The sequence below is a fragment of the Dryobates pubescens genome, chromosome 8, assembly GCF_014839835.1.
Source record: "Dryobates pubescens isolate bDryPub1 chromosome 8, bDryPub1.pri, whole genome shotgun sequence".
In the NCBI taxonomy this organism is placed as follows: domain Eukaryota; kingdom Metazoa; phylum Chordata; class Aves; order Piciformes; family Picidae; genus Dryobates; species Dryobates pubescens.
Genome location: NC_071619.1, coordinates 4,166,985 through 4,311,163, shown reverse-complemented (window position 1 = coordinate 4,311,163; position 144,179 = coordinate 4,166,985). Strand labels below are relative to the sequence as shown.

The following is a 144,179-nucleotide window of genomic DNA, read 5'->3' as shown; positions in this document are numbered from 1 at the left end:
GTTACTCTCATACACTAGGCTTAATTGGAAAGACACTTGTGTTCTTTTCAAAGACCAGCTTTGTAGCTGTATTTAACCAGGTCCTTGGTAAAATCACTCTCCTGCTAAAAATCAGGATTCTATGACCCTAGAAGACAGAAGTTTCTGTAACACGAGGTAATCTGGCAAGCCGGGTTTCAGACCCATTTAGGAGGTGCCTTGTCTTTATCCAACAACACACTGCCATCCTGTGGTTCAGGACATCAACGGCAAGACTTAACTGACGCAATACTCCTAGGATTTTTACCTAGGTGTTTCATAGCTTTAATTTTCAGTATGTTAACAACGTAAAAACCTTATCCTTGTAGGATATTTTTTGACAGTTTCGGGGTGGGGGTGGGGGGTGGGGTGGCAACAAAAAGAAAACCCAAAAAACCCAACCAACCACCAAAAACCAAACAAAAAACAACCCAACAGAAACAAAACCAAGACAAACCAACCCCCAAACCATGATTCTCTCTTCAGATTAGAAGAGTTAAAAATATTCAGTAACATTATTGAAAACTGACTGTATTTTGTTTAGAATCATAGCATCAACAAGATAGGAAAAGACCTCAGAGATCATCAAGTCCGACCTATTGCCTAACACCTCATGACAACTAAACCATGGCTTCAAGTGCCATGTTCAACCCCTTTTTGAACACCTCCAGGGATGGTGACCCACCACCTCCCTAGGCAGCCCATGCCAATGACCAACAACTCTTTCTGTGAAGAACTTTCTCCTCACCTCAAGCCTAAACCTCCCCTGGCGCAGTTTGAGACTGTGTCATCTTCTCTTTAAGTTATCATTAGGAGCTATTAAACATTTCTTGTGCAGTCCCTAATGTTAAATGAATGTTCCTAATGCAGACCACTGACATAGTTCCTTTTGTTTTGTTTTAATTAATCCCATAATAGTGAGTTCCTGGAATGACTATATATATATATATATATATATGTGTGTGTGTGTGTGTTTATGAACATAACTTTACTGATCTCAGGTTCAGTTGCTTCTCTGACTCAAGAAAGAGCAAATGGCATTCTAGTTGTTCTCTAATCTCTTTGTCTTCTAATAATAACTTGCTGTCTTAATCCTAAATACTCAATGGGCCAACCCACTGAAAGCCTCTCACGAACTTCTCTTGCTTTGCTCAGAGCACTGTTCCTAGACAAAGCTGCACAAGAAAAGGTAAGCTCTTTAGAATCTGAAATGTTAAGTGAAAGAAGTGCAAAGGAAAATGCCTAGGTGCATCTACTGACTGATCTTCCAACATACAGAATGAGACTATCTTTCATCTGCTCGGCATACTACAGAGGGGGAAAAAACCCAATGTGATTACCATGAGCATAACATTCACATGGGTCCAGTCATTTCCTTGCTTTAGAACACTCATGCAAGGTCCTGGTTAATCCAATAACAGGCAGTTGGCAGAGGAAAGTCACTATTTCCTTTGCTTAACTGGAATCTTGATTTTAATACCTAATCCTGCTTTAAACATCTGGTTTCATAGTGCTAGGAAGTCAGTGCTGTCCAGGGAAGTCAAAAGTTGGAGGTAGCACTTTATCTAGGATGGTAGAAGAAGAATAAAGAAGAAGAAGATTGCAGTTGGAAGGAACCTACAATGATCATCTAGTCCAACTACTCTGTCAGTATGGGGCTCACCAAAAGTTAAAGCATGTTGTCAAGGGTATTGTCTAAATGCTTGGGGAACTGACCACCTCTCTGGGAAGCCTGTTCCAGGGTTGACCACCCTCTGTTTAAATAAATGCTTCCCATTGTCCAGTTTAAACCTCTCCTGATACACCTTTGAACCATTCCCATGGGCCCTGTCACTGGCCATAAAGGAGAAGAGATCATTGCCTCCTTCTCCACGTCCCCTTCTCAGGAAGCTGTAGGGAGCAGTGAGGTCACTCCTCAGGCTCCTTTTCTCCAAACTATACAAGCCAAAAGTCCTTAGCTGCTTTTCACAGGCAGTTTCTTCCAACCATTTCACCAGCACTGTTGCCATCTTCTGGAGCACATTCAAGGACCTTCACATCCTTCTTAAATTGTGGGTCCCAGAACTGCTCGCAGCACTCAAGGTGAGGCTGCACCAGCACTGAATACAGAGGGATGCTCACCTCTTTTAACAAGCTGATTATGCTGTGTTTGACACACCCCAGGATGTGGTTTGCCCTCTTGGCTGCCAGGGTGCCCTGCTGACTCCTATTAGGCATGCTGTCAACCAGCACCTCCAGACTCCTTTCTGCAAGGTTGATCTCCAGCCATTCCTCTCCCAGTTTGTTTGTCCCCAGTGTTTCTCCATCCCAGGTGAAGGATTCAGCATTTTGACTTGCAAAATTTCATCCCTGATGCTGGAATCTATCCTGACCCATCTGCAAGGCACCTTGTCCCTCAAAAAGGGTAACAGCACATCCCAGTTTAAGATCATTAGCAAACATGCATTCCACTCCTGCTTCCAGAAGGCTGCTGAGTATTTTGAAGAGAACAGGCCCCAGAACTGAGCTCTGAGGAACATCACCAGTGCTCTGTACCACGCTGGTGTGCAGCTTGTCAAGAATTTGACTCTGACATGCTAGGCTGTCACAGCTTCAGACTCATAGCTGTTACTGCATAGTGGACAAGCAACAGCTTTCTTGTTCCTTGGAAAACTTCTTCCTTGCTCAATTATTAGCACAATGACACAAAGTTCTGGGGTGCTGAGAATCAATATTTTTTTCTGACCTCAAGTGAATTTAAAAAATCACTTAATCTACACCTACATACACTCGTACAACTCACCTGTGCATAAAATTATATGCATACAAATTTCTTTTTCCTATAGTGCCACCCTTAGCTGCTGCACTGGGAGGATAGATACACTGGAGTATCCCACAGGTTATGCCATATACTCCATTACATCACTTTCTGTTAGGTTCCATAAAAGACAATTTATACAGAAGTCTTCCAAAGGCCCTCATCCTTCCCATCTCCTTCATTTTGCTGCTCCTGTGTCGCGTTCTGTAGGCAGCCCTCGCAGCTGGGCACAGCGCTCCAGAGGAGGGCGTCCTATAGCTTTGTATGACCAGGTCCCCTGCCGCCGAGCCTTAAGAGCACCGGGGAGGGTATGCCAAAGGACCAGGACCCGGCGCAGCAGCCCAAGATCAGCGCTGGGTGTACCGCATGCGTGTAACGGGAGACAGGTGAGGAGACTGAGCTAAGACACCCAGCATCCACCTCCGGGGTAAATCTGAGCGCTCGCTATGTAGCTTAACAGCGCTGCTCAGCTGGCCCCTGTGCTCCACAGAATCTGGCTTCTTGCTCTTCACCTGACTTCTCCAGGGAAATCATCCCATAGCTCTTCTGAGATTTCGAGAGTGTTTTTGCAGCATGAAAGCTCTAGAGTGACAAGTGAAGATTTTGACCCTTAGCCAATTGTCTGAGCTGCTAAACAGCAATTGCTTCTAAGAATTTTAGGCAGAACTCACTGCAAATCCGTATTTAATATTGAATCTGAGCCAGTTCCTACCAGAAAACAGCTCCCATATCCCTTATGAAAAAGAAAAAAAGGTTGAAAATTGGACAGCTAGCAGGTCATACCACTGTTAAAAAAAAATCTGTTTTATAACTAGGTACCAAAAGCAGCAAGGAAAGGCATCCTAAAATATTATGAAACTTTTGGGACAGCAACCAGCATAAAAGCTGGTCAGAGAATCTGAATCTCCAGGTTCCAAGAGAAGCACCTGTGAGCTCTGTCCCTTCTCAACAACTGATGAGACTTTAACTTTACCAATTTTGTGCTTGGGGAAACCCTTAATAAATCATGATGGGGGGTGGAGGAGGTGGGGGAATCTGCCTCTGAATGAAAGTTCTCCTTTAATCTTAATAACAAGAAATATGAGGAGAGGCTGAGGGACCTGGGGTTGCTTAGCCTGGAGAAGAGGAGGCTCAGGGGAGACCTTATTGATGTCTACAACTACTTGAAGGGAGGTTGTAGCCCGGCAGGGGCTGGTCTCTTCTCCCAGACAACCAGCAACAGAGCAAGAGGACACAGTCTCAAGCTGTGCCAGGGGAGGTTTAGGCTGGATGTTAGGAAGAAATTCTTCATAGAGAGAGATTGGCCATTGGAATGTGCTGCCCAGGGAGGTGGTGGAGTCACCACCACTGGTGGTGTTTAGGAGGAGACTTGATGGGGTGCTTGGTGCCATGGTTTAGCTGATTAGACAGTGTTGGGTGATGGGTTGGACACGTTGATCTCAAAGGTCTTTTCCAACCTGCTTTATTCTATTTTAAATTGTTCTGAATCAAAGTTCTCCTTTAATCTTAATAACAAGAAATTGTTCTATTAAATTTAACATCTTTCCTACAAAGAATATTTTTAAAGGGGAAAAGTTAGCCATGAATAAAGACATCAGGTTTTTGTAAGAATGCTTCTTTAACTGCTGGGAGGAGCATGCTTGATTAAAACAGAGCAAAATATATATACATATTTCAAATCACTCAGTGATTAAAAGCAACCAAATGCTAGAGGAAGAGAATATTTAAAGAAAAAATCATAAATGTATGTGAGCATTGTACTATTTGAACTATAAACTCTTTGTAATGTTATTATCTGCCATGGAACCATGTTACACAGAAAGAATGTGTCCCTGTCCACGGCAGGGGGGTTGGAAGTAGATGCTCCTTGTGGTCCCTTCCAACCCTGGCTGATTCTATGATAATTATTAGAGGTAATTTTATCACTTAAATTCTCTTACATTTTCTTGACTGTGCTCAGGAAAAATCCCTACCAAATGAAAGCTGGGGTAGCTTTAATGCCTTCTGCTGCATTCTGCTGCTGTATTGCTGAAGTCAAAGGGAGGGACTTTTTTCCCATTGACTTGAGTAAGAATTGAACTTTTCAGCTCCAGTCAAAGGGAGAGATCTTAGATCATCTTGATGAAAGGTAAGCATTTTGAATTGCTAAGCACGGGTTTTGACAGCTTCTGCTCAAATGAATATCTCGAGGCAGTTATCAAAAGAGCATCCTCTGATGCCCTGAAAAATATAAACTTTTACATTTAAAGCCCAAATTTCCTATCTTGACCTGTGGACTGTTACTGTACAGAGTTATGTGGTTACACCCAGCTACGTGGCTATACCCAGCTCTGACATTTTGTTCCTGTGACGTTTTTTCGTTCCAGAACACCTGCATTTCCTCACCAGAGATGCTGGTGCTGTACCTGCAAGGCAGCTTGCAAAGTGCTTTGGGTTCCTTTGAAATGAAGCACAGCACAGATTTCAGATGATCAGGCTGACTGATGTATCACACGACAGAGCTGGTGTGGAGTCACTCAGATGTGACCAATGAAAAATCCTCATTCTTGCCACAATATTCAGCAGGTTCCGCAATTTTTCTCCCGGCGGGGGACAAAATGTTAGGTTACAGAACCCTTAAAATTCCCTGCTGGATCTCACAGAATCTGCAAGTCCCACCCCGCAGGGAATGCCACTTTCCAGCAGTCTCCACACATTCCCTGAAAGAGTTCAAATTCTTTACACCAATTGAACGCATTTCTCGTCTCATTTGAATGGCAGACTGAATGGAGACACTTGAGAGTTCTTGGTCGCAGACATTCTAATTGATCTCTTGGCTGCAGTATACTGTAATTTGTATGGAAATATGCATTTCTCTGTGTAGGCTGTCCTGCAGTGGCCTAAGCATAGTCATGTCACCTAACAAGAGCACTTTATGAACCATAATTTTCTCTGTTCAAATTATATCTCTCAACTTAGGAGGTACATGAAGAACCTTTCCATATGCACACACACAGGAGAGAACCTGTCAAAACACGTAGCTTTGATAGCATTGACTCAAAACCTGAATGCTTAACAAGAGCTCCCTGTGAAATAAACAGGGAAGAGGCTAAAAAAATTCCTGTTTTCTCAGGTTAAAGCGAAAGTGCTCTCCACACTATCTGCAAGACAAATTTGGTGGTGGCGTTTGCAGGGCCAATCTCTTTAGGTAGGCTGGCAAGTTCAGCACGCAGAAATGGGCTTCTAAGGATTGTTCTGCAAAGAGGGGCAACTGGTAGCATGCAGAGCACTTCCCACTCCCCGTGCTGTGGGATCTGGTGAATCTCCAGCTGTGCCACAAAGCAGACCTGTCAAGTCTCATGCACTGACTCATTCTTTTGTATCACACTCCCGTCACTGCCAGTGTTGCACATTTCATATGGCAGCACCACGGCCTCTCTCCCAATTTTGTATCCCACACATCAGATGCAGGTGGTCACTCTGCTCTGTGATTATCTGACCAGCTGCATCTGATGTGTGGGTCAAGGAGCAAAAGAAAGGTCAGGGTCCTGGCGCTGCAGCTGGGGAATGTGCTGTTTAGCAGGACCCAGTGCTGACAGCAACCCTGCTAGAAGGCGTGCTCCTCTCTTCAGGCTGCATGCTGGAGGATTCAGCTCTTTAATGCCTGGACATATGCTTACCACCTTATCACCTAACCCTGCCCAGGAATGTGCATCTCAGTGCATTGAATCTCACATCTCTGAAGACTAGAGATTTAAGAAGTCTGTATGTATAGGCTTACCCGTCTCATTAAATTTCTGCAAGAGAACAAGACATAAGAAGAACTCAGAGACCTGGTTGATGTTGCCTCAAGAAAGCTTTTGTTGACCCTGCCTTTTCCCTTATGTTACCATTGGTCAGTTCTTGAAGACATAGAAATAACCACATGAATTCTGATTATTATTTTTTTCACTCCTTGATTTACAGAATACAGAGGCAACAGGGAAGTACTTATGGTGAAGGTAACACTTGTGAACTGATTTATGCCCACTTATGAGTGTTGCTCTGTGGCAATCAAAAATTGAATTTCATAAATACATGTTTGTATGCAGCTACCTAAAAAGAAAAAGGCAAGTATTTCATTGCTGAGGTTTTAAATGTCATCCACCCCAAACCAGCACTATAAACATTTTAGCTGCTCTCAGCAGAGAAGGCCAATGACTGACATATTAAAAGCCTCAAGGCTGCAGGTATTTACAAACTCTGGTTTTCTAGATTCTTCCATCCATTCAATTCCCTTCCTCATTGCTAACCTTCCCACTGCATTTCACTGACAGGCATATAAGCAACAATTTTGGTTATTCCTAACATTTCTTTCTGTGGCCTGGTTTTTCAGCACCTTTAGAACTATGCCAGGGAAGACAGAGAGATGCCAACTGGTCTTGTGTACCAGCAGGCTTCCACTGATGCACATCACCCTCTGTGGGATTCCCATAAAACCAGGAAGAGCACTGCATAAGCAGAGGCATAATAAATTGACAATTTTCTTCACAAATACAGTTAAAAGAATGCAGCAAGATGATGCTGAAGGAAAAAAAATTAAACAGGCTGTGCCTTTACAACAATTAGGATCTCATGGTTTACCTGACAGAAGATCTCCCTCTGTCAGACTCTCCACTGACAACCACAATGTGTTTAGATTATTGTATTTGCTGGAACACTGACATCTGCTCTTTAAGGCACTAAATCTTTCACTACACTTGAAAGCCACAGTCCCTACATGCAAGGAGGCTTTCTGGTCTTAAAGATCAGGCACTCCTGTTGCATTGCCTGGCTCTCTATCAGTAACATGCAATTGCATTTATTCTTTATGTACTGAACCCTAAACATCTGCTAGGCTGGAAAATCTTTGTGGCTGTTAATAACAATATATTATTATTATATAATATATTATATGTATTATTATTATTTCATTACTTCTAGAAGTGCAAACACACACCAAAAAGAAAACCAAACATAAGAAACAACGTACAGTCTAGCCTGTCCCAAGTAATCAAATACAATTAAAATAATAGTGTCATTTTGTATGTGACAGGGGGTAAATCCCAGGCAGATATTCTTTTAAAGCTTGAAGGACTGATTCATGCTAAAATGCTTTGAATGGAATGTGTTAAGTTTCGCTGTCCATCACAGACAGTAGTAAACAGTGGCAGAAAATATATGAAGAGAGTCCAATACTTCAAGAATTCAAAGTATGTTATGTTTATCAATAACACTACCCCCTAGTGTGTGAGAGAACTGTTTGAGTATTCACAGAAGTCACGAATTAACCCCATGCTTAGCCTTCCATAGCAGTCTATCAGCAATACCTTTCTGCAGAACATAACTGTGTTCTCTAAGTATTTTCCTCGCTAGCAACAGCAGTTTCAGCTACAGTCATTGGCTACTATTTCTGATCAAAGTGAAATAAAAAAATTATCCCCTGCTGATACCCTTCACCTTTACTTTTTTGTCTCCTATGGTCAAATGAACCCAGGTATTCCTGAGTAAAAACAGCTGTCAAAATTCCACCCGAGGGCTGAATCTCTAGCTAGCAGTTTTCACACAAGAACTTAAACATTCCTGATCCCACAACTCCTTGATTTTATATTTGCCACATTTCACCCACAACACCCCTCACTGCCTTTGAGACAATGCAAATGCTTTCACATGTGTGACTACCAGATACTAGTGGATTTTGCTACAGTTATTTCATTTAGCCCTAAAGGAACTGAACTCGATCTTCAAAGTGATTATAAGAGTAGAGTTATGACTCTTACCTCCCACAGTGTGGCTTTACCAAAACAAAACAGATGGGAGCTCTCTTGGGGTTTTGGCTGTATGTAAAGATAGAATAGAATAGAATAGAATAGAATAGAATACATAGAATAGAATACATAGAATAGAATACATAGAATAGAATACATAGAATAGAATACATAGAATAGAATACATAGAATAGAATACATAGAATAAACCAGGTTGGAAGAGACCTTCAAGATCACCGCGTCCAACCCATCAACCAATCCAACACCACCCAAACAACTAACCCACGGCACCAAGCACCCCATCAAGTCTTCTCCTAAAAACCTCCAGTGATGGCGACTCCACCACCTCCCCAGGCAGCCCATTCCAATGTGCAATCACTCTTTCTGTATAGAACTTTTTTCTAACATCCAGCCTGAACCTCCCCTGGCGCAGCCTGAGACTGTGTCCTCTTGTTCTGGTACTACTTGCCTGGGAGAAGAGACCAACATCCGTCTGTCTACAACCTCCCTTCAGGTAGTTGTAGAGAGTAATAAGGTCACCCCTGAGTCTCCTCTTCTCCAGGCTAAGCAACCCCAGCTCCCTCAGCCTCTCCTCGTAGGGCTTATGTTCCAAACCCCTCACCAACTTTGTTGCTCTTCTCTGGACTTGTTCCAGCAAGTCAACATCCTTCCTAAACTGAGGGGCCATAGAATAGAACAGAATTAACCAGGTTGGAAAATACCTTTGAGATCATCGAGTCCAACGTGTCATCCAACACCATCTAATCAACTAAACCACAGCACCAAGTGCCTCATCCAGTCTCTTCCTAAACACCTCCAGTGATGGTGACTCCACCACCTCCCTGGGCAGCACATTCCAATGGCCAATCTCTCTTTCTGGGAAGAACAACTTCTTAACATCCAGCCTAAACCTCCCCTGGCACAGCCTGAGACTGTGTCTTCTTGTTCCAGTTGCCTGGGAGAAGAGACCAGTTGTATCCTGAATGCAAGAAAGGCTTAGGAAACTTTAACAAGTTCTTTACAACAAAACTCCCCTTCCAAAAACCATTCCCACCAGTTCACTTCCCCTTTCTTAAGTTTTGCTTACAGCTCTACCAGTAGTTAACGTTACACATCTACTTCAACATCAGTGGAAGAAGGAATAGAATCTACATTTGCAACTTGCCTTCGAGTTACACATCCACATACTAGCACTTAGAAAGGAAAACATTACTGGAAATGTTTGGCAGATAATCCATCTTGGGCAAAAATCAATGTTTTTTATCCATCAGGTTGTCTTTGTGTCCCCCTGCTTTGGATGCACTGGAATGCAAAACAAAGGAACATCCCAACTTCCCAGTCCTCAACAATCTTCTTTCCTCTACTTCCCCTCTCCCCTCAATATCTCTAGTAGGTTAAGCAGTTCTCTCAAAATCATCCCAGAAAGCAACCACAAGAACATCTCATCATTACACATGGCAGTACATTGAAATAGTGATTAAAAGGGTAACTCTATTTAGCTTCTAGATTTGCAGTCAAAAAAAACCCTCATTTTTAGGATCAGATTGTGATTCTTCCCTTCCTAGCATAACAAAGGGTTCAGATGCTACATTTCTACATTTATTGACTGATAATCCATGTTATTTTGGATGTTCCACAGATTATTTACTTAGCTTCTCCAAGAGAAAATGGAGAATCAGATTCTTAAAAGATTTCTGATTGGGGTTTTTTTTCCCCCCTCCCCAAAATGTGTTTGGTTCACTTTGCTATTGAATGTAAAACAGCCAGGGGGGAGAAGGGGGGAGAAGGGGGGAGAAGGGGGGAGAAGGGGGGAGAAGGGGGGAGAAGGGGGGAGAAGGGGGGAGAAGGGGGGAGAAGGGGGGAGAAGGGGGGGAGAAGGGGGGAGAAGGGGGGAGAAGGGGGGAGAAGGGGGGAGAAGGGGGGCTCTAATGACCAGCATTAATTAATCAAAGGAAGAGAAGATCTATGCCTCCTATTGGCAGGTTCACCACTCTGAATTTTGCTTCTGTGGCTCCTTAGCAGAACCTAGAAATATGCACAGGGCATGGAAATGAAAAGCAAAAACGCGGGGGCTGCTTTTTGTTTGGGTTTGACTCCAGCTTCCTCCTATTCTTCTCCTTCGCTCTTGCAAAATAAGGAAAGAAAAGATACAGGGCCCAAATTGATACTTATTTCCATTTCAAAAGAAGACTCACTCCTTTTTATATATAATTTTTTTTTTTTTTTCCCCCCAAATAGTGTAAAGGCTGAACACTCAAACTAACCCACTGTGCTTAGGTTTCCCTGAGTGCTCCAGAGAGATTTGTTAAAGATATAAAATAGCATACCCGGCAATGCAGGAGCTTGTTTCCACAACCCTTGCTATTGAGAGCTACTTTGTGCATGTTCCTATGCAACAAAAAATTAAGTTTATGTGTAGGTGTTCCATGTTTTTACAAACTCTCCCCTCCTTAGTTGTTATAAGATTAAAACAATTTTCTCCCTCAGTAAATGCTTCCCTTGAAAACCACTGGAAGCACATAATTCATCTGTCCATTTACAGCTTCTGTTTTCTTCGAGGCACCGAGAAACTGCTGATTGTGATTGTTGTTTTCCCTTTTAAGAAGCCAATGTTGAACGAGTGACAGATAAGACAATTTAATGTTTCAGTGACCATACAGATCAATTTTTCATTTATTCTGAAGTTTAAAAGAAAAAAAGGAGAGAGAAAAAAAAAAGGGGGGGGGTGGGGGGGTGGAATGCAGGGGGTGGGAAAAAAAAAGGCAACCAAGGTATGATTGCAGGGATTTTGTTTAGCAAATTATTCTTCTATACTCAGAAAATTTAACAGGCACTCTCATTAAACCTGCAGGGAGTTTTAAGGTAGCTTTAGTCCTAATATTTTTTTTTTCCCCCTCAAACAAAACACATTCAAAGGTTTTTCCCCTTGAATCATTTTCTTCTCTGTGGAGTCTATCAGAAAGGTTTGGAGATACAGGGCAAGCCTTTAACTGTAAATAATAGAAAAAGAAGAAAGGAAAGAAATGGATTACCACAAGCTGCAGAAAGATCTCGAGAAAAAGACAGATAAGTGAAAAGGGAACATTGTGCAGTTTCTGTGTTGGGTAGAGACACAGGAAAAACTCCACAGACATTTGGGGAAATGTTTGTACGGAAAAGGTACAGGATTGGTATCACCCATTAGCACTTACCCGCTCCAAACAAGTCATTGTATGCTGACGGCCACTTGATTTCCCCTTTCCACCCACTTCATTTCTTCCTGCTTGTAGACCTCTGCCTTCTGTCCCTGCAGGACCCAAGAGCTTTACCTGATGTGCAACCCTATTAAGCAAGCTAGCATCATATGTGGGCTGGCAAAGTGCGTGTGGATTCAGCCCACTCACAACTGGGTCCCAGCAACGGGATGGCTGCACACTTCATACAGGTTCAAACATCAAGACTCTGAACACTCATGCAACCCCCTGTTCTACATGAAAGTGACCCTTCTGGAGAGAGAAGGGGGCCTTAGGAATCTGACCTGGCTATCCTCAGGAAGATTAAGGATGGAGAACCCTTAAGACAGAATCTCCCTCTTTCCATCTATTGACAAGGAGACTGAACTTAGATGCCAGAACTGCTTCTCTGTACCCAGTCCTGCTGCCAAGCAAGATGGCACTCATGCTAACTCAATGCAGTCTTCATGCTAGCATCCCACAAAATCAAAAACTCTGCCGTCTACAGTGCTATCAGCAATGCTCAGAATTTCATCTTACTGAAATCATGCAGTAAATTTAAAACTTGTGCCTGGGATATCCCAAGCAATCTTTAAAAGTCCCTGGAGATACTGCAGTGGTTTATATTCACAAGCATTTGCAACTTTAAACATTAGGAACTCACTGAAAAAAAGGAGAGAATTTTACATTCAAAGATGTAAGAAGCAACCCTAGAGATAAGCCTGAGCACTTGTGATTATTCTTCTTACATATAACATGAAAGCTACTAAAAAATGGCAGAAATTTCCCTTTTTTGCTCTTTAACAGGCAAGGGATTTTCTGCTTTTGGGGTACCTCCTGCTCATTTTATTGAGGGGAAGCAGAATTTTGATTCCCAGAGGTAGATATCTCTGAGTGTGGCTCAGAACATGGGGTTAGAGACAGTGGCTTTGCTCAACTATTCACTACAAGATTTCTCCACGGCCTTAAGTGTTATTCTCTTGTTTTACAAGGTTACAAATCTTAAATCATATTAATGAAAGGGTTCCTATGCAAGTTTTGCAGTATAATAGAATTACATCACTATCAGAACCCCATAAATAACCTTTGGGTCTGCTAAATGCTAGGAGGAGACTTCATTGCCTCATCTATTACACTTGACCACTTAATTAACTGCCACAAAAGCTAATTAATTAGACATCACAGCCTCTAATCATTCTGGAATTTGCTCTATTATGTCCAGCTGAAATATCCTCTTTCCTCAACAGACCCCCTAAAGTCTAGATGAAAGCAATAAAGCACTCTCAGCTTTTCATTCACACATTTCCAGGTATTCAAGACCAGGGTGGGAATATTTACACTGATTTTTATTACAGATTTCCCCTATTTCACTCCATCTTCCCTGCAGTGGGTGGTTTGGGGAGCTTGGAAGGCTTCAGCTTGTTTCAGTGCTAGTGTGCTAACATTTTCACCTAAAAAAAAAAAAAACAACTAACCAAACCACCACCACCAAAATCATTCTTAAGAAGTCAAGAATTCCAGCAGCTTAACTCAATGACTGCCTACTGCTCGGGTATCACAACACGCACCTCACATCCGCAGGCATGTGAGGAAGCAACCCAAAGGCTGTACTCCCACAGCCTATTTATTTATTTATTTAACTGTTTTGTCAACAAGATGCAGCTAGGCTGCAAAGTCAGGCTGTGTGTACCGTAGTGGAATGAAAGTACCAATGAGAAACAAGCTGATAAATTGGTTTGACTAATCATTAAAACCCATCTAGTGTAATCGTTTTAGCTGATCTCGTTTAAGTCATTCCGCGGAGCTGCCAAGAGAGTTCAGGGACAGGTCGATCATGCAAGGATCAGGCAGATAAAATCCCATCAGTTACCTGAGTATCCTTGCATTTGTATGTAATTATTCCCTGTTCTTTTAAAGCTTCCATCTGGAGGAAAATAAATCTGTTCTGCTCCTGACCTTTCCAGACCTCATGTCACTGTATTTAGCGTTACCAGAATGGGTTCTCCTGATCTGATATGAAGATGGAAAGAAAAGATTTAAAACATGAAAAGAGGTGGGGAGGGGGGGAATATAGAATCATTAAAGCCTTGAGTCATTGCTAACTGCAGGTCAGTGGGTGAATCTTCACTGGATTCATGGGTCATTGATCAGGCCTCCCAGTTTGCTCCTGCCCTAAACTGCACAAGAATTAAAAAGACTCTATTAAGTGACTGGCACCACCTACCTCTAACACACAAGTTGGTGAGAGCAGGAAGGACTTCTAACACACACTCTATCTCCAAGGCCCTGTCTACTCCTAGCACACAGCTGTAGTCTAATATAAATACCAGTTCTGAACAACACTCAGATCTGCCTTACAGGTGCAAAAGTACCTGGTCTCAGCAGTGCAGATTTCTGCAGAAGAGCAGAATTCTTTCTGTCTGTAGATGTTTTAGCTTCCCATCATTGTACAAGCATAACTACTTTGCAGATTCACATATAAAAAAGACCATCAATAAAGGGGTTTGTACTTCCTCACTAAAACAATGTCAACATTCCCCCTTCCCCCCCCCCCCCAAAAAAAGGAAAACTTAATTGTTTCTTATTGTTGCAAAGAACTTCTCAGAACAACACACAAACATCAAGTATCTAGTCACAAAGAAGGGAAGCAACAAGGCTTTTACAAGGGCAATATTCAGCTTGGGCATTCATTTGATGCTTAAGGAGTAAACTGGTGAACGAATACATAAACGGAGAGGAAACTCAGAGTAAAACCTGTGCTTGGATCAATTCACTTTGTCTACTTCATGAGGTAAACTACAAGGCTTGGATTGATGGATGCTGCAGGTTAACATAACCCTCCATGGCTTGGAGTGAGCATGAGTTTCTGGGCATGAGTTTCTGGGCATATTCCCAGAAGAGCAGAGGAAATGTGCTTGCAGAGCAGCCTTGTCCTCCCCCCCATACTTATCCTAGGATTTATGAATTTTACATTTGAGGCTATTTGATGTGCTGCAATATGTGGATACAATAAAACAGAGAGACAGAGTTCAGTAACTGCATTTCAAAAGAAACAGCATTACCTTCATAAAGCTCTGCATTTTATTACCATTTTCATCACATGAATAATTTCTCATTGCAGCTTCACTTTTCCAGGCACTGCACTTTAAGATGGTAAAGACCTATGCTTGATGTGTGCACTTGTTCCATACCTGATTGTTCATGTTACCACATGAACAGCAAATACAATCTTTCATCCTGCAACAGAAACCACTTATCTCCTGGTTTTGACATACATGCATTTCTGAAACCTGCTGAGGATCTGCATATTTTATGGCAGTAGACACCAAGGCAAACTACTTACAAAGACAGAATTAAGAAAATGATGTTTTTATATTGTCAAATTGCTAATTTAGAATCATACAATCATTAGGTTTGGAAGGGACCTCAAGGATCATCCAGTTCCAACCCCCCTGCCATGGGCAGGGACACCTCACACCGGATCAGGTTGCTCAGAGCCACATCCAGCCTGGCCTTAAAAACCTCCAGGTTTTGACATTATCAGTACACAACTGCTCCATTGGAACTATCTGGCAAAAGATTTGTGTACTAATTTTTACCAATTTCACAGAATCATAGAATGTTAGGGGTTGGAAGGGACCTCAAAAAATCATCCAGTATCCAGTCCAACCCCACTGCCAGAGCTGGATCAATCAGGCACAGCAATCACTCAGTAATGCAGCCAGATGGGTTTTGAATGTCTCCAGAGAAGGAGACTGCACAAGCTCTCTGGGCAGCCTGTTCCAGTGTTTTGTCACCCTCAGAGGGGAAAAAAAATTTTCCTCATGTTTCCATAGAACTTCCTATGCCTCAGCTTCCACCCATTGCCCCTTGTCCTATCACTGGGCATCACTGAGCAGAGCCTGGCTCCAACATCTTAGCACCCATCCTTTACATCTTTACAAACATGAATGAGGTCACCTCTTAGCCACTTCTTCTCCAAGCTAAAGAGCCCCAGCTCTCTCAGTCTCTCCTCCTAAGGACTAAGGAAGTGGAACATCTTCATTTTTGTCCCAATTGTTATCAACTTCCCAAACCAATCAGCATTACTAAAAGAAGGCTAAAATTCTTTTAGCCTGCAGGAAATTAGTAATAGAAAAACAGCCAGAAATTCTGCTTCATGCTTCTGAACTCCCAAGTCTCAACAAAGCAGCTCTATAGTCATAATAAAAGGAAAAGTATCAACAACTAGCAAATGAAAACAAAACATCCCCCTTGGAAGTTACCCTGTGGGCTTACCACCTAGCTAGCAACTGTCCCACATGCCAAGCTCTTTTTATGCAAATGTAATGAAAATCAAATGTACACTACAGAAAAAAAGGATCATAGAATCAATCAGGTTGGAAAAGACCTCAGAGATCATCAAGTCCAACCTATTACCTAATACCTAACACCTCATGACAACTCAACCATGGCTTCAAGTGCCACTTCCAATCCTTTTTTTAACACCTCCAGGGATGGTGACTCTACCACCTCCCTGGGCAGCACATCCCAATGGCCAATCTCTCTTTCTGGGAAGAACTTTCCCCTCACTTTGAGCCTAAACTACCCCTAGCACAGATTGAGACTCTTGTTCTAGTGCTGGTTGCCGGGGAGAAGAGACCAGCCCCCACCTGGCTACAACCTCCCTTCAGGTAGTTGCAGACAGCAAGGAGGTCTCCCCTGAGCCTCCTCTTCTCCAGGCTAAGCAACCCCAGCTCTCTCAGCCTCTCCTCACAGGGCTTGTGCTCCAAATTTGTTTTCTTGAGAGCTGAATTTCTTTGGTGTTGTCTTTTGGATCAGAGCAAAGGGCAAATAAAAGAAGAAGGAAAAAAAGTGTTCAACATCATTAGCAAGAAAGGATGCAACTGTTTCCTATTACAGTCTTCCTGTTTAAGAAGAAATCATCCAAACCCAACACACCCTGTCATTACAACTACAGCTATCAAGTGATATAATTTCCTTTATTGTTTCCTGTCCTTAATATTATTGAGCATTATTAACCAGTTGTCTGCTATTATTCAACCACTACCTTTTACTTCAGCAGTGGTTTCATTCCACACGGGCCAAAGCAATTCCTGCCCACAGGGATTTTTAATGCAAACTGGGAATGGTTAAATGCGTTCAGCTTAAACTGAGAAGTCTGAGATCTTCTTGTAAGATCTGAAAAACAGGAACATCTTCTGAAAATTAAGTTGAGGAGGAAGTTCTTCACCATGAGGGTGGTGAAGCACTGGAATGGGCTGTCCAGGGAGGTGGTTGAGGCCCCGTCCCTGGAGGTGTTTAAGACCAGGCTGGACGAGGCTCTGGCCAGCCTGATCTAGTGTGGGGTGTCCCTGCCCATGGCAGGGGGGTTGGAACTAGATGATCCTTGTGGTCCCTTCCAACCCTGACTGATACATAGAATACACCAGGTTGGAAGAGACCTTCAAGATCATCGTGTCAAACCCATCAACCAGTCCAACCCACCTAAACAACTAACCCAAGGCACCAAGCACCCCATACTATGATACTAAGTTCATTGTAGGTGTGTGGTAGTTTTAGGCTATGCCTCTAAAATTTTTTCACAGCTCTTGAACAGAAAGGAGTAAAAGCAATCTAGTAAATCATTTCAACCTTGGGCAGTGCAATGCTTTGTGCCATGGCTTGGTAAAGCATTTTGAAATCCTGAGTTGCTTAGACACCGCTCAGCAATGTGCTTACATTTTAAGGGCTATCTTCTCAGTTAACATAAACTAGCATAACTCAGATGAGGTCAAAATGCTATTGATAACCAACCAAATATATCCATTTGAAACAACCAATTCCCCAATATCCTGAAGATCCAATTTCACACTCATCAGCTGTCAAGATACCCTGAACTGGCCATCGGCCAAAATCACTGCACTCTATGAGTATGATCAGTGTGCCACTACAAGGTATAGTCAAAGGAAAGCTTTTTATTCTTGTTGGTTAAAAGAAAAGCCTTTTACTGCAGCAGTCATGAAATGAAATTGTAAACATGTTCTAAGATATTTTTTTATTGTGACTGTGGAAGCATCTCATGGTCTTGAGGGTTATTCAGGGTGTCTGGATGGAGATATTTAATATACGCTCACACAGGTCTGCAACTGAGATGTAGAAAAGATTTTATTTAGGGGAAGGTCTGAATTTATTCCTCCTCTTTTCCACATCTGGACTGCTCAGTGCCTGGTTTCTGGAACCAGTAGTGTTTCTGCACCAGTGCCTAAGGTTTATTTGGGAAGGGGAGGGAGAAGGACTGCTAATGATCTCCCAGAGATAAATGAAATTGCTGATTTAGTCAAGCTCATTCTTGACCTTGACACAGGACGGGACAGGCAAAGGGAAGAGCTCAAAATAGAGCAAGTGAAAGAAAGGAAGATCAAACGAATGCTCAGGTCTGGCCAAGACCCCCCCTACATTCAGCTAACACCTGGCCGAGTTAGAAAACATGACCAGCCCAACCTTCCTGTTGGAGCCGATTGAAGCTGTCAGCTCCGGGCTTGTCACCCACAGCATCAGGAGGCCCCTGGGCTGCCACAAGAGCCCTAATTAGGCAGAAATGGCACTTGGGCAACTGACCTGCCAGGACCTTTGGCAAAGCATTTAACATCATTAGTTAACATTTTTATTAAAAAAAGTGTGAATGTAAATGAACAGCCAATGCATTTCAATAGGGTTTGTCGGTGGCACTGCACGACCCACCCCCACCCCCCTCAGCTCTCCCAACCACACACACACACACACACACTATTTTTTTTTTTTGCATGAATAGTTCACTTGTTTTCTCTCAAGGGAGGGGGTGGGGATGTAGAGAATGTTTTTCCAAGGGAACGAGACACGTTCAAAGCAGAAGCAAGGCCTTAAACAATCAGACACAAACCTTTACCTTTTGGGGGAGCGTCTCAGCGACTAAATGCTACCTTACCTGCAACGTGCCTGAGGGGACAGCTGAGAGGGAAAGTATTCATAACCCACACTGGAACAGAGAGGTGCACGACCACATATCCATCTGATTGTTCTAAGGGTATTCATTGCATCTTTGTTCTTTTCTGCTACATCCAAGAATAGGAACCTAATCCAGTAAGCCCACGACCCTTTGCCTGAGCTATCGAATGCTACAGCAACGCAGAAAGATGAATGTCTAAGAACATGCTGCCCTCCCCTTTCCTTATTTCTTTAATTGTTGCACATTACCTTTGACAGAAGATTATCAGAAACTCCATTCAGGCATATTAACAGCCTACCTTAATTAAGCCTTCACTGGCAGCAACCTATGCAGGAGAAGTTATTTATTCACACACAGGAGCGTGCAGCCTTGAGACAGTTTGCTAGTACTCGGGGTTGGTTGTTTCCGCTAAGTTCTTTAACAGTTTCCATAATATAGCAATACCAAAATACTGGCATAGTTTATTGGAGGTAAGGGACAGAAAAAAAATGAAATTGGACTGACATTAGGAAATTTGACAGGACATTAGGAAAAAAATTTTCCCAGCAAGAGTGGTCAGGCATTGGAATGTGCTGCCCAGGGAGGTGGTTGAGTCACCAAGCCTGGGTGTGTTTAAAGGTGGTTTGGATGTGGTGCTTGGGGATATGGTTTAGGGGCAAACTTTGCAGAGTTTGTAGGGTTATGAGTTGGACTTGGTGATCCTACAAGGGTCTTTTCCAACCTGAATGATTCTGTGAAAGAACTGCAAACACAGTTTTTAATACAGAACTGGGCAGGACCTGGAAGGGGGTCCAGTCTTCAGCTATTATATATCTACTTCCCATGAATGTGCTCCTTTTATTTCCTTGGAATCTATTAACTCTTTTCTTCAATGGAAGGTACAAAGCATACACCAGTGCTTCCGTAGAGAAGATAAAGACTATATCAGATTAGGGCTTGGAATATCCCTCAATCTGTAACAGCTTTATGTTACTAGCAACAACTGTATTCCACAAAAGAAGATTTTTTTTTTCAGTTGTTAGGAACCATTCCATTCCATTGTAGCTGCACAGACTAACACTTATGTCTTCTAAAATAAAGTACTGAAGTAGTAACAGATTAAAATACCTTTCACATCATGTACTTAGAATGAAGGTGCTGCTGATGTTAGTTCAAAACCCAGATCAGTGTATTAGAAACTGAAGTAACAGTGTCATTGTCATTTCCTCACATATTGGCATAGCCAGAAGTTCTGGTCCCTGAGTGTTTCCAAGCCATATTAAAGCCTTTTTAGGGTAAAAAAAAAAGGAGTTGACTATGCACCTTCTCTCTGTTTGTTCTGTTTGTGAAATGGGCAAACCTTCTCCTTCAACCCTGACCTCAGTACAAAGGGAGAATGGCTGCACTTCTGTGCATCTTGAAAAAACAGAAGACCATAACTTCAGACTATATGAGATGCCTCATAAATCTCACATCCTGTGACTAAGGGGCAGCAAAGTTTGTATCCAAACACCACAGTGCAGATCAGACATCATTCACTGAATCACAGAATGTTAGGGGTCCAACCCCCCTGCCAGAGCAGGAGCACCTAGAGCAGATCACACAGGATCACATCCAGGCATGTTCTGAATACCTCCAGAGAAGGAGACTCCATATTTCCCCTGGGCAGTCTGTTCCAGACTTCCATCACCCTCACAGTGAAAAATTTTTTCCTCATGTTTCCATGGAACTTCCACCCATTGCCCCTTGTCCTCTCATTGAGCATCACCAAGAGGAGCCCATTTAGTTTCTTTTGAGGAAAATTCTATCTTGCCTTTGTGCTATGCCTAGCGTAAAAGGGCCTGACTGGGACTCCAGGGCCTCTGCACTACTGCTGCTAATATGCATGCAGAGTAACAAGATGAGAACAGGCAGAGAAAACAGAAAGAATGCTATGCCTGTACATGGTACACAGGAAGATGCTCACACACACAAGGACTGTCTGGTCACAGGATGGGCAAATCCCTCTCCTTTGCAAATGCTTTGTGTCACGTAAGTTCTCACTCTGTGTGTGTATACAAACAAAAGCATTTGTTCTTTTTAAACAAGCTTGTGCAGCTTCAAAGACACTCTAGAAGCATTAAAACAACGTGGACTTCTAAATACAAGTTTTAAAAGCACAATGCCAAGTCTAGAAAGCCTGGTGTGATCTTTTGCCTCACCAGTGAGAGCAAGTGAGCAGCTAATTTTGGCAATATTCAAATCACTGCTTACCACTGAACCGATAAAAGCAAACGCTGTATTTTCCTTTCTAGAGCAGAAACAAATCTTTTTTAAAAGGCTTTGGTGACAATCATTGTACTGTGACTTGCCTACCCAATGACACAGGGTTTTTTAGAGGTCATTAGCTTAAAAGCAGTATTAGCAAAGAAAAGAATAAATGCTCTTTAGAAATTGCCCCCAAAGATGAATCATCAGAAAGTTGATAGCAGTAAGCTGTTTATATCTGACCCCTTTTCCCATCACATGACTATTTTCCAGCCCAGTTCTTCAGTATGGCTTCTCCTCTCCCGCTGGGAACCTGAGGGGTGGGTGAAGGGAGAGCGAGGTGACAGCTTATTGAAAAGCTCCTGCTCCCTGCCTGCTTTTGGCACAATTTCTGCAGGTGCCTCGCACTGCAGCCACAATAGGCTCTGGAAGAGAAGATTCAGACCTGTCAACAGCTACAGGAGGTAACTCCACAGCTTTGTCTTACAGGCTCACTTCATTGTCTGCTGTTCTGAACCCTGCAGCACAGGCACCCGTTAATGAGCTGAGCTCCTTTTCCCTCCATTTGTTCCCCCCTCTGTTTCTCTTGCTTCTCTGTAATGATTTAACTTGATCGTATTGGTTCCTTTCTAGTGGGGATTGCTCCAACGATCAGATAAGATAATTGCCTGCAGAATACTTCTCAGCAACAACTATTACTTCCGTGGCTGAAAATGTCAGAGCAATTGAAAGCTCTTAGTGAAGTTCAAGAACGAGGAGGCAAAAAGGCAGCAGCTCCTACATATGGATGGCTCTGTGTATATATAGCAAGTTCAGTGGCCAGCTCTCCTAGATGATCTTTTCTTGCAAGCACCAGTTCCAGCATATTTGATATTTTTATTACTGTTTGAAGAAGCTAAACAACATTACACACACACACCAATGCACATAAGAAAGCATGTCTCATTTATCTGTGGATTTCTACGTCAGTACCTTCAGCTTTGGAGGAGCCTGGTTTGCATTTCCCCACTTCCTATCCCATGACTTAATGCAATTTCTTTTTAATCTTCAAATATTACCTGCCTACAGAAGAAGACGAAGGAAAGCCAGGAATAGCTTGAGGAAGCGTGTGGAGTTATTAATAGTGCTGTGAGCTTAATACCCTTCTGATTTAGACATCTGATAGCAACAGTGACTTGCCAGCTATTCCAGCAAGACCACGTTTTGTATAGCTCTGCTCTGTAGTGTTGGCAGGTAGAAAAATTCTGTGTCAAGAGAAGGTCATGTAAGCATCACACTCTGGCTCTAAAGGACACTAAAAATAGCACAAATAGTGCAGGGGACAGTATTTAGTTAATTTCTTCATCCAAAGCTCATGCTGTCCCTTCTCACAAGCACGTGGCGTTATGCCCTGATGAACAACTCGGGAGCGCACCCAAAGACATCCTGATCTTTATCACTAACGTAGGCAGGCTCTAGAGATTTTGTATGACATCAAGCTCTCCGCTTACCTGACTGACAGTACACCTAAGCAAGATTTGTAAGAATTCCTGCAAGGATTTACTCAGAGCAAAATCAGATAAACTGCTCCAAACCTCATTCTTCCTCATTGTCCAAGTCACCTTTTTTTCCCTGTACTATATAGACCCCAGTCATCATCCCAAAGTCACAACCATCAGATCTTTTTGCCATAAATTCCATAAAGAATAAATAGCTTTAGGAGGCTTCTTAGAGTTGTAGAAAAGCCTGGAGAGCTGGATCAGCAGTTGGATCAACAGAGGCTATCAATATGCTGAGCTGCTGAGCAACTACCACGAGGAAATCCCTTCTTCTTTGATAAGGAACTTCAACAGAGGCAACTACTTGATGGCTGTTTAATGCAATATCACAAGATTCCAAGCACCCAAATCAGTAACCCTGATATTTGGAGAGATCCAGGCTCCAAGCTTGCCATAGAATTGAACCAGACTTACACTATTTTACTTGAAGTAGAGAATCAGATGCACATCTTCTTTAAACACTGAATACTTCAGAAACTGAGCTACTATTTTAGAACCAATGTCATGTTTGCATTTTGTTATACAGAGGTGCACGCAGCAGGGTTTACTCTGAGAATCTGAGTAAAGGCATCCCATTAAACTAAGCAGTGATTTCTGAAGTCCATTATATACCTTGTTCAGAACACTTTGAAAGCTTTGGCTGGATGATATCATGTCTTACAGTAGTGAAATAAAAGGATTCAGCATATGTGAGTATTTTTCACAAGTGTCATTTGATAACTCAATAGTTGCAACAAGCTCTTTTCTCTCTCACACACACACCCCTTCCCAGTGGAAATCCCACAGTTTGTTTGTCAAAAATAGAGTGGAAATCCTACCTAAAACTTCAACATCAAGAACAGGAAACTGAGAATAACTGATCTCTCTTTGTGTCTGAAGCTTAGGCTAGCAGTCTCACTCTGGAGCCCTTGACACAAACTCACACTTCCAGAGAAAAGCTGGGAAGTGGTAATTGCTACTGATGCTTGTCCTGAAACAACATGGCCTTTGAGTGAACTCCCATTACAGGGCAGGCTAGTGCAGCAGCTTCACAAACACTTCTTGGCAGTCCTTGAAAAATGCCCATTTCTAAAGTAGGAAACACAAAAGAAAAGCTCCACTATCTTCTGATGAGTAGCCAGGGCACTGAAGATGTCCCTGTGCTCTTTTTCTTGCCTGTTACAGACAACACTCACAGAATACAGGTAGAATTAAACCACAGAGTTGCTAATTAAGAGCTACACTTTTTGTATTAACATATTTTGTTGCAAGCAGGCAGCAGTTCTTTTCAAATTGAAGCCTAAATAACGTTTAGCTTGTACATCACATGCAAAATGCAGTGCTTGGCAGACACGGGAGGTCGAGAGTAGATGATCCAATAGTTCTTTGTGGATTTAAGCCTTAGTGCTGGGATACTATTTAACTTTAAAATAGAGCAACAGTAAGCACTTCTGCAAATAATTCCATTATGATATTCACTTGTACACAGCTTGAGATTCCATCACACACAGCCTAGAACACTCTGGACTGCTCCCCTCACCAGGAACAGAGCAGGTAACTGAGAATTAATAAACTGGCAGAGACAAGTATTTGTGTACATTTGGTGCTACTCTTGGCATGGGCACCAGATATCAGCAGCTGACAATAAATCAGTCCTCCTCTTTTTCTGAGCAAAGTGGAGACTTCTATGCTGGATGTTTGGACACATTAGCCTTCTGGTTGAAGCCTGGTGAGTTTATGTGCTGTCCATCTCATTGCTTTAGGTACATTACACAAAATGCAACTGCAGGCACGCTGCCTTCCCCCCAGTTCTAGAGGGTTTTCTGTGAAGAGATGTCTACCAGTTCCTCTGTGCTGCTTTCATTTGCCCCTTTAAGAAGCAGAGACTAGGAAGCAGCAGTCCTGTATCACAGTCCGAGGCACACACCTATCAGTGCAACATACAGAGAGCAGGCAATCTTTTCATTGGATAACTCACATGCCTTTGGATAAATACACAAACCCTGACAGAAGTTTAGAGTTTGACACTGAATTCTATTCCTAAGCACAGTTCCAGTTATGCTCTACCAAAGCATAATCTTTCTTGCATGAAGGGTTTGGAGCACAAGCCTTATGAGGAGAGGCTGAGGGAGCTGGGGGTGTTTAGCCTGGAGAAGAAGCTGTCTACAGCTACCTGAAAGGACATCGTAGCCAGGTGGGGGTTGGTCTCTTCTCCCAGGCAACCAGCACCACAACAAGAGGACACAGTCTCAAGCTGCACCAAGGGAGGTTTAGGCTGGATGTTGGGAAGAAGTTCTTCACAGAAAGAGAGATTGGCCATTGGAATGTGCTGCCTAGGATGGAGGTGGAGTCACCACCACTGGAAGTGTTTAAAGAGACTGGATGAGGCACTTAGTGCCATGGTTTAGTTGATTAAATGGTGTTTGGCAATAGGTTGGACTTGATGCTCTCCAAGGTCTTTTCCAACCTGGTTAATTCTGTATTCTGTAATATAGTCAAATTCACCATATCAATGCACCATAATCAAGCACAATTGTGATATTCCATGAGTGCAATTAAATGCAAGAAAGAGATGGGCTTACTGGAATGAGTCCTGAGCTGGGCACAGGGTGATTAAAGGACTGGAGTGTCTTTCATAACAGGAAAAGCTGAGACAGGTGGAAGTCTTCAGCCTGGAGAAGATAAGGCTCAAGCACCTCTCATCAACGTGGGTAGCTCCCTGATGTGAGGGAATGAAGAGGAGGTAGTCAGACTGGCCCACTGGCAAAACAAGAGGCAATGGGCACACACTGAAAAAAGAATATATCATTCTTCCTTGAGTGTGGTCAAACACTGGAGGAGGTGGTCCACAGAGGTTATGGAGTCTCCTTCTATGGAGACACTCAAAACCTGACTAGACATGATTGAGCAGACCCTGCTTGAGCAGGGGAGATGGAGTAGAGGATCTCAGGAGAACCCTTCCAGCCTGAATGATAGTGACTCTGTAATTCACATCATAGTACAGCTTTAAGAAAGAAAGATGAAGTCTGGGGAGAACTCATTTGAGAGCTACACCCATGTGCTCTCAGAATCTGAAATACAGGCTAATACTCTTCTAAGCATTGCCACGTTAATCACCTTACTAATTTGGTACAGTTCCCCATCACTCTGTAGAACCAAGAATACTTTCCAAACCCAAATGGCAGTCAGCATTAGACTATTTCTACATTTTCCCCATGTGCATTTGACTTTTGAAACATGTTAAGCAATGTTTAAAGAAGAAAAAGGCAGAAGGTTTTGTATTGGAAACCTTTACTCTCTGTCAGCTGCGCTTAGTTTTACTAAACTGGGGTATTTGAAACCTGAACTGATCCCCTCTGTGCAAATGTATCATGGCTGACTATCTCTCCTAGCCACATCTTTTCCAAAGCCCTGCTAACTCGCCAGATTGAGCTCATGTTCAATAGCTCTCTATTTCCAAGCCATTCGGTAAGAAATGCAATGGGTTTAAGAGTTTCACTGATTCTCAGTGGAAGTCGAAGTTGTTTCTCCTCAGTCAAAATCTGCTGCTTTGAGACAAGCCACACAAACAGCTTTTAACAAAATTCTGTCAGCACACAGATTTCATAAAAGCAGTACTTTGTGGATGAGTACAGCCCCAAGCAGGCGTGGCAGTCAACAGATCACCTGCCTTCAAAATAAGGTGTATTTCACTGCATCAGCTGGATGCTATCCAAACATATGGCTGAATATCTTTCATCCATTATGCATTCTACACAAGCCATACTCAGAAAAGTTTTTCAATTGACAATCACATCTAACTTCCAAAATGTCCCCCACCCCCCCTTTATATTTTGTTAAGAATACATAGGACTGATATTTCTTCTTTTATTTTTTTTTCCCATAAATGAGTTTTGATCTGAAGAAAACTATTAAAGAGAGCAAGGAAATAGGAGAAAAATAGAGACTTTTACCTCCATAATTCATGCAGCATTTCTCTAGCCTCAGGGGAACTATTTCGGTCTTGCTTCTAGCAAAAAGTAGGGTCCAAGTGGCTATAAATGCAACATGATTTTCACACAAGACCTGAAAAATTCGTGCAAAAACCACCAGCAAGAGAAGGCAAGTTGTCTGTTTTTTCAAATAACACAGTTTTGAATTAAGGAAACCTCAGTTAGTGCAAAATGAAGTCAGTTATAAATTCATATGATCTTATGGGCTTATCTTGAAATGACAGTCAACCTTCTGCTCCAGATGGTGCAATAGTGTTTGTGACATCCACTTTGAACTGCAATCTAGTTATGTGTCAAGCAGGAGAGTCCATTATTCACAGCATCAGTGCTGGGGAAAGAAGGTTAAAAGTTCAAGACATGCCCCAAGTGATTAAGGTTGTAAAAATCAGGAGATATACCATGGGGGACAAAAAAAAAGCAAGCCATTCATTCTTTTCTTCCATACTCAGTTTGTCCCAAGAAATGTGTTTAAGAAAGAGAGGGGGGGGGAAAAAAAAACAAAACAAAAAACACAACAGGATGAAGAAAAAAACCTAAAATACTACAGTTCTCAATAGTATTGCAAACAATTTCTTTATACTTGAACTCCTTAAATGCTTTTACTGACAGCTTCACTTTTCCTGGGGAAAAACAAAACAAAACATAACCAAACAAAAACCCCAAACCACTCCAACAGCCCAAGCCACCCTCCCCAAAAAAAAAACCCCAACTAAAGCCCCCCCAAAAAACCTCACTAAAGCCCCCCACAAAACATCCCAACTAAAGCCACTCCCCCCAAAAAAACCCCACCCCAACTAAAGCCACCCCCCTTCACTACAGCCACCCCCCCAAAAACCCACCCCCAACTACAGCCACCCCAGAAACCTAACAACCCCCCAAAAAAACACTCCAACAGCCCAAGCCACCCCCCAAAAAAAAAAACTAAAGCCACCCCCCAAAATAAAACACCCCAACTAAAGCCCCCCTCAAAAACCCTCACTAAAGCCCCCCCTAAACCCTCACTAAAGCCCCCCACAAAAAACCCCAACTAAAGCCCCTCCCCCACAAAAAACCACCCCAACTAAAGCCCCTCCCCCCAAAAAATATTCCTCACTAAAGCCCCCCTCAAAAAACACCCCTCACTAAAGACCCCTCAAAAAATAACCTCACTAAAGACCCCCCAAAACCCACCCCCAACTACAGCCACCCCCAAAAAACCCCACCCTACTAAAGCCACCCCAAAAACCTAACAAACCCCAAAAAACCACTCCAACAGCCAAAGACACCCTCTCCCTCCCCCCTCCCCCCCCAAAAAAAAAGAGACCAAAAAAATGCAGCCTAAAAGAACCAAGCAAAAGAAACAAAACCCCAGAAAAGTTTCTCTTAAGATCTGTTGGCAAGTTCGAGAGCTTGGGAGCACAGCTGCCAGTATCTCCCACTCACTGCAGTGTTCACTTCCAGCTATGATGTACTTCCAAGTAACTCTGCTTTCAAACTTTGTTTTTCCCCTAGCCCACGGATCACCAGTTCACCTGCACCAGCCAGCTGTCACTTTTCAGTCACCAATTCTTAGCCTTTGATCCGCTAACCCACAGATTGCTTCCAATCACCCCGAAAGCTTCTGGATTTGGAGCGGCAAGGTCGGCTTCTCTAAGAGCTGAGCAAATTTAGAGGGGTTGTAACCCAACGTGAAAGGGAAGAGGAAGATGCAAAGCTTGGGGGGTCAAGCCACAAAAATGTAGATTAAAAAGTAGTCTTCTGCAGAATTCTTTATAGTGAAAGTAATGAAAGCAATTGGCCAGTGGAATGCGCTGCCCAGGGAGGTGGTGGAGTCACCGTCCCTGGAGGTGTTCAAAAAAGGATTGGATGTGGCACTTGGAACCATGGTTTAGTTGCCATGAGGTGTTAGGTAATAGGCAACAGGTTGGACTTGACCATCTCTGAGGTCTTTTCCAACCTGCTTGATTCTGTGAGAGATTTACCCCAAAATAATAAATAAATAAAAGGTCAGAACCCTTAAAAATTCAGAACCCTTAAAGAGATATCCAGTTATTCTTTGATTGTACCCCATTTCATCCAATCATTCTGGGATGGTCTCTCACCTCCACAAACAGGTCAGGAACATAGAAAAAGAGTAATTTCCTTCTAACTAATACTTTTTCTGTCTGCTGTTTGAGCTGCAGGTTCAGAGTATATGAGGAAAACCAGTCTGACCAAAGGAAAAAGGAATAAATGAAAAGAGATGTTCTTCCACTGATGTAAAAGCAAATTTTTTTTCAGCAGTCATCACCCAGCCTCAGAACTATAGAACTTGCATGTTCTTGCTTTTCTAACTCTCTGTTCATCTCTGAGTTTGTTGGTTGTTTGTTTGCATCAGGGCCATGTCACCAAGTCATCTTTTACATTACATGAGCACCTCATATGCAGTACTTGCTGGAATGTGTCCAGAGGAGGGCAACAAAGCTGGGGAGGGGTTTGGAGCACAAGCCCTATGAGGAAAGGCTGAGGGAGCTGGGGTTGCTTAGCCTGGAGAAGAGGAGGCTCAGAGGAGACCTTCTTGCTCTCTACAACTACCTGAAGGGAGGTTGTAGCCAGGTGGGGGGTGGTCTCTTCTCCCAGGCAACCAGCACCAGAACAAGAGGACACAGTCTCAAGCTGCACCAGGGGAGGTTTAGGCTGGGTGTTAGGAAGAAATTCTTCATAGAGAGAGAGATTGCCCATTGGGATGGGCTGTCCTAGGAGGTGGTGGAGTCACCATCACTGGAGATGTTGAGGAAGAGACTTGATGGGGTGCTTGGTGCCATGGTTTAGTTGATTAGATAGTGTTGGATGATAGGTTGGACTTGATGATCTCAAAGGTCTCTTCCAACCTGGTTTATTCTATTCTAGCTGATGTTGGACCACACATGTTTATTTTCACGCCATAGGAAATGTTCAATATGAATCGCACAAAGCCTGATAACATTCAGGCATATTTGTTAAGTGTATTAATACTTCAGAGCATGATATTGACAATGTATTGACAAAAATCCCTTTAATCCATCATGTCAGGGGCCCTGAAGTAGGTAGGTTTCAATAATGCCTTATTAAAGCTTCAAACAGTTACTTGAAAACAGGCACCCAAAGAAATCATGTAGTAAAGTCCTGATACCCAAGACTAAACCTTGAGAACCTGTGCATTGCATTTAAACAGATCCACACACTACAAACCCGAGTTGTATCACAGAATCACCAAGGTTGGAAGAGACCTCAAAGCATCACAACTATTTAAGGACAATCTTCTATAAAAATCAAAAGACAGTCTTCTGTAAACTCAAAAATAAGTTGTCTTTAACTACCGTTGCGCTCTAAAACACCATTAGAGCGAGAACGATAAACCCACGCCTATCAGCTCTCACATTTCAGTTCAGCAAGCTCCCGTGGGGAAGAGCAGGCTCACCCTTGCACAGCAGGAATTGAACAGACCCACAGGCAGAACCCTCACACTTTAGAAAGGAATTAGTATTAAAACCCACTCAGCTTGCAGTACCTGTTGAAGGAGCAGAGAATGATTAACCAAGGGAAATTTGCTCTGACAAAAGTACTCTGGAAATTAAAATAGGAATTCTAGGGGGAAAACCAAACCAAAAGAACAAACCAAAAACAATCAGAACCCCCCCAACAAACTACTAAATAATCAGAACTTTCCAAATATCCAGGACATATACCATTCAAGTTCTTGGAAGTGTTTCTACATAGACTCAAAAAGCCCAATTTAAACGTTACATTTGGATGCACCCTAGAATCAAAGCTTTTGTTTAGACTTGCTGTATTTAGCTTTGTTACTGGAGTTTGTCCTTTATAGAATCACAGAATTGTCAGGGTTGGAAGGGAACCCCAGGATCATCTACTTCCAACCCCCCTGCCATGGGCAGAGGCACTTCACACTAGAGCAGGTTGCTCATAGCCAGATCCAGCCTGGCCTTAAAAACCTCCAGGGATGAGGCTTCCACCACCACCCTGGACAACCTGTTCCAGTGTCTCGCCACCCTCATGGTGAGGAACTTCTTCCTGACATCTAACCTAAACCTCTCCTCCTCTAGCTTGGATCCATTCCCATTAGTCCTATCACTACCCAACAACCTCTCTCCCCAGCTTTCTCATAGCCCCCTTCAGGTATTGGAAGGACACAATAAGGTCTACTCAGAGCCTTCTCTTCTCCAAACCGAACAACCCCAACTGTCTCAGCCTGTCCTCACAGAAAAGGAGCTTCAGCCCTCTGATCATCCTTGTGGCCCTTCTCTGGACACATTCCACTACAGAATGCAGAACATTAAGAATGAAAAGAAACACTGTAGAAACATTTGAAGTGTCAGAGGAAAGAGTACTAAATAAAACCAGGCTTTTTAATCAGGAAGAAATTAAAAAGCCTCAAAACCAGTGAAGTACTTGTACAAGAGTATTTGTACAGCCAATCTAAAATGACAGGACTGATTTCATTGGAAATGTCATGCAGGTTTTACATGCTCAGATTTGAGCATGTAAAAGAAGACCCAGTGGGTAGAGTGAGCACACTGTGCCATTGTACCAGAACACAGATGGCAGCAAGACCATGATCTTAATTGATTTAAGATGCAAGTTTATATCTTTAAATCAACACTTCAGAACAGCAAGAAGCAAATCCTTTATGCCACACTTCAACATGCTGTATTATACCTGGTTTTAGAGCACCCCAGATTAGCACCACATATAAACACTCAGGTGAGATGCAAAGCATCTTGTGGGAAAAGGAATGAACACAAGGCACTACCATAAATGAGGAATGACTATAATTTATTTCCTAGCACAAGAGCTAGAGTAAAAGCAGGAAATGATAAAAACTCACGTACAGATGGTCTCAAAAGAAACAAGAGGCTTACTTCTCTACCCACTCAAAATGCTACATGACCTAAAAGACTAGGAGAAAAATACGTGAAGACATCAAAATGCAGTGTTAGTGGACACCAGTGGGAAAGCAATGATTGCAAGCTTATATGGCTGGGTTTGTACATTTTGAATGCATATGGTGATACAAGTGAAGTATTTTCATTGTTTAAAATCATAATAATTACTATAGGGTATTATTTGTACCTGATTATTTCTCAAAGGGCAGACACACCACAGGCTTTTCCTCACCAGGCTTGTTTCTTGTGGCTTGCTACATATACTTTGATTAGAGAGTTTTTAATTACACTTTAGCCTGTTAGCACCATGGGGCCAATAAAACTAAGAGAAATAGAACTAAATCCTTTTCATTCAACACAACTGTTAACTAAACACCAATTAATTACACCCACACAAGCCTAATGAAGATAATGGGGTTGCAGAGAGTTCACGGATGGTATGAAGTGGCTTGCAGTATCCTAACCTTAATCAGTTAACTACTTCATAATAGGTAGGATCATAGGATAAGACATCCTCTTTCTACATGCTTGCAATTACTATTACTGTTAATGGAAATTACATGGGCATACAGATAATTCATGCAACATTCACTGGATCACCAAACAAACACGATAAATACTTGAAGGGAATTCTTAACTAGCATTTCCAACAGTTTATTAAGAAGAGTGCAAGGCTATTATAATGAGCATCTCCTTCACCCCACTGCTTTCCTAAAGGCAAAGATGACAAGTTTCTTTTCCCAGACAACTGATCAATACCCACAGAGCAATACATGAAGCTGCTTTTCCACGATGAATTTCATTTAGAGCCCTTTAAGAGGCAGAAGGTGGGAAACTGATCTAAGGGCACTTGAAATGTATCAGAAGCTACAGCTCTCACATCAGGTTGCATTATTTAGCCTAGGATGATGCTCTTAGAGCACCACACCAACACCATTACCTCGAGAAGTCTGTTCTTCCAGGAATATTTAATTAAACTGGAGCTTAAAGGGCCAAGCACATCCATGTGACACAGATCTGGCACTACTCCACTAGTACCACCCAGTCCACTGACAGCACAAGCCCCTCCTGCACGCCTAGAGGAGCAGCTGCCTACCATACTAACATCTTCTGAAGAAGGAAAATCAAATGAGCACTTTGCTGCCTCAAGGAACAGGTAGTGTCTGCTTAGAAACTTCTTCCAAGGAAACGGCTTTTAAAAAAAAGAGGGTTAAACTCTCTGGAGAGGTACCACACTATTTCTGAAAGATGTGAAAGGAAAAGAAAATGATTCAGTAGGGTTTTTTTTCTTCATTATCACCCAACATAGAGAAGCGAACACACAATGAGCAAAGGTCTACACATATTGATTTTAGAGCTGAGGGAGTGTGCAGCTAACAGCTTTTTAAGTATCTCCATTTTCAGTTACTTCAACAAAATTACCAATGAACAGTATAACAAAGTGAAAGTTTTTGTAGGAAATTGCAGGCTAAAAACGATCATTTAGGTTGTGAAATGTTCCTTTTCATTGCAAGTAAAGGGCTTTTAAACGCACAAGTAGAGTTATTGGGGCGTTTTGCAGCGTTATCCTCACTAGACATTTCACAAACCACAATCTGTCTCTCTTTCAGGACGATAATCTTACACAATTGTGTTGTTCAGAGACTTTTAAAACTAAAGAGTAGCTGCCGGAGGCATTCTGACTCGGAAGACTATAACCAGCCAGCGAGGGAAGCACCAACGCCGCACACGGCATTAAGGAAAGCAAACGCGACCCAACCACCCCCGACGCAGCGATGCAGCAGGGACAGGGAATCGCCAGGGGCTCCGCTCAGGGGCACCGCGGCAGCAGAGCCGCTCTCCCGCGGGGCTCCAGCCCGAGGGGACACAGCCGCCCCACCCGCAGGAGCGCCGCCGGTGCCCCGCTCTCGCGAGAACGCTGCCGGCCGTCGCCTAGCAGCAGCCGCCGCAGCCCCACCATGGAGCCCGGTGGCCGGCGGCAGGAGGCGGCGGAGTTCTACCGAGCCCACCAAGTGCCGCAGCGGCTGGAGGAAGCGCTGAACGCCCTCTACCCGCTGCGCCCCGCAGACCTCTACGGGGAGCTGGTAGCGCGGGGAGGGGAAGCGGCGCGCAGGCACCCAGCGCCTGCCTCCCGAGGGCTGTGCCGGGCTGAGGGGAGGGGGGGCTGGACGGGGCTTTTCTCAGCCAGGAGGACCCTACCTGGCCCCGTTCCGGTGGAGGGGGAGGCGACCGTGGATGGCTGTGTGGGCTTTCCCGTAGCCCCTTCCCAGCTCCCGGGCGTAGACGCCGGGCTCCGTCCTTGCCCTCAGGCGAGGGAGGTGCTGCGCATCCCGGTGCTGCGCGCCCAACAGGTTGATGCAAGGAGCTCGGTGCCTCTTTGGCTTCACTTAAGCTTAAATCATTTCCTGCTGAGACAAGCAGGAGCTGCCATGGTTTTGTGTTTACGACCAGTGGCACTTTGACGGTGGGCCAAAGACATCCTCGCAGCGGTGGGGCTCTTTGTCCTGTGCTAGTTGCTCACACAGATACGTGGGGCACGAAGTACTTCTCTGTAAGCAAGAAGTGTATTCTGAAAATACTTCTCGTTTTTCCCTGCCTGCATCACACACAGCAAATTTCGTGCATAGCGTTTCACACGAGAACTTCTTCTGAGAAGGAAGATTTTGATTAAAGGTTTTTAGTATTTTTGTTATGGAAAAAAAAAAAAAAAAAAGAAGAAGAAAATGGGGGGAAAAATCCAAACAACTCCCAAAACCCCAAACAAACAAAACCCCCCAAATAAAGCCCAAAACAAAATGAAAACACCACCCCACAAACAAAACAAAGAAACCCAAAACAGCACACACAAACCCCACAAACAAAACAAAACAAACCCAAAACAGCACACACAAAACCACCCAAAACACACACACAAAAAAATTGGATAATTTTAAAGCTTAAAAGCTACTTGTTAACAGGTAAATAGATAAAAGCACACTACAAGAATTCTTATGTAACATTAAGATCTAGCAGATTTCTGTATGGATTTCTAAGAGTTTATCTTGCCCAGGATCTTCTTTCTCTTTGTAGGACTTTTTTTTTTTTCCCCAAGATCTTCTCCACAGACAAAATCATTTTATAGCAGCTCACTGCACAGGGAAGGTGGAGGCTGTGTGAATTCTAGCAGAAATCGGCTTCATGAGTAACAGGATGATTACTTTTCTTACTCAGTGTAAAGCCAAGTAAGCCTTGGACAAATGCCTGTTTTCTAGGAAGGTAAAGGAGACCTATTCATCACTAACTTTGCCAAATAAAACACATCTAACCTGGATGTAGCTTTGGACTTCCATGCTTAGATATGAGTTGGCTCTGTTCCCTGGAATCTCAAGCAAATAATAAAGAAGTAAAATGTACAGTGTAACAGAAGTATTTTGAATGCTGGAAGACAGAAGTGGATTTTCTCAGTGGTGGGTTTGACTGGACTGTATCTGATGGAAGAAAAATCTCTTTGCATAGAAATTGACCTTTAATGCATTTCTTTCTCTTTCATTTAAGGCTAACTACTTTTCTAACATTTCAAAAGCTCCAGTGATATGCAAAGTAGTTGGAAGACAAGTTCTTGATGGTGTTGGTCAGCCAACATTAGAAGTGGAAATATACTGTACAGTTAAAAACTATGAGAAGGTATGAGCTACTTGTCCTAATGACTGTATGGTCTTTAAAATAACTCTAGCCTATTCTGATGACAAAGTACACATGTACAGCAGATTTATCAAGATCTGCTAAGTCGTATAAGTAGTACTAAGTAGTACCTAAGTACTACTTGCATAAGTAGTTATAATTTAGGCCAAGAAACATGCCAAACATCTGTGATTACTAGTGTATGAGAAGTTAGGAAGAAAGTGCTGGGGGAAAAAAGATGTTAAGTGAAAAACAGAGTTGAAGATAGGTACTTCTAGAGTTGGTAAGGACACATCTTACTCTTTCAAATGACATTTCAAAGCTGGAAATTAACTAGTATTTTAATATATTATTTTTTTTTCTAGAGAATTTGTTCCACCATAATGTCTTCTCATTCTCAAATACCTGAGAATGCTTCACCTGAAACAACTGAAGCTGATGAGAAAGAAAGGATGGACTCTGTTACCACTGGCGTGATGTGGGTCAATGAATCACTGAACACAATGTTAAAAGACCTGAAGCCTACTGACCAGCGTAAAGTGGATCAGATGCTTGGGTAGGTTTTGGATGTTGTGCAAATTATTGCATTTGAAATATGCACCACTAATTTATACTTGTAACTGAAAACCAGAATATTCAGTGTTTTCTACTATTTTAAACAAAAAATTATTATGATTTGTAGGATGTGGTGGCTACTTCAGATACATTGCCCTATATCATTTCCTGGTTTGCCTTTCTTTTTTTTGTAATTATGACATGCAAATCATGCTGTATTTTACAAGGTTTCATAAATGGGTGTCTACATTTAGCCCCTATCTGGGGATAAGTTACAGCAGGTGCTCTGTCACTTAATGAGCCCTCCCCAGCAGAGAAGAGGATTTGGGGAAAGGAGAGAAGACCCCCAGTCTGAAGTGAAAATGGATTTAATGAAAGCAAAGGTACAGCAGTCACAATAAACTGGAAAGCAGTCCTTGAGAGCAGGAGAAGGGCAGCAGGATCAGGAGGATCCCTGGCAGGAAGCTCCCTTCTCCTTCTGCAAACTTCCCTCTTTGTACTGAATGTGATGTTTATGTTCTGGGATACACCTGTTGCCAAGTCGAGTCAGCTGTCCTGGGTGACTCAAAGCTGCTGATGGCCTTCAGCCCATGACTAGCTTAGGATTCTGCCCCAGCAAAACCAGGACAATGGGATAGAAAAGTAGAGATCTCCAAGAAAAAATTGTCTAAACATGATCATGAGTGAAATGCTCCATTTAAGAAACCTGTTCAGTGGCAGTTTAATTCAGTGGGGATGCTTATCACAATGCCACTTCTTCTGTTCCCTGCTCTGCAGAGCAGAAGTGGTACAAAGGGCCTGTGAGTGTGTGCCTCCTGATTGAGCTAATCCACAGAAGTCATGTGTGTTTATATACAGTTTTCAGGCTCTGGTGGAGCCTTCTCTTTGAGCAAGCTACTCCAAAAGGCTTCTTACTTCAGGCAGTTAGTTTCTCTGTAAGCATAGTCTCTGTAGCAAAGCTCCATCTTTGTGGTTTTTTCATTCACATAGTTCCTCTTGGGAGCATCCCAGAGTTTAAAAAAAAAAAAAAAAAAGGCTGTATTTTTCCATGCAAAGAAATATGTCTGGGTTTCATAAGAGAAAAAAAATACATAAGGTAAAAGTATCACAGACAGACCTGGATGTATTTTTATGGTAATATTGGAGGAGCTACCTGTCAACATTATGGCCTTCTTGACACTGGAAGCAGTAATATGGCCTGGTGTCCTCTTTGCAGTTGGAACAGTTTCTTCCTTCTGAGTTGAATGACCTTTGCTGTAGGGGTAGCAGTTGGGCTGCCACACTTGCCATACACTGTAGGCAAATAGACCTTTCACACAGAATAGCTCTGGGGAGACCTCGATGAAGGGAGTAAGTCCTCAGTTGGAAAGAAATTCTTCCAGGTGTTGTGGGTCTAAATGAGATTGTAACACATTTTTTTGCACTGCTTTATATATCTTACATACTCAGCTTGCCTGAGCTGGGTGGCTGTGACCCATGTATGCAGTTTCCACTTTGTGCATGTAAATTCCACTGCTTCTGAGCTTGCAGCCACTTAGATAACCAGTGCAGAGCTCACCTATTGGATTAGCAGCCTAGGCCAGGCTGCTGTACATCAGGAGGTTATGACAGGACCCATTACCGTCCGTGCGCAGCAAACACATCCTTCACACCGAGATTGTCTACACAGAGCTGATGTTCAGACCAGTGTGATTTGAAAAGCATGTGTTGAGGTTTATAATGCTTGCTTCCTGTCCTGTTCTTTAGTTCAACCAATGCTGCAGGTAACTACCAAAAATAATGACATTTATTGATGCCTCTAGCTTGACACACTGAGTCTATGGTGGAAGCTTAAATAGCTGCCCTTAATCCACGGCTCTTAGTGTGTTCTTTAGCTTGTATTCTGTGTCAGCTTGTCACATGTTTAACATTATTTGGAGCCAGTAATCTTTATGCCTCTTCTCTCCAGTGAATACTTCACTGAAAAGGCAGAAGAAAACAAGACAAATCAAAAGCAAGCAGAAGAAGAAGCGGAAGCCACCCTTCCTTCAGATGCTCCTGCACTACCTGGGAAGAAAAAAGCAGCAAAAGCAGGTGTTAATTTATTTGGTTGTAATGTTTTTCTGTGATACAAATATTGATAAAGGTGCTAAAATACCTGCTGTAGCAGTCCATGGATAGGGAGTGACACTGTCTCATTTTCAAAGGGTTTGGTTACCCTCTCCTAAATCTTCTTTCTGATCACAGCAGTTTCTCCTGCAGAAATGAGAGAGGGGAATAGAGAGATTTTTCTCATCATTCACATGCACTGGTTGAACAGTTTCTGCCTTTGTTTTACAGTTGGCTTAGACAGGAGGTTATTACACTTCAGAGTGAGGAGTAAGAATGGAGGAGGATGCAAATGAAGAATAAAAATGAAAATTATAAGGAAAGAAAGGGGAATCATAGAACTGAACAAGAAAATAGAATTAAGCTAGAAGCTGGAAAGAACAGAGGAAAAAAGTTGGAAAGAGGGAGGAAAAATGTTTTTTGCTAACACTGACAAAAGGAGGAAGGTGGAAAGTAAGCAGAAGAAAGGGGATGTGATGGGAACGATGGGTAGTACAGAGGGGGGAAAAGTAAGCAAGAAATCCTACTAAAGGAAAAGAATGGTGTGAGTAGAGAAACAAGGTAAGAACATAGAGCCAAACAAAAAATCTCCCTAAGGAAAAAAGCACCACATTACCTCCAGACATTGCTTTACCCTCAATAAGAAAGGGCTTGTATAATTTCTTTCACTGCCTTCCTCTGGACCCACTCTAACAGTTCTATGTCCTATTATATCCTGAAGTACATAAATTTTATTGAAATGGAAACTTGTGCAGCTCTCCTACTGGGAGCCAAGCTAGCTGGTCAGATTTATAGAAGATTCCCCAATGTGTGTGGGTCTTGAGAATTATTTATCTTCCACATGGGTGCTCACCATTCATGTTCAGAGAAGCATTGCAGGCCATAAATATGGTAGTGGGAACTGCTGGGTTCCAAGCATTTTGGCAGAAGTTACTCCACTGTATCTGAAAGGGAAATAAGTTCTTTTGGAAACTGAACAAGGATTATATGGATGTAGAATATTTAAAAGACCAATTTTCTCATTGGAATATCCAACTGTAGCAGGCTTAAACTTTTTTTCATTGGCATTACTTGAAGTATGTTTACTTCTAGTTAGGGTAAGGACAATAATGTGTTCAGTTTTGTCCCACTCACTACAAGAGAGACACTGAGGTCTTGGAGTGGGTCCAGAGGAAGGCAGCAGACTTGGCAGTATTAGGTTGATGGCTGGACTCAATGATTCTACAGTTCACAGGATGTTAGGACTTGGAAGGGACCTCCAAAGATCATCGAGTCTAACCCACCTGCTAGAGCCAGACCAGAGAATCTAGTACAGGTCACACAGGAACACATCCACGTGGGTCTTGAAAGTCTCCAGAGAAGGATACTCCACAACCTCTCTGGGCAGCCTGTTCCAGTGCTCTGTGACCCTCACAGTGAAGAAGTTCCTTCTCATGTTGAGGTGGAACCTCCTGCGCTGTGGTTTGTATCCATTGCCCTTTGTCCTATCACAGGGTGCAAGTGAGCAGAATCTGTCCCCACCCTCTTGACCCCCAGCCCTCAGGTATTTATAGACATTAAATTCCCTCTCAGTCTTCTCCAGACTGAAAACTCCCAGGTCTCTCAGCCACATCCCGTAGGGCAGTGCTCCAGTCCCTCAGTCATCCTGGTAGCTCTCCGTTGGACTCTCCCAATGATAAAGAAATCCTGCTTATGAAAGGAGCATGAAAAAGAGATGTAATATCACTGGATATAAGCATGGATAAATAAAAATACAGATTTCAGTGAATGGGTTTGAAATACATCTGAAACTAGGTGGAGTACAGCTCCTTTGTGTACTTGTAGGGCCGTTTCATCTAGAAACAATTGATGAGATTAAGTTTCAGAACATTGCAACACACCAAAATGACACTATCATATGTAGTCATATTACTGTGATACACAAGCACATGATTTGGACTACAAAAATACTTGGCTGTTGCTCTCTGTCTTGTAGGAAAGAAGGTGGCAGTTGCAGAGAAACCAATCCCACCTGCTGAACCTGCTGAGCCAGTGCTTTGTGGCAGCTTAGCCATCGGGGGAACATCACTTGCTGTAGCTAAGGCCGGTGCCACCGTTAGCCATACTCCATTGTACTTGTATGTCACCCAGCTGAAGCACGGTGAGGTACATCTCTTTCTTGTGATTTTTAATCCCAGCTATCACAGTCACTCTAGAATTCTGAGGCCAGTAGTCCCTCATGGCAGTAATATTAAATATACCTCATGGAATTCACCCTTAAGGTCATCACCAGTAGCACTCTTTGAACCCTGTGCCATAATTATAGAATAGAATTAACCACGTTGGAAAAGACCTTTGAAATCATTGAGTCCAACTTATTACCTAACACCACCTGACAGCTAAACCATGGCTCCAAGTGCCACATCAAATCCCTTTCTGAAAACCTCCAGGGATGGGGACTCCACCACCTCCCTGGGCAGCACATTCCAATGGCCAGTTACTTTTTCTGGGAAAAACTTTCTCCTCACCTCAAGCCTAGACTTACCCTGGTGCAGCTTGAGACTGTGTCCTCTTGTTCTGGTGCTGGGAGAAGAGACCAACTCCCACCTGGCTACAACCTCCCTTCAGGTAGTTGTAGAGGGCAATAAGGTCTCCCCTGAGCCTCCTCTTCTCCAGGTTAAAGAACCCCAGCTCCCTCAGCCTCTCCTCACAGGGCTGTGCTCCAGACCTCTCCCCAGCCTCATTGTCCTTCTCTGGACACATTCAAGAGTCTCAATGTCCTTGTTAAATTGAGGAGCCCAGAACTGGACACAGGACTCAAGGTGTGGCCTAACCAGTGCTGAGTACAGGGCAGAGTGACTTCCCTGCTCCTGCTGGCCACACTATTCCTGATCCAGGCCAGGATGTAACAAATTATTCTGGTTTTTTTTAACATGTTTATTTTCATGTGGTACTCCAAATTCCCTAGGATTCACCTAAAGAGATGGCTCTACCACTCCCAATGGTTACTCTCTTGCACTGTGAAAGAATGTCATCTGCAAAACAGAGATTAGTGAAGGAAGTTATGCTCATACCACCAGTTCAGTTATCACTCAAACAGGTACTATTTCATTTTCCTTTTTATAAATGCATTCTACAGACTTTATCTAAGCTATATATGTACATAAGTATGTCAGTCTTTACAACACAGTCCTTACACACTGCATTTTTAATGTTTTGTTTGCTTGCAAGGCCAAAGTTTTAACAAATATTAGTGCAGAATTATAGCCTAGAAGAATGCTAAAAGAAGTAAACAGTTGAAGATATAGAAGAAGATAGGTGAAGATATGTTAATATGGGGGGGATCATTGTTTTCCCTCTTCTGATTTAAGATGCTCAAATTACATACTTTATCTTGATTTTGAAGATTACTGTTGTTTCATTTCAGGGCCTAGAAAGAGTTCTGGATATTCAGAAAGAAATTACGAGACTATTTGAGCCTCCAGGCAAAGAGGTAGAATAAACCCATCTGATGTATTTCATTTGGTTCTTTTATTATTATTTTTTTCTCCTATGATTGTCTTTTTAAGCTGAAGCATGGAACATTTAGCCTGTTATCAGGCTTAGCCAAATGGAATGGAATGGAATGGAATGGAATGGAATGGAATGGAAAGAATAAGAGAGGAGAAAGAAGAGAAGAGAAGAGAAGAGAAGAGAAGAGAAGAGAAGAGAAGAGAAGAGAAGAGAAGAGAAGAGAAGAGAAGAGAAGAGAAGAGAAGAGAAGAGAAGAGAAGAGAAGAGAAGAGAAGAGAAGAGAAGAGAAGAGAAGAGAAGAGAAGAGAAGAGAAGAGAAGAGAAGAGAAGAGAAGAGAAGAGAAGAGAAGAGAAGAGAAGAGAAGAGAAGGGAAGGAGAAGAGAGCATTAACCAGGATGGCAAAGACCTTGGCACAGAATAGATGTGCTTCTCTGACAGATGAAGAAACCATTGACCCTTTGATGATATTAAATTAACAAGGGCAGAATAAAACATTGCTCCAAGACTTTGTTTACCTAAAGTATAGTGGGAGGGAATGGTACCACAGTGAATACACAATGTAGGGTTCTGATCTTGCTAAGTCTCTCTCACACATACACCCTTCATTATTCCAGGTACTGTTACTGCAGCAGTATCTTGATCTCAGTATGTGCATATGTGAGGTCATTGGGCTCCTCCAAGTGCAGAATTTAGATTCTCATTTCTGAGAGCCCCTGAGTTTTTTTGGTAGGCTAGGTGAGTATCTTCTGAAAAACAAATGATGGTTGAAGTGTTGCCCACACAGAGATGCACATAGGAAGTTAGTTTCACTACAAAGCAAGACTGGATAGTTGCTGACAGTATTCAAGACAAAACAGAAGCTATTTCCTAACTTAAATGTTTGCAATCTCTTAAGACCAAAACTCAGTAAACTATACTATTATTATAATTGTTGTTGTTGTTGCTATTATTGTTATTACTGTTATTATTATTATTTTGTCTCTCTGTTATTTTTAGACTTTCCTGTGGAATTGATTTCTTTCATCTTTTACTCCCAACAGCCCAGCCTTCAATTATCAGGCAGTAAGAAAGGCAAAGCACATAATACAGGGAAGAAAGCTTTGGTAAGAAAAGGGATTTTTCATTTTTAAGCCTTCAACAAGGTATTAATCACAGCAGGGAACCAAAATGTTCTTAAGAAATGAAGTATTAATCTCTAGTACCATTCTGGAAAGGTGGAGGCAAGACTTTCAAATATTCCAAATGCTCATATTTTACACAATGATTTGAATTCTTCTGCCTAAACCTTCCCTTCCTGTGGAACAAGAACAGGAGGGGGAAATTCCTCTGGAATTTCATTATTTTTCTCATGTAGAAATCCTGATAAATTATCCAAATGAGCATTTTACAGGCCTGTAGCACCAGCAAAGAACGTGTCCTTTTGATTGTATAGGCCATAAAACTATTACCCACCTTGCATGTTGTGCTGTTTCCCAGCTCGGGGAGCATAGCTCCCCTCTTAATCATGCTGCATTAAGCTCCCATTTCCTGTTTGAGGTGATAGATAATGGCAAACACAAACCAGTAGTTAAAGGGCAGCACTCATGATAGTGCACAGGACATGATTTGGTATGACTCAGATGATCTTATTCTATCACTTCAAAACCCCTAATTTATAGATGAGTTTTCCAAACAGGGGGATGGAAATGTTGTGCCAGTTTTGCATTCCATTCTGAGCTGATTAGAATACTATCCAGTGAGAACTGTTGCTGTGGTGGAGGACACAAAAGAGAGAGTGAACAAAAGTTTTCCTGTTTGTTGCTTAAACAACACAAAATTTGTCATCATTAATCAGCTGACCAATGTTTTTCTGGTGGGTAATTTCTGTATTCTTACCACAGTATGTTCTGCAGTCACAGCTTAAAACAATCCCTGAAGATACAGACAAGGAAACAATGCATTAGATTCTCGGGGGGGGGGGGGGGTGGGGGAATCCATTTATGCCAATCAGAAAAAACCAAAGGAGATAGAAGTGAGACTGAATTTTACACTGATAAAAGCACTGTATTAGTTTGAACTTTTGGGAGGCAGAAAAAAAAGAAAAATGAAGTAACCAGTGAAGAACAACTTGTTTAGGTTATAGAAGTAATGACTGAAGAATGCTTTTTTAAAGACAAAATAAAAGCCTTTAACAGAATGTAACAAGGCACAACATATGACAATCACCTGAAAATGTAGTCCTCACCTCTGTCTCCTGTTAAATGCAGGACGACTGCAGCATTTCATGCTGGCTATGGCTCAGTGCTTCAAAAGCAAGGCAAATAGATCATCCCTCCTTGCAGATTGCTACAAAATCTCAAAGCAATTTGACCTGCATTTTGTTCCTTTTTTTTTGTAATGTGAAGGAACATCCATGCATCCTCTGTAGCTGGACTTCTGCTCTGTCTGCCATAGTCAGTGCTTTAACTCTCGTCAAAGCCGATGCCTTCTGATTGACTTCTCCTGCCTAACCCAGGATTATATCCTGCTGCTTTCTGGGCACCTTAGTGTCATTCTTTAGAACCCCAAATTCCCAGACTTTAAAATTAAAAATCATTGTCTGAAAAACAAACAAACAAACAAATAACCCTCCCTGATAACAGAGTGACACGTGAAATATTCAATACAGCCCTGCCTCGTGGCTCATCTCCAGGCACACTGTTCCCGAGGCAGACAACTCCATGCAGCTGTGCTAGAGGTATTTCCTCCCAATGAAATACATTCCTCCTAGAAGTCCTGGAGATTCCAGTGTTTCTTGAATACTCCCAGGGAGTGTTCAATATCAAAGCTCTATTTGGGGATAAATGAGTAAAAGCTGTTTAAAAGTGGGAAATGTATTCTTTGTGGCAAAGGGACGATGCACAGTACCAGTGACTTGGACACAGCATTCCATTGGCAGCACAGTGATTGTTAAGAGTGCCTGTAAAATCTTTCTGTAAATCAGTACTGGCCATATGAGAGTGAGAATTAAAAGACTAAATATAATTCCAGGGTCTATTAGCTCTCTATTCATTAGCATTTCATTACCCCTCATTTATAGGGAATTGTCCTTCCAAGTTGCCAATGCAATGTCTGAAAACAAATGGATATTTTGAAGATAATTTGTGTTATGCAGGCTGAAGTGACTGTGAATATATCTATCTCTATAGATATATGTCTGTATTATAGATATACACCTGTGTAAATACAGTGATGATTTTTGTTGTTACTTTCAGCCACAAGCCTTAAAAGGAATATCACACTTGGGCTGCCTAATCACAGGATGTGATAATCCAGAGCAACCACTATTACTGATGCAGACAGCTTGCAACAACATAGGTCTGGAGCTAGGAACAGACATGTACTTAGCAATAAATTGTGCTGCTCATGAATTAATGGATTATGTAAGTTATTCTCAGTATCTGTTTTGCTGGGTTTTAAAAGGAGTGGGGCTATTTGTTAACACTGCAAACTTACCTAGAAGCTTCTCACTCTGATTGCTAAGGCAGCATCATGCAAACCACAAGAATTGTGTCTGCAGCTATAAATTACAGTTGAATTAGTCCTATGAGGGCAGCAGATATCTTACTGGATTGTGAGTGCATGGGGACAAGGTCTGCAGGCATCCTTCTGGTAGCTAGATGCAGCCAGATCAGTGAGAACAGCTGTCTGTATTCCTCCTTCCCAGCTGTACCAGCATACAAGTGGTGCACTCTGCGTGGGATAAGGCTCAGTGAACAAAGGCAGACCCCCATTACAGCTTCTGTCCTGCCTGCAAGAATCTCTGCTACTCTCAGAATGTAATCATTCAAATGGCATAAGCCTGCCTTCATCAGCCTGCTTTCTTTCTTTTCTCTGGTTATTTCTTTCATAACATTTTTCAGATCAGTCTGTGTCAGAGCAAACTGTTTTCATGGGCACCCACCTGCTTCCTGCCCTGTTTAACAAACCAGCTTCATTTCACTTTCCATCTCAGACAATTTTTCAATTCAAGCAAATCCTGCTTTGTTGCTTGTTTGTTCTCATTTCACCACAACATATATATATAAAAGTAAAAAAGAATAATTATCTTCTAATCCACCTGAATTTCAAGGATGAAGAAGAAGGAATGACTTACACAAGAATACTTCTGTAATTCCTGCATACCACTAGGACTTTATTTCTCTGTTATTTTACTCTGCTTCTGTAGTTTTCTTCAAACTTCCTTTCTATGTAATTTCACTAAGGCATGTTTGAGTACTCACTAACACTCAGCTCACTGTGCATCCACAGCCATTTTCTTAATTCTGGTCTTTCAATAGTTTTTATTTGACAAAGTTCATTTATCTCTGTATGAAGTCTTAAAGTCCTTGTTCCAAGATCAGTCAGGTTTCTGAGCCAAAAAACCCCACACCACCAAACAACCAACTTCCTATTCCAGGGAATATCTCAGGAGATTCTGTACACTTCGGTGTTCCTAGTGACAAACCTTCCACTGCCGGTGTGTTTTGTGAAAGCAGTTGCTTTCCTGCCCATTGGTGATAGCTGTGTGCTGTACTAGAAGGAGCAAAGTCTCAACTAAAGGGTTTTCAGTAGAATAGAATTAACCAGGTTGGAAAAGACCTTCGAGATCATTGAGTCCAACCTATTATCCAACACTATCTAATCAACTAAACCATGCCACCAAGTGCCCCATCCAGTCTCTTCCTAAACACCTCCAGTGATAGTGACACCACCACCTCCCTGGGCAGCCCAGTTCTGAAGCTTTCTGTTACTGAGCTGTTAAAATCACTGAAGTAGTGCATAGTGTAGCACAGTTTACAGAATTAACCAGGTTGGAAAAGACCTTTGAGATCATTGAGTCAAACCTATCACCCAACACCGTCTAATCAACTAAACCACGGCACTAAGTGCCTCATCCAGTCTCTTCTTAAACACTTCCAGTGATGGTGACTCCAGCACCTCCCTGGGCAGCACATTCCAATGGCCAAATGAACTTTGACAATGTGCCCTTAATAATCCTTACACACTGCAGTTTGTGCTTCCCATAGTGATGGAACTGGATTAAAACTACTCTTATCATTGTTCTTGGGTTCATTTTGAAAGGGGAAAGGCATGTGGAAAGGCAGTATCTTGTTTGTGAGCAGTGGGGGTAAACACCTTTCCCCTGGTGACATTTTCTAGCTGGAAATGAGGACCAAACAAAAATTACTTTGTTTTTTAAGTGCAGAGTGAGAATTTTCAAGTGGTGCTCAATAAAAATGTCCGCTATTGCTAACTTGTAGGTAATGTAGTTCCTCAGAAGCTGCTGAAAAAAGATCTCTCATTTGGGGAGTGGCATCTTGCAGAGCCTTTGGCCTGAGCCCACTGAGATTCACTGCTAGATTCAGCAGTTCCTTGTAACAAGGTGCTGGGCACTTAAGAGTGAAGTAGACAAGTCAGGGTGTGCTGATTGAAGAGCACACAATCCACTGCCTTAGCAGAGATGCTGGATGCATAAGATCCACATGCTTACATCAGTACTCTGGGCTTGCAAGTGTGACCTTCCTTACCTTGTATGCCTTTTACTTCACTTTCTAGGATAAAGGAAAATATGAGATACTCACTGGGACGTTCAAAAGTCCTGATGAAATGGTTGACATGTATGTGGAACTGATTAACAAATTCCCTTGCATTGTGGCCTTAATAGATCCCTTAAGAAAAGAGGTAAGATACCACAGAGCAGTCCTTAGAAAACTGACACAGCTTTTAAGTGGCATCTCACTGAATGTTTCACATTTTTACCAAGCATGTAAAATACAAGGCAGCTGTTTCTGGATGTTTTCTTTAAGCACCAAAATACCACTAGAAAAACGTAGTTAATGGTTCATTTGCATGTCTGTAATTGATAACTCTATATTTTTGACATCATTCCTGACAGAAAATAACCCTGGCAGGAAGGGAATGCAGTCAGTACCAATCTTTGAAAGAACTACAAGAACATGCCTTTTTTTTCCCCCACCTGGCTGTTTTTCTGATTCTACTTGCTGAACCAGTGTCATTTTTTATTGCTTTTTGTGCAAACCAATAAGTTATAAAATCAAATTATAACATTCAAGTGATTTGTAATATCTATTATGCTATATTCTATTCTATTATGTTCTTTTCTATCCTATTATATTCTACTATGTTATATTATACTATGTTCTGTTCTATTCTATTCTGTTATATTCTACTCTGTTCTATTCTACTCTATTCTATTCTACTCTGTTCTGTTCTATTCTGTTACATTCTACTCTACTCTATTCTGTTCTATTCCATTCCATTCTATTCTGTTATATTCTACTCTATTCTGTTCTACTCCATCCTGTTCTGATCTATTCTGTTACATTCTACTCTACTCTATTCTACTCTATTCTGTTCTGTTCCATTCCATTCTATTGTGTTATATTCTACTCTATTCTATCCTACTCTATTCTGTTCTATTATACTATGTTCTATTCTACTGTGTTCTATTCTATTCTGTTATACTGTGTTATATCGTGTTATACTATGGTATATTATGGTACATACTATGTTCCATTCCATTCTGCCATATTGTAATATGCCTTATGTTACATTATATCATATTATATTACATTACATCATATTATATTACCTAGCTGCATATTCCTTAGAATCAGTCAACCCCCAATTATTGCTGCTCTTCTTTTTGACTGAGGTTGGTGCCCAAAGACAGGACAAACCCATCACAGGCAGCACAACTCAGCAGACTTTTTCAAGTGATAATAAACTACCATGTATTTACCACTGTGAGCAAAGTCTGAGGAGCTAACTTAGTGTGTCAAGGGATTACCACAAGAAAGCATAATACGATTCAGCGTGTTATGAGTTACAGATGGATGAAAGAAGCAGAGTGCATAACTTTAAATACTAGCATTTGGTCATAAAATTGTGTTTCCATGTATTACAAAACAGCTAAAAACTTAATTATAGCAGAACCTACAATTCTAGACCTGGGTTCTGCAGTTGCACGACCTGAGATCAGGGTTTGTTCTTGCTGCCGAATCACACTCTCTAATCTGCTTTAAAACAAGTATCTGGGGCTTGTTTTTCATGAGCAAACCACGAAGACCATGATTGAAGGGGGAAGCAAAGTGTTGTTGCCTTTGTCAATCTGCCCAGTGCCCGAATCAATGACTGCAAATTCCATGTGATTGTGTTCTTAACTGGGACTTCCGATTTCCTTTTTCAAATGCCTGTGTTTCTTTTGCTACCTGACTGGTTAGCCTTGCCTCCCTGTGCTGTTTCAGTCTGCCTTTGAATCCCTCCTGTTCCAGCACACCAGATTATTCCCCACTCCTGCCAGGGCTGCAAACTGCCCTCGCTGTTCCTACAAAGAAAAGTATTTGCAACATGAAAATCTTCAGGAGAATTACAACAGGTGGTGAAGTACAGTTTGAAATAGAATGCTGTGTGGAATAGAATACTATTAAAGGAAGTGCCTCTCCTCCTCCTCTCCCCTTGCACATCTACAAAGCTTGCCCATGCCACAGCTTTGCCACAGATAATTAGGTCCTTGAGAACGAGTCCTGGTAGATTAGAATTGGTACCAGTTCAGCAGTTCATTGCTAGGCAGACAGCAGAACACTTTAGTTCTTAAGTTTAAATATTTGTTCAGGTGTCCAAAACCTTCCTTTTCACTTACATGTGGGAATAAAATCCTTAGAGGAACAGTTCCTTATACAGGTTGCTGCTATGTAGGTACAGAAGTCTGCCTGCTTCACAGACCAGGTATTTTCCTGGCAGGATTAGTAACTAGGAAAGTAATGTTTTGATGTGAGAAGTTTGCATTCTGTGGACACAAAGAACAAATCATTCACATATCCCTGCCCTCTATTTATCCTAATATCTCCATTTCATGTGGACAGTGCCTTAAAATTAAGAGGCAAAGACCCTAAAAAAAAATATGGAGCTTTGTATTCTGCTGTTCCCTGGGGGTCAGTCTTGCAGCTCTCACCATTATCATTTTGATAAGTGCCATTAAGTCCACGACTGCCTCCTGTTTAATTGTTTTACAGTCAAAGAAATATTGTGACACTTAAAATATTAACAGCAGAACGAGTCCTCTGAATGAAACAATGGAACACTGCTCTGCATGCCATTAAAATGAAACACATTTCAGGAAGGAAATAAAAATAGCCAACTCTTGCAGTTGATGTAATTGGAAATATTTCACACTCTGCTTGTGTGCAGCTTTGCTTACTTCCAAATCAGAATTTAGGTTTTCTAGCAAAATATTAGAATCGATGCTAAACGACTGTGCTTTGCTTTTCTCAGGCAGGCAGATCTAAAGCACAGGATAAAATGGGATATGTAAGGATACATAAGATACATGTCTTCTGGATTAAACCTGCATTTTCTTTTATCTGCTTTTTTATCCTCTTTTCTTTTTTAACTTTTAGTTTCTTTTTCCTCCTCTTTTTTTTTTCATTTTTTTTCTTGTCTCTTTTTTTCTTTACTTCCTCTTTTCTTCTTTCTTATTTTTCCTTCTTTTTTCTTCTTTCTTTTACTTTTCTTTTTCCTTTTCATTTTCTTTTTCCTTTTATTCTTTCTTTTCCCTTTTCCTTTTCTTTTTCCTTTTCCTTTTCTTATTTGCCTTTTCTTTTTCCCTTTCCTGTTCTTCTTTCTTTTCCTTTTCTTCTCTTTTTCTCTTTCTTCTTTTTCCCTTTCTTCTTTTTTCCCTTTCTTCTTTTTTTCCCTTTCTTTTTACTATTCTTTTTTCCCCAGTTCTCCTTTTTCTTCTTTCTTTCCCCTTTTATTCTTTCTTTTCCCTTTTCTTCTTTATTTTTCCATTTCTCCTTTTTTCCTTTTCTCCTTTTTTTCTTTTCTCCTTTTTTTCTTTTCTCCTTTTTTCCTTTTCTCCTTTTTTTTTCTTTTTCCTTCCTTTTTCCTTGTCTTTATTCCTTTTCTTCTCTTTCCATCTTTCTTTTCCCTTTTGTTTTTTTCCCTTTCTTTCTTTTTACTATTCTTTTTTTTCCCTTTCATTTTCCTTTTCTTCTTTATTTTTTCTTTTCTTCTTTTTTTTTCCCTTTTCTTCTTTCTTTTCCCTTCTTTCTTTTTTCCTTTTTTCTTTTTCTTTTTCCCATTTCTTTTCCCTTTTCCTTTTCCCCCTTTCTTTTCCCTTTTCTTCTTTCTCTTTCCTTCTTTCTCTTTCCTTCTTTCTTTTTCATTTTTTTTATTTTCCTTTCTTTCTTTTTCCTTTTCTTCTCTTTTCATTTTCCTATTAAGTTTTTTTTCACCTCCTCAGATTGTGGCTTCCATTCAGTTTAGGGCTTTTGACCGCAGTTATCTCTCTGATTCTTTATGCAGGACAGAGAACAATGGAGCAACCTATGTTGTGCTCTTGGTTCCAAATGTTACCTGATTGCTGAAGAGGCTGCCACTTGTATTTCTAAACTTAAAATTGACCAAAATATAAATGTGCCAACATGCAGTGGCATTGTCCTAAAATATCTTAACCAAACCAAGGTGTCAGACCTCATAGAGCTCACAGGACTTCTAGATGGTGAGTAGAGGAGGGGGGGGCAAAAGAGGCAGATTTTCAGACCCTGCAAGAATAAAGAGTGTTGCTACACATGTAAATATTACATTCTTCTATTGAATTATGACCACATCAGAAGACACTGAAACTCAAGTTTTGATTCACAGACTGTTCAGGATCTGAAAAAGCATTGAAGGTTTCACAACTGCAGTAAATTAATCACAGGTTCTTTGATTAATTTACTGCAGGATCTTACTGTGATTAATCTACTGTTCAGGAGCTTACAAAGCATTGAAGGTTTCACAACTGCAGTAAATGAATACACTGGGTGTTCTGAATGTGGGTACCCTTGGACAGGGTTAGATACCGGAATTAAACAAGGCAGAAAAAAAAAGCTACCCTTGAGTAATTTCAATTTTGGCTAATGCAGGTATTAATAATAAAGAATTCCAGACTAGCCCAAAATGTTTTAAATTGCTGTTTATGCAGGTTATTAACTCCAAGTACTGAGCCTTCATGGTAACAGTCCTAAGAACTTGTGCAGTTTCATATGTAAGACTTCTCTTTGTATCAGTTTTTCTTTCTTCATTTTTATATCTAAGGAATAAAATGGACAAACTGAATATAGCTAAGTTCCTTCCTTTTTCCTTCCAATCACTGAGAATCACTATATCAAAGCCAGCAGAGAGCAGCTTAAAAGATCCCATTCAGCCAGGATGGCAAACTCCTTTTTTCTTTATAGTGGAGAAAAATCATTGCTATAGTAAGGAGCCTGTTTAAAACAAATGGAAGAGCCTCCCTGCCTGCAGAATACATCACCTGGCAGCCCAGCCAGAGACACAAATTAAACCAGGGTGTTAGATATTCCTTCATCCCTGTTGAAAATAAACCACAGCGTTAAGGTAGTGTGAGGTTAACAGAGTTTACATTTTTAAGAGATGGGTTTCATTGGTTTTCCTTCTGGTTATATTTGAGCTTGGATAGCCCCAGAGTGAAAAAGAAAACCACACACCAAAACCAAAACCAAAACCAACCAACAAAAAGAATGACAAGCCCAAACAGTTTCTGTGTCAAATACATACAAAATATACACCAATGAAGGTTTTAACACTCCTGTTATATATAGGTCAAAGACATATTACCATACTAGGAAGTCCAGATGGAGAATCTTCTGATGACAGCCTTGTGGATCTGGTAAGTATTGAAAGCTGTTCAAGTGCAGAACTGCCAAAACACTGCTTTTAACATGAACTGGTTTGTAAGGAGAAAGCCTTTTTCTGCTGGTGAAAGCAACAACGTTTTACAAAATGGCCTTTTGCTAGAGAGTTGCCTCCCCCCCACCCCCACCCCCACCCCTTTTTTTCCCCTCTCTTTTTTTTCTTCTTCTTCTTTTTTTTTTTTCCCCCCTCCACATAGAGTTAATCTTTGAGGTCTAAAAAGAACAGGCAGGAAATTTGCCAAAGCAGGGAGTGTATTCAAAGAAAAAAAAAAAGTGTGTATGATCTATTGGGACTCTGTTACTGTATAGAAAGAAAGAAAAAAACCACCTAAAATCAACCCACACCTGTGAGTTAGATAAAACATTTCTGAGCAGCAAGAATGGGTTTAGGCAAAAATTCTTTCCACAAATCTATGTAATAATCTTTTGTTTGGGTTCCCCCCCCCCCCCCCCCCCCACTTCTTGTATTGAAGCTGCACTGGCAAATAAAATCTCATTTCCCAGGCTGCTGAAAATTATTGTTTGCCTCCCACAAATCTTTCATGGAGGGGTTTCATTTCTACTGTATAGAGGAGGGTTTGGTGTGGTGGTGGTGGTGGTGTGCTTTTTTTTTCCCTCTGTAGAAAGAGCAGAAGTGCTAAATTAGAAGCAGGGTACACCACGTGTAACAATTTAGAATGACTTCACTTCCCCAAAGCGTGGAGGTTTTAAACCCAGGCACTTTTCTCCTCGCAGGCTGTTGGAGTGGGTGCCAGGTTTCTCAAGTTGGGAGGTCTTTCCCGCGGAGAAAGGGTGACCAAATACAACCGCCTGCTCGCCCTGGAGGAAGAACTGGCCAAGAATGGAAGGCTACGTATGAGCTTCTTTCTTACTTTGTTTTCAGCTTGCCATGAATACGAGAACAAAGCTTGGAGGGAGAATGATTGAAACCGCACCGCGGGAGGGAAGCGAAATCAAAAGGCTACAAATAAGCGCTGACAAAAAGGGGGGAAAAAACCCTAGGATAGCACTTGCCACAATGTATATTGTTGTCCTAATGGATTATCTGTTTACTGAATGTTAAAACAGACCCCCTTCTTCAGGAGTAGCCTACATTAAGCTTTCCACTCCCGCCCCCCCTTCCCCCCCCCCATAATTAATTGGTTGGAGTCTTGAAGCCCACAGTGCAAAAAGAACAAAACAGAAAACCATGCATATAGCACACTGAAAAGCTTCCAAAACAGAATTTTTAGGCCAAATACCTCATCTTCCTCACACCCCTCAACATATATTGATAACAACTTCATCTCACAACCCTCTCTTCAGAGTTTTAGGCCAAATATCTCATCTTCCTCACACCCCTAAACATATACTGCTAACAAAACTTCATTTCACAACCCTGTTTTGTGTGTTACATCTCCAGCAAAGCTGCAAGTGCATGGGTAAGCACTGAATAAACCCCAAGAAAAACCAAAGTTGAGGATGCACATTCAGCCTTAGCCACTTGCATGCATCTGCCTGCATTTCAGGACCTGCATCTTCTTTTTACCCCCTTAAATGCTTAACAGTTCATTAGTGTCACTTCTCACTTGCTCAGGTATCAATCCAAACAGAATAAAGGCATGCAGTCTGAAGGGGAGGCAAAGAGGCAAGGAGAGGAAGAAAGGAAGGAAAGGGTTTGCAAGAATTTATTATGCCCACAGACAAAGAAGAAACACGAAGGAAAATGAAGTCATTTTTACCCTCTTGTTTGTAACAGTTTCCCATTGGGTACAGCACTTGATATGCACACTGTGGAATCATAGAATTGCACCTGGTGCCATGGTTTAGTCATGGGGTCTGTGGTGATAGCTTGGACTTGATGGTCTTTGAGGTCTCTTCCAACCTTGGCGATTCTGTGACTCTGTAATTGTCAGGGTTGGAAGGGACCTCAAGGATCATCCAGTTCCAACCCCCCTGCCATGGGCAGGGACACCTCACACTGTATCAGATTGCTCAGAGCCACATCCAGCCTGGCCTTGAAAACCTCCAGGGATGAGGCTTCCACCACCTCTCTGGGCAACCTGTGCCAGTGTCTCACCACCCTCCTGGGGAAGAACTTCTTCCTAACACCCAATCTGAATCTACCCATTTCTAGTTTTGGTCCATTCCCCCTAGTCCTATCATTACCTGACACCCTCAAAGTCCCTCCCAGCTTTCTTGTAGGCCCCCTTCACATACTGAAAGGCCACAATTAGGTCACAATTAAGAACACAATTAGGTGACAATTAGGAACAAAGCTCACATTTTAGAACATTTGGGCTTTTTTCATTGAAAATGTTCTGAGTCCTCAAAAAAAAAAATGTTCCCCTTGCATCTATGGAACAGTTGGGGAAAAAAAATAGAGGCAGAAATTCTTTTCTGCTTAGAAAGTAATTTCACAGAATGCACTTTTCAAAAACAAGACAGATAATTATAGAACTATGAATTTGAACTGCCTCAGCAGCATTAATGTATTCCAGAGTCAAATGGTATAGTCTAAACAAAAGAGCTCGAGTTTGACAAATATTTAGACCTAGATCTCACAAAATGAAGCAGCAACAATTCCCAAAGCTGTTCATCATTTGGCAGAAATAAAATCCAATCACTAAATCAACAGCAGGGAAACACTGAGCTAGCACCTCTGAGCTGCATACCAAACTCTTCATTTGGCTAGGCTGCCAGTGGTGCAATACACTGGAGGGCTAGCAAGGAGAGGACTCCAGAAGTGGCTCATAGATGAGAGGTGACACTGAGCCATCAGGAGTCCCCCACCAGGAGTGCCAGAATGGGGCAGGCAGCTGGGCCCAGGAGCACCCTAGCAACCCTTGGCACCCCTGCAGCATTGCTGCTCTCCGAGCCATTGGTAATTTGGGTTGTGCCAGAGCCTTGGCCCAAGCACAGCTCCCACGCCCAGTGATGCTTCAGCCTCCAGCCACAGCTGGCTGGTGTGGGTGAGCTGCTCACCAGCTGAGTTGCTGCCTGGTCACCCTTTTGCTAAGTAAGTAACATAAAGTCAGGACACCCTCAGTGCTGGGGTGGCCAGGGGATGTGTGGCTAAACAGTTAGGTGGTGATATGAGGGAGGAAGGAGTGTCACAGCACTGGGGAAAATAGCAGTGAGAAGAGGTGAAGTGTCAGTTACAGGAGCAACTTCTGAACACAGGTTTACTTGGAAGTTGTTAAAGGCTGAGGCAGGAAGGAGGCACGGACAGCTGTGGGAACTTCAGTAAGAGCACAGGGCACAGGAAGATGGCACTCAAGAAAAGGGCAGCAGGGTGAGGTGATTGGTGAAGAAGGGGTTGCAATAAATACCTGTGCACCATGCCCTAAGCCTGCATCCAAAGCACCGTATTGATGTTCCTTTGTCTCTAAGGACCAGACTTGTAAAGGTATTCAGAGACTCTTGGAAGCATCATGTGGCATTTCAAAAAGCACCAGAGAACACCAGAAGCAACCAGATTTCAGCAAGCATGAGTTACTTTTTTCTTCTGTTTCAGGTGAAGCAAACCTGGATTTTGTTACTTTTGCTGAAGAATCACAGCCAGAGAAACAACCTCCTGATGTGCTCCCTGCCCCAGAGCAGGATTCATTGTCTCCATAGCACTCTCAGCCAGCCCTGCAGGTTCCCAGCCCGCCTGCTGTGCCCTCTGAGAACAGCAGGCTGATGCCTAGGATGTCAGCATGAACATCTGGATAAGTTTCTTAAAAGAATAACATAATTTCTAGTCAGAAGCTCCCACCTCCCATCTTACCTATTCCTTGCTCCATTTATTTGCAGTAACTTTAGCCAAACATCTTTAAAAGCATCCAGCCTCTGGCTTCTCTTTTCCCAGAAGCCCTTTGCTCTCAGCCGAAACCAAGTTAACTGAGCAGTGCCTGCAGTGTGAAAGTACCACACAAATTCTCTGCTGTATTTACAAACTGACAAAACAAACAGCTCCTGTGTTGTAGTCCCTCCCCCCCCCCAAAAAAAACCCCAACAACAAACCCCAAACAACCACCAATGTTTGGTTTGGGGAAGTGGAAATCTCTCTCCATACAAAGAGCAAGCTATTGACAAACATTGCACAAAAAACAAAGGCCTTGACTGTTATCTGCCGCTCCATCCCCCCACGCACCCTCAATGCTGCTCTTAGATCTAGCCTGCAAGGGAAGTTTTGCTCCAGTTCTAGCTAGCTACCAGGACAAGTGCACCACTGCAACCCCCAAATGTAGGGCACAAGGCTGTAATTGGCGGCGCTAGGCGGCTGGCTTTGGTGGGAGGCAGGGAATAACAAGTCAATTTCACGAGGTCTGGGAAACTTGTCAGGAGTCTTTTTAATAAGCAACAGTGAAAAGATAAATAAATAATTTATGCCCCAGGTAACCAAAAAAAAACAACAGTCTGAAGTGAAAGAAACACTCCTTAAAAAAACCCAACAAACCTCCTGGCTTTTTGCATCAATGTTCAAAGTTGAACACAGAATTATTACAGCAGCAGGAACCGGAGGGAGAAGAAGAGATACAAAATCATTGCATTGTAAAGTCAGTGTAACAGGTACCTAAGTGAAAAAATGAAGCACCAGAACCAACCAAGGCAATCAATGAGAGAGACAAATTTCCCCAGGTTTTCAGAGCTACATGTAGTTCAGTGACTAGATCCCGGTCCAGGATTCTCTTAGCGAACATGCAACCAAAACAAAACCACCCGAAAAAGAAAGAGGTGAAACTACCACACTCAGCACTATCAGTTTATTTCCAGGAAAAAGCACCAGACAGTTGCATGCAGAGCCAAACCACCAAACTCTGAACATTCATCCTGCAGTACTATCACTGTTCCAAATCATGAAATAAAAAACAACCCAAGTGGCATTCAAGTGCTTGACCACCCAGTTCCAGTTCCAGCCATCGTTAGGTAAATCCCTGATTGCATTTGTTTGCTCGTTATGAAAGGAGGAGAGCCTGGGCTGAATTGGAAAAGAGACTACAATGGAATGTGCACTGGCAGTGGAGCAAGTCAATTATGTACCTAGCTCGCTGCCTCTGGAGGGGAGAAGGGCTGAGGGGAACTGGGATTTGTGCTATCAAAACACAGACATCCAAAGTGTTACCTAATACAGAAATGAACGCCCCCAGCGTGCACCAGGTTCAAAGCAAAGGCTTATTTGGTAGTGCTGCGAGCTTTCAGCTGGGAGTCTCAAAATGCTGATTCCCAGGAAGCTGCAATCCTAGAATTCCCAATTCCCAACCACAGCCCATACTGAGTAGAGCCTGGAGTAAGGGTTTTTTGCAGCAGTAAACGCAGGCTCCGGTGGCGGCAGCTCACTGAAACAAAAGCCAGGAGGTGAATCCTCCCCTGAAAGGCTTTGAATCCAAGTGAGAGAGCACCAATCCCTACCACAAACTTCTACCTTTGGCTGGTGGTTACCACAAGTCTTGGTACCAACCTGACCTGCTGCACTGCCTCTGCTTTTTGGTCTTTGGGCTGGCTGTCCACTGGGGAACCTCAAACAGAACTAAGTGTTACGCTTGTGCTTTTAATTTCCTCAAAAGAGTGTGTGTGGAGACAGCAGTAAGGAGACCTACAAGATCTTGGTTTGAGTAGGCATCAAAATCTTTTTAAAGCAATGTGTCTGAACACTGATCTTTTAATCACCTGTAATACCCACCCTGTACTAAGCTGATGTGGCTGACCTGCATCAGGTCTAACCCAAACTGTCCCATTCAAGAAGGGTGTGAGGGGCTTCTGGAAAGCTTGAAAATGGACCTCTAAGAAGGCAGCTTCTCAATGGAAGAGTGATTAAAAAAAAAGCCCTTTCAGATACAGTTTTAAGGTAAAGGTAACTGACAGCAGGCTAGGAAAACAAGAACCACAGCTGCAAAATGAAGTGGAAAGGGATTTTGAGTGCTATGTAGTCATTTCACACTTTAATCATGTACCAAAACCGCATACAAAAGACCATTTCAATCTACGTGAGTGAAAACTGCTCCGAGTACAGACCATAGCCCCTAGTAACACACCTAAGCCATTCACATGTCCAGATAATGATTCCCAAAAGTTACAGCCTTCCAGAAAAAAAAACCAAACAACCAAACAAACCAAAACCCAAACCCAATTAACAGTTAGAACTGTCTGTTTCTTTTATTTTCTCCACGTTGGCTTCTTTATGCAGCAGCTTGCTCCTTTCTTCTTTCCCTTTGCTCTGACTCGGCGTGTTTTCAGCCAGCTGGTCCCCGGGGGTGGAAACAGGATCTAAAACTACAACAGACTCTGTCTCTTTTTCACTGCTAGAAGCTTTTCTTGTAAATTCTGTGTGGCTGGTGGATCTAAAGGAAAAAAAAAGATTAAACACATGAATACAGGTAAAAGTGTTCAAGTATTTGGGAGAAAGAGTATCAGTCCCACAGAAAAGCAATTCTGTTGTTAGTAGCAGTTTGGGGCTCCCCAGTTCAAGAGGGGCAGGGATCTGCTGCTACGAGGATGAGGAGGAGACTGGAGCACTGCCTGATGAAGAGAGGATGAGGGACGTGACTGAGAGGGGATTTAATGAAGGTTTATAAATATCTGAGGGCTGGGGGTCAGGAGGGAGGGGACAGGCTCTGCTCACTTGCTCCCTGGGATAGGACTAGGAGCAACGGATGGAAGCTGCAGCACAGGAGGTTCCACCTCAACACAAGGGAGAACTTCTTTACTGTAAGGGTCACAGAGCACTGGAACAGGCTCCCCAGAGAGGTTGTGGAGTCTCCTTCTCTGGAGACTTTCAAGGCCTGTCTGGATGCATTCTTCTGTGACCTGAGCTATGGTCCTGCTCTGGCAGTGGGGTTGGACTCAGTGATCTCTTTGGGTCCCTTCCAACCTCTGACATCCTGTGAGCCTGTGAACACGCATGGCCTGGGCAGCTCTGCTGAACTAGCAAACAGGCTGATAGATCTAACAGCTGTTAAACACAGATTGTGGCACACAAAATGCAAGTCACAGCAGCCCTCCTGAATGGTTTGTTAAGCTACCTAGCATTTGTTCGGCTACTTCACGGGGAAAAAATGAACTCACAAAGCACTGAAAAAATCCTTCTGACTATGAAGCAGTTTCAAGAGGGTCTTAAGAATTTATTCTCCTCTTTGCTCAAGAGTTGGATTTAAGTCTATTTGATGTGGTGGTGTTAGAATCATAGAACTGTCAGGGTTGGAAGGGACCTCAAGGACCATCCAGTTCCAACCCCCCTGCCATGGGCAGGGACATCTCACACTAGATCAGGTTGCTCAGAGCCACATCCAGCCTGGTCTTAAAAACCTCCAGGGATGGAGCTTCTACCACCTCCCCGGGAACCTATCAGAAGAAAGAAGTAGAATCAAATCAACTGGAGGCCAGAGAAAGAAATTCAGCTACTAGATCCATCTGCTATGAACTGCCCTTTTTTGTGACAGCCTTTGTCCTAGAGAAAATGACAAAGGAAAAAAAACAGGTCACCCCACTCAACAATTGGAGCACAGGGGTGGAGAATGTGCCAGCAGCTCCCACCTGATGGGGAGAGAGTAAATGAATGTCCAGGTTAAAAACACAAATGCAACCAGAGAAACAACAATTGTTGCACTTCCCACTGCAGGAAGAGTTCCCTCAGCTTGCTGCTGAAGTGCTGGATAGAGCAGCTGAAATTCCACTTTCAGGCTTTAATTACAAGAGAATTGTCTCTACCATTAGAACTTTGGTATCAGTTAATTGAGGCAGAAATTGGTGCTAATGGATACAGTTTCAGCCTCATTTGATTCTCATCAGAAGCTAGTGATTTCATAAGGAAAACAATGCTTATTTTGATGCAGAAGTCGTCAGTCAGTGCAGCAAATACCAGGTGGGGTTATTTGGAATGTTACAGCAAATTAAACTTCCCCCCCCAACACCTTTCTTCCCCTCCCCCCCCCCCCCCAAGCAGTGTCACCAAGAGAGGGTTATTTCACCTCTGAAAAGCTGATTGCCCAACACTGTCAAAAACTGGTCACAGCCATAAAATGCCAAGTTCCTTTTTCATTTCACTTTGGAGGTGACTATCTTTCAAATCCCAACAGCTGGACTATTTAATACAATCTGGTGAATCAAAGTGTAATTCTTCAGTGGGCTCACAGCAGGGAGTCTGCATTAGTGCATGGCAGCATTCCAACAACTGATGCACAGCCAAACCCTCGGAAGCCTGCTTCACTTGTAACAAAAATGGCTAAAATGGCAAATCATATTTACCACTTGCAAAGGACAGGAACACGAAAGATAGCAATACAAAAGAGTTTAATGGAGAAAAAAAAACAGTGATTAAATCACTGCTCCCAGCATAAAAATAAGAATTACTGCTCAGACTCTGTTGCACCAGCATTGCCTCCTTTGAATCCTCCCCACTGCTGCAGCAGCAGCCTGACAGCGCTGCTGGTACGGTGCAGAAATTATTAACCCTCTTTATCAGGTATTTAATGTGCTGCCCAGGGAGGTGGTGGAGTCCCCATCCCTGGAAGTGTTTAAGAAGAGGCTGGATGAGGCACTTGGTGCCACGGTTTAGTTGATTAGATGGTGTTGGGAGATAGGTTGGACTCGATGATCTTAAAGGTCTTTTCCAACCTGGGTAATTCTGCATTCAGGGCTCACGTTCAGCAGCTTGTTGAGAGCAGAATGCAGGCATAATAAAGTTCCAGAACAGGAATGAATGTTTTGGGTTGTTGTTTGGGTTTTTTTTTATTTTTAGAACCAACCAGCTTGGAAAAGACCTCAGAGATCATCAAGTCCAACCTAGTACTTAATACCTCACACCCCATGAATGCTCCCTTTCCCTCCCAGGTTTTGCTGGGGGAAAGCAATCGGTAACCAATGCAGCTGGCCACAGCTTTGAGCAGTTCCAAGTTTGTCCAGCCAAGGTATTTGCATTCAGTTCTCTGCAAAGCCCTTCCCTCATTAAAGCTGTTAATGCTGTTACCAGTATTCTTGTTCTTTCTCCAACTCTGTATTTAAGCTAGAAATGGGAGAACCTAATTCTGTTGTACTCATTCATACATAATTGTTCATAACTCTGCATTGAGCCAGCAGTGTGCCCAGGTGCCAAGAAGGCCAATGGCATCCTGCCTGGACCAGAAATAGTGTGGCCAGTGGGAGCAGGGAAGTCATTCTGCACTGTGCTCAACACTGGTTAGGCCACACCTTGAGTCCTGTGTCCAGTTCTGGGCTCCTCAATTTAAGAAGGACATTGAGACACTTGAATGTGTCCAGAGAAGGGCAACAAAGCCCTATGAGGAGAGGCTGAGGGAGCTGGGGTTGCTTAGACTGGAGAAGAGGAGGCTCAGGGGAGACCTTATTGGCATCTACAACTCCCTCTAGGGAGGTTGTAGCCAGGTGGGGGTTGGTCTTTTCTCCCAAGCAACCAGCACCAGAACAAGAGGACACAGTCTCAAGCTGCACCAGGGGAAGTTTAGGCTCAAGGTGAGGAGAAAGCTCTTCCCAGCAAGAGAAATTGGCCGTTGGAATGTGCTGCCCAGGGAGGTGGTGGAGTCACCATCCCTGGAGGTGTGCAAGAGGGGACTGGACGTGGCACTTGAAGCCATGGTTTAGTTAGTCATGAGGTGTTGGGTGATAGGTTGGACTTGATGATCTCTGATGTCTTTTCCAACCTTATTGATTCTATGATTCCATGTATTTTGATGACTAAATACAGAAACCCCAGATCAAGCAAGCCAGATTTAGATGATAAAAGCAGTTCAGATTAATTGCATAGAGTCTGCAAAGTCCCATGCAGTACTGAGGACTGCCCATGATACAAGAGTGTCTAAAGCAGTATGTTCTATTTAAAGAGTTACAGGAGCTACAGAAGGTGTGAAATAAAGGGTTACACCTGACAACCCATCTGTGAACCAGCACTGCTGCACCCTTTGTAAATCATTTACAGTAGGAGTACAAAAGGATCTATTTGTCAGCTGAGACTTGGAGTTTCTTTGTTTCCTCTGATTAATATTACAATTGGTATTTAGCCTTACTTGGTGCTCTATTCCTGACATCATTGTAATAGGTTTCCATTAGAAATCAGAGTTTTATGTCAATACTGTGCAAAGTCCTAGTGAATGAAGCCTCATCCCATTTTCTACCAACATGTGAAAGCAGAAGGCTAAAGGAAACTGTTCATGGAGAATCCTGTAGGAAAATCCAGGGGGTTTACAGCTTATTTATTCCAACACAGACTGGCTTTGCAAGTGCATGGTGTAGACATGGGAGACTCCACACAGATACTCTGCCTGCAATCTGAGATGGTGTAAATGAAGCCATTTCTGCTACAAAAGCCAACACTAATGCGGCATCAAATTAGCACTCTTTGACTTGCAGTGAGCTCCTTAATCCAGGATGCTGCAATAACTGCCATCTGTCTTCAGGGCAAAATTGTTCCAAAACCACAATAAAACTCAACCAGTGCTATTCCTTACTCCTCAAAGATGAGATCTGAAGCATTAAGCTAAATTGACAGCTGCTCACCACTAATTTCTTCATTATATCACTTAAAAACCATGCCCGAGGTGGCAGTTAGAGCTTGCTACTCACCTCCCTACTGCACACCCTGACCCCAGTGTTCCCATCTTCCCACAAGATCTCCATAACTGAGGACAAACATCACTTGTGCAATAAAGCTCATACCCCAGTTTCTATGTCCTTCCCAAACTGCCCCTCTAGGAAGGTTTGCTGGACACTAGCAGCTCAGCTGTCCTACCTCTGACCACAGCAAGCCAGCCCACAGTGTCATGCTGCACAGGGGAGCGGCTCTCAGCTCAGCAGAGTGCCACCATGCTCCAGCTGTTGTGTGCCAGACCACAAGAGACAAGTGAATTTTATCCTCAGTCAATACCTTTTCTTGGGAATTAAACTGCAGATGTGTTTATTAAGTAATTCAGAGTACTTAACAAGGGAGGGGAATGCAGCAGACAGGACCTGCTGTATTAGCATTTGCTAATAGAATAACAGAATTAACCAGGTTGGAAAAGACCTTTGAGATCATTCGAGTCCAACCAATCATCCAACACCATCTAATCAACCAAACCATGACACCAACTGCCCCATCCAGTCTCTTCCTAAACACCTGCAGTGATAGTGACTCCACCACCTCCCTGGGCAGCACATTCCAATGGCCAATCTCTCTTTCTGGGAAGAACTTCTTCCTAACATCCAGCCTAAACCTCCCCTGGTGCAGCTTGAGACTGTGTCCTCTTGTTCTGGTGCTGGTTGTCTGGGAGAAGAGACCAACCCCCACCTGGCTCCAACCTCCCTTCAGGTAGTAGTAGACAGCAATAAGGTCTCCCCTGAGCCTCCTCTTCTCCAGGCAATAGTAAAACAACCAACCACCAACTCCAAGTCTTCAAATTCTTCAGTGACCAAAGAATTCCATCACATTACAGTGTCTGTGAAAAGGAAATTACAGGGAATACAAACAGTGGCACTAGAGACTGAGTCTGTTGGTTCTCTCCTCTGATACTACCAGGACTATCTACAACACCAGACACGTGTAAAGGAAGTGCAAGAAGCCCTCTCCATCTCAGGAACACCCCTGCTAAATCTATCAGAGTAGAAAGGTGGTCATCACACAACTGCAGACAAAGCTTTAGCATGGAAATGGTTCCCAATTTAGGCAAATTTAAAGGCAGGCTCTTGGAGAGCTTCTACCTGCACTGAGAGAGCATGCTCTAAGAAAAATATGTGACAGTAGCTCCTAAAATAGCTGAAACTGAGGAGACCTCAAACTTCCAGAGCATCCCAGCCTTTGCTTCATTTGTTGTTCACAGTAAATTGCCCATGTTCAAAGGCTGCACTGGAAAACCTTTGCAGTTGTGTCTAAGTGAGGCTGAGCTGCCTCCCGCAGAGCTGGTAGATGATTCAGGGGTACTAAGATTACAGCCAGGAGAAGGAGGACAAATCCTTTAATTGTATAAAATCATCAGATTAAGACTAACCCTCTCTGTGGGCCACTCTGTGAGCAGAGAACTCTGCTGCCCAGAAACCAAATGTTTACAAAATGCTGGGGGGGAACAAAACCCAACAGACCAACAACCACAACTGAAAGACCCAGGGGCAGAGCCAGACACACCTTCCCCTTCTCTGTCTACACACCACAGGGAGTCACAGGAACTCTGTTTACTCCCAAGGGAACGAAATTTCACCCATTCTCTTCCAGGTAATTGTCACAGAATTGCACTCACGCTGGGTTAAACGTTTGGGAAGAGATTTGCAAAGGGAGTTACCTGAATACTGAGGTGAGGCCTCAGTTTCTCTGCAGGACACACATTATGGATGTCTTCCTCTTCAGCACCACCTCAGCCAAACTTCACACATTCCAAATCATCCTCTTAATGACTTCTGAGCCTTCTAACAACCTCCTGTCCTGGAATAACACCTCACCTAGTGGTTCAAAGCCCAATGGTTTTTTTCTCCTGGATTAACTTCTCTGAGCTGTCATCACTTAGTTTAGTAACAGGAACATTTCATGCCCAACCTGCATTTGTCAAGGTTCCAGCCCCTTTTCACCATCCCTCCTTTGGCAACTCACTCAAGTGGCCCAGCTGACTCAGCAGCAGGCCAGTGATTTGGTAAAGGGAGCAGAGCCATATTACCTGTGGAGTCCTGCATCAGTCAAAGACTGACATTTCTTACCCTGTGTGTATGTAGGTTAGGTTGTCACTGTCTTGGGGGTGGGGAGGATCCAGGGTTTCACTCGAGGAACTGAATTCTGTCTACACATCATTCACAGATACATTTTCAAGACTGGGTCTTTTTCCTGGAGAATCACAGAATGGTTAGGGTTGGAAGGGACCTCAAGGATCATCCAGTTCCAACCCCCTGCCATGGGCAGGGACACCTCACACTACAGCAGGTTGCTCACAGCCACATCCAGCCTGGCCTTACAAACCTCCAGGGATGGGGCTGCTACCACCTCCCTGAGCAACCTGTGCCAGTCTCTCACCACCCTCATGGGGAAGAACTTCTTCCTAACATCCAATCTGATTCTACCCATTTCTAGTTTTGTTCCATTCCCCCTAGTCCTGTCACTACCTGACACACCCTCAAAAGTCCCTCCCCAGCTTTCCTGTAGCCCCCTTCAGATACTGGAAGGCCAGAATAAGGTCTCCTTGGAGCCTTCTGTTCTCCAGACTGAACAGCCCCAACTCCCTCAGCCTGTCCTCATAGGCTAGAAAGGAGGTCACAGCTTTGAAGAGAGGTGAGCCCAACTGTTACAAAAAGTGAATAAAAAAATAATGAATAGGGCTGTTCACCTTCAAATGTAAGTTGTGAGTTCTTCCTCTAGATTCCCAAGCCTTAGTAAAGGGATGGTGCAGCAAAGAGGAATGGCTCATGCAAAACTGTCCCTAAGGTTTTCTACAGGAAGCTGTACATTAAGATCTAGGTGAAGAAAACAATAAACACTTCACTGCAAGAGACACCTGGTAATTATGAGACCTGCAGTCCTCTAGTGTGCTGTACAAGGTTTGCTTGGCTGCTGCAAACAGTAGAAGCAGGTCACACCTTTGGCACGTTTCAAGGAGTTGCAAATGATGACAGCTGCATCCTTTTACCTCAGATATGACTAAGAAGAAAAGCCACAATAAATCTTTTGTCTGTCTTTGATGTTTAGGGTATCTGGTCAGAGCAGCATGATGTTTAATTAACATGCTCTACTTCAGGGAGTAACAGGGTGCAACAGGAACAGACGTGTGGAGGGAGCAGGCTGTGCTTCAGACCCTGTAACACATGTTTCAGGAGGCATTATTCACTCAGCTAGCTCTTGTGTGGGCCTCTGGATAGCCATTAAAGGCTGGATCACATCTTCTGGTTTAGTTTCACTCACCCAGTGAATCCAGAGATCCAGTTTATGCACTAAAACCACTACAGGATACAAATCAAACCACAGCAAATGGAGACAGCAGGGTGATCTGCTATGAACTGCTCTGCTAATCCAAGCTGAACTGCAAGTATAGATCATAGAATCAACCAGGCTGGAAGAGACCTCTAAGATCATCCAGTCCAGATGTACCCAGGGGAACCCAGACAACTGCCTAGTCACAGAGCCAAGTTGTCAGACACGTTAGACACATGAACTTCCTTCAGATGTCTGCTTCAAATGAGCCCTGCTTCAAAACAGCACTTACACACCTTGGAGTCTGGAGGCTCCTTCTAACAACTTTTGCTGCAAACAGTACCCAGGAGAGAAAAAGAAAAGGAATTGCACTTCAGTGTGGTATGAACCATCCAGCTTCTCTCTGCTCCTCCCTGCCAGCCCAGTGGCAGAAGAGTGTGAAAGCCCCAGCACCTTCTCTCCCACTAGACACAAAACCCCCTTCCATGATGAGCCCTTCCAACGAAGCAGGTCTACACCAGTGACTCCCTGCAAAAGAAGCCTTGCAGCACTGAAGAATCCAGCCCACTACACTTGTTTTAATGCTTTAAACAGATAAATTAAAGTTAAATGTCTCTTTTAGGATGTCACTGAATAGGCAAGCTGAGAAATAAATTGAGCTTCACATATGCTTTTATAACACATAACAACTGTGACTGTCAACACAAGATCCTTTTCACTGTCAATTCACCACGCATTCTGCGAGACCTTGGGGCCTGCAATTATTTCATTGCCTTTCTTGTAAATGCAATTTCCACTGATTTTGCTGGAATAAAGGTAGACAAAAGGTGGTAGGAGTTGCTGCATTTTCTGATTAAGGTTATCTGCTCAAAATTGTAGAAATCCACAAACTACAAAGGGTATTTTTCAAGGAACAACCTCAACTTCCTGCCAGGGCAGCAGTTCAAGAAACTGCCATGGCACTGCTCACATCAGACCAGCTGCTGAACAGATCTGCATCTTTCTGATTAAATTAAAATGAAGAGCACCTTCTTTTTTTTAACCTAAGGCTCCTTAAATGCAATAAAGGAGGAAAACACATATGATTGGGAAAAGGCACTCTGCTTTTAAAACTCAGTGCAAATGAAATGCAATTGTTGGGCACAAAAGGAAATGGGGCTCTTTAGCCATCAAAAACAAATAACAAATGGTGGAATGGAATGGAATGGAATAGAATTAACCAGGTTGGAAATGACCTTTGAGATCATCGACTCCAACCTATCAGCCAACACCTTCTAATCAACTAAACCATGGCACTAAGTCACTCACCCCATCTCTTTTTAAACACCTCCAGTAATGGTGACTCCACTTACTCCCTGGGCAGCACATTCCAATGGCAAACCTCTCTTTCTGGGAAGAATTTCTACCTAACATCCAGTCTAAACCTCCTCTGGCACAGCTTGAGACTGTGTCCTCTTGTTCAGTCACAGGTTGCCTGGGAGAAGAGACCAAACCCCACCTGGCTACAACCTCCCTTTGGGTAGTTGTAGAGAGCAGCAAGGTCTCCTCTGAGCCTCCTCTTCTCCAGGCTAAGCAACCCCAGCTCCCTCAGCCTCTCCTCACAGGGCTGTGCTCCAAGCCCCTCCCCAGCATTGTTGCCCTTCTCCAGACATGTTCCAGCAACTCAACATCTGTCTTGAACTGAGGGGCCCAGAACTGGACACAGGACTCAAGGTGTGGCCTAACCAGTGCTGAGTACAGGGCACAATGTCTTCCCTGCTGCTGCTGGCCACACTGTTCCTGATGCAGGCCAGGATGCCATTGGCCTTCTTGGCCACCTGGGCACACTGCTGGCTCATGTTCAGGCTACTATCAACCAGTACCCCCAGGTCCCTTTCTGCCTGGCTGCTCTCCAGCCACTCTGACCCCAGCCTGTAGCACTGCATGGGGTTGCTGTGGGCAATGTGTAGAACCTGGCACTTGGATGTGTTCAATCTCATGCCCTTGGATTCTGCCCATCTGTTCAGCCTGTTGAGGTCCCTCTGCAGAGCTTTCCTACCCTCTAACAGATCAACACCAGCTTGGTGTCATCTGCAGGAGAGTGAAGTAAATATCAGCTCATGAAAATGAGAGGTGAACTGAATTTCCAGCTCATTTGTCATGACTTAGTCCTTTGAACCAAGCAAGGAAGCCTTGCTAGAATTGGTACCAGTGACACTTTTTAACTGACAGAGCAGGAAATCAGAGGTTTAATTAGCCATGATTACAATATTCTGCCAATCTGATCTGTCTCATCTATTTCCTTTTCTTGAAGTGACAAACTGACAAACAACCTGGCAAGGGAAGTGAAGCAAGTGCACAGGCTCACTTCAAAAGGAGCTTGGTACTGTTGTGAAACAAATCTATCATTCCATGGGATTTGTAGGAAAGAAATATTTCTGAGGCAGGGTTAACTCTTTGATGCTTCACTGGCACCCTGGGTCTTCAATGTGTTTTGATGAAGGCTTCTTCTGCCCAGCAGGGCAAACACAGCATCAACTGTATTTGAACTTTAAGAAAAAATCTTAATCCGCAGACTTCAAGGTCACTTGAATTTTTACCAGCAAATATTTAAGAGTAATAGTCAGGTCATGTCTTGGGGTGCAAGAGAAACTGCCCTGAACACAGAGCAGGATGACTTACATGATTCCATTCTTTCAAACACTGTGCTAGAACTATCTTTTTTCAAAATCAAGAGTTAACTGTACAATTATCATCCCTCTGCTCTTTAGGATATGGAAAAAACTCCTCACTCTTCCTATTCCTTCAGAGATTTTGGGGGTCATTGTGGTTTTTTTTGGTTTGGTCTTTGCTCTTTTCTTGCCATTGCTGTTTCCCCTTTTTTCCCCTCTGTTTGATTTTGTTTGTTTGGAATTTTTTTGTTTCGTTGTGCCCCTGTACTCAGCACTGGTTAGGCTACACCTTGAGTCCTGTGTCCAGTTCTGAGCTCCTCAGGTTAGGAAAGATGTTGAGTTCTGGAATGTGTCCAGAGAAGGGCAACAAAGCTGGGGAGGGGTTTGGAGCACAGCCCTGTGAGGAGAGGCTGAGGGAGCTGGGGTTGCTTAGCCTGGAGAAGAGGAGGCTCAGGGGAGACTTTATTGCTGTCTGCAACTACCTGAAGGGAGGTTGTAGCCAGCTGGGGGTTGGTCTCTTCTCCCAGGCAACCAGCACCAGAACAAGAGGACACAGTCTCGAGCTGTGCCAGGGGAGGTTTAGGCTGGATGTTAGGAAGAAGTTCTTCCTGGAGAGAGAGATTGGCCACCCAGGGAGGGTGGATGGGCTACCCAAGGAGGTGATGGAGTCACCATCCCTGGAAGTGTTTAAGAAGAGCCTGGATGGGGCACTTGGTGCCATGGTTTAGTTGATTAGATGGTGTTGGGTGATAGTTTGGATGCTATGATCTCAAAGGTCTTTTCCAACCTGGTTAACTCTGTTCTATTCTATTCTGTTTTGTTTTGTTTTTCAGAGGTGAACTTTATTTTTAAGAATGCCCACAGGTTTCACAGGGAAATAACTTATTCTTAATGAGAATTCTATTTCTGCCTCCATGTGAAACTGCAAATGATTTGAGGAGTCAGTGGCAAACAGCTGCAGACTGCACATTTATCCTGATAACCAAAACAAATAATTAATCACATTCAAAATGCACCAAATGAGCAAAGCTGGTACTCAAATACATCTATAAAACCATATTCTACTTACTGTAATGTAGGCTTAGAGCCTGTGCCAGCCTTAGGCTGGTTAGAGACAGGACCTGAGTTGGGTACTTTGGAACTGAATTCTGTCTCCAGGTCTTTCTTGTTCAACGCTGTTTGTGCAGCACTGGCCCCCGAGCCTAGCACAGGCAGAGATTTTGATTCTGATGTGGCCAAGATTCCAGTAGGACCTAAAAAACAATTAAAGTTTAATTATCCTATTACTGAGATTGACTGGTCTAGAAGTAGCACATAAGCAGAGCAGAATGCAAGCTGACAGCAGAAAGCAAAACTGAATTTGAAAGAACAGTGTCCAGTGAATGAAGAGTATCAAACTCTGTATTTGCAGATTCTGTTCTCCCTGCCCAGATCAACCTTTTCCTGCAGCACAAGCAGAGCTTGCTGTATTGGCAGAGTTGTGCACTCTATCCCCTGCCTCTGGGGTGCTAAGTACCAGCTCACAACCTGCCAATGCTCACCCAGTCTGAAGTGCAGCCGGAGCAAGAGCCTGCCCAATGACCATAAAATCTGTTCTCATACAAATGAGTAATCAGTGAGCTATCTGCAAATTCCAAGCTAAAACCATACAGTCACATTAGAATCAGCCATGTCAGCATCAACTGTGGCAAGGACTCACACTTGCACAGGCTGTGCTGCTAACCAGGCAGAACATAAACAGTTTCCCCTGGATGACTACAGCAAAGCATAGCTTAAAAACTGCAGACCTCTGCTCTACAAGAGGTCATTCAAAACCTTAGTCCTAACTCTTGTTTCTCTGGGTACCCTTACTTTCAAGAGTATTTTCATAACAGGCTCAGACTATTAACTGTCTGTGCTCCAGGCAGGACAGAAGAACCTGTTTGTTTGTGGCTGTGTGTGCAGAAAGTCCTGACACAGGCATCTCTTGGAGAAAAATGGGGATGGAAAGCGACAGGGCCAACGGGGAAGTGAGTCACTGCAGGAGTAAGCAGGGATCTGTGCAATGGCTGAAACGGCAATGGTTTGGTGGAAAAAGTAAAGAGCTTCAAGAGTCAATGCAGGGAGAAGAGGAGGACTCCAAAGGAGTCCAACCACTTACTGCCACTGTCCTGGTCAGTGGTAACTTTCCGGCGTCGCAGGACTCGCTCCAGCTCCGTTTCACTGCTGTCTGTTTCAAGGGACTTCAAGCTCCGGGAACTAGTGGATTTATTCAGTGTTTCCTAGAGCAAGGAACAAGCATGAGAAGCTCTCTGAGGACACACTGCGCCTTTCCAAACGCCCCAGATGCAAAATGTGAGAACCTTTTAAACTGCAGAAAAGTGACTTGTGGTTCTAGCCCCGCATGCAAAGCTCTTCCATTAGTACAAAAGGAAGCATCTGGGCATTGGCTCACCACTCCTGCCTTACCTGCATTGCCTGATGTAGGGATTAACTGTACTTCCCTACATATTAAAGGGTTGATGATACTGGGCTTAAAGATGATCTAGGTCACTAATAAACCAATTTTGATGTTTGCAGGAACTGCCAACCCCAACATTTAAAGGGTCTTAAAAACCAGGTAGAACCTTTAATTAATCTCTGCTTGCAAAACAAAAGAGTCTTAACCCCCTGTTAGAACCTTTAATTACTCTCTACTTGCAAAAAACCCAAAGATCCATATTCTACTGCTGCAGCATGCTTTATATTTTAGTATAGTCCTGTGTTGCTGCATCCTGGTGTATACACATCTGAAGTCAACATATACTAGCTGTAACTCCTATAATATAAGTAATCTGATCTAGGTGGTTCCTGCCCATTGCAGGGGGTGGGGAACTGGAACCAGATGACCTTTAAGGTCCCTTCCACCCTAAACCATTCTATGAGAATTTAAGGTCCCCTCCACCCCAAACCATTCTATGAGTAGTAGAAGAAGTAACTCTTATTCTTCTATAATATAAGCAATCTGATCTAGGTTGTTCCTGCCCATTGCAGGGGGGGGAACTGGAACCAGATGACCTTAAAAGTCCCTTCCACCCCAAACCATTCTATGAGAATTCTATATCCTAGCTGACCTGACATAAAACTGACCCTGTGTCCACATACTTCATGGCTTCTCTTACACAGAGAGTCAGATGTCAAGTTGAAACAGTTTTTTTATACAGGTGAAATAGAAACGTAAGCTACCACTGCCTTATGCCAAGGTTAGTGTTTTGTAACTGTGAAGCTACAAGTCCAGCAGCACTTTTCTTAAGGTAGGGGGAAAAGGCTTTAATGAAAGGCTGCAACCTCCCAGAATTGCCCACAGGAATTTTAGCATGCACATACTGCATACTGCATGCATTTCCCCAGTGACAGCAGTTAGTCACTGTCCACAGAAGGGCCACAAGGGTGATTAGAGGGCTGGAGCACCTCCCCTATGAGGACAGACTGAGGGAGCTGGGGCTGTTCAGTCTGGAGAAGAGAAGGTTCTGAGGAGACCTTATTGTGACCATCCAGTATCTGAAGGGGGCTACAAGAGAGCTGGGGAGGGACTTCTTAGGGTGACAGGGAGTGATAGAACTGGGGGGACTGGAATAAAAATAGAAATGGGTAGATTCAGATTGGATGTTAGGAAGAAGTTTTTCCCCATGAGGGTGTTGAGACACTGGCACAGGTTTCCCAGGGAGGTGGTCAAAGCCTCATCCCTGGAGGGTTTTAAGGCCAGGCTGGATGTGGCTCTGAGCACCTGATCTAGTGAAAGGTGGGGGGTTGGAACTGGATGATCCTTGAAGTCCCTTCCAACCCTAACAATTCAATGATTCCAGAATTCTACTGCACCAACCTGATTGCAAAACTTCCACGGAATGTTCATAATGCAATTGGAAATTTGGGACTCAGATGTTATTTCATTCTGAGTCTTGACATCCTGAGGAATGCCCAGGATTCACATTCATTCAGCCTTCCAAACCATGTCAGACTCACACAGCATTTTTCCAGAGGACAACTAACATCTCAACATCTTTTGTTGACGAACATGCAACTTTTGAGCAGAAACAGCGAGCATCACAAGTTGAAAATGCTGTGCTACTTTCAGGATCCCAGCAAAGTCTCTCCCAATTCTTAACACATACACACACACAAAAATGAAAACATTTCCTTTGGCAAGAATTTGAAATGCAACTGCTCAGGTACAGGGTTATTCAGTAGCAGGTGGCAGGTCTGTACAAACATCTAGGAAAGCAACTGGAGCAGCTGAGTCCCTCAAACTCTGCTATTTACTGAACAGAAATGTGTTTTGTTTGTAACAATTATATGGAGGTCTACATGAACTGCATAATTAGCATAGTAACAACAAATGTTTACTCCATCACATCCCACCCCCATGTTTGTTGTCTCACTGTGCATAATGATTGGTCTCAAGAACAGACTGGAATTGGATTTTATGCAGTTTGTCTTACACTGCAAATATCCTGAAGGGCTCAAAAGCAACAAGCTAGATTCAGAAGTAGAGTGACTGCAGGTTTCTCCCTGCCCCCTCTGAAGCACATAATCAAGTCTCTCCTGATGTCAGTGATACAGTGTCAAGGAAATAAAACAGCTATTAGGAAACTAAAGGGCCTTTAGCAGGATCCTTCAGTCCAACCCTCACTGGTCTGAGCAGCATGCCAGAGCAGTAATTACAGAGTGCCACTTCAAACATAACCTCTGTCTTGCATTTTATTTCTTTTCTCCTCCTATGTGTCCCTCTAATTACAGCCAGCATTAAGGTCTGGTGGCTCTCTAGATTGTTTCTTCCCTTCTTCCCCTGCCCTCATGTGACTGGAGAACAGTGAGTTTAAGGCATCGCATGGGTGCCACACTCATGGTTTTAAATCACAGCACAGGCTGTGGCTACACTCTTTGCTGTGCTGCCCTGCATCATCCAACACAAGCCTGAAGTCATCTTCCTAAGGGCTGTTTGGTGGTGTCATGGATAATGAGGTCTTGGATGACAGGTTGGACTTGATGATCTTTGAGGTCTTTTCCAACCTTATTGATTCCCTATTGATGATTAGGATAATCACAGAAATGTCAGGGTTGGAAGGGACCTCAAGGATCATCCAGTTCCAACCCCCCTGCCATGGACAGGGACACCTCACACTACAGCGGGTTGCTCACAGCCACATCCAGCCTGGCCTTCAAAACCTCCAGAGATGAGGCTTCCACCACCTCCCTGGGAAACCTGTGCCAGTGTCTCACCACCCTCATGGGGAAGAACTTCTTCCTAACATCCAATCTGATTCTACCCATTTCTGGTTTTGTTCCATTCCCCCTAGTCCTGTCACTACCTGACACCCTAAAATGTCCCTCTCCAGCTCTCTTGTAGCCCCCTTCAAATACTGGAAGGCCACAATAAGGTCTCCTCAGAGCCTTCCCTTCTCCAGACTGAACAGCCCCAACTCCCTCAGTCTGTCCTCATAGGAGAGGAGCTCCAGCTCTCTAATCATCCTCGTGGCCCTTCTCTGGACATGTTCCAGCACCTCCAGATCCTTTCTGTAATAGGAGCTCCAGAACTGGACACAGTACTCCAGGTGAGGTAGAGTAGATCAGCCTTGCCTTCTGCATGTGAAGCATTTTGTTTCAATACAGGCAGAATTTTGCCTTATTTCACTGCACAAAGGCAAAACTTCACCTGATGTGCCCAATGTGCCCTTCAACTTCAGAAGTTTCTGGGTCACAGAAGACAGGGAGCAAGAACCAGAGCTCCTTCTTTAGGACTTGCAACCAGTTAAATAAGCAATGCAAGGTATGAGTAAAGGACAGTACAGGAGCACATCAGCACACTGCTCTGAACAGCACCAAACATGCACCTAATTAGGGTTTTTTGTTTCATTGCTAAGTGTGTATGTGGACAGCAACTTGGAATCAATTTTTTCTACATAGAAATGCAGGCAGATGAGAGAGCTCCTGCTCTACTTAGGCTACACTAACAACAAGTTTGATGCCTCAGAAGAGAGCAGGAGTTCAGAGCGGCTGATGAGGACAACCCTACATCTACTCTGTGTGTAGTCCAGGGGCTTTACTTCGGAGCAGACATATTCAACTGCCTCTCCCTCCCTAAGCATCCCCACTGTGAGCACTTGGAAAGCTTCCCAAGGATCCAGGGCAGGTGCAGACCCCTCCCCTCTAGTGGCAGGAACACACAAAACCAGAGCAGAGTTAACAGGTGAGTTTTCTCCCAAACTAATTCTGTCAGCAAAACCAAACCCACTCTTTCAGTTGGACCAAAGGTCAACAGAGGAGCCAGGGAATTTACCTCAAAACTGCTCCACAGCTTCAAACCAAAACACTAACACAGAAGTTTCAAATGCTTGGCTCTGTCAGCTCAGTGAGAAGCAATAACTGAAATACAAACCCTCAAGTTTTCTTACCAGAATCCCTTTTAATTCTTTCATTGCACTTTCAGAGGGCTTTGGTGTTTCTGGCTGTAAGCAAACACAAAACACAGGCAGGTTAAAACAACACACAAAATGGACCATGATGAACTTTGTACTGGAGGAAAGACATCACAGGAGGGTCTACTGCACAGGCCTGCAGTTGCATGATGTTCCTCTGCTCTCTCCTTTCATGGGCACATGGCTTAATATTCAGATGAAGGGAAGAGTCTTGTCTCTGAACTCAACACTGCCTCACAGCCTACATATAAAGATTATGCTTTTGGGAAGATTCCAAGCAGCATTTTATAGTAGTATGCTAAGTGTTCCTAAAAAGAGGAAATATTGCAAAACACAACAGGCTACTTCTTGATGACTCCCTTCCCCCAGCTCAGTGATTCTCTCTGTGCCTTTTTTTGGCTCTCATTAGCTGTTTGTTTGCAGGATGCTGGCTTTCAGCTCCTTTCTGTGTCACAGGAGCTGGGCTTCCACCGTGGCCTTCACTTCTTTTGCTGTCCTTCAGGTACATCTTGTTCTAATTCATTGTGCTCAAAACCATGCACAGCAAGTAAGGTGAGGCAAATGTATGCTCTTGAATGCTTTCCAGAAAGCCTGCTTTACTTTCAGTCTGAATTGCTGTACCTATCTAGTGTTACTGCTCTGCCCTTTATTCCAAACCTTTGTTTTAGGCCTGCTTGACTGGTTGACTGGTCTCAGATGAACTCCCTTTTTAATTCTGTCCATCATTTCTTCAACAGCTTGTCTCTTCAGGTCTGTAACCTCTTCTCCTGTTCCAAAAAAAAATCAAACAGCACATTACATTCCAGCTATGAACTACAGAGTAATAAATATCACAGAGGAAAAAATACATGCTAACTAGAGAGCCTCCTAAGCAGCCAGCTTGCCACATACAGCCAGTTATCATAATGATAAATTAGTTTTAATGATTAAACAGCATTTACATAGACAATGTGCTTAGTTATACTCTCTGCAGTAGGTCTCTCCTCCTTGCCTGTGATGCATGTTGCTCCTCTACTAACCAAATCCATGCTTTTTCCCCAGGGTTACCAAATATGTGTATGATCAGCACAAATACATAGGCTTAGATTTCTCCCCACAGGTGGGCTGTTCACAGGGTCTTTCTTGAAGGACCACTACACTACTCTTAATTTTCCCCACCACAAAGAGGCCCTTTACCTTACACTGCACCAATCTATCTACATGGTAGCAGAAACCAGTCTCTGCCTATCTGGAATTCTAGTTTCTGCACTATTAATGATCTTTGCTGTCAGCTAAACTGTCACAAGCTCTCCAAGGATAAAATAGAACCTACACATTCTGAGGATCCAGCCATGGAGTTTACAAACACCAAAGCCTGCAGATGTTTGGACAGAAGCAGGGCCCAGATGCTGAAAAACACAAAGCTCTTAGAACTGTTTGGGAACTGCAAAAGCTCAGTGTTACAGGCTGAAGCACCAAGGACTGAAGAATGGGGCCTCACTCCTACAGTATCTCTTCCATGTGGCTCAGCAGAAGTTTCCACAGCTTCACTGACACAGGACAAATTGATAATGTCCCATGGCAAGGCCTATCTGCAGCTCATCACAAGTCTTCCAAACATGTACCACATGTGGAAACATGTGAGGACCTCCTGGCACAATGCACCAAGATGTCAGACTGACCTAAAGCCATACATTTCAAGAACACTGCACTGAATTAAAGGGTATAACTTCAATGCCATGAAAGAAAAGGGTTGCTTTTGCAAGAGTGGCAGGATGGCAAAACGTTCATCTGAAATGGGGAAGTTGTGTGATGAACCTATCTCCCCCTGCTAACTTCTCAGTGCTCTGGAGAATGTAACAAAAGGCACTTCACAAGCCATCCCAAAAAGGCTGGGGAGGAAGCATACTTAAAAGCAAATAGATGGAGAAATATAGTTGACACTATTCAAAGCTGCAACACTGCACCTTGCATAAGAGGAATTTTAAATAGACTTTTGCTCTCTGCCTTGTCAGGGTACTATTGATGATGATTCATAGAAATGCAGTTTCTGTACTGTAAGCCTCTTTAATGTCAGCCTTTAATTTGACAAACAGGCTGTGTCAAATGGAAAAGCTTAATTGATGGTATGGGATGGAAACCACTCATTCTAAGTCCTTAACAAGGGTCAAAACAAGACTCAAGTTGGATGTAATAAGTAGATTAAGAAAGAACTTTCCAATTTGGGGGATTTTTTTTTAAGAACAGCTCAGCTATTAAGAGAAGAAGCAGGCTACATGTGACTGAAGAAAGGTCAGAACTCTTAGTTTGCTAATGAAAGAATGGGATGCAGGGAACTTAACAGTGAATTTCATAGGACTTCCTGCAATCACTGTTTGTATCATCAACAAAAAGGTGCAATCAAAATGTCCAGGACCTTCAATGTGAGGAAACTTGACAAATGAAGGCAACATTACTGAACTTTGACTGAAAGGCAAGATTCATCAGAGAGCTCACTACAAGGACACTTCTCTGTTTTACCTAGACCAATAGTTATTTCTCTCTCTCTTATTTCTCTCAGACTGGCAAGCAGCTCCTAAAGGTTCCTGAGTCATCCCATGTCCCAGTTCCTCACCTGGAAAATGGGAGGTGTAACACTTCCTTTCCTCCCACATCCTGCCTGTTGGTCCCATCCAACAACCTAGTCCTGCTGACATAGCACGGCAGTCTGTTCACAGCCAGTTTTAATGTCCTTTTTAATTTAATGTAACAGTCTTAATGTAACAGTTTTAATGTAGCAGTTCTATCCTACACCTGTAATTTCAGCCAGGTTCCCTTCTGCAGCCCCCTCCTTTATTTAAGTGGCATTGAATGGGTTAAAGCAATTCACCACAAACTCACTCTTGCTATTCCAGAAGGAAGAAACAGCAAGAAAAGCCTTGGTATTCAACCAGCAAGACTTGTCTAACTAGCTCTGACTCTTCAGACACTCATCATCATTTGTACATCTGTCCTGAAATCCTGTTCTCAACCTACTAAGTTTCCAGCTTCCATTCACAACAATAAAATGCAACTTCAGCTGCTCCTTTGCATGCAGAGCCACCTTGGTGCCAGATTCTGGTTTGGCTTAGGTTTTCAGCATTATAAATAAAAGCCTTGGCATTACAGTCAGCTCTGAGTAGTAATTTTGTAAGATATGAACTGAGGGATGAAAACTGAGGCAAACTAGCTCTGCTGAGAGGCTCTGGACAGAAGAAATCACATACAAAGAGCCATTTGGAAGATGGACATTTCCCTGTATTACGCTGTATGTAACTCCTCTCTGCTTAACGTTTATTCTTCTGCCTCTTCCAGATAACCTGTGGAAGTGGAAATCCCTGGACATACTGCAGCTGCAGCTACCTGCTGCAGTTTCTGGTATAGAGACAGAGGCTGAGCCTCTCAGCACTGCCACAGGCAGTACCAAACTGTCACGATGCAAGTCAACAAACTGCAGGGAGTCAGTGCAACATCCACCTCCCACATCAGCATTCCCAGCTATGTGCTTGTCAGGTCCTTCTGTGAGCCTGTAAGAAACATCACCACCCTCTCCCCAAGAGGAAAAAAGAAAGATGATTTATAATCTCCATCACTGAATGAAATCACCTCAGTGACACAACTGGGAAGCATGAGAGCCAGGAGCAGGAAGATGAGAACTTTTCTGCACTTACAGAAAGTGCTAAGCCTTCACTCCAGGTTTTTGACCTGCAGCCTCAATGACTGTTCACACTAAAATCTGTTTGGAAAAAGTAAATTGGATGCTGATCATCAACTCAGTTGTGGAGACATTAAGTGGCTACAAGGGCTACACATGTTTGGCTGGGATCTGAAGGAAGCTTGCAGTGAATAGCAGAGACTTAGTAAGGATCTACAACAATCATCTAGTCCAACTGCCTGACCAAAACTTAAACCATGTTATTAAGGCTATTTGTCTAAATGCCTCTTAAACACTGACAGGCTTGGGGCATCAACCACCTCTCTGGAAAGCCTGTTCCAGGGCTTTATCACTTTCATGGTGAACAAATGCTTCTCATCATGCAGTTTAAATCTCCCCTGATGCTGCTTTGCACCATTCCCATGTATCCTGTTGCCAAGTAACAGGGAGAAGAGCTTAGTACCTCCCTCTCCACATCCCTCAGAAATCTGTAAAGAGCCCCTCAGCCTCCTTTTCTCCAAACTAGAGAAAGCCAAAGCTTTTAGCTGCTCCTCAGAGGAATACCAAAGACATAGTAGCAAACATACTACTTCCTATCTAGAGCACACATGCTTGGGCCACAACCACAGAATACAGAATTAGCCAGGTTGGAAAAGACCTTTGAGATCATCGACTCCAACCCATCACCCAACACCATCTATTCAATTAAACAATGGCACTAAGTGCCTCATCCTGTCTCTTCTTAAACACCTCCAGTGATGATGACTTCACCACCTCCCTGGGCAGCCCACTCCAATGGCCAATCTCTCTTTCTGGGAAGAATTTTTTCCTACCCCTACCATTCTGCCCAAACCTCCCCTGGCACAGCTTGAGACTGTGTCCTCTTGTGCTGGTTGCCTGGGAGAAGAGACCAACCCCCACCTGGCTACAACCTCCTTTCAGGTAGTTGTAGACAGCAGCAAGGTCTCCTCTGAGCCGCCTCCTCTCCAGGCTAAACAACCCCAGCTCCCTCAGCCTCTCCTCATAGGGCTGTGCTCCAGACCCCTCACCCCTCATGTTTCTGGACAGCAAGGCAGACGAATATGTTGGGACATAGGCAGCAGTAGTCAATGTTGACAGGTACAAGCATTTCATCACTGTCTGTACCCAGAGGTCATTTTCTTTAGCTTTATCTGCAGTGCCTGGCAAATAACCTGCATGACTTGAGAAAGGATGAGCCATACCTGCCTCCTGCTGAGGAGGCTTCTCCTTCTTGCTCACGTTGGTGTTGGAGTGAGATCTCTTGCGAATCATTGACATGAGAGACCTTTGGGGAAAATGAAACTGCAGATTGTCATCCTGTCCTGTATTACACACTGCTAGAATGAACTTGAACATGACACACAAACAGCTCAGCTTCTACCTGATTATTCAGCTGCTTAACAAAAGACTCCTTTAGCAGTTCTCCAGGGCGTGTTGAATTCCCCCCCCCCCCGCAACGACTCCCATCGAAATGCAGCAGGGAAATTTGTTTCTTTTTAACAGGCATTAGGGCACAAATCAAAACACTCCACATTTGAATACCAAAAGACAGTGTCTCATTGTGACATGTGACAAATGGAAGCTGCTCCAGCACAATAACAGGAAAGAAGAGCTGTGGGTATTGAAGTATTATTCTCCAGAGGACACTTAAATATGGTGATCAGTATCTCCTCACCAACTCCAAGCTTATAATATTTTTACAGTGTCAAATAATTATCCCTTCACTACAGACAAAGCATAAGAGTCCAGGCAAGGAAATGATTCATCTCAAAGCTCAAGTATAAACTCCTATGCATCTGATGTGTCAGTGAGGCCTATCACTGCCTGCTGAACGTTGCTTCTTACAGAGCAGAGACCTTCCCAACAAAAAGGGTGAAAACTCTGTCCCAGAAAAAAGGCAGGATCCAGTGCCTAGGCTCTGAATATCACAGTGCATGAAGGCAACATCCTGATTTAGCTGCTGGAGGACTTGAAATGAACAGTGTTCTCCGCTCAAAATAGTCAAGGGCACAAACTTAAACAAACAAACAGGAAACAAACCCTAAACCAAACAATACTTTAAAAAAACCCCAAACAACCAAACCCACAACAAAAAACCCCAAAGCCCAAGAACAAAATAAAACCCTACAGCACTCCCACACAGTTCATTCAAGCTACACATTAGTGAGAAAGGAGCAAGCAAGCCAAATGACTTAATGGACACAAAAGGAACAAAAGACCAAACAGTTGTTCAGAACATGCTTATTTAGGTTTCTAAACACAAAGTAAGATGCACAAAGGGATACATTCTCCCTACTACACATTTTCTTCCTCCATATTTAAGACAGTAATTAACAACACTCCTGCACCCAATGTCTATTACAGAAGGTCAGAAAGTGTCCAAGTCCATTTATTTCTAAAACCAAGCAGACAACATGAAGATTAGTTGAGTTCCTAAAATCAACTTCTCATTTGGGTCTGACACCTGATACATCATATATCTGTCAGCTGCTTTTACAGTCCTTGCAAAAAATCAGAGCAAATTTTGATACAGAATACAGAATTAATCAGGTTGGAAAAGACCTTTGAGATCATCGAGTCCAACCTATCACCCAACACCATCTCAGCAACTAAACCATGGCACCAAGCACCTCATCCAGGCTCTTTATAAACACTTCCAGTGATGGTGACTCCACCACCTCCCTGGGCAGCACATTCCAATGGCCAGTTACTCTCTCTGTGAACAATTTCTTCCTACCATCCAAACTAAACCTCCCCTGGCACAGCTTGAGACTGTGTCCTCTTGTTCTGGTGCTGCTTGCCTGAGAGAAGAGACCAACCCCCACCTGGCTACAACCACTCTTCAGTTGTAGATGGCAACAAGGTCTCCCCTGAGCCTCTCTTCTCCAGGCTAAGCAACCCCAGCTCCCTCAGCCTCTCCTCACAGGGCTGTGCTCCAGACCCCCCCCCAGCTTTGCTGCCCTTCTCTGGACACATTCAAGCAACTCAAATTCTTTCTTAAACTGAGGGGCCCAGAACTGGACACAATACTCAAGGTGTGTGATAATTTCACCTCAAACTGTTTGATGATGGGAGGGTGATTTCCTGTTTATGAAAGCAATTGTGGGATGGAGTATCCAGCAGGAAGGGACACACAGTAATCCAACATATCCTTTGCTTCCATGGGTTGTTTTTTTTAGCACAAGTCTCCAATTACAGCTGTCAGGTGAATAGAAGGAAAAATAATCTCCTAAATTTAGAGGGGACAGGTATCTCTCCTCCTCCAGTGACACAGCCTAGACAATTTCTTAGGCTTGCCAAGGGTGTTCAAACCCGGTCAGGGTGTCAGTCTGCTGGCAGACAGGGCACAAAGAGTGTCCTGCTGGTCAAGAGCCTGAGACAGATGGAGAAAGCCCTGGGGTTTTTTCTTTAAAGACACTCTTCCTGCTTGGAGTCAAGCTCATGTTATGTATTCTGCTTCAGCAAAGCATTAAAGCTGTGCCCCTTGATTTAAGCACTTACCTTATAGGGTTAGGAGGAGGGGGAGGAGGAAGAGGAGGAGGGGGCGGCGGTGGAGGAGGCGGTGGAGGATTTTCAGACTGCTGTATTCGTTTTTGAAGTTCATCAACTGCACAAGAGCAACAAAACAAACTACAGTGAGTTCTTGGCTTCTCACATCTGCTCTGAAAACCAGCTCTGACAGCTGAAGCAAAAAAGCTGCTAATTCACCCAAAAAATAACAAACCACCACACAAGACTAAACGCCACAGCTGCTGGAAGTCCTGGGTTTGGCAACATTTTCTGCCAAGAACAATGCCCCAGATGCACAGGATTCTCATAAAATCATAGAATTATCAGGGTTGGAAGGAACCCCAAGGATCATTGAGGGCCAACCCCACTGCCATGGGCAGGGAAGCTTTTCACTAGATCAGGTTGCTCAGACCCACATTCAACCTGGCCTTAACCACCACCTCCCTGGGCAACCCAGTCCAACCCAGTCTAGTTTCATCACTTTTGAGCTGAACAAGGACTGGAAGCAAAGGCACATGCAGAAACTTCACTAGCCACTGCCCCACAATTCTCTACAGCAAGGTCACAAGTGCCAGAGGCCCTTTTTAAAAGCAATTTTCAATAAAGGAACATCAGGTCAGAAATTGCCCAATTCAATAGATAGGCTGCTGCAGACAAGCCAGGCACCATCCTGGCAGCAACAACTGTATGAACACCTGCACTGCAATGGTTGTCACCTCCTAGAGCCTTATTTATTTTTAAAACTAGGTAAGAGGATACATTTTGACTGAATGCAAAGGATTGGGTCTTCCACGCAGAAACCCCTTTGCATGTACAAATCCATCTGTGTGACTCAGGGAAATGTACCAACAGTATTTTCATACTTTAGGGAAGTTTTACAAGGTTTTGTGGACTGTTCTGTGGTTGAAGGCAGTTGCTGTACTTTTGTGTTGTGAAGGACAGGTCTGAACCTCAGCTACACAAAAGCTGCTGCTGGGGGTCTCATATCGAAGATGTTATACGCGCTCCATTCACACAGCCCCCAGCTGTGCCTCTGAAAATCAAAGTTATCACTTGACTTTACCTGAATGCTTTAGGTCTCTAGCTTTTTCTTCTGCATTCTGGCACTTCAGCTCTAGCTCCTTTTTATCTTCTTCCAAAAGTTCTAGTTGCTGTTTAAGACGACTGATCTCCTTGTGCAGCGCTTGATTCTCCAGCTGCTCTTCCAGTTCTTTGATCTGCAGTTGGCACATAACAGCAATCATTACAGTAAAAGGTATTTTCTGACCTTGCTTCTGACAAACAACCCACATGTCACAGTTATGCCTGAAAACAGGATGTTACAGTAGAGAAGGGAGCTTTGAGTCCCAGAAAGAGGACAACTTTGGAGTGAGAGGTGGACAGATTTTTCTAGAGGGTGTCAGAGCTGCTTTCTCTCTTCTTTAGAGCACGCATTTAGCTCCAAAGTACCTAAGCTATAAGGTCTTCTCTTGTTCTTTTTATAGAGGTTTTTACCACCTAATTAAGATTTAATTTCTCCATTTGAAGCAGGGAACACTGACATTTTTGTTCTCTGCTTCCACTGACAGGTTGGTTATTTAAACTCCCTTGTCTCAACTCATGCAGATGTCAGTGGGCGAATCACCGAACATCAGGTTTAGAGGCAACATTCAGGTGCAGAGTAGCAATCACTTCCCAGCTCCCTAAATACACACATTTTGTTCTGTCAAGGAGACAAGGCTGCAGAGGTTTTCTATGAACTGGCAATCATTCTTCCAAAACATTCATTTTGTATGTGATCTCACATGCCTCTGTCTCAGTGTTGCTACATCGCTCAAAGCACAGGAACTACCTACTCCTAGCATCAGTCTATTACCGGAGTGCTAAGAACAGGCTGCACAGGTAAGGGAAAGCTCATTTTCAGGCTTTGAAGTGAAGCAATGGTGATTTCTCCCAGTTAGAGACTGATCTAGTCCAGTTTCAAGGAATGTATTTGTTTAGATGCCAGCACCTTAGATCTTACCACACCACTCTGCAACGTTCACCTAACATTTCCATGCTCTATTCTGTCTGGCTAGTTCCCATCCATTTCTTTAGCAAGTCACCAGACTACTGATGTGAGCTGCCTACATCTTATCTTACCTCTTGGTTTTCTTAGTTGACCCCTACAAATACCCTCAACATCCAAAGTATTACCCTGACACCTCTTCTTCACTTAATGGAACTTGACTTAATGCTTGTAACTGCACTTTACTGGCACTCAAAATAAAACACTTACCTAAACCAGAGCCTTCAGACTGAAAAACCTTCAGGTTTTGTCCTCATGTCTCACCAGTGACCCAGAAGGAGGGAAGTACAATCTTCTCTTAAGTTTAGTTTTCAGATTGTGAGCTCTTGTGAGGGACAAGACCTCAAATCATTCTGGACGTAACAAACGCAGGACACTCCTTAAATTCAAGAGGATTTGCACAACCCTCTGCCCAAGATACAAAGCAATCCTGGTTTACCTTTTGCTGGTGTTGAAGCCTCTCCTCTTCTAATGCATGAGTTAGCTTAGCATTGTCATCCAAAGCCTTCAAAAGCTGCTGATCAGGAGCAGAATTTTGCAGAAGCAACTGACTTTGCCTTTTCATTTTGTTTTGTTCAATATACATCTGCCAGAAAAAAAACAAAAGCCAGCCCCAACAAAAACCAAGTTAGGCACTTGGGGAAACAGCAACTGGTAGGGATAGTGAGGAAGAAGGGAAGAAGGAAGGGAAATCTGAGAGCAAAATTTACAGGAGTTAAGCTCACACTGAAAGGAGCCAGGTGTTTTGCTGAGAACCACCCACTGCTACACCTCAACCGCCCACATGTTGGCAGCATTTCGAACTCAAACGTCTCTCAGTTTTGATTCCTGGAAATGGGAACAACCTGATCCCTATTCTGGGAGCTCTGGAGAGATTAAAAGAATTCTTAGGGAGAGTTAAAAAAATTGTATGTCTATGAATTCACAGGCTACCTCCTAAAACACATCTTCAAGGCTGGGCATAAAGTCCACTTATTTTTGAGGGTTACCTGGATATGTGAATGGTGGAGGGTCTTCAGGGAATGGATTTCAGTCCACACTTGTGTAACCAGTGTATGCACTTGCCCTGGGAAAAGTCATTTCAGGGCAGCTTCAGCCTTTTAGCTCTGATCCTTGTGTCCTTTCCTCTTCATCACTTATATTTTGAATGTGGGGAAAGGTTACATTGGGGGAGGGTGGGGGGAGGAATAATCACATAGTCTAGAGACTTGACACTGATAAAAATATCCCATATTTCTTTAGGCTTCACCTAAGAGGTGCAGAAGCTGTCAGCACATGCAATTTCCATAAGAGTGATCTGCTCCTCCAGACTGCTCAGGAGCTGGGGCGGGGTTGGGGGGGAGAAGGGGAGAGCTTCCTGCCAAAAAAAAAATTTCCTACTGCATTTATTCTGATTTTATTCTGCATCTTGACATCTCTTTCATGCAGAGGGTTGCCCCTCAGGTAATAGGGCTTCCACTCTTGACAAACCCAGCTGTGCCTATTCTTAGAGCAGGAATGGGCTGGGTCATGCTGAGGCATCAGATGAGTGTGCCCAGGTCAGCAAAGTGTGCCACTTGTGGCAGGAGAACAGAGAACAGCCTGAGAATGCAGACACTCCCTCAGACTGCAACAACACCGCTGTGTAGTGCAGCAAAAGCAAGAAGCTATTCTATTACGAGTCAAGCATCATAAAAACACAAAAGTCCCACGAGATCTTCCCAGGTTCCCATACTATTGATTCACCAACCAAAACCACAGATACAAGACATGGGCTCTTCCCATTTGGGGCTACTGCAATGCTGGGTGTTGCACTTATTTTTTTAACACAATTGGATTTCAAAGACATATCAGCTGATGCAGATTCGTGGCAAGCCTTCTACCCAGCGCTTTGCATGGACACTTTGAGTCCTCTCAGCAAGCAGCTCTCTCTCTGGCTGAGCACACAGAACGTGCTGAACTTTTAACTCACAGCGCAGCCTGCTTGCCCTTGTGTGCCAAGAAGAGTCATTTGATGAGGCCTTAATGCCAATAAAACCTCCAATGAACACTTCATTGGGTAAAGCTGTGCCCATGGGGTAGGCCATCAAGGACTGCAAGTATTTGATGAAGGGGAACACAATGAATACAGGATCCAGAACTACCCTTTGTTAAAAAAGCCAAACCCAAACGCGTAGCAATACAGAGGCTGCTGTGGTGTGGTACAAACGGGCACTGGACATCAGCTGCCTGTCCCAAAATTCTGCCAGTCAACCCAACTGTTCCTGAGTTACCTTACTCTACAGTAGGGCTGTGGCAAACACAGTTTCAAGGCAAGAGGAGCTCAGAATCAAAGCCACCCACCCAACTCCTTGAGGCTTGCCTCTGTATCGCAACTCACACTTCATGATTTATCTTCTTTAAAGAAACATCACTTCTGAAACCTCCTTTAGGAGGGTCTCTAAATCACTGCTAAAGAACTCAAAACTGTCTCAAAGCTTCCCACTTTCCTGCTAAGTGAGTCCAAAGTTCTTTAACCCTGACAGAAACAGCATCTCTCTAGAAGCCACCTTTAGCAAACATTGCAGTGATAATTCCAGACTTCTGTTCCCTGAGTTTCTGCCACTAGCCCTAACAGAACAGAGTTGTTCCAGCCTAGAGGGAGCAGAAAGCTGCCAAAACACGAAGAAATCAAGTAGGTCAACTTGATTTCTTCAACTTGAGCAGATACTTCACCAATTGTAGCAAATTCATATTCACTTTGTTTCATGCTCTTCTGCAACAAAATGAAAAGAAGTAAATGATGGCATTTAACAAGTCCAAGTGCCAGGTGCTGCACATTGGCCACAACAACCCCATGCAGTGCTACAGGCTGGGGTCAGAGTGGCTGAAGAGCAGCCAGGCAGAAAGGGACCTGGGGATACTGGTTGACAGTAGGCTGAACATGAGCCAGCAGTGTGCTCAGGTGGCCAAGGCCAATGGCATCCTGGCCTGCATCAGGAATAGTGTGGTCAGCAGGAGCAGGGAAGTCATTCTGCCCTGTATTCAGCACTGCTTAGGCCACACCTTGAGTCCTGTGTCCAGTTCTGGGCTCCTCAATTTAACAAGGACATTGAGACACTTGAACGTGTCCAGAGAAGGGCAACAAGGCTGGGGAGAGGCCTTGAGCACAGCCCTGTGAGGAGAGGCTGAGGGAGCTGGGGTTGCTTAGCCTGGAGAAGAGGAGGCTCAGGGGAGACCTTATTGCTGTCTACAACTACTTGAAGGGAGGTTGTAGCCAGCTGGGGGTTGGTCTCTTCTCCCAGCCAACCAGCATCAGAACAAGAGGACACAGTCTCAAGCTGTGCCAGGGGAAGTTTAGGCTTGAGGTGAGGAAAAAGTTCCTCACAGAAAAGAGTTGTTGGCCATTGGAATGTGCTGCCCAGGGAGGTGGTGGAGTCACCATCCCTGGAGGTGTTCAAAAAGGGATTTGATGTGGCACTTGAAGCCATGGTTTAGTTAGTCATGAGGTGTTGGGTGACAGGTTGGACTTGATGATCTCTGAGGTCTTTTCCAACCTTATTGATTCTATGTTCTATGATTCTGTGAAATCTTTTTGAAGGCCTAGGTGAACACCTTTGAATTCAGAAGTTTTCACGTAAAGTCCTTTACAAATTGCTTTCATGACACTGCAAATCCGTTCCTGATTACAACAGATGACAGCATCTCCTCCAGCAGAAAGATGAATGCATTGCTTAGACCTGAAATGCTGCAACCAGGCACAAGGGAATCAACTTCTGATGGGGAGTCCCCATCTATCTGCCAAGGTACACACACATCCTCAAAGTGCCAGCATCTTGTAAATGAAAGGGACAAAACTAGACAAGAAAGTTAGGGCAGACGAAGCAGAAAGCAAGCTGCTGCTGAACTGACCGCAAGTTTTTGAGAGGCTGCTCCGCTGTGTATCGCAAAGAAGATCCTTAGAAAGAAATTCTTATTGAAATTTTTTAAAAAAATAAGAAAGCAGCCAATTCCTGCTTCAGCAGGGCAGAAACCTGACTGCCCACACAACCCTGAATATTAATTAAAGTGACTGCTGAAAGGGCAAAACAGCTACTAACAGGATTATTTGGACTAGGTGGAATTTAACCAATTGATGGATTAGTTCCGACTTTGCCACCTGCTAGACAATTATCTGCAGAGTATCCCAATCAATGCCAGAAAAGTAAGGCAATGCTGGAGGAATCTACTGAAGCCACAACTGCAACTAAAAGCAGATCACAGAGGACAAGAGTTTGCTCACATCTATCATTTTCATTTACAGAAGCTCCCGACTGTCATGCAAACCAGCTACCTATATTCCCCTGGTGAGTTTACACGCAGAAGCACTGAAGTGAAGGAAATCTGAGACTTGGCCACTTTCCATCAGCAGAGTTTGAACAAGAAGGGGGGGGGGGGGGAAGAGAAGGGGATGAAATCCTGAAAATAATAGAAGTTTTTCCCTTGACGTTAATGGGGCCACACCTCATTCTCAGAGCCTTGCTCTAACCATTACCCTTCAGAGCGCTCGCTGCAGCTGTTTTTTGTTTACACCAGAGCTGAAAAAGGAATTCTTCCTCATTAAAAAAGTTAGGAAGCAACTCTGTTAGTGTCAAGTCCCTGGGAACTTCGATCCTCATTCAAGTAGAGTTCAGGGTATAACTGGATGCTTTCCAACTAACTCTTCTCCCAGGAGCAAAATGAGGCCAAAGGAAATGCTTTGATATCCATACACTGCTACATGTCCATCTGCACATCGTTTGGGTACCCATGGGGCTTTTTTGTCCTAGCTACAGTTTGAAGGGAGAATACCATCTCACCAGAGCAGCCTTATTAGAATACAGTAATCACCAGCTCCATAAAGTAAAAGCAATGACAAATTGTCCCTGCTATGAACAGAATAGCAAAAGGTACAGAGCAAGGCAGAATCTGGAAGTCTCAAAGAGAAAGAAGAGATCAGTCGACCCAACAGCTCTTTTCAGTACTTGGCAGCACTGTTCCATCCCCTCCACATCCTACTGAGAAAGCATCAAGTCATCCTTCCAGATTGGTAACCCACTCCTTTACATTCCTCATAGCTTACAGGACCTGATGTCTTCTGCATTATGTGTACCCTGAAGCCTTGTGTTCAGACCTGAGTAAGTCACACGAGAGGTGGGGGTCAAGGTAGTTGTATCTCCCCAAGAGAACAGGCTGTTTGAAGAATTTTATGTGATGGGGGAGACAGAGTGATCTTGTCTGATCCTGACTTGGAAGGACATCAAGGGGCTCTAAATTCAGGAGGTACTCAGTTTACAAAATAAATTAAGTATGTATTTTAGTTCCATAGCTAATCAGGGAGAAAAAACCCAACAACATATTAACTTTGGACCTGCTTCACTGTACTGTATTATCAAGTGAATACTTGGCTGGGGAGCTTCATTGCAGGAAACAATGGCTAATGGGGTTTTGTAAATAAAAGAGTTGAGAAACAGCCACTCCACTCTCTCCAGATGATCCATAATATTTTATGGTTAATAGCTTTTGTCAGGATTTTAGACTGATAAAGACACAATACAGTTGCTTTCATTCTTTGGCTAATTGCTAGACAACTTCTAGAGGGACTATTTCTAAAGAGCTACAAGATGGCACAAGTTTTGGAGGTCAACAGAGGTGTAATTTACATGGAATGGGGGAATCAGAGTAGATGAGCTAACTATTTCTTCTCTACCATTAGCTTCTCACCACAGAGGTGCTTAGAGCTTGTCTTCTGTGCATGAGAAAACCGAATCTCCATCAGCACTGTGACTTCCTTACAAACACAGTATTTTTTATTGTGCCAGCCTGCTCTCTACAAAAGTGTTTGTAAAACTACAGAGCTCACTCACTCTTCACTTATGAGGTGAACTGCCCAAGGCAGTTACATAAATAAATAAAGGGAAATAAATAAATAAATAAACAAACAAACCTTTGTTACTTATTTCTTCATTCTTTGCAGTTTTCTTTGTGCCATGGCAGAAGTGCAATGATACATTCTATAATGCTCACAGTCTTATAGCATTTAGATGTCACCTAACAAACTCAGCAATAGATCACATACCACATGAAAAAGGAGGAAATTCTTCCTCCTTACCCCCCAACAATACATAATTGCCTAAACATAAAAGAGAAGGGGGGCAGGGGAAGAGATAAGGACCAAAGAGATAGTTTCCCAGAGCATGCATCTGTTGCCATTTCACATGACTGTTCTTGGGAAAAAGCTTAATGAAACATATTAGTGTGACATCATGCTTCCAAAGTGGTAACATTCAAGCTCAGGATTCAAGTACAAAACACTTATCAAGGCTCTTTAATTGTTATTTCCAGTCCAGTCAGCTGGACTGCAAATTAATTATCTTCAGATACCAGTTGCTGTTGAATTATGCTTGGTTATGCCCACAGTAGGGTACTTCTAAGCACAGAGCTGCTCCATGATTGCTGCCTTTGCAGTATCCACTCACAGATAGAGCATGTTAAGGCAAAAGTCCTCACACATTAACCCCAAAGGTCACAAACGCACCTGAGGAAGAGTTCTCTGGGAGCTTGTGTCATCAAGATAACCAAATCCATTGCACACAACCACTTAGGCAGTGCTGATTCTTGTGAAGGAGGACAATAATCTTTCCTAAGTCCCATAAAATGGATCCCATGTTTTAGCTTTCAGTTAAAGAAAAATCAGCCTCAGAAGAAGTCCTGTCAGCTATGCACTGGCCCAGGAATAGGATGCAGGCATTTTGAGGTTAAATGCAAACATGTGCTCGTGTCCCAGCTAGTTAGAAACACAGACACTGGTATAGTATGGTGGTTTCATGCATCTGAAAGCATTGAGAAGTGGAGGACAAGTCAAGGAAAAGAGGACTGATGCACATTACAGATTCACTTTATGTTTTTAATCCATCTGGATCACATTTCCTTAGAACACAGCCTTTCAATCTCTCAAACCAGTTACAGGTAGCTATAAACACTTGGGAAACCCTTCCTTTTTTTGCCCCCCCCCTTTTTTTTTTCAGTTCTGTGAAGGCCCATGCTAATCTCAAAAGAAAGAACCACCCCACCAATCCTCCTGAGCAATTTGAGGCTTCATTTCTATTTATTCAAGATCGAGAGGACAGAAAACAGCAGCCCAGTGCTAACTTTGGGAGCACACAACCTCTTCTCCAGGAGGTTTCCAGAGAAACCTGAGGTGCAGGGGTTGTCTCCATGCCAGCACACATGACAGTAATAAACTGTTCACTTTACAAAACACTGTTGCAAGGCAGGATGTATGCTCAATAAACCATTTCTGCCAGATTACTTGGTTAAACTCCTGGGATTTTTACATTGCTATAGACTTTCAATTTACATCTCTCACTGTGTTCCTCCCCTCTTGGCTTGCTCTGGCTTCATGTATTGTGTTTTGCTCATCTTTGTGGAAGAGTGCTTTTCAGGGCTAGCCTCTGTATTATTGCAATGGCCTTCAAGATACTCTCTGCCTTCCTTTGTTTTCTTATAAACTGCTCCACAAAGAGCTGAGAGATCTTAAAGTGTCTCTTAAAACATGACACTAGAATTCTGGTTAAGCTTGCCAAGATTCCTGTGTTAACAGCCCTGTTTTATTCAGGTAGGTACAGATTTTTTCTGTGCCCCCACCCCTTACACACTCTATTTATTTAGTTCTTTTATACAGATTCCTGTACCTTTCACAATGGATTGTGACTCACTTCAAACCCTTTTTCTTTCCCCTTCTCCCTCTCTACGCCACGGCTGACAATATTTACTCAGTTTCTTTTAGCCCCTCTAAAGAGCGTGAATTCTACTGTTTGAAGTTGGATCATTTTTGATTAATTAAATATATATTATGGTGGTGCCAGCAGCATGACTATAATTAAAGTTGTATTGGAATATTTTTTTCTTTCTTTTTTAAATCAAAAGCTCTGATTCTCAAGAGTTTGCTCTCTCCTATATATGCTCCCTCCCTCCCTTTCTCCTTCCTTGTCTCTCCTCTCCCCCCATTCTGTGTTCGCTTCTGCACACATGCTCACCCACCCATTCTCTCTCACACCTGCACTCCCAATTGCTCACGTTCTGTGGCAAATCCTCTTGACTTGTCAGAAGGGCAGGATGCAAAGGGCATGCCTTGGAAAAGCAGCCTGCACCACCGCTCATCTGGGCTCCCCCCACGGCAGCCACAATGCAACCCTGGCAGGTCAAAGCTAAAAGATGAAGCCAGACTGTGGAGAAAGAGGAACGTGGGGCAACTCCCTCCATCAAGGCAAGCTTCAGATACCTCAGCTTCTTAGAAAGACAATTTGCCCACTGTCAAACAAGCCCCTCCACAGGCAGCAAGTCCAGATTTCAGTGAGCTAAAAGACACACCACCTAGGCTGTTTGAGAAGTCACAAGCAGTAATGCGAAACACTAAGATGTGCCATTCTGAAGTCTGTGCCACAGTGCTGTGGTGATACCTGAATCACTGGGAGCCTATTTCCTTTCTCAAAGTGCTCCAAACAAGTCCAGCACAAAACACTGAAGGTGCAGTGCTGCTATTCCTTCTTTCAACCCTGTACAGCTCATCACTACTGCTGTAGCTTCTGCAAAATCCAAGCAAAAAATCCAGCAAGATTTTTTTTTCCCCCCTTCCAAGACATTATCTAGGGTCAGAGAAAACATGTTGCTGATGAAAGCAAGCAGAAAATCCCAGCACATCCTTAGCATAATCCAAATGGCTCCTGTAAGCACATCCTAGAAAGCCCAGCTCTCAAAACACAGCTGCGACCTTGCAGCGTGATCCATGCGAGAGGACACTCAAACGACCTCACCCGAGCATAAAGGTTTGCTGTTGTGGATGCAGCTGTGGGCCAGAGCCTGTCACTCTGCTGTCTCAGATCACTTAAGGGACACCATCAGTGTGAAGCCAGGCCAGTAATAACAGATTTTTCAAGTAATTTGAAATGCTCCTAGCTGCCCAAACACAATTGAGCAGTGCCTTTCTTGTCACGTGCTCCTGCATTGTAAAACCACTCTCCAAAAGTCTTTCTGAACAGCACAACACAAAAGGAAGAGAAGTAGGTACACAAAGGGAAGAGTAACACAGGCCTGGAGTTCCCTGCTCTAATGACTCAATTTTGGGCAAGAGTATTTCATGGAATGAAAAGCCTTGACCAAAGAGCTACCCTGTCAACCAAAAACAGGGGCCTGTATTTTCAGAAGAGACAACAACTAAAAAGTGGCAGAACCCAGGAAGTTTTGGTTTGCAAACAATCAGCATTCCTTTGGCATGGAACTGAACAGCTTGCCTGTCAGTTTGTTATTCAAACTCAAAAAGTACTTTAAGGATCCTTCAAAAATCTATAGGTGTCTGAATATTACAGTTATAAATCTAAACAGAAGCAACAGTCTGGGCCCCAAGGATCAGATGACACTCTCTTACGATTTGAAAACCAGCTTAACTAGGCATTGATACATTACTTGTGAGACACACAAGACTTTTACCTGCAATCTTCTGTTGTCACTTAACAAACAGAAGCACACAATTTTTCTGTACTTCAAAAGATCACAGGATCACAGGATATTAGGGGTTGGAAGGGACCTCCAGAGATCATCAAGTCCAACCACCCTGCCAGAGCAGGGCCATAGAATCTAGCACTGGTTGCACAGGAACACATCCAGATGGGGCTTGAAAATCTCCAGAGAAGGAGACTCCACAACCTCTCTGGGGAGCCTGTCCCAGGGCTCTGTGACCCTCACAGTGAAGAAGTTCCTCCTCATGTTGAGGTGGAACCTCCTGTTTATATCCAGTAATTTATATCTGTTGCCCCTTGTCCTATCATAGGGTGCAACTGAGCAGAGCCTGTCCCCTCCCTCTTGACCCCCAGCCCTCAGGTATTTATAAACACTTATTAAATCCTCTTTCAGACTTCTCCAGGCTAAACAGCCCCAGGTCTCTCAGCCTCTCCTCAGGGCAGTGCTCCAGTCCCTTAATCATCCTTGAAGCCTTCTGTTGGACTCTCTCAAGTAGAACCCTGTCCCTCTTGAACTGGGGAGCCCAGAACTGGATGCAATATTCCAGGTGAGATATCATCAGGGCAGAGTAGAGGGGGAGGAGAACCTGCCTCAATCTGCTGAACACAATCCTATTAATGCACCCCAGGATACCACTGGCCCTCTCGGCCACAAGGGCACATTGCTGACCCATGGATAACTTGTGACCCACCAGGACTCTCAGGTCCTTCTCCACAGGGCTGCAAAGCTACAGTAGGAGATGCAAGATAAATACTGTTAGGAACAGATGCCAAATGGACATTGACATTTTGGGTTTAAATAACAATTCTGCAGGTGTTGCAGCCCAAAACAACCACTGAACCAACCATGCCTGCACAATCTCAGGAGGTTTAAAAGAAATGTCATCATAAAAACAGCATTAAAAAGATGGGTAATGAACAAATGCAGGCTTCCCAAAATGTACAAACATTTGCCAAGGTCATGTTTTGTAGCACAGACTGGTAACAGTCTTGAAAACAAATAATAAACACTCCAGATGCATATACAATAAACATAGGCAACAATTTATTTCACATCTTTTGGTCAAGAGGGGATTGGACGTGGCACTTGGTGCCATGGTTTAGTAGTCACGAGGTCTTGGGTGACAGGTTGGACTTGATGATCTTTGAGGTCTTTTCCAACCTTATTGATTCTATGATTCTAATAGATGTCTCTAATACCTTTGAATGGAATTTGCAGATCTCATTTTGATTTCTGAAAAAAACAATCAAAGTGAGCCTTTGATCAAAATGTGAATGGCCCAATGGCACTGCAGCCACGGCAGAGGGACATGCTTGGTAAAGGAACTGGGGGAGGAGGAGGCTGCAGGTGCAGTCTGAGTGATTTCTCTCCCACATCTCTTCAACTCTAACAGCACCCTGAAAAGTCCTTCCCTATACTTCCAATTTGGGACAAGAAAATTTTAATAATTAGCAACTAATTTTCATCTCTATCATTTTTTATTCCCTGGTGGGGGCTATGTGTCAGCTGCTTTAGGTGTGCCTTAAGTACAATTACAGTTTCAAAACAAGTCATCTTTATTTTTTGTGGAGTGAAACAGAGCACCAGTAAAGACAAAAACCAAATCTGCTCAAAGTTGACTTCACAGAATCACACAACTGTCAGGCTTGGAAGGGACCTCAAAGAACATCCAGTTCCAACTCCCCTCTAGGGACACTTCACACTAGATCAAGTTGAAGACTAAAGACCTGCTTGTAACCCACTTTATATCAGAAGTTTCCCTTATTCACATTATTTCAGTACTGATGACTCATGTAATCAGCTTTCTTCAAACCAGAGCTCCCTGAAGAATAATCACTTCACATGCTCAACTTTTAATAAAAGGAGAAAAATACTGATTTATGGCTTGGGATAGAGAAGGTTGAAAAACATAACCCAAGTGCAGAGTTCTCAAAATCCAGAGAGTGAACAGAAAAAAATACATGAGATAAAGAAACAAACAAACTGAAACCAAACTCATGAGTTTGTCAGCATTTTCTAAGGGAAATGTGGGCAGCCACCAGCCATAGGGGGCAGCCACCAGCCAGCCATTCTACAGTGCTACTCAGCAACTCATTTTCCTTTTTGGGGAGTTCCTATCTTTTCTAGAACACAGAAGCAATTCTTTTTTCTTTTTTTTTTCAATCTTGGATGCTCCCTGCAATAGGTTAATCAACAGGCATGTGTTAAATTGCAAACAAAGTTGTACACACCTCAAGTGACACAGTATTTTGCAAAGGTTTTTTGTTTTCCTGTGAGTTAACATGTTTTTCAGGAAAATCAAGGTGCTTCACATTATATTGCTGGAAAGGCTGCTAATCCTCCCCAGATCCAACCACTACATACACCACATGGAAACGCTGTGGCTGACTAGGGCCACGAGGATGAGCAGAGGGCTGGAGCACCTCTCCTATGAGGACAGACTGAGGGAGTTGGGGTTGCTCAGTCCGGAGAAGAGAAGGCTCCAAGGAGACCTTATTGTGACTTTCCTGTATCTGAAGGGAGCTACAAGAAAGCTGGGGAGGGACTTTTGAGGGAATGATAGGACTGGGGGGAATAGAACAAAAATAGAAATTGGTAGATGCAGATTGGATGTTAGGAAGAAGTTTTTCACCATGAGGGTGGTGAGACACTGGCACAGGTTGCCCAAGGAGGTGGTCAAAGCCTCATCCCTGGAGGATTTTTAAGGCCAGGCTGGATGTGGCTGTGAGCAACTTGCTGTAGTGTGAGGTGTCCCTGCCCATGGCAGGGGGGTTGGAACTGGATGATCCTTGAGGTCCCTTCCAACCCTAACTCTATGATTCTATGATTAGAACTTTAAAGCCTCAATTTATAAGGAAAAAGAGGTAAGACCACCTGGAGTGCTTTATAAGCGCTGTTGAAACAGTAAAGCCATTTTATGAACGAAGCACAGACATTAGCTAAGTAGTATGTAGACATTCAAAGACATCTTTTGCATTAGAGCTGGGAATTGAAATCAAGTCATCTAAGCTCATAGCTTTTTGCCCAGTTGCAGTGTCTACATTTTACAAGATCCCTTTTTCTTGACTACTCACCTCTTGTGCAAACGACTCTGCTTTCTTCCTTAGGTTCTTTTCCAGTTCAAAGTTTACATGAAGCTCTTCATATTCCTCTACTGCCATCACAGACACTGATTAGAAGAATAATACAAGATCAGAAGTGGAATAGATCAAAAGGAAGAAAGTACTGCTTGATTTACCTAGATGTTAGTCCCTAGCAGCATGAATCCTTGAATGAAGGTGTAACTAACATCTCCATATACAGTCTGCTTTGCAGTATTGTCCTGTTTACCTCATTATAGGTATACATAATTATTCATCTTCTTAGAGTGATACTCCTCCTGTCCAGACTTCAAAACTCCAATATCAAGCATCATGCACAGACCATATTTTGTCTCTTTGGGTGTTAAGCAACCAAAGCAACGAAGACACAAGAAAGAGACAAGAGATGAACACTTGGTGGAAGTTTACACACAATGCTATGCAAATCTCTTCGTGTGCAGAGAGACAGCTGCAGCATTCATGGAAGATAAGACACAGTCCTGGTCCCACTTTCCTTAAAGGAAAATGAGAAAATAATTTCCCACTAAAAATTCACACATTTCCCTGCAACTCAAAAGTCAGCTGTTTCCTTAAAAACATGGTCTAGACCAATTTTGTATAATTTTCCAAAGAAAAAGAATATTATTGGCAGAAGGCCATGGCATGACTGGAGTCTTCACTGCTCCAAAGCCTGCTCTTTTCAGCTGAATTTTCACTGTTTCACAGGTCCTCCTGCGCAAAAGCGACAGCGCTAGCTGTTCCCTCTGCTGCCTCACAAACGCTTCAGAATTCCTGGGAGATGTCTTAAGAGCTTTTTAGTTTTGCTCCCCAGGTGAACACAACTGCAGAGGAACAACTTGAAGATAAATCAGAGTAACTGTAAGCACTGGGAACGCAGCTGAAGACTTCCAGGATGTATCGATGAACAAACAACTGAGTGCCTTTGGAAGGCAGAACAAGTCATGCATCAAGACCCCATTGTGTTCCAGTTCAGGAAAATGTGGAACAGCCAAGGAGACTTTTAACCAAACAACTTTTAATTTTCTAAGGCTAAATAAGCAACAAGAGAAAATGGCACAGTAATTCAAGGCACCAAAATCTTTCCCCTCCCCTCTGAACTACTTTTGGTTGTCTGTTTCTCACGTGGAAGCACATACCTTTGTTAAGCAAAAGTGTTGCAGCCTTACTTCCTTTTAGACTTTCCCTGCCCTACTTTTACCTCTCATCTCTTTCCAAGAAAGGAAAGTCCCTGCCTTCCTTGCATGACTTGGAAATCCTATTTATCTCAGCACCAGCACCAGCCTTTTTCTCATCATCCTCTGAACATACAAGTTGCTCTCAAGTCTTTAGATATTCTAACCTACCAGCTGTGTCTCACCTAAAAGGAAGGATGATGTAATGATTCAGCAAAACAAGAGATTAAGGCTCAGACTTCACCTCTGTGAAAGACTGCCTTCCTGCTCTACTTTGCCACTTGTGCCAGAGCAGAAACAACTTACATCCAACCTGCAGTTCACATTGCCACATTTCCCTGGAGCAGAGAGGCTACCTAAGTGAATAGAATAGAATAGAATAAACCAGGTTGAAAGAGACCTTCAGGTCTGTGTTTATGAAGTGACTGCTGCAATAAGGCTGAGCACTGGATCTGGACCAGTCACTGTCCTGTAACCTGCTCTTTGTATTACAACATAAAAGCTTTGGAGATTGTCTGCAAAGGATGCAGAAAACTGTTAGAGAACCTGCTGAGGCCACATACCTCTGTTACATTTCTCCAACAGTTTTTGCTGTTTAGTAACCTCCGTTGCCAAAGCAGCTTTTTCTTCTTTCACTTTATTCACCTAGAAAAGTATAAAGAACAAATGAAAAATGAGAGTATTTCAGTGGCATAAGGCATGTAGCACATACATAATACAGGCAATATTTTGCTTTCAGTATTTCTGTCTCTTGGGTTTGGCTTGATCTTAAGATCTCCAGTGGGACAGAGAACATTTTTACCCCAACATACAGACCCCGTAAGTGATGGCATTAAAGGGTTATGTATCAGTCCTCCTCATGGGACACTCCTGGCCCATGCTCATGGCATGTACCAGTCACAACTGCAAATGCATCATCTTTGGAACCTCTCAGGATGAGGCGCCATAGCACCTAGTTGAAAAGTTACTAACTTGCCCTTGACTGTTTGCTTTTTAATAGCCAGGCTGCTGGTTTGCTTTTTTTCCTGGGCTCTGTTTATTGTCCAAGGGCTGTCAGCTGTGTCTTTCTGAATGCAAGTGTTGCACAGACAGGAAGAGCCACTAAGTCTTGATTTGCATCAGTACCTGGCTTACCCAGTTTTCAAGCAGAAATGAAACTCTGCTGGCTCCAAAAGCCAATTTGCTGGTCTAATTACCACGACGGGGCACTGCCAATGGCTACACTGAAGGATACACTCAATGAAGTCACACCAGTGATTAAACTGGACATTTTCCAAAAGTATTTCTTGCACAGCCACAGGTTTAATAAAAGGCAGAAAAAAAAATAGAAAAGAAAAAAACCCCACAGGCTGTTGATGGGCAAGGGGTTGCCAGGAAGTGGAGATGAGAGTTAAGAGCATGGGCATTAGAACAGATCACGAAGAGTCATGTGCCAGCAATAGCAGCAGACTGTACTCTGATGTAGAAGAGCCCTTCAAGGCACAGGTCTTAAGTGGTCCATCATGTGGGCAGGCTGGCAGGCCTGACAGTATTCAATTAACTTCACAACTGAGCGTTTTCAGCAAAATTAGGTACCAAAAGTACTGAGTACAGCCTAACGTGGTCTCGCCTTCCCCGGTACAATACATACTTCTTCAATTACTTCTACAAGTTTGCACCTCAGGTTTTCCAGTTCAATGGCCAAGGTCTTCTTTTCCTCATGAACAGATACAATCTGATCTCGCAGCTCTACAGTTGGAGGAAAAATGAACAAGAAATTATTCTTGGAAGAAAACAAAGGAAATGTTATAGCAAAGCAAGCACAAGTGAGCAGGAGGCACCTTAATGGCACACAAAGCACCAGCAGTATTCAAGGTACAGCCTCAATAATTTAGGGACTTTGCAGAAGTGTCAAGTAACAGATCTATAACTGGGCCACAGTTTCAGAGTTACTCCACTGAGGTAAGCTGCTGCCTTCTTTAGTACTACTGTCTTTATTTGCATTCTAAATGATTTATTTCCTGCTACAACAGGGCCAAGCCTACCACCACAGCGTCCTCAGTCCCACTCAGGAGACTGTGTTGCATCAGAGCCTCCAGTACAGAGGTAACAAAGCAATTTTCAATAGATGGCCCTTTAAAAGAAATTAATGCACTTCAATTCCTTTTTTTTTGGATCATGAGTTCTTGTCACAAGGGAAATAAACAAAACAACAGGCAGTTAATACCTGGGAGCTTTTCACTGAAGAAATTGTCCTGAACAGCTGCCAGTTTATAGCCTTTGTAACACTATGTGAACAGAGCCAGAACAGGACCTTTACTGATGGAAGAGCTAATGCTTGCAATTTTCCCCTCAGAATTTTTTGTTCCTTAATTATCAAAATACAAAATAAAAGCCAAGTCACAATGAAATACAACATTTGATTATAATCACTTCTGAACAGGAGAGCAGTGTGCATACATAATATAGCGAGGTTTAGGTTTACATAAGGCCCCCACAAAAATATGAATTTATTGATATATATTAGCTTTCAGTAAGTGCTCTCACTCCCCACCTGCTTCCAGTATTTCACAGCACTGCTGTTTGCTGACTACCAGCCATGAGTTGAGAAAATTGTTGCTGGATGTCACTCTGTTCGGTCTCACATCTCGGAAATGTTGATTCTACCCTGGCCCCTCCCTCCTAATACACAAGCCTCTCATTTATTTTCCTCCAAACTGAAGGCACATAGATACTCAAATAAATAAAAAGACTTATTTTTTGAAGATTCTTGGGAAAAAATGGTCTGGTTTGGGTTTGGGGTTTTGTTTGTGCTTTCCAGTGAAATTAATGGGGGAAAAAAAAAATCTCACTGAAATTTATGGTAACTAGATTTAAGTAGGTCTTGCAGCACATATTTCAACCTCATACAGAGAAGAAAGCATATCCATATTAACTAAACCTTTACAAACGTGCATAAGAAATGTTTCTTTTCAGGTATCATAGTATCAGTCAGGGTTGGAAGGGACCACAAGGATCATCTAGTTCCACCCCCCCTGCCATGGGCAGGGACACCCCACACTAGATCAGGCTGGCCAGAGCCTCATCCAGCCTGGGCTTGAACACCTCCAGGGATGGGGCCTCAACCACATCCCTGGACAACCCATTCCAGGGCTTCACCACTCTCATGGGGAAGAACTTCCTCCTCACATCCAGCCTTAATCTCCCCACCTCCAGCTTCATTCCATTCTCCCTAGTCCTATCACTACCTGATATCCTGAGAAGTCCCTCCCCAGCCTTCTTGTAGCCCCCTTCAGATACTGGAAGGCCACAATTAGGTCACCTCGGAGCCTTCTCTTCTCCAGACTGAACAGCCCCTACTCCTTCAGTCTGTCCTCACAGGAGAGGAGCTCCAGCCCTCTGATCATCCTCATGGCCCTTCTCTGGACACATTCCAACACATCCACATCCCTCTTGTAATAGGGGCTCCAGAACTGGATGTAGTGCTCCAGGTGGGGTCTCACCAGAGCTGAGCAGAGGGGGAGAATCCCCTCCCTTGACCTGCTGGCCACACTTCTCTTGATGCAGCCCAGGATCTGATTGGCTTTCTGGGCTGCATGTGCACATTGAGAGCTCATGTTGAGCTTCCCCTCCACCTGCACCCCCAAGCCTCTCTCCTCAGGGCTGCTTTCCAGCCAGTCACTGCCCAGCCTGGATTTGTGCCTGGGGTTGCCTCGACCCAGATGCAGGACCCTACACTTGGTGTTGTTGAACCTTACCTACAGTGTTTGTATGAAACTGCTTGAGCAATGCAACTGAGTTTTCAGTTCTTGTTACAGCCAAAAGGTCAGCTAAGAATCCCCCCCCTCCAAATCTGTAAATTAATTGCAGGTGCTGCTCTGAGGTCACTCTACACTTCCAATAGGAACTACAGCTTTACTATCACCTTTACTTAATCTATGAGGTAGTAAAAACAGAGGAAAGTATCTGAGGGACAAAATTTTATCCCTTTAATAAATGAGAGGGTTTTAATTGAAAAGCCTCAGACTGTACCACCTTATTTGCATATCCTTATAGAAAAGTAGTGGGAGTGAGGGAATCATTCCAAGAAACATCCAATATTCCATGGGATGATAAGAAGGCTAAAAGACTTCCAGGATTCCCAACAAAATACAATCACTCAGAACCATGAACATGCATTGAAGAGCAGATTTCATCTTGGGCAACTCTATAAAGAGTTAAGGGAACTTTAGAAAGCACAACTTTCATTCTTTCAGGTCTTCCACTTAGCAGCTAATCCAAGATGCATCTTCAGGTTTTTCCCTGAAGACAAAGGCCATGCAGCTTGGCTTGGGCTGGGGACACAGCCCTAGGTGGGGGTTGGTCTCTTCTCCCAGGCAACCAGTACCAGAACAAGAGGACACAGTCTCAAACTGCACCAGGGGAGGTTTAGGCTGGATGTTAGGAAGAAGTTCTTCCCAGAAAGAGAGATTGGCCATTGGAATGTGCTGCCCAGGGAGGTGGTGGAGTCACCATCCCTGGAGGTGTTCAGGAAGAGACTGGATGGGGCACTTGGTGCCATGGTTTGGTTAGATAGTGTTGGATGATAGGTTGGACTTGATGATCTCAAAGGTCTTTTCCAACCTGGTTAATTCTAACACTGCCTTCTGGTAAATGTTGTCAGTTCCTTCTGCTACCACACACACTCTTCTCCCCTAACACAGGGATGGAATATCTTCTCATTTAGTAAATGGGATGGCAAAGCAGTGAGAATTTTAAAAGAAGTCTTTAACACTGAACAGTAAGGCCAGAGAGAGCAGCAAAAGCCAAATAGTTCTAAACCCTTTACAACATGCCACGTATTTTGTTCTTTAATTAATTCTTCAGCAGGACAGAAAGAACATAGTTTCTTGAAATACCTCCTATTTGAACCTGCTACCCTCCTAACCACATTCTCCTCTGATATGCAGCCAAAGGCTTTGTTCCCCTTAAATTTATCCTTTTAACATCTTTCTCCAGTAAAAGACAGGAGGAACTCCAGTCATATTTCCAATTCAAATGGGTTACATGATGTGAATCACATCATTCCTCTGCCTATTTTCCTACATCTAGAGGATGGAAAACTACTCATTATAGAAGGGCACTATGACATCTTATTCCTTGGGTGGGGTTTTTTGTGGGGTGGGGAATTTTTTTAAGCACTTTTAAGAGAGTAATTGTCTTTTTTTTTCCTGTGGTACTTTGTACTATTTCATTGAGGGGGCTCCATTCAAACAGGAAACAATTAACAAGGTCAGGCTGAAAGTTCAGGATAGCTGTACTTAAAACATTCTTTGACACTTAATCTTATTATTAGGGGAAAAAAATTTTTAAGGCTTGTTAGTTGTTTGGGTTTTTTTAATAGTGAACTACTGCATTTCCTTCTCTGTCACCAAATGCAGAAAGTGAGCATTCCCCTTTTCAGGATACTATGATGTAACAACATAGAGAACCACGGTGACTCCAGAGTGAGACAAGAAAGGAAGGGGGAATTTTTGGTTTACAGAAATATGAATTGCCTTTCAAAAAAGAACCAGAAATTTCTTCATAAAGCACAGATTTCTCCTATCAATGCATTTCCATGTTCCCAAGCCTTGCAGTTTTACTCAGCACAACAGCCTCTTTTGAAGTTGCTTGTTTGGCAACAGCCATGAATGAAGTTTGTGCATGCAATGGAAAGGCAAGCTCTGAAACAGTGACACTGCAGCTGAAGCAATACCAAGGTGACTGCAACCTTGTCCTCCTGCTTAAGTTTTTCTTTGTTCAAGATCTGAAGAAACATTTAATTTTACCAACACAGTAACACTGAACTCTTAGCTGTGTAGATCCCACTTTCCCATTGCAATGTAACTTCCTTTGCAGGCTGTGTATCCACCATATACACTACACAGTATCATTACAAGCCTAACATGTTTTTACAGTCTTTCCTGGAAATTCTTTGATGACCACTCTCAGAAGTGTGACTCAGAGCCAGACAGATCTGTGGTCCAAACCAATGCTGCCATTTTTCAGACAGCTTCTGCCTTTGCATGGTGGTGCAGACTTGGTAACAATGCTCACCTTTTATTTGCTGCTGACAATGCACAGAATTACATGATCCAGAATTAGCTTCTGTATCCGTGGATGAATCGTCCTCATCAATGTTAATCTCTTCAGTGATAATTTCTGGGCCCAGTTTTGCCATACAAAGCATACTAATTCTTTTCAAGGTCTTATTTTCTTTGTTCAGCTGAAAATTGAGAAGCACAAACAGTAAGAAGCTAGATAGTCTGCCTTTGAGCTGCCATGTGGGTCAAGTGTATTTTTTCCCCCTCCCTTATCATGAAAAGATCTATCAAACAAAGGCAACAAAGAAACAGATTAAACATTCCATTCAATATTGAAATGGTCTGAAGGCAGGTAGCTTGTCCAGTTTCTCCTCTGAAGAGGCTTGAATTCAGCATGATGCTTCATCCATGCCCTTCTTTCCTCTCTGGTACTTCTGATTAATAGATACCCTGTATCAAATCAAATCAACTATCAAGTTTACTTAGTGTTCACATTCTTTGTGATAGCTGCTTCAGATCCATACCCTTAAGCATGTTACCAGTATTATCAGGAGCCCTAACTGAATGACCTGAAGAGCTTGTGGGCCTGAAAGCTATCTGGTTTTGCCATCTCAATCCATTGGCCAAATAAAACCCCTCCCAGCAGGAGCAGGGAAGTAATTCTGCCACTGTACTCAGCACTGGTTAGACTACACCTTGAGTACTGTGTCCAATTCTGGGCTCCTCAGTTCAAGAAAGATGTTGAGTTGCTGAACATGTCCAGAGAATGGCAACAAGGCTGGTGAGGGGTTTGGAGCACAGCCTTATGAGGAGAGGCTGAGGGAGCTGGAGTTGTTTAGCCTGCAGAAAAGGAGGCTCAGGGGAGACCTTATTGCCATCCACAACTTCCTGAAGGGAGGTTGTAGCCAGGTGGGGGTTGGTTTCTTCTCCCAGGCAAGCAGCAAGAGGACAGAGTCTCAAGCTGTGCCAGGGGAGGCTTAGGCTGGATGTTAGGAAGTTCTTCCCAGAAAGAGAGACTGGCCATTGGAATGGGCTGCCCAGGGAGGTGGTGGAGTCACCATCCCTGGAAGTGTTTAAAAAGAGACTGGATGAGGCACTTGGTGCCATGGTTTAGTTGCTGAGATGGTGTTGGGTGATAGGTTGGACTTGATGAGCTCGAAGGTCCTTCCCAGCCTGGTTAATTGTGTATTCTTACTCTGCTTACAGACTACAAACACCACAACTACTACACTCTCAGTCATGGCAGATTACCTCAAAATTATTTTGAATGACCTTCAGTTCTCAGGAACTGTTACTGTGGAACCAACACACGTAAGATGAAAGCTGTATCATAAACCCATTCCTTATGGATCACACCACAAAGCAGAAACCACTGTGGGCTGGATGCTTAAACACATGCCGAGCTGCTGGATGATACAGAAAAGGGCTCTGTGAGGCATCCCTGTCTTGATCAACAGGGAAACCTGAACAAAAGGGATTGCAGCAAATGGTTCAACCTCATCATTTCTTCCACTGTTCTGCACCTGCATACCCTCTGCCAGCAAGCTCAGCACAGCTTCAGCGGGGTTCAGGTCTGTGCTGGGATGACTGCTCACCCACCAGCCAAACATTCCCTCTGCTCAAGTCCAAGAATGAGACTCAATTTTCTACTAATGATACGTGGAAGGCAACATGCACTTCAGAAGCCAAGTATTTACCTTCAAATAGAAGAGCTAGGCTGACCCTGAATTTTCATCTGAGCAATCACCTCTGATCTCCCTTCTCCTCAGCCCCACAACTATAGGAGATTCACTTAGGAACTTCTTTATCTCTTTCCCAAAGAATTAAACTGAGCAAGTGGAAAGTGTGGTGTGAGGAACATTACATGGTTCAGTCAGCTCATAGCAGCAAACAAATCAGCTTTGGCAAAGAAGCCCCATGGGTCACTCTTTGAGCTGCCCCTCTAAATGCATTACAGGAGAAGTGCAGAGAAGGAGAAAAGTTCCATAAATACATTTATTTTCTTACTTAGATGCTGATTGTCTATCTTATGAATTCTAATATAGTGTCATTATGCAAACAATTAAGTAAATACCTCCAGAAAGTAGATTGCTAATGCATCTAAATTAAAGCGATTTCTTGCTGGTGTGATTTTTACCATATCTAAGGATGTACTTTGGGCAGGGGATGGGGGAGGGAAAAAAAAAGGGGGGAGAAGGGGAAAAAAAAAGGCAGTCAGCATTGCTAATGAAATTTGGTTCAAAATTGCTGTAATCCATTTTCTGATGAAGTGGCTCAGATGCATTTTACACAACCAAAAATATATAAGAGAGATAAAAACATTCTTTAATAATAATGCACTTCTGATGAGATGGAATATAGAAAATTACACACTTGTTAAATTCATCAGACTAGATGCAATCAACAGAGCAGTGGAGGTCACCTTTTCCCTGCCCTCGCTTTGCTTTCATAAACAATCACCTGAAATGTAATGCAGTGGTTGACTTTTTCCATTTTATTCAGGCACTGAAATGCTCATTATTGTTTTCTCTCTCACACAGGACAGTGCTAAACTTGTTCTCCATTTAACCTAAATGCATATAAAAAACTAGGTATCAAGGTGCTGGTCCATGACTTACTGTTTCAAAACAAGAGGCTAAAATAAAAGAGGTGGGGTTTGGTTTTTGCTGGTTTTTTTTTTCCCCTTTAAAGACAGGAATTGTATTTTGAAGCTCGCGTATGGCTTATAGTTTTTGTCACTTCAAAACAACCTCACAGATTTGCAAGACTGTAGGAAAACATACACTGGACATGCATATAATTTCAGATTAAAAAAAACCAAAAAAGATAGTATTATCAGATGAAACCAAATCATTGTAGTTGTTCTCACCTTAGAAGCCAAAGCCTCAGCACTTTCTCGGCACGTCTTCTCAATTTCGAGGTGGTTCTGAATACAGTTTACTTCCTCAATAACCATGTGAGAGACTAAGGGAAGAGTTTAAAGATTAGTCAGTATTTCCTTGCATTTGACACATACATCCCATGATGAGAAGTACTGCATCTTTGCCTGGTAGCTTTCTAGGGAAGTACAAGGAAGTACACACCAAGATAATCTCCATGGACAGGAACTCTTTAGAGGACTACTTGGTGCGTTGCTTTAAGCAACTCTTCCAAACTGTGTCTGAGGCATTAGAGAGGGAACTGGAGAAGTGTGCATTAACTTATGGAAGCAGAAGCACAGTAGGAGCCCCCCTGACCATTGTCCATTGTTACTGTGTCCAGTTCTGTGCCCCTCAGTTTAGGAAGGACATCGAGACACTTGAATGTGTCCAGAGAAGGGCAAGAAGGCTGGGGAGAGGCCTTGAGCACAGCCCTATGAGGAGAGGCTGAGGGAGCTGGGATTGTTCAGCCTGGGGAAGAGGAGGCTCAGGGGAGACCTCATTTCTCTCTACAACTACCTGAAAGGTGGTTGTAGCCAGGAAGGGGTTGGTCTCTTCTCTTTAGCAACCAGCTCCAGAACAAGAGGACACAGTCTCAAGCTGCACCAGGGGAAGTTTAGACTCAAGGTGAGGAGAAAGTTCTTCACTGAGAGAGTCGTTCGTCACTGGAATGGGCTGCCCAGGGAGGTGGTGGAGTCACCGTCCCTGGAGATGTTCAAGAGGGGATTGGATGTGGCACTTGGTGCCATGGTCTAGTCATGAGGTCAGTGGTGACAGGTTGGACTCAATGATCTTTGAGGTCTCTTCCAACCTTGGTGATACTGTGATACTGTCATTTACCATCTTTATCTCATTAATGCTTCAGGAATCGGAGTGAAACCTTTAAAACTGTCAGCATAATCCTCAGGAAAATTTGGTGTGGGTGTGGTTTTCAGAAGACTGGCATCTCAGTATTTTTAACCAACAACATTAACTCAGGTGTGTTACAAAGATTAGTTTCACCCTCTAGTCTTCAGGTTTAGATGGTATCAACACACTTGCTAAATGTACTGCAGAGGAAGAGCTGCAAGATGGACATACAGCACATGCCTGGGGCAAGCCAACTAGGAAATGGAGAAAGAAGTTAAGTGGTTGAAGCCTCAATATTCACAGTCCAACCTACAGCACAGCTCCTTCACCTCATTCTGCCTTCAAAGCTGTCTGAAGCAGCTTGATGGAAAGTCAACACTGCCTGAACTGTCACAATTTGAGCAATCTCAGTTGAACAACCCAACTTCTGTATTACTGCATGGCTGTTGTCCAAACTGTTTCTTACTGGAAGTCTCTCTGTGTTTTGAGTATGCCCTAAAATAAGCACCATGGTCTCACAACCTACCCTCACAGTCCACAACAGATTCAGACACCAGCACGCACAGACACATTCTTCCATGAGACCAGAGCTGAGAGCAAGCTGTTTGATTGCATCTGGAATCTATGGTTGTGCTACTACATTTGATGCCACAGCTGGAAGAGCAAGAGACACATCTGTCCTTTGCCTGTTCCTGCAGAGGGTACACATCACTGTGACAGAGAGAGGCAATATCCTTAGAGTGACCAAAAGGCTATGGAACAAATCTTTTTCAACACAGGATATTAATGAGTTAGAGGGAATTTTAAAGCGCAGATATTTTGGCTTGCAATTGACCTCAACTTCCAGTAGTAGGTAGATGCTTTTCCAGTGTTCAAAGTCTTCTTCTAAGAGACAGTTTCAAGTTGCACAGGGGAGCAAAGCAGAAAACCCAATAGTTTCGCATTTCTCAGGCAAGCAACTTGCTCACTGATGCAACTCCTCCTTGGCTCCTGGCACCCTTATCCATTCCAAGTGGCAGCCTGGAACCTAATTCTGCAAGTCATTTCATGACACAGATTCCTTCTCAGCCTGGTGAGAAGATAAGCATTAAAACCTCGGGATTTTATACCACTGGGTAGAAAATCCCACTTGCCCTCTTCTAAGACTTTTGCCTAAATATTGGAGAGAGAGACTTAAAAGCTCTTTGATATCCAGAGGTCATCTTAATGTCTACAAAACAGGGCTCTAGGATAGGAAAAAGAGGCCACTAACAAGTGTTATTTATGCAGCTCTATAGATACTTAGTCTGTATTAACTAACATTTTAAATAATAGCATAGGAAATGAGCAATACCTTGCAGTTTGCTGCCAAAGCAGTAGCTGCAGGAAACAAGTTCTACAATACATGAGCAGACAAAAAACCAAAACAAGGCAGAGTATTGGAAAAATCTTGGTCAAAAAACTGTATTATAGAAGCCTTCTAACAGCAAAGCAACCACAGCTCTTTCTTGGGTTGTCTTTATTTCAATCTTTTCTGACTTTGGAGAAGTTATCTGCTCCAAGAGTGCCCCACCAGCTACCAGCTGCTACCTTTAATTTGAGAGAGGAAAAGCTCCAGGTCCATCTCTCTTCTGGTTTTATTCTGGGAATTTGGAGTAATAAAATGCTCTGGGAAAGGCGAGGGAGCAGCAGAGATACAGAGCTGCTCCCATTTTACAGACAGGAATCTAACAGCCTCAAGCAAGGCTAAAGTTAGGAAACAAGGATTGGGCTCACATGACAGAACTAGGGATTACTCTTGGTTCATTGAAACTTAATTAACCTGCAATTATGATTAACTCGGGGGGGGGGGGAGCAAAAAAAAAAAAATCTCTTTCTAAATTAAATACAAAAATATATTATTTCCTAAGTCTGTCCAAAGTTCTTATTATGTCAATATTAAAATTCATAAAGCAGCACTAAGTGGCCTGAAACATCTCTAACCTTGACAGTTTTTTTTCAGGGGTAATAATAATCCGCAGCAAATGCAGGCCAACCAAAAACCACTTAACTAATTAGTAGTTGCAGTCACCGAGAAAACATGAATCAACACTGTTATTACAAGTGGCACATTTGAGTGGCATCTAATTATGACTTGATGAGCACGATACTTGCATTATCAACATTACTACTGCATCCCATCAGGGACTAAAAGCCGCTGATGGCATTGACTGCGAGAAACTCCCACTCAATGGTACTGCAGCACCCAACAATCTCCTTGGCAGGGGCACCCTCACTAAATGACATGTTAAGCGTAATTACTGGTAGACATTGTAAATAAACAGGATTGGAAGTGAAAATTGTACCAAGTGCATAAGACACAATCTGACACATTGGAAGTGGCAGCCTTAATTGAGAGTTTCTTTGACTGCTCAAGATCATTTCAACTGCATTTCTCGGAGGACAGTGATTATAACTGTGGAGACAGACGGCATAATGGTATCAGCACTGCTGACAGAGCAGTGAATTAAATTGTATCTGCTGTTGTGTGAAAGCCTTGATGAGAGGTACAGATCCTTAGTGGTCTTATCATTATAACACAATGGTCATGTTGTCATCAACCTTGCTGGCTCCAATTGAAAAGAAATGATTGTGTGTTGAAGCTTTCCCCCCCACCACCACCTTCTATCTCTTGTGCTCAATAGAACCAATTTTCAGAGAGCTATGAAATCACGCAATAGGGCCTAAAATGCAGCTGCTTGGCATACAAACGGGGCCCCATTAAACTGGAATCACACACAATATGTGTTTATGCCAGGAGAACAAATAGAAGCTGAGTACAGGCCAAGTTTATTCACAGACACAAAGCCAATGTAGCTCTTCATCAATATAATTGCCTTTTATATTGTCGTTTAAATAATGGGCTCTATTATTGCCTTAAAATCCTAATATTCCTGGCATTTTATCACTATGTTTACAAGGTATGTCCTTTAAAAATGTGAAAGGAAGATAAAAGAAACCTATAAAAATTTTACAACAGCAAATATTACTTCAAATTTTAAGTCTTAACTACTTGACATTTTCTGCCACGCTCTGGTGTTCCTCGTACCGTAACAAAAACAAAGCGGGCTGCAGGTTTCTTCCAGAGGAATTAAGAGTTCTTAGAGAACATTCTTGCCTCACTAAACAGTTCTCTCCAATCATTTAAGGCAGTAGATGACTCCTGTGTATTTTAGGTTATTCTCCGTAACTGCATCATAAGAACAAGTATAAAATGGAAGTGAGCAAATTCCTCTGTTGGCAGAGCCACGCAGAATTATGGACCTTGTGATTTCCTTCTCCTGCACAAACTTCATCCACACACATTTCTGATGCTTCGTGGTGCAGCTCACCGTACTGGCACAAACCAGACATAACAGACCGCAATCCTATTGTAATTGTCTCATCTAAGGAGCTATTCCACTAGAATACTTCCACTCCCATTAGATGCGCTTTGTTGCTTCCAGACACCATACAGTTTCAATAGAAGCATTACCATAAAAGTGTAAAACTGAATATTGATGTCCTCCCAGCCCAGATAAGACAGAGCTTGCTCTAGAAATTACCAAGAGATAGCAGTTCATCCTAAAACCCTCTATTGGTCTGTTTATGCTTAAAGTAATTTTACTCCTTCTTCATCAACAAGTTACAACTGTAATAATAATTAGCAAATCTCAGCAATGGGGCCAAATCCAAAAGTCACTTGCAGAACCCAGGTGAGATACAGCCTCATTTTCAACACTTTGCACCTTAAGAATGGCTCTCCGTGTCAGAGAGCATCAACGCTGTGCCAGCACTTAGCCTGACAATGGTCAAAGTCTCACCAGAAGAGCGCCCTACAACAGGATTTCAAATGAGAAACAGCAAGCGGACCTGAATCTTACCGTTCTAACAGCTCTCCAGAGTACACAGAGTGATGTTCACAATTCTCTATACCAAGAAGGAAAAAAATAAAAATAAAAATCCCACTAATATTATCAACTTACTTTTCTGGAACTCCTCCAGTTTTTTGACAGCCTCATCTCGTTCTTGCTTGATTTTGTCACACTGTAGCAGAAGAGAAAATTGAAACGAAAAACTGATCCCAGTTATTTAATTAGCAGTCAGTCACAACACGCAAAAGCAACAAAGATCAGTTGCCAGCACAATAACCTACAGAAGCCTATCAAAGCAATTTTATTTTTTTTTGTTCTCAGTCATGCAAGTTTGACAGAAATTATGCATAAAAAAATTCACCACCCAGAGCATTTCCTAACCAAAGCGACAAGCGGTACTTGAGTTTAGATTCTAATTCAAAGCCACTCTGAAAATACTTTAGAAGAGCCACATTATCCAAAAGTGAGGTAAACAGTCACCCATGCTGCACACAACAGTCACAGCAGTATTTTGGACATAAAGAATGTGTTTTAAATCTAGCTTCTTTAAGAGAAATAGAAAAGAGGCCCACGTTTCTCTATCTACCGTGTGCAAGGAAAACCTCAAAACCAATAAAGGGTGATGTGCTGCTCAGTTTTGTAACATCATGAGCAAAGCTTCAGCCCTGAAGCAGGGAGGATGCCCAGTTTCATACTTTGAGGATTTCCCATCACCCCAATTCCATTAACTCTGGGGTTAATGCTAACACTACACAGGGTCACAATCACCGATCTTACGATGGAAAGGTTTCTTCAAAGAGAGCGAATGAAGCAAATGTTAAATGGACTTCTGTAAGAAAACCCCTTCTGTAAGCAGAAGAAAGAACTCAAAGAAATGAGTAAACTTCACAAGAGAGACAGTCAGTGATTAACCACACTGTGAAAAACACATGACCCAGGGGGAAGTAGGGCTGGCACAAACCAAGCCTTACACACACGGTGTACCAGACATCCTTCCTCACATGTGGCTGTGCACATTCACAGCAATAAATCACCACAAGACCATGAGTTAACTTCTGGAAGATATGTGATTGAGCTCCTTACAATGTAACTGCAATTACAAGGATATTGGTCACTGGAACAGAGCTGGGAAAAGACCTTGAAATGCTTTTGCTCAATTTTCAGTTTTTCCACATGAGGACCCACTCTGAGTCAGCTGGAAAAGGAGCCTGCTGTTCAGTAACAAGTAGGGAGAGAACCCAAATCAAAGGCAGCCAAGTTCAAGACAGCCTTTCTATCAGCTCCAGGGGACCTTGGACGAGGCCCAAAGAAGGATCTGCTCTTGGGCATGGAGAGGATGCCATTAGTGTCACCTCAGGGGCAGCCTCCACACAGGCCTTGGAAGCCACTGCTGATAGCTAACTGTGGGAGAAAAAGCAGTCTCTCTTCTCCTGGCACTGGGGTGATGGGGAAAAGGACAGCAGCTGAGCAGGGAAAACAGGTCAGTCACCAGCTGCTGTAAAAGGTCTGTGAAACAAGGCAGAGCAGCAGAAGGAGCAAGCGGCACTGGACAAGGACTTACCATTTCACCTAGACCTGTTAACAAAGAAGCTATTTAGAGAACCTTGCACAGGAGAGGTGGGGAAAGAAAATAAATGAAAGAAAGAAAAAAAATCAGTGCATGTGTCTTGATCCTTTCTGCCCACCCTCTCAGTTTCCTCAGTAAAAATTTACCTTACCTTACTGGCAGAAATGCAGTCTGAGAACAGAAGGCAGCAAAAGACACAGAAAGAAAGTATTTCTGATTGCTCCTGCAGACCAGAGCTCTGCTGCCAAAGGGGAATCAGAGTGAGGTGGCGCCTCTTTGAACAAGAGACACACTGTAACCACACTGGCATATTTCTCCCACGGATTTTTCTGTATGCTGTAAGCTTTCAACCCACTACAAGTTAAATGAACGAGCACTTTTACTGCTCAGTTTAAAAACCAGGAAGAATAGCATTTTAAGGATCTGATCTGTTGCCTGTGGAAGTCAACAGGACACTTCCCTACCGATGGAAGCCTAAATGCAGGGGATTTCCTAACCCAAAGGCAGGGAAAAAACTCCTTAGGAAATCCTTCAGCAACACACTGTAAGGTGTAACAGCTTTCCCTGTGTAGCAAAAGGGGAAGTTCAAAGGGGGAAGTGATGTTCCACTTCACCTTGAGCGCTATTTGTGGAGAGCGCTCCATTTGGACCACGGCAAGCCGGCGACTCTCCTAACTGCCACATGCTTCTCTGCACAATCAGGGTCTGCAGAGCCATTCCTGCTTCCAGTTGTAGCTTGCTGAATATTTTCTTTTTGCTGCTACTGTGCTTCAGAATGAAAGCAGGAAGCAAAGGAGAGGGGGAGACTGTTGCCTCTGCTGAAATGATCAATGGAAAGCGCTTTGCCTTCTGTGTTGCAATCGGAACCATGCAAGGAGAGCTGTTATAAATCCTACCAAAAAAAATCCCCAAACTAGTTTAGCTAAGAAACAGAGAAAGTTGAGATTGCCTTTAACTACTTGTACTGTTTCAAACTGAAAAGTTAAGGAAACAAAATATTGACTGAAGCAATTAAGCCCCATAACAAAAGCAGTGTCAGCCCTTACACTTACATTACCTTTAAAACAGGAAAGATGAAAAATAACAAAGTTTAGAAACGTTAGCTGCTCTCAAAATGCTACACAGCAGCCTTCAAACCTCACAGCCACCTCACTTTTCAAAAAAGCAACTTGTGGCATACACAGTGGGATTGTTAAATGAAAAGAATATTGAAAATCCTGAATGCTGAAAGGCAAATAGCGCAACATCGCTATAGAATCCACTGTTCACTTTTCACATTCAAGCACATGCAACTGCTAAGGAGAAACAGTTTTCAAGTGTTTACTAAGTCTCCTCTTGTCAGTTTTTTAACAGATAGCTCTATACTCAAGCACTCTCAAATGAAAAAATAAATAAATAAAGGGAAAATCAGCAACTCCTGGGTTGTCAGTCATACTTCTGCTCTTAACTTTGTAGTGCTGAAAGTTCCAGCTTCTCTGCTGGGGAAAATAAGCATATATACCATTTTGCACACTGTATTTTTAATCTGATATTTACAGGACCATTACCTCAATAAAAACCCAAAGGTAATAGCCAATAGAATAGAACAGAACAGAACAAACCAGGTTGGAAGAGACCTTCAAGATCGTGTCCTGAACTAGCTATAGGAGTTCTATTCTATTATCTCAATAAAAACCCAAAGGTAATAGCCAATACTCCCATTCCAGTCCTGAACTAGCTATAGGAGTCAATAACAACTACTTGGCAATGAAACAACAGCTGTGTTTCTAGAAACAAATTAACATTTCAGTTTCCATAATTTATTTCGTGAAAAACTCCTCCCAAATCTCCATATTTGCAGAAGGAAATTCAGGAGCTTCAGGACACAAGATATGAGGCAGTACTTTAATTTCTACCATGAGGAACTGTTACACTGATTACTTACAAGTAAACTGTTTAAGTGTCAAAAATCAGTGTTCAAACCAACTACTGCATACACAGCAAGGTGAAGAGCAGTACAAGAACTTGGTCTGTACTTGAGCTAGCACAATACCAGGAGAGTGCCATTAGAGGAACCTGAAACTGCAACATCATGTTGGGAAGTTGATGCACACCATCACCTGGAAGCCTGTAAACAGTCTCCACACACCCACTCCCACCAGCCCAAAGACTCTCTGCCCCTAATTCCAGAGAGGCCTGGGTTGCTTGTCTATTCTCTTCTAACAGGCTTTTTTTTGCCAAGTATTTTGCACATAAGCTCCTACTGACTTCAGTAAAGGGCCTTCAAAGGGCAAAAACAAGGAGGAGATTGTTCAGTACAGATATTAAGATGCAAGAAGTTCACATAGTAGCATATAGTCAATTAAGCCATTGCTATACAAAACAAGATTCATTCTTCACCATTTACACAGATAGTGAAATTTATGTAGATATAATGCTAAATTGAGTTTGGTACAGTGCTCAAAAGTATCCTATGGCATTTGCTATCCTCTAGTTAGAGAAGGAATGAGCATGTCACCAAGGCAGAATTCCCACTCCATTGCCATTTGGTGGCAAAACATATAAACCGTTCTATATGTGTGCTTTAACACATGGATGAAGTATCAGAGATACAGCATTACACTGACTGTTTTGGAGAGCTGCCTTGCCTTTCCCCCATCCCCCCTTGCTACTGGCAGCATGACAAAACTGTCAAAACCAGTGCTCAGAGTCATTTCTGCCTGATTAGCAAGCACTCAAATATTTATTCATGATCTGACTCTTAATATGTCAGTACTGCACATTAAGTTATCTACGTTTGTGAACGTTAGCTATCTACTTTTGGGGGACTGGCATGTTCAGTTGGCTGCTTCAATGAAAAGGATGATCTAAGAGAAGTAATCTGCCAATGTCATTTTTGCCCCAGTTTCTGGAAATACTTTAAAATGCTAATAAGAAAATTGCCTGCTCCAGTTTTGTCAGAGACCCTGCCAGAGGTCTCTGAATTGGCAGTTTAGAAAGGCAATGAGGAGGAGACACCGCAGATCAAAGATCTTGTATTTTGCTCCTGAATTTTCATGATTATTAGCATCCTTTTCAGCAGCAGTGCTTTGAGCAAATTAACCATATACAAAATTCCATTTACTTTCTAATCTTAAGAAGAAATAGGGAGCAAAAAGCATAAATTTTCAGAAATTAAAACTACTCTTATTTGAAGCTTGCTGCCCATTATCCACCAGGTTCTCTGTTTCTAATATAAACGAGGATCATTTCGCCATCACACAGCTCATCTGTCAGAGCCATACAAGTGTAGTGGTGACTCCAATTCCACCAAGTGTGCCAAATGCACATCCATCCAGACTGCTATCTAACCCCATGTCTTCTAAAAAAGATATTAATGTTCTCTTCCCTTCCTTCCACTGATGCAATTCTGTGACCACAGTTGATACAGAGGAAGCCATCTGCTTACACTCATACTGACAGACAGTGGCAGAAACTGGAAGAGAGTCACCCACAACTTCACAGACCCACAGTCAGAGACAGGTTGTGGCAATGCTTCCTCCAGTATCAGGTTTGATCCCACAAAGCATAAACTAAGATATAAAGTTAGAGATGCTAATGAGCTTTCAGGATTATGCAGCCCTGCAATAACATATGGAATAATTTCTTCCAGTATCAGCATTGTAAGCAAACAGAACCATCCACTCTGTATTAGCAGATTCTTTCTTAGGCTCTTAGGGCCTCACACTTAACTACTTGAGCCCAAGCACTTAGACAATTAAGCAGACTGCTTACACAAGCACACCAATTCTTGGATGGAGAATACTTGCATAGCAGCTGAAAATCCTCCACCCCAAGCACGTGTTCAAGTAGTGTGCCAGACTGGGAATGTAATCCCCACATGCTCAGAGGATTTTCAGTTGTTATGCAACCATTCTGAAAAATATCATGCCAACCTTCAGAAGAAACACACAGGAGTAGCCAGTGACATGCAATTATAGGAGAGAGGTCTTGTGAGAGAGGAGTGAGGAAGAAAGAAGAGCAGAATGAAAGAAACAAGCTCAGAACATCTCGGTTCATCTCAACTTTGGCAATAAAACTTCTCACTGGAATTCCCTTTGAAAAAAAAATCTAAATAAAAATGCAGCTCAAGAAAACCTTTCTCATCACTCTCGCCCCCAAAAAGAAAGCTTTGTTGAAGAAACACGAAGATAGTAGGACTTAGGTTCAGCAAAAAGCTGGGGAGCCCAGTTTTAACACAGTGGACAGTCCCAGTGTGGCAATCCTCAGATGTGATGGAAGCCAACAATCAGCACAGGCTTGAAAGGAACAGGACAGATTCAAGGAAGAGAGCTGTGAAGAGCAGAACACACTGAAAACACATGCAGCCTGCAAGCAGTTTGAAGACTGTGGAGGCATAACACATGCCCTCACATTTCTTCTCTGATGCTGTCAGAGACAGGACACTGGGCTAGATGGACTCATTGTTTAACTACATTTCATTCTCCTCTTCTTCTGAGCACTAGGAGAAAAACTTCCACAGCCTTCCAAATAGCAAAAGAAAGAGGACCATTTTCCTGGGATATCTGAGGCTTTCATGCAGGACAGCAAGAAGAGTCAAAAAAGGCAAGGAGGGACTGAAGCAGAACCTCTGCTGAAGCACAATACAAAGATAAGCTTCAAATTCTCTTTAATAATGAGAAAAAACAGTTAAGGACAAGGTCTTCCCAATATAGCCTTGCATTGCAATATTTTGTAACAAGTGGACTAAAAATGACTCTTCAGAAATTACTTTTAAAAAGGCTAAATTAAACCTACATGCCTTGGCAGCTAACAGGGATTGGAAAACTAACATAACATGTTTCCTGCATCCTAAGCTCACTAGTACTGGAGAAAGGAGATTATTCTTTTTCCATTTACAATCTAGCATAGCACTGACTTCTCTGCCTACCTCACTACCTAGAACTGGTAGGAAGCTTTTAGTGGCCACAGTTTCTTCTGACAGATATCTGCTAAAAACCTTTTGCACATTGTTGTGGATTTATGCATCACAACGCTGCCACCAAATCTGAGCTCCCTCACAGGAAGCAGTTCTGTTAACTGAACCAGAGTCCTTGGTGGAAAGAGAGACTTTACCAAATGTGCTTAGTTTTACTACTAGAAAGACAGTTCAGCATAATTACAATGAATAATCTAGAAAGTGGTCATTATTTCTTACTCCAGTATCTCTGAACATTAAAAACAATTCAGCCAGCAGTAATATATGAGGTCTGGCACATACATGCAAAGCTTATTTTCAACGTGTACAGGCACACAGATTTCACATCTGTTTTATGCTGCAGTATCACTGTGCAAGTTGAGGTATAGCATCTTGCTCTCCTGTTAAAAACTGGGGGGGTTGTTTTTGTTTTTTATTTTAGGAAGGCAGGGAAAAGTCTTTAAATACCTTCTTCAGAAACCATATTGAGGAGAAGGGGAGAAAGAAGGGGAGAAAGAAGGGGAGAAAGAAGGGGAGAAAGAAGGGGAGAAAGAAGGGGAGAAAGAAGGGGAGAAAGAAGGGGAGAAAGAAGGGGAGAAAGAAGGGGAGAAAGAAGGGGAGAAAGAAGGGGAGAAAGAAGGGGAGAAAGAAGGGGAGAAAGAAGGGGAGAAAGAAGGGGAGAAAGAAGGGGAGAAAGAAGGGGAGAAAGAAGGGGAGAAAGAAGGGGAGAAAGAAGGGGAGAAAGAAGGGGAGAAAGAAGGGGAGAAAGAAGGGGAGAAAGAAGGGGAGAAAGAAGGGGAGAAAGAAGGGGAGAAAGAAGGGAGAAAGAAGGGGAGAAAGAAGGGGAGAAAGAAGGGGAGAAAGAAGGGGAGAAAGAAGGGGAGAAAGAAGGGGAGAAAGAAGGGGAGAAAGAAGGGGAGAAAGAAGGGGAGAAAGAAGGGGAGAAAGAAGGGGAGAAAGAAGGGGAGAAAGAAGGGGAGAAAGAAGGGGAGAAAGAAGGGGAGAAAGAAGGGGAGAAAGAAGGGGAGAAAGAAGGGGAGAAAGAAGGGGAGAAAGAAGGGGAGAAAGAAGGGGAGAAAGAAGGGGAGAAAGAAGGGGAGAAAGAAGGGGAGAAAGAAGGGGAGAAAGAAGGGGAGAAAGAAGGGGAGAAAGAAGGGGAGAAAGAAGGGGAGAAAGAAGGGGAGAAAGAAGGGGAGAAAGAAGGGGAGAAAGAAGGGGAGAAAGAAGGGGAGAAAGAAGGGGAGAAAGAAGGGGAGAAAGAAGGGGAGAAGGGGAGAAAGAAGGGGAGAAGGGGAGAAAGAAGGGGAGAAGGGGAGAAAGAAGGGGAGAAGGGGAGAAAGAAGGGGAGAAGGGGAGAAAGAAGGGGAGAAGGGGAGAAAGAAGGGGAGAAGGGGAGAAAGAAGGGGAGAAGGGGAGAAAGAAGGGGAGAAGGGGAGAAAGAAGGGGAGAAGGGGAGAAAGAAGGGGAGAAGGGGAGAAAGAAGGGGAGAAGGGGAGAAAGAAGGGGAGAAGGGGAGAAAGAAGGGGAGAAGGGGAGAAAGAAGGGGAGAAGGGGAGAAAGAAGGGGAGAAGGGGAGAAAGAAGGGGAGAAGGGGAGAAAGAAGGGGAGAAGGGGAGAAAGAAGGGGAGAAGGGGAGAAAGAAGGGGAGAAGGGGAGAAAGAAGGGGAGAAGGGGAGAAAGAAGGGGAGAAGGGGAGAAAGAAGGGGAGAAGGGGAGAAAGAAGGGGAGAAGGGGAGAAAGAAGGGGAGAAGGGGAGAAAGAAGGGGAGAAGGGGAGAAGGGGAGAAAGAGAAGACCTACATTCAGGAAGACCCACTGTGCAAAACAAGTTGTAATAAAACAAGGTTTAAATCCAAAAGAAACACATTTTCCTAAGAATATATAAACACCTGAGGTGCTCTGTGCTCATACAGGCAAATTAGCTACAGGAGCAATCATTCTTTTAAAACACAACAATATATTTATGGCAACTTTTCTGGAGTGGGAGAGCTAAAATAGCTGTTAAGAGTTGCATTCATTGCACCTCAATACACACAGGTACAAGTAATACTTCTTATTTGTAAGTAATCAGCTGAACTCACAAACACAGACAACCATCTGCCATGGCCAGGAAGTTCTTCTGATATTTAGCATTTTATCATTAAAAAAAAAGGATCAATAGACACCAACCTCTTCTTTTGTTTTCTTATTTTCTGCTCTGAGTTCTTCATATTCACCAATTGCTAGGCAAGGAGAACAAAAAACAAAAGAAAAAAAGTTAGTGTTGCAGCCCCTTCTTCATCCACATTTCATTGCATTAATTTTAAAGCTCTTTGGGCTATCTACACAGAACTGTTAAATTACATGGGTCATAAGCTTCATTAATAGCCTAGAGATGAACTGGGTACCCTTCTAGAAGTGAAATAATTGGAAAGTGTCTGAAAAAAGATGGTGGCTCCCCAAACAATCAATTTTTGATCAATGGAGAGTTAAACAACCCTGTTGACTGAGTTGAAAAATTACAATGTGAAATGCACTGGCTTGCAGTCACCATTTTAAACCCACACTGGCTCAGGTTACAGATCAATGTTAGAAAGCATGGTTAAAGCAATACTGTCACACTTATGTACCTCCAGAGTATTTACTTATTTATTTATTAACATTTCCTTCCAACAGGAGTCCTATGAGACCTTTCTTGTTTCTCCACTGCAGAGACAGGTGAAAAAGGCATGATTTACCCAAGATCACACAAGAACTTGGCTGCAGAGATCAGCAGGGAAAGGATCAGAATCACAGAATCATCCAGGCCAGAAAGGAGCTCCGAGATCATCCAGCCCAGCCATTTTGCCACTCCACCAAGTCTGTCATTACACCATGTCCCCAAGCACCAGATCTAGATGGCTTTTAAACATGTCCAGGGATGCCAACTCAACCACCTCCCTGGGCAGCCCATTCCAGTGCCTGACAACCCTTTCTGTGAAAATTTTCTTCCTACTGTGCAGCCTGAACCTCCCCTTGTGCAGCTTGAGGCCATTCCCTCTTGTTCTATCATTAGTTACTTGTGAGTCAAGAGACCAGTGCCTACCTCTCTACAACCTCCTTTCAGGGAGTTGTAGAGAGCAATAAGGTATCCCCTCAGTCTTCTCCTTTGCAGACTAAACAGCCCCAGCTCCCTCAGTCTCTCCTTGCAGGCATTACTCCCCAGGCCCTTCACCAGCTCAGTCACCCTTCTCTCTCCCTGCTCCAGTGTCCTGATGTCCTTCCTGTACTGCAGTGCCCAAAACTTAACAGAGTATTCAAGGTGCAGCCTCACCAATGCTCAATACAGAGGGACAATCACCTCCTTGCTCCTGCTGGCCATGCTATTTCTAACACAGGCCAGGATGCCGCTGGCCCTGTTGGCCACCTGAGCACACTGCTGACTCATATTCATTCTCCTGTCAGCCTCCAGTACGCTGGAGCACAGAAGTAGCAGCACCACAGAAGCAGCAGCACAGAAGTACTTTATATGTACCCAAGTTATCCTAATTCCTCTTTTCTCCAAGATCACTTCCTTTCAGAGATGCAAGACACAACAGCAGTATTAGCTCCTGAGCTAGCAAGTCAAAACACAGAACTGTGTTCCTTGTATGCTCTAACCAGCACTGGGGAAATAGAATAGAATAGAATAGACCAGACCAGGTTGGAAGAGACCTTCAAGATCATCGTGTCCAACACCATCTAATCAACTAACCATGCAACCAAGCACCCTATCAAGTCTTCTCCTGAACACCTCCAGTGATGGTGACTCCACCACCTCCTCAGGTAACCCATTCCAATGGGCAATCACTCTCTCTGTGTAGAACTTCCTCCTAACCTCCAGCCTAAACCTCCCCTGGTACAGCCTGAGACTGCATCCTCTTGTTCTGACCTATTAACCATATAGAGAAGTGGAGGAATGCTAGAAATCTTTTAGCTCTGCTATGAACAACAGGTGTTGCAAACTTTTCCAGGGCTCTCCAAGAAAGTAAAATAAAACCACTGAAACCAAAGTCACAATCCACATGCACACTCACAGGAAATACGAGAATTTAAACAGCTGGAAAACATGCTCAGCCCTGCTCATCCAAGTAAAGAGGTATAGCATGGCACAAATAAAACTAGGTGCCCTGCATCCCCACAGAAGTAAAACCAGGGTCTCCCATTCACACCTTTACTTTGTCCCCACTTCTCCCTAACTAGCCCTATCCACCCCTCTGTAATGGGTTGGGGCAGATCCCCTCCCCACCACAGGCAGAAATAACGACTCAGGCAAACGGATTGCAAAAGTGATGAAAGTTTAAATAGAAAGCAGTGAATGTTACAGAAAACCCAAAGCGCAGTGACAAAGAAAGATCCCATCCCCACCTGAGGGTGCATGCAAAACCCCCAGGGCTCCTTCTTCCCCCTCCCTCTGCTGGGCTAGTCTCAGCTGGCCAGGCCTGAGACTGCCCATCCCCCTGTGGCCTTGGGCCTAATCAGGCCCATGGCCGGGAGATCTCTCCCCCAGTTACCAGTCTCGGAGAGGGAAGGAAAGAGAGAGTGCCAGACTCCGCACTGGATCTTATAGTGGTGCAAAGAATTATGGTAGGAAATACACAATTTCCTGTGTCCATCCCTCTGGGCTGGACTTCTGGACACAGGAAGTGAATGCACCAGGGGGGCACCCAGCTCAAACTGCAACACCCTCATACTCAAAAGCAAAAACCAGGGTGACACCAATGCAGTTGCTCTAAGAAAAAGCAGCTCAAGTGACATAATGTTTCTTACACACAATTGCAAAAGCTGTGCCTCTTGATCACTGTCCCACTTCTAAACCATTTCTTTCCCTGTTGCCTTTAAGAGAGATGGCTAGCATCCAAGTGCAAGAAAAACAATACCAACCTGTATCAACAGATACAATTCACACTTCTTCGTGCTTGAAACCCAGTAATGTTTGCTTACCATTAAGGCAAACTCATACTAGCTATTCCATACTTTATAAATGACTGGAAAAGACATAGATTTACCCCACCCTTGACAGCTCCCCTCACCTGCTCTGTGAAGAGAGAACTCTGAATCATCAGCCCTTAAGGCTTGGATACAACAAGTTACCCAAAAACAAGGATACAAACTTAAGTACACAGGACTCCAGCAATTCCCAGTAGGGACTCACCTGTGTGAGACTCAGAATTAAGCTGCATTAGACTGGATCTTAGGAAGAGGGTCTTCAGTATGAGGGTGGTGAGAATCTGGAATAGGCTGCCCAGGGAGCTTGTGGATGCCTCCTCTCTGGGGGTGTTTAAGGCCAGGATTGATGAGGCCTTCAGCAGAGGAGTCTAGGTGTGACTGGCCATTGGAATGGGCTGCCCAGGGAAGTGGTGGAGTCACCATACCTGAAGTGTTTAAAATAAGTCTGGATGTGGCACTTAGTGCCATGGTTTAGCTGATTAGGTGGTCTTGGGTGATAGGTTGGACTTGGCGATCTCAAGTCTTTTACAACCTGGCTAGTTCTGTGATTCTGTGATGAGAGTCATCCCTGCCCATGGCAGGGAGGTTGGAGCAGATGATCTCTGAGCTCCCTTCCAACCTGAGCCATTCTATGACTCTATGTTCAGGATAGCCCTTTCCTTTTTCACCACAGACTCTAATCCATGGCACACTCAGCAAAGAGTGCAAACCCCAAATCATCAGCTACTTCATGATGCACTCACACAGCAAGTTTCTTCAGTGCCTTTATACCATGCCCACCCCCTTACTGTTGTTGCAAAGCTACTGACCACTACTAATGCACAGTAAGAATCTGGTATCTTAAAATAAGCTTGCTCTTCACTGGATGGCAACCTTTGCACGATGCTCCCACCACTCAGATTTTGGGGGATGGATTGATTAAACACTACAGCTAATGAAGAAACTGCCTTGTCAGGCCTGAAAACAGAAATAATCAGTTAAAAAAATTACTACACCCACTCTCTGCTGTGTATCAGATTCTCTGCAAAGGCCAACCATTTCTCTTCTTTTTCTCCACACTGAGGGGGATTATTGGGAAGGTTTAATATGGAATTTTTTCAAGTGAGTGATGTACAAAGAAGTTTTGAGGCCACCTAAAAAAAAACCAAAACAATTCAAGACTCTCCACAACTTTAACTGAAGCAATTAACTGGCATAAGGTGACAATGATCTTTGCTTTAAAACTGTCCTAGAACAATTAATGCCAGCAGCACTAGGCAAAAAGCTTGACATCCCAAATCCATATAGTCTCAAAACCCTCTTTGGTACATTAAAGAGATATCATTATCACTCACTGATAGATTGACAAGCAATAAATCCTGTTGTATAAGGACTTCTCTAAACCTGCTCTGAGAGACAGGACCATTTTTTGTCCTTAACCTATAAAGGTAGAATAGAATAAGAATAGAATAGAATAGAATAGAATAGACCAGACCAGACCAGACCAGGTTGGAAGAGACCTTCAAGATCATTGGGTCCAACCCATCAACCAATCCAACCCACCTAATCAACTAAACCATGGCACCAAGCACCCCATCAGGTCTCCTCCTGAACACCTCCAATGATGGTGACTCCACCACCTCCCTGGGCAGCCCATTCCAATGGGCAATCTCTCTTTCTGGGAAGAACTTCTTCCTAACATCCAACCTAAACCTCCCCTGGCACCTAAGCACCTCAGGACTTGTTACAGCTCACCTCAATTCATTCAGATTATTAGATAGATAGATAGATAGATAGATAGATAGATAGATAGATAGATAACTTGCTCTGGAATAAAGATATCTCTTTCCAATAAATCAGGGGTGAATGAAACACACAAGTGAAGATGCTTTGCTGCAGGTGCCGCTGAAATTCCAGAGCCATACATCATTCACTCAAAGAAGCAGCATTGTAGCTTATTGACAGGACATGGTTTAGTGGTCATGGTAGTGTTGACAGTTGGACTTGATCTCAGAGGTCTTTTCCAACCTGAATGATTCTATGATTGTATCTATCAATAGTAAAATGGCTATGCTGTAGGTCATTATCCTCCAGGGAATACTGAAGAACTGTAACAAATACTTACTGGAGACTCCCTGTCCAATGCTAACTTAAATTTATGCTTAACAGAATTATTGCTGATAATCAGCAGTATTTTAGAAACAATTTATCAGGATCCAAATCACATCTTTTGGCTTCAAGCTACCTTTAGGCTGGATGATAGGAAGAAATTCTTCACAGGAAGAGTGATTGGCCATTGGAATGGGCTGCCTGGGGAGGTGGTGGAGTCACCATCACTGGGAGTGTTTAAGCAGAGACTGGATGAGGCACTTAGTGCCATAGTTTAGTTGATTAGATGGTGTTGGGTGATAAGATTGGACTTGATGATCTTGAAAGGCTTTTCCAACCTGGTTAATTCTGTATTCTGTATTTATACAGCCCAAGAGCAACACTGTAAGTTAATTTTAAGACTAAGGGAAGCGGGGAAAAATAAGCTGGAAAAAGGTGAAATGCACAGAATATTTTGGGCTGCCCAAGATGTATTACCAGTTCACCCTACTCTTACTGTGAAAAAGTCATGCCACAAAATAGCCAACATGAATGAACACAGCATGCTCCTTCATAATGTGACCTTGCTCATCCACCAGTTACTCGCTCCTCAGCTCAGCTGGCCAGAAGAGACTGTCCTGTCAGCATATATCAATGTACTTTATCTGCATTAAATTAAGCTGGTAACTTCATATACAGAAGCTCCTTTAATTACACATTAGTCTTTTGAATTTTCAGTTGTAAAATCCCAAACCTGGATTTGCCAACAGAAAATATGCATTAACAAAAGTAGAAGCTTCATATATTAGGTGCTTATTATGGCTAAAAGGTACTTACTAGTAAAACAAGGTCATAAGGGCAACAGTATGTAATGTCTCTAATTCATAAGAAACAACAGAAAAGACACTTTCATTTTCACAGAGTGAAGTGGTGAGACTTTTCCTACTCTTCTTACAAAAAAGAGCAAGGTAAGCCCTTTAAAACTGATGATGAAAATACAGGCGGTATAAACATGTTCAGTAGATGTATAGTTAAGAACAGTTGTTAACCACTGTAAATCATTTAGCAAAGTAACCAGAAATACAACTGTCAGCAGTGGCAGCTGAAGGGTAATTTTACCTAGCTTATAACTCCAGATGTTGTAGTTGCTGAGTCCTGTTTTCAGCTGAACAAAGAAGCGACCGCAACAGAAGACAACTTTGTCTTTAACGGCAAAGTGCCAGCAGTGCAAATAAAACCAAACAAGACAATCTTCCAGCCAGGTAACCAACCACTTGCTAGCTTGCTACCATTCCTCAGGTTCTACAGCCACCCATTAACAACAGAAGATTTTGTTTCAACTTTAAGTCTTGCCTACAAGAATTATAAGGGCTAGCTGAACCAAAATGTGCATTGCTAGAAACACCTCCTAGAGCACAGTTAGGTAATACAAGTATTCGTGGCAGACCTGCTTAATCTAACCAGGCCAGCTCAAAAAGCTACTCAGTGGATTAAAACCCAAACAATACTTTTAAGTCCTAAATACCATCAACATAGAGATCATGTTGCTTCATGATGCTCACCTTAAACTTGGTAATGAAGCACACAGAAGAATGATCAGTATCAGGTATCTGAGTCTAACACACAGGACTTGGAAAATTCAGCGTGAGTGAAAGATAAGCATATCTTGCACACAGACAGCTTCAGTGTCCTTGTCCCTGTTCAGAGCTCTGTCACACAGCCAAGTGAATTTGCCCCGACAGGAGTCAGCGCCACAGCCGTCACTGAGCAGACAGCTACAAAACACCTGCCTCTGGTTCAATCTGCTGACCTTGTTTAGGAGAAGCATGAGCAGCAGTTGAAATGTGACAGCCATCAGCCACGTACTGCACAGGCTGCTATTTGCCTTCCCCTCTACCTTTCACATCACTTTTTAGTTTAGTTACTTGGTGTCAGGAAAGCTTCTCAAGACTAGAAAAAAGCATTGTGAAAGAGAACCCAAACAAGTGCTACTGAATAAGTGTTCTCTGAGATCCCTTCAAATCAAAGCATGTTTTGCAGAAATCTGACTACAGACCATAACATTATGGCCTGAAGCTAGAAGCACTTTTGAGTGCAGTTAAGGACAGGACTCCTGAAAAGCATGTACATGCATTACTCCAAATATTCAGACAGCAGATCCTTCCATCAACTGCATTTACTTCCAGAGTAATACTGTTTCTCCACATCTGGAAGCAGTAAAGAGAATTTTTTTTCCTCCTTCCAGGCTGCTTCTATTTAACAAAGCATCCTAAAATTGCTTCAGGACAGTTGTTAGTCCCTCAAATAAGCCTTATGGTCAATAAGAATGGAGAGCAAACTACGGATCCAAACTCACAGTCTGTAGAGAGGAAGCAAATTTACTTACCTACAGGAGTAATATTTAGGTCATTACTATTAGGATAACTTTATGCATCTCATTACATTTTCATCACTTGGACTCTTTGTCACTTAACATAACTGAACTGCAGTGTGCTACCCTAATTTTGCATTGTTTTAGATGCAAAACAGCATATTGAAGAGCAGCCAAGAAGGCCAATGGCATCCTGGCCTGCATCAGGAACAGTATGGCCAGTAGGAGCAGGGAAGTCATTCTGCCCCTGTACTCAGCACTGATTAGGCCACACCTTGAGTGCTGTGTCCAGTTCTGGGTCCCCCAGTTCAAGACAGATGTTGAGTTGCTAGAACGTGTCCAGAGAAGGGCAATGAGGCTTCAGAGAGGTCTGGAGCACAGCTCTGTGAGGAAATGCTGAGGGAGCTGGGGGTGTTTAGCCTGGAGAAGAAGAGGTTCAGGGGAGACCTTATTGCTGTCCACAACTACCTGAAGGGAGGTTGTAGCCAGGTGGGATTGGTCTCTTCTCCCAGGCAACCAACACCAGAACAAGAGGGCACAGTCTCAAGCTGTGCCAGGGGAGGTTTAGGCTGGATGTTAGGAAGTTCTTCCCAGAAAGAGAGATTGGCCATAGCAATGTGCTGCCCAGGGAGGTGGTGGAGTCACCATCCCTGGAGGTGTTTAAAAAGAGACTGGATGAGGCACTTGGTGCCATGGTTTAGTTGATTACATGGTGTTGGGTGATAGGTTGGACTCAATGATCTCGAAGGTCTTTTCCAACCTGGTTATTCTATTCTATTTTCAGAAGTTTTCCACTGAGTAACTTTTCACCCATGAAAAATAATAGCTTTCTTGCCAGTCCTATAATGACAAAAACATTATTACTTAGTATGTTATTGTGGGGACAAATATTAGTATGTTGTTGTAGGGACAAATGTCCACCAAGAACAATGGGAGAGGGTCTGCTAGTACCGCTTCTATTTCAACAGATTAAGTGGATCTTGGATCAGTCAGTCCTCAGGTTACAGTAACTTTCCCTTGAATTAATTCCTGCAGTCCTGTAAAATTTCATGAGCCACTAAAGGATTCTCAGCCCAATGGAACAGAAGAATTTCAAATACTTGAAGTCCCAGTCTTACCACTTTCAAGAGGCTAGCAACTGTCTAAAGAATAACCTAAATCTGTCCTTTTTTTTGCAACTGATGATTGACATTGTAGCAACTGTCCTTTTGGTACCAACAACTCCTCTGGAGCCAACAGTCCTGAAAGGAAGCAGTCAGTCAGCACACCCCATCTTTTTAGCCTCACTTTATGGTCCTGTACTATCAATACACACAGCTGAAAGAGCATCATGAATTTTACACCAAATGAAATCCCTGTAAGTCAGAATCTGTCCAGCATAGCAGGTAATCATGAATTTACAATGCTGAATGTACAGAAACAACCAAAAAAATAAGTGCCAAAATAGGTCATAACTAACTCATAAATGTCCAGCTGAAGCTTGGTTAAGAATAGAATAGAACAGAATAGAATAGCAAAGGTGGAATGTATTTATGGTTAGAATGAATGATAGAAAAGGGGGTGCTGATCACAACCTTGTTAATTTCATGCTCTTACACAACTTTGTCCAAGGGTCCTTTCTAAGGAGCTCCTCCCAGGCTAGGCAAATGCAACTGTGGAAATTACCAGCTGTGAATTAACAGCATTGGCACTCTGCACCTACTGCATGAAGCTGTGAAACAGCTGGCACGCCAGGCACCTGATGCATGCTCACGAGCAGATGTCCACAATTCAAAGGTCTGGTAATGTTGGTTAAGTGTTGCCTACCTGTTTAACCAAGGTAGAAATTCTGCTGGACCTACCCGGCTGGGGGACAGCCTGACCAAGGACATGAAAAAATGGGCTGCCTTTTGAGCATCCAAACTCTTTTCCTTTTCCTTCTTGCAATAGATGAAATGCTATTTCTGAGCCAAAATACACACTCACGCAGCTGAGCACCCACAAAGCTGAAGTACTGAACTTTCTTACAAAAGCACCGAGAGTGACTCACACATGGAACCAAACCAGCCCAGGACAAGCGCTTTCACTTACACTGGCAATACAAAGGCTCTACAGAAACTTAGGGCTTATCAGGGTGAGCCCCAAGTTATCAGCGGGAAGTTTGCACAGATGGAGAGGGGGGTGGAGGGTTTCTGATGGGTTGGGTTAGTATGGGATCCTGAACACGGGGCAGGAGACGGGAGACGATGCCAGCTTAGGCACAGCCAGGTACTCCACGTGAAGCTCGACTCTACACAGACAGCGAGGCAGATGGACTTTCACCCCCTGGGGCCAGCCAGACATCCAGACTCACTAGGCTCGCTGCCAGTCGTGAGCCCTGCACCAGTTACCAGCCTGCAGGCTAAACCCAGTGGCGGGCGGGAAGGTCCAGGTTGACAGCAGCGACAACCCATGTGCTGTAGCGCCTCAAGCTCCTGCCCTCGCCCCAGCCTACCATCGGCCACCACGACGCCCATGCTCTCACCCCGCTCACCTGCGGCGAAGTGAGGTTGCTGGGACAGGCACCGGCAAGGGATACAGCCAAAACGTGTCGCTACCCCGTTTATTTTATTAAAGCGCCTTTTCTTTATTATTTCATTATTATTATTATGTCATCTCTGCCTGGACAGAGAAAGGGGCCTGTGAACGAGCGCGGAGCTGGTCGCCGGGCCGGGGGACGCCCAGGCCGCCGCAGCAGCCCCCCCGGCGCAGGCCGCGCCCGCCTTGCCTTGCCGCGCCCCGTCCCCCTGCGGCGCCGGCCGCCGAGCCCTCGCCTCACGCCGCCCCGCGGCGGCCGCGCTCCCGCCGACCTCGCCCGGGCCCGCGGCGGCAATGGCAGAGGGAAAACCGCTCTTTCCAGCGCCGTAGGCGGCGACGGCACCGGCACCGCCCGCCCCTACCTTGGTCCTTCAGGCTGGCAAGGAGCTCCAGCTGCTTCTCCTCGTCGGAGCTGTTCATTCTGCCCTGCCACCGCCGGCCAGCGGCTGTCCCGCTTAGCCCTGCTCCGCCTCGCCTCGCCTCACCTAGCGCTGCTTTACCTGGCAGCGGGCGGGCGGCGGCGGCCGGAGCCCCGGGGCGCGGCGGGCGCGGCGAACGGCCCGGCCCGGCCCGCTCTGCACATGCCCAGACTCCCGCGGCGCCCCAGTGAGCATGTGCGAGGGTGCGGGCACGGCGGCACCTCAGCCCGCGGGCAGGCACCGGGTGCCAGGCTCGCACACCGCCCACAAGGGCTCGGGGCTCCTGTCACCACCCCCTGCCCGCTCTCCGGCCGGGCGGCGCCTCAGAGGGCTGTGTTTGGTTGCTAACGAAAGGGTAGCGGGAGAAAAAAAACATCAGCGAGCCACCGGTCAGAGGAGGTGTATGCCCTCACAACATCCCTGGCATGGTCAGGGTGCCAACTCCCCTGATGCAGGCAGAGGCAGGCCGCGAACGCCCTTCCTTCCAGACAGCGGGCAGGGGTCTCCCCTGGGGTCCCCAGTGAGCCGGGGGAAGCTGTCCCGCAGCACGGCTGTTGTCGCATGCATTTTTAATCAGCTCATTTGCACAGTTTACATAGGGCAGCTTTCCACTTAGGATCTGTGCACTGCCCAGAGGAGTGGCGGGAAGACATAAAACTGGGTACTGTAATACGAAGATTAAAGAGTTTTAAAAAGACGAATTTAATGGTTTCATTACTGCTTCTGATGATCCAAGGGAACCAAATGCATGCCAGTTCCAGGGTCCACCTCTGAATCATAACTTTGGAGCAACATGAGCTTTGGGACACTGTTGTGTTAATCTGGGAACACAGTTCTCGCTGATGATCCCTGTGTGAAAAAGGAGGGGAACTAGTGATGATCTCCCTATTGAATGGGTTACCTTACCCAGCTTGTCCCAAGGGTTGGCTGTGATAGGATAATAGGTGGACTTAATGATCCTAAAATTATTTTGCAACCTAAACCATTCTGCGATTCTAAGGCTGACATTGACAGCACTGCAGAGCAAGTTTCTGCTTCTCCTTTTTGCTGAGCTTTGGTAGCAGTCATCTGAGTGGCACCTACCTTCAGATTTGCATGGGCAATGGTACATTTCATACACCTCCTTCCTTCCTTCTTTGGCACACACCTGTTCACCGTGGCGGGCAGGTCAGAAAATGCAGCATTGCCACAGATGTGGCAACATTAGTTAGAAACACCTGGGAAAGAAAGGAAAGAGACCTCAACCACAGAGTTGCTCCTTCTTCCAAGACTGTATCCTCTAGTCTTCTCGTGTTGACCTAGTAAGCCTTTAAAACACACAAAGGCTTCATATTGGTGCTTTGCAGCATCCTAGAGGCAATTAATAACACGTGTAGCATCCTGGAGAGAAGCCAGGAGATCCACGTGAGCTATACTGATGTTTCATAAGCGTGGTACACTCATGTAAGGCAAAGGAGGCCGTGCAGGGCAGTTCATGAGCTAGTCACCTTATTTTGAACTAGTCAGCACAAAACACATTTAACTATAGCAAATGCAAAGTTATAAATTCATACTCCTAGAGATGAAGTCATAGAATCAAAGAATGGGAAATTATCTTGGAAAATGAAGGCTCTGTAGAAGAAGTGGGAGGCAAAGTGCAAGTAATTACGTTCATGCTGCCAGTAAGGTAATGCAGCAAGAGAATGGGATGTACACTGACAGCAGGGAAGAAATTTCTTCTATGACATTGACAAGACCAAAATAAAGTTACTGTATCTAGTTCTAAAGATGGTTCAGAGACATTTACAGAGAAAGCAGAAGAGAAGAAAGATTACCTAAGTCTTGATGAGAGTGCTTTGCAATGAAACCTCAAACCCTTGATCTTTTTAACTGAGCAAAAAGGAAACTTTTGTTTGTTTGCTTGTTTGTTATTATTATGCTTATTTCACAGGAGAAAATCCTCAATACTTGAGGGCTTTTCAGCCTACTGGAACAGAGTCAACTAGAAACTGTGTCTGTAACCTGAAGCTGAACATCAAAACTGCAAATAAAGTCACACATTAATAAATGCCTCTGCTTAAAGGCACACAGAGGTCCTGTTTAGGTCCCTAGTTCTGGGCTGACCTCAGTGTCCAATAGGTCCCACTTTAAGTCAGAGCGTTTTTGCCAGTGTTTTATTTCTCTAGCATCCTTGCTTGGATGGCCTGGTGACTTCCCTTCAGCCACAGGTCTCATTCCAAGCCTGTCCTCCCATTGCTGGTATCACTCCATTTCCAAACCAATGGCTTTCATGCAGTGCAATAGCAGGGTTTGCAAAAGAGCCATTGTAGGCTTGCTTATCCCAGCACTGTGTCTGTTGTATACAGCCAGAACAGAGCATAAAATCTCTTTGATATCAGCAGGGACAGTGAGCCAATTCTTCCATTATTTTATTTATTCAAATTAAAATGTTGTGGCTCTGTCAAAAGATTTCCCTCCCATCATTTCTGTATTGCAGCTTCATCATTGTTCTTATGGCTGTTGTTCACTTAGACCTACATCAAGTTACAATACTTTGAAAAGTAAGCATTTAAAACATGGGGGTCCTTATTGTATACTCTTTTGGTCACAACACTAGAATGAGTGCCACTGCAACTTTAGCCCTCAAAGATATTAATCATTAATCAAGTGCTGCTTTTCTTTTTCTAAGCGGACCACAGAAAAAAACAACTGCATTACTAAATTTGCTAATGGATTCCCCCTGTGCTCTAAGGATTTAACATGGCCAGAAATGTTTCCCTAGATCATGGATTCAGTTCACTATCGTCTACACTGTGATTTCATAACTGATGCTGTAAACCATTAAGATCATAAAAGGTCTGAGCAGGTGATACGAGCATTGGATGTGGGATTCCACAATGTCTAAACAGGGACGGGGTAGCAATTGTTTGTCAAAGAAAAGCAACGTTGTACTTCTCAATATACATCACCAGCTTCTAGTGACAGCACTTCAAAAATGCTCTTTCTTCTTTATTAAATGGTAAAGCTAAGACTAAAGTTCTGAAAATACATCATCAGTAGTACCAGCATTGGGGAAAAAGAAAACCAAGGATTGAGTCAATTTCTACTGGACAAGACATATCCTATTGGAGATTAAAACTCAGATGTATTCACCATATCTGTAGACTCTATCCATATGTGCCTGTTCTTCCAAGACCAGGAGTAGCTTTGTCACAGACTGTGCAAAGTTTTGAGAATCAAATATGACACCTGGTAGGAAAATGGAAGGAAGACATGATGGGGAGGGCCAGAAGCACTGTAGAAAGTGGGATTGGAATTCAGCTGCTCCCCAAGTGGAGCAGTGATTTAAGGTGGGGATCATTCTACTCAATGCTTTCTTGTGCTGCATAGAAACAGTGATAAATGCATCAGTAAAATAAGTACATAATTTCTGGAAATTTGAGTAAATTAAGGTAATCTGTGGCTACAAAAAGAGAAACAAAAAAACCTAGATTATAAATAAGTACCTAAGACACACTGTGGTTTCTTCCTGCTCTGCTTGGCTCTTGTGAGACATCAGATAGAACAGCATGCCAGCTCCTACTGCCACACATCACAGAAACACAGACCTGTCAGGGAGAGTCTGCAGAGAGCCTGTAATGAGAGGCACCAGTTATAAATGTAACCTGGGCCTATGAAAAGGGGGGAAAAAAAAGTGTGTTTGGAAAAGTGTAGGGAGATCCCAGGGTAAGAAGAATGAAGGTCTTGATGCCAGTTAAGGACTATCACAAAGTTGTGGAGAACTAGTGCAGGCTTTAAACTGTAAAAGGGGAGTCAGGTTAGGTATTAGTAAAGGTTTCATTAGGCACTGGAACAGGCTGCAAAGGAGGGAGGTCAAATCTTCAGAAGTTTCTAGCAGATCTAGGTGACCTGTGAGGATCTGCCCTTTCTGTGTGGCTGACAGAACTGAGAGCAAATGTACCACTCCTGCTTCTCTCTGCCTCTACTTTCCATCATCCACAACAAGACTGACTACCACCTTTCCAACTCTTTGTGAGCAATTTCACATCTCCAGGTAGATAAACATATACCCAGGAGCTCTAAGAAGGATGGGGGAGAAAACTAGAGCTGAGTGGTGATCCCTGCTGAGTCTTTCAACACAATAATGGGAATCAGATGCTTGGAAGGGTTTGCAGAGCCCAGTGTTTTGAGGGATGATCTAGTCTTTCCCTATTTCTGCTTCCACCCTCTGTTGCTCACAAATGATTATATTTATAAGCTTTATTGGAACTAACACTGAAACATTTGTTCAAACCTCTTTGTTGTTGTTAATCACTTTGCAACAGCACAGGTTTATTCTTTGCATCTCCTGTTCCTGAGCCCTGGACAGGCCTGTGTAGGCTCACCCATGGAAATGGGATACAGCCACAGCTCCACAGTTCCTGGATTAAATGGAGTGGGACACCAATAAATGAAGGGATACAATCCAGCCACAGCATCTAGGGCAGTATTCCTGAGCATCAGTAGCACAGGGCAGCAGCTCCAGGTATTACCTTTGAAACAAGATGTAGCTGCTGTCCTTCCATTTCCCTCCCCATCTCTGTGTACTGCCTCTCAGCTGCTGCCAGCTGTCATGCCAGGCAGCCTGACCACACTGCACTCATATGGTCACTTCTTCCATGGGATTTCCAGGAGAATCAGTGCCAAGATGCCAGTGAAAGAGCAGGTGATAAGGCAGATAGTCTCAAACTTTTGCAAACAAACTAGTCACAAGGCTGCCCCTGCACCTCCTAATCCAAGAACAAAGTAGGTCTTATGTTCATATCCAGAGAGAACAGGAGGGGCAGTGCCAGAGCTCTCAGTACTTCTGAAACAATGACATCATTCCCAAGGAAGCCATTTCTTTTCTGCCCATACATGACCTTTCCTAATCACAAGGTAGTTTGGGACCCACTGCTCATCTTTTCTTCCTGCTGCTGCTGCTGGGTTTTGGTAACCTTCAGAAGGCATTTACTCATCTTTTGGAATTTTTCCAAGTGCTCATTTTGGTGATGGCAGCTTTTTACCAACTTGCACCTGTTGATGCCTTATTTAATATATATACATGTCTGTATCTTTCCACTAGGGCTTCCTCCCATCTGTTTCAGCTATATGCAGAGAAACAATACAAATACTTGTTTACTTGTTAAAACTTCTACTGCTTATCGTCATTTACAAAGCATTCTTGCACATTTTATGGCCAGAGGTTTCCAGTATCATCACAAACATAACAAACAAGAACTAAAAGGCATTCAGAATTTGCCTGAGAGCAATATTCAGTATCAGAGTGGCTTCAGTCTTGTGAGAGATCTTTATAAAATCATACCTGTCCACATCAAAACATAGTCAACTGGGTCGGGCTTTGAGAAACTTCATCTAGTAGAAGTTGTCCCTGTCCACGAGGGAAAATAAGTGTTGAAACAAGATCATCTTTAAGGTCCCTTCAAACCCAAACCATTCTGAGTCTATGATTTCTAACACCAAATGGCAAAGGAGGGAGCAGTGGACTTTCTCTGGCTGGGAGAGGGGGACCTTCTCTTCTGAAGCATTGACATCCATCAGTCCCTGCAAAGCCTAAATTAACCCTTGAGGATTCATCATCCTCCAGCTGAGGAAAGCTACCTTGTGGAAACAACCGTGACTGTAGGCTGTGGTTACCCTCAGGGCACGACTGCAGCCATATGCTCACCACTTTCAGAATAGATGTATTTTGAGGGAGGGGAAGGGTGGAACAAGGAAATGCTAAACTAGATAATCACAGCACATATAAACAACTAATAACAAACTCAAAAAGGAAAATGAAATGGCAATAGCTCTTTGAGTATAATTAACACAGTGAATAAGACCTCAGCTTATCTGCTGGGGTAATGTATATTTTTTTTCCCATCAAACCAATCAGTGATGAATAATGACTAGCATAATATATCTGGGTTTATATTTACCCACTTCTTGTTTCTCTGAGTTGACAACTAACTAATCAACAACACATTCAAACTGGAGTGTAAGTGTGATTAAAAATGACAATCTCAGATAATATAGATTCATTAGAAAAACTTAAATGTTTGATTAGAGACACTAGCATGATCTTTGCTAGTTACCCCCATCTAGGATGACAAATGTCTACCTGCACACACACACCAAAAGGCACAAACTGATTGGAGGATATATCAGAAGATTAAGTATTTAGTATGGCATTTTTAAATGCTCTAATTATACCATAATTAGCAACCCTGCATGTTAAATTTACAAGTACAAAATATAACTAGGGAAATATCTACCCACCCTTCATAGCAGTACACAGTACTCTATGGACGCTCACCTCCTAATTTGGTTGACATAGGTGCTTCCTCTGTCTGCAAGCACAGACAGGTGGTGGGTTTCACCTGGTGAGATGCAAACACCTGCCAACACAAGCAAGGACACATTTGTAGTTAACAGATAGCTCAGGAATGACTCAGTACCAGTAAAATATGAGATTGCAGAGGGACCTTGACCGACTGGACAGATGGGCAGAGTCCAATGGGATGGCATTTAATAAGTCTAAGTGCCGGGTGCTGCACTTTGGCCACGGCAACCCCATGCAGAGCTACAGGCTGGGGTCAGAGTGGCTGGAGAGCTGCCAAACGGAGAGGGACCTGGGGGTGCTGATTGACACCCGCCTAAACATGAGCCAGCAGTGTGCCCAGGTGGCCAAGAAGGCCAATGGCATCCTGGCCTGTATTAGGAATAGTGTGGCCAGCAGGAGCAGGGAGGTCATTGTGCCCCTGTACTCTGCATTGGTTAGGCCACACCTTGAGTACTGTGTCCAGTTCTGGGCCCCTCAGTTTAGGAAGGACATCGAGACACTTGAACGTGTCCAGAGAAGGGCAACAAGGCTGGTGAGAGGCCTTGAGCACAAGCCCTATGAGGAGAGGCTGAGGGAGCTGGGATTGTTTAGCCTGGAGAAGAGAAGGATCAGAGGCGACCTCATTGCCCTCTACAACTACCTGAAGGGTGGTTGTAGCCAGGTGGGGGTTGGTCTCTTCTCCCAGGCAACCAGCACCAGAACAAGGGGACACAGTCTCAAGTTGTGTCAGGGGAGGTTTAGACTCGAGGTGAGGAAAAAGTTCTTCACTGAGCGAGTCATTCGTCATTGGAATGGGCTGCCCAGGGAGGTGGTGGAGTCGCCGTCCCTGGAGGTGTTCAAGGGGAGATTGGACGTGGCGCTTGGTGCTATGATCTAGTTGTGAGGTCTGTTGGAACAGGTTGGACTTGATGATCCTTGGGGTCTCTTCCAACCTTAGTTACTGTGATACTGTGATACTGTGATCTCCTGTGCTTCCAGCCTGGCTCTTGGAAAACTAGAAACTGAGTTATTCTCCAGACCTCTTTCCTGAGGTGGGGACCTTTCACCAGTGTCACACTGGGCAGGCTGTGCTCCACCAGTCATCATCATGGCTTGCATGTGCTCCTCTAGGGTTCTGCTGTGGTTTATTCTGTAGCTCTTTGGATAAAGTGGGCATCCTGTTTCCTCTTAAACTGCATTCTTGTGTTAGCTCAGCATATCTGAGGGCTGTTTTGTCCAGTTTGAGGGGAGGAACAAGCCGTTGACTATGACACCACATCAACTTCTTTAAAGCAGTTGTAATAAATCTTTTTTTGCTGTCAAAGTTATATCAGTGACCCAAGTCATTAAAAGCACAGTCCAGGGTAGCTCTGCCAGCAACAGCTCTGCAGCAAAAGTGCTGGCAGTCCTTCTCACAGCACCCAAATTAATTTCCTTGGTTTCAGATTTCCTTGATAATCACATTTTGGTGTGGACAGGTGTTTATCATGGGAGAAATCTAAGGAAAGGACACACTGAACTCTAATGAAGTGCCATTAAATACAGAAAGTTACTCCTTGGTAAGGTATTCCTGAAGCTCATAGTGCTGTTTTAGACCTTGTTCTTTGATAAACAACGAACTCTATAATAAAATCAGTTAGTTAGAAACTTAGGTATGTTACTATGCAACAGTCAAGGTCTCTTGGTACTGATCGTAGGCATGTTAATAGTCCATTCATTATGCATAGCTTTTGAATTCAATGCCACTCTCATTTTGCCTACATCTTTATGATGCTCTTCTGCAAAGTTGTCTTCGTAATTAGTTTCTACAGGAAGGGCAATTCATTTCACTTATATTAAATAATTTTGCAGCTTATGAGAAATAACCCATTGCCCTGCTTCCTCAACACACTTTCCATCAAGTATTTATGTGCAACTGGAGCCACTCTGTCTCTCAGTTGAACTTTGCATACAGCTCAACAGCCATTGATGCTTTTGTTCCTGTTGCAGGTTTGTCCATTTTCTGGTGCTTGTCCTACCTCCATTTTCACTACATAATTAGGGTCAGATGCTAGTTCCTTGAATTAAAGGCTATTTGGGCTTCCTTTCCAACAAGCCCTTCTATTCCCTTCTTGCAAAACAAAGCTGTCACATGCATTCTTTAGATGGTGTTGGATTACGTTACACCACTTGACCACACTTACTATACTAAGATAATTATGCCAGGTATTTTGCTGATTAAAAAAAAATCCCCATGACAATGTTACATGCTGTAGAGCTCTATAAATCCATGCCAGCAGAAGACTGAGCTCTTTGTAAGAGTTTAGGGACAGGGACAAAACTCGAAGTTGCCATAAGGTTTCTCACCAGGTTAACCAGCATTTCCAGAAGTCCTTCAATAAGGCAGAAGAGACCAAGGAGTGAGCAAATTTACTTCCATAAAAAAATATCAAAAAAGACCAAACAATTTTTATCTCACTTGCCCAACTGGTTCATCACCAGGTTCCAAGTATTTCCTTTGCAACAGTCTTCATTTCGCTGACCTGCTGTACTATGGGGCAGCTCCTACAGCTCACTTGAGCACTCTTACTGACAATACTAAAAACAGAGGTAAAGAAGTTGCCTAATGAACCTTGTACTAGAAATTCCAAGAAGTTCATAAAAGGCTGTTCAGGAGAGAAAGGAAACTGTTCACAATGGATTTTTACTGGCACTGAATTTGGCCCAAAGCATTTGCTAACATTTAAGAGGACTTGCTGCTCCTGGAGCCTACACAGAACAACTCGTTCCTCCAAGGCTTTGACCACACCAGTAGGCTCACTGCATGGGTTGCCTGGAGCCAGAGTGTGCTCTGTAGCTTCTCAGTGTTACATGGTTTTTTAACATGTACAGCAAGAGGCTGTTGTGAGTTCCCACAAGAGTCTGAAACCAAGAATCACAGACAGTGAAAATGGAGAAGGATCTCATGGGGTAGGGCACCCACCAGTGATCACCCAGCCAGGCCCTCATGGAGTGTTTAAATCATCAAATCTCCACTGTGTCTTCCCTAACAAAACAGACCATACAAGAACTACTAAGAGTGAGCACTGAGGGTAAAAGTCCTGTTCACCACACCAAAATTAGTTTTCAGTAACCAGCTTGTCTTTAAAATGATGTTAACCAAATGATAATTGCATTCCTTGGATAGGAATATATACTATTTATATACTTTTTATATATAATAAATGCCAGGTTCTACACACTGGCTGCAACAGCACCATGCAGTGCGACAGGCTGGGGACAGAGTGGCTGGAGAGCAGCCACAGAAAGGGACCTAGGGGTACTGGTTGACAGTAGGCTGAACATGGGCCAGCAGTGTGCCCAGGTGGCCAAGAAGGCCAATGGCATCCTGGCCTGCATCAGGAAAAGTGTGGCCAGAAGGAGCAGGGAAGTCATTGTGCCCCTGTACTCAGCACTGGTGAGGCCACACCTTGAGTCCTGTGTCCAGTTCTGGGCCCCTCAGTTCAAGAGAGATGTTGAGTTGCTGGAACATGTCTGGAGAAGGGCAACAAAGCTGGGGAGGGGTTTGGAGCACAGCCCTGTGAGGAGAGGCTGAGGGAGCTGGGGTTGCTTAGCCTGGAGAAGAGGAGGCTCAAGGGAGACCTTATTGCTTTCTGCAACTGCCTAAAGGGAGGTTATAGCCAGGTGGGGGTTGGTCTCTTCTCCCAGGCAACCAGCACCAGAACAAGAGGACACAGTCTCAAGCTGTGCCAGGGGAAGTTTAGGCTGGATGTTAGGAAGAAATTCTCCACAGAAGGAGTTATTGGCCATTGGGATGTGCTGCCCAGGGAGGTGGTGGAGCCACCATCACTGGAAGTGTTTAAAAAGAGACTGGAAGAGGCACTTAGTGCCACGGTTTGGTTGATTAGATGGTGTTAGGTGATAGGTTGGACTCAATGATCTTGAAGATCTTTTCCAACTTGGTTAATTCTGTATTCTATTTCTATCACAGTAGTAGTATATGTCATATTCTTATTCTGTCAGTGAATTTTATTTGTGCACCGATTCCAAATTGAAGCTTGTTGAAGTGGATGGCAAATTGTGTGTTAGCCATATCTCTTGGGTCTAGTCAGAGGATTATTCTGGGGCTTAATTATATTCTTTTTAACTAACTTCCTTCTCATTCCAAATACCCCAGCATATCGTTACTCATCTACAACAAAATATCAAACTGTGTAAAAATACTGCTTTACTGTAAAAAAAAAAAGGAGGAATTCTCAGAGAAAAAAAACCAAAAGTAATAATTATTCCCTACATTGCAATGCAACAATCTAATAAATCCGAGTGTTCTCACAAGGTGAGTTGTTTTGTCAGCTGAGTGCTTGAAATGCTATCTAATGTCTCTGTGGAAATGGCTGAAAGAAACAACAGATGTCTCTGATTTTTGCCTTCATGTCTTATTAAAATCAAGAGAAGATGGAAAAGCAAACAAAGGGTTACTCATTTTTCTCTCCCTGGAAGAAGTTCCTATGAATGCCACCTACAAGAAGAGGCAGAGATAACTGAAAGACAAAAAGCAATTTAGGTAACGATGAGCATTAATAAACCAAAAGGTTAATTGAGAGCACTATTCCCAAGGACGAAAGGCAGACAGGAGCCAAGAAATTCTGCAAGCATAGCAGTGCCACTGCAGCCTTCTGCATAGCCATCTTGTATTATTCCCCATCAAATGCATTCAGCTGAGAAAGTCCAAATGAGTTGCTTGTGATCTGATTCGGGCTGGGCACTTTTGACTTCATTCTCTCATTCAGACTTGCAGCTGCGGCCTCTGAGCCGCATCCCTGCTCCACGGGGACTGAAAAGCTGTTACCTAAGTAAGGCTCAAGTGACTTTGAGCATCTAAGCTTAGTGTTTACAGCAGAGCTTTCCACTGCCATCATCGTCTAAGATGTCTCCATCTCCTACTTTCATCAGCTCCCTACACTGCCTTGTATACAAAACAACAACATTTGCCACTGTTGATTATCTGCTAAACAAGAAGTGTTTAAATCTGCTTCCCATTGCTATGGTAGCCACTCACACATTGCACTAGAAGCCAAACCAAACAACTCAATCCCTTATTCTGTTATTTTCTCCTTCTGTTTCTGGAGGAAGCTGATCTGTAATTTGCATTGGCTGTACAAAGCATCTCCTGATAAGATGAGAACACTTAGAGAAAATCCATATGCAAAAAGTGACCCTAGCAGTTACTTCTGAGCCCGTATTTCAGTTCTAGGAAGAAAGAGTGAGCACACTCTGGGGATCAGACATTCAACCAACATCCCTTGCGCATGTCCCCATGCATTTATGTCACATATCCCATTGGGACAACTGATGGTTGCTACCGATGCTGCCTGTGCTGCGCACTGCACCGCTCATATCATAGCTCCCTAAGGCTGCCTTCTCCACTGCTCCTGCACCTCCACAGGTAAGGGAGCAAGTGCTAAACTCTGAGTCATCCCAGGTTGCGTTCAGCAGCACTTGACAAAACATCAGAGAAAAGGTGCTAGAAGAAGAGATCAGACTCTTCCACAGCATAAGCCCCCGGAAGAAAGTGCAGAGAAACCCATCCGAGATACTTTAGAAAAGAGAATAATAATCCTGCTTGTGCATTCCTGAGATGAAATTCTGTAGAGAAGTTCACACAGAATAGATTAGCTTTGATCTTCAAAAGCCACATTTCAAGTAAAGAAACTGTGCTGATGCTAAAGGCTGCTGAAAAAAAAAAATCACTAAAAAACAGTCGTTAAACCATTCAGTGAATGATCTCATATGCAGTGCTAATGGCTGCAGGCACTGAAAAAGGTTTGGTTGGTGGGTGGTACACGTAAACATGTCTTTACAGAAGGCTGCCCTCAATTAGAAGGCCACAGAACAATATTTTTTTTAAAACCTATAACTGACTCATTTTTGGATGCTGCCTACAGAGACACAGCCCTATTGATTTCTAGGCAAATGCACGGGAGTCAAAACCCTTCCGTACCTATGGTAAAAGGGTTCAGACTAATTGTAAAGCAGGTCTAGTGTCACATACATGTTGCTGTAAGACTGGTTTGCTTTGTTTATAGCATTGCCAAAAATATGTGGATTAAAGAGTTCAGATTAAAGAGTAAGTTTCTGGCTAAAGCCAAATTTTGAGATTGTTGCAGCAGTTTACTGCCACTGGTTTTGGGCACCTTCAGGTAAAACAAACCAAACCGCACAGAAGGACTTATTACCACTTAGCTGGGAATCTGCAGCACCTCACCAGCTAGTGGCAGCTCCAAAAACCTAGTCAGGGACTCCTGTTGTGCCTAGGAGACCTCTTGGCCATGCAGTTTTTGCCAAAGCAGAAGGCTGGGAGAGATGTGGCACAGGAGACATGACCAGAGCCTCACACTGAGGCCGTGGTAAGGAGGAGGAGATAGAATAGGTGAGAGTCACAGAGGAAAGTATAGTAAAAATAGGGGAGAGTGGCTGGGAAAGCAGGTGACCTGGACATCAAAAAGGGTCAGAGGTATCTATAATACTGGATCCCATTGCCCAGCTGTAGTGGATCCCATTACTTCTGAGCATCAGATTCCTTCCTGGCCCCACATCTGATGATGGAGCCCACTGTAAAAGCATCTCCATCACAAAGCACTAAGCCCTCTCCTCTGGCTACCAACTCTTCCAGACATCAGCTTTGAAAAATTCATCATGAGTGGTCACTGATGTTGTGGGGAAGCTCAAGGCTATTCCTACCTGCCTCTTGTCACTCCTCCCCTTACGTTTTAATATGCTAAAACATCCTGAAATACAACATGAAGCATTACCCAGCTTGTGAAGAACCTGCAAGTTTGTTCCCACAGCAAGCCTGCCTTGTCTTACCTTATCTGTACCCTTGAGGATGCAGTCTTTGGTATGTGATCACATAATCCTTTTCCCTGTAGGACCCATCATATTCCTTCCATTACCATTATTAACAGCAGTCCTGCCCACCTTGTTGCAGGGGCTGAAAGATGTATAACTAAACACCAGAGGTAGTTAAGGCAACATTCTGTTAAAGAAAGTGTTTATCTTTTCTAAAGTTAGGATTATGGCTTGTGTCACCCTAAGAGCCTTTATAGTGTTTGTTAGCAATTTAATTCCATTTTCTACACTGAATGTAGATTTATCTCCCCCCACCCCAGGAATACAGGGAGTTAAGGTCTAATTTTAGGCCTGGGTTTATGACATAAAAGAAAAACTTCTTTCCTCTTGGTGGTAGGTGGCTGTGTGTGTGGATTAAAAACAAGACCTTTGAGTAAATGAAGTATTACAGTTGTTCTCACACTTTTCAAAGCACAGCATGCCAGCTCCAGAAAGTGCAGGCAGAGTAAGAGAGCACCATTCTTCACTGCTTACAGAAAACCTGTCCTGCTTCTTAACACATTGAGGATATCAGAAGGGAGATCGTTTATACAGGAGCCTCTTGAGCCTGAGTGTGGCACCATTATGCCCTGCTGTGAAAGACCTACATGTGAGAGCT

At 43.4% G+C, this 144,179-nt stretch overlaps 2 protein-coding genes across 2 annotated transcripts; one reads left to right on the top strand and one right to left on the bottom strand.

The window, feature by feature from the left end:
• Positions 1-33,170: 33,170 nt before the first annotated feature.
• Positions 33,171-55,593, top strand: ENO4 (enolase 4). Its single transcript, XM_054163576.1, is given in 14 exon segments — positions 33,171-33,479; positions 34,930-35,058; positions 35,421-35,611; positions 37,559-37,683; positions 39,674-39,843; positions 40,646-40,777; positions 41,105-41,170; positions 42,232-42,294; positions 44,425-44,592; positions 46,748-46,873; positions 50,519-50,714; positions 51,817-51,884; positions 52,645-52,762; positions 55,406-55,593. Coding segments are annotated over 14 exon segments (2,049 nt in total).
• A 2,379-nt stretch (positions 55,594-57,972) lies between these two features.
• SHTN1 (shootin 1) lies at positions 57,973-130,525 on the bottom strand. Its single transcript, XM_054163634.1, has 17 exons — positions 130,315-130,525; positions 120,181-120,233; positions 111,621-111,681; positions 106,740-106,834; positions 103,884-104,052; positions 99,457-99,554; positions 98,390-98,471; positions 96,628-96,722; positions 84,498-84,644; positions 83,075-83,228; positions 82,003-82,108; positions 79,704-79,786; positions 75,486-75,595; positions 74,805-74,858; positions 70,535-70,655; positions 69,464-69,647; positions 57,973-58,214 (listed from the first exon to the last, which is right to left on the bottom strand). The coding sequence occupies exons 1-17, from the start codon at positions 130,370-130,372 to the stop codon at positions 58,004-58,006; spliced, it is 1,881 nt and encodes a 626-aa protein (XP_054019609.1). The 5' UTR covers positions 130,373-130,525; the 3' UTR covers positions 57,973-58,003.
• Between the last annotated feature and the right edge of the window lie 13,654 nt (positions 130,526-144,179).

Excerpts from the sequence above, each read along its gene's own strand:
- SHTN1 (XM_054163634.1), bottom strand. The coding sequence starts at position 130,372 with ATGAACAGCTCCGACGAGGAGAAGCAGCTGGAGCTCCTTGCCAGCCTG. Across the intron at positions 98,472-99,456 it reads TTGTAGAAGTAATTGAAGAA|GTGAATAAAGTGAAAGAAGA; the intron begins GTATGTATTGTA and ends ATACTTTTCTAG. Across the intron at positions 74,859-75,485 it reads CAAGCAGGCCTAAAACAAAG|CCAGAAACACCAAAGCCCTC; the intron begins GTTTGGAATAAA and ends GTTTGCTTACAG.